General features: G+C 36.6%; 1 protein-coding gene across 1 annotated transcript; it reads left to right on the forward strand.

Annotated features, from left to right (window-relative positions):
- Nucleotides 1–18,597: 18,597 nt before the first annotated feature.
- RBBP8 (RB binding protein 8, endonuclease) lies at nucleotides 18,598–100,883 on the forward strand. Its single transcript, XM_082640414.1, has 19 exons — nucleotides 18,598–18,849; nucleotides 21,398–21,602; nucleotides 32,610–32,652; nucleotides 37,313–37,408; nucleotides 48,595–48,707; nucleotides 55,835–55,901; nucleotides 66,916–67,091; nucleotides 69,028–69,132; nucleotides 73,110–73,195; nucleotides 75,035–75,144; nucleotides 76,237–77,119; nucleotides 77,202–77,328; nucleotides 78,471–78,559; nucleotides 79,480–79,597; nucleotides 89,021–89,161; nucleotides 93,285–93,354; nucleotides 96,416–96,512; nucleotides 99,254–99,395; nucleotides 100,694–100,883. Exons 2-19 carry the CDS (start codon nucleotides 21,494–21,496, stop codon nucleotides 100,789–100,791), a joined length of 2,670 nt encoding a protein of 889 aa, XP_082496540.1. The 5' UTR covers nucleotides 18,598–18,849; nucleotides 21,398–21,493; the 3' UTR covers nucleotides 100,792–100,883.
- Nucleotides 100,884–110,131: the final 9,248 nt, after the last annotated feature.

The following is a 110,131-nucleotide window of genomic DNA, read 5'->3' on the forward strand; positions in this document are numbered from 1 at the left end:
TGCAGTGGAATGGATCTGGCCATCTCACTATTCAATATAGAAACTTTGACCTAATCTCTGTGGTAGGCAGAATAATGGTCTCTCAAAGATGTCCACATCCTAATCCTGGGAACCTGTGAATATGTTCTGTTACATAGTAGAGGAGAATTAAGATTGCAGATAAAATTAAGGTTGATAATCAGTTGACCTTAAAATGGGGAGATTATCCTGGATTATACAACTGGATTTAAATATGAAAAAGGAAGGCAGCAGAAGCAATGTCAGAATGATGCAATGTAAGAAAGAGTTGACTGGCCATTGCTGGCTTTGAAGATAGGAAGGGGCCATGAGCCAAAAACACAGGCAGCCTTTAGAAGCTGGGAAAGACAAGAAGACAGATTCTCCCCTAGAGCTTCCAGAAAAGAATTCAACCTGGCTGACTCTCTATATCTTAGAATGTCAACCCTGCTGATTTCAACCCAGTGAGACCCATTTTGGACTTCCGACCCCCAGATCTGTTAAGATAATAAATATGTGTCCTTTTAAACCACTAAGTTTCTCGCAATTTGTTACAGCAGCCTTACGAAACTAATACAATCTCATTACTTTACCATTTACCCTCAGCTCTGCCTGGTATTCTCAAGTCCAAAACCAACCTGGGACAATCTCTCCCAGCATGAATCAACAAGTCCTACCTGTCTTTCATCAACGTTGAAGAGGGGCAGTCTCCAGGCTCCTGGGCTGAGGAAGGGATCTAGGGTGCAAACTGTTGCTTAAGCATATTTTCAACCAATCCTCTACTTCAAATTCCCCCCACCCTCACCCAATACCCAAAGACTATTTAAAGGTACCTTATGCCTCCAATTCCTGAAGTTTTGCAGGATTCTGCGGAAGAGATAGACTTGCTTTTATTATTGCAAGTAGACTTCCTCCTTCTCTGTTCTGCTAAATCAGTCACCACTCATCCTCATTCCCTCTTCCAAAATTTATGGACACCTCTTGTCTGCTACCTCTCATTCTTTTTGATCCTTAAGAGTTCATGCTGTTTTGATTCTTTACTATCATTTTAGTAGACTTTAAGAAATAATGGAAATAAACAACCATGTTCAACTACTATGTTTAACCATTCTTATATTTAGCTGACAAAATTTTATCGGGCCCTCACTGTGTACTAGATTTTTGGATAAAGCCTCACGTGAGTTACATTATTTGAATTTTACAATAACCCTAGGGGTTAGATATTACCACTTTCATTCACATTTTATAAATGAAAGAGATGCCTGAATTAGGTGACAAAGCTATATGGAAGAGAATTGGGATGGAACCCAAGTCTTTTTGACTTCCAACCCTATTTTCCCAACCAATTATGCAATCTTGCTAATTTTCACAAGTTACACTCTAGAGCAGGGGTAAAATCCAGCCTGGATCACTTGTTTATAAAATTTTATTGGAACACAGCCACCCCCATTCATTGACTACTCTTTATATCTGCTTTTGTGCTACAATGTTAGAGCTGAATAGCTAAAACAGAAACAATCTGGCCCACAAACCCTAAAATACTTAATTTCTGATCCTTTATGGAAAAATCTGCTGACACCTGCTATAGAAAATAACCTTATTACTGAGTGTTGAGGTCATTGTGTCCTCAGGTACCTAAAACTTTTGTTACCTCTATCAAAGGCATTCTTTTTATTGTTCCCTCAACCTTTTGTTATCCTGCAGATAGCAATCGTTGGTCATGGTTAAAAAGGAAAGTCTCTAAACCAATCTCCTTTGTAACCTCCTAATACTCAGTCATACTTGCTCCCTTTTCTGTGCTACCACCTCAGTTATTCTAATTACAGTACTTAGTGCAGTTTGATTCATATAACACTTACTAGTTGTGATTCCCCTGGGGTCTAGCAAGTGTTGCCCCTGAGTAGGTATTTCCTCAATAAGCATTTATTAAACACTTTCTAAGTGTCTGTGCTAGACACTAGAGATACAAAGATGAATACGGCAACTTGTGATTAATGTAGTCTATTTAATTAGGTACAAAAATAGAAAAGAAGCTGAGCACCAGAGGCTGAGCCCATGTCCCTGCAACAGCTGCAGCAGGATCACTGTAAGTATCAATACTTGGATAAGATCTCAGATCTACTCAATCAGAATCTCTGGAGGTAAGGTCCAGTAATCTCTGGAGGCGAGGTCCAGTATAAACTTCAGGTTATACTTAAGCAGGAAAGTTGCAGAATCACTCCATCAGCAGATAGAAAAGACTGTTTCTAAATGTGTGTCATGAGAGAGTAAGAACAAATCTCACATGATCTCTCTTAATACAAACCAATTTTTGTCAAAATGTGATCTTGTGTTGCTCACTTCCTCTATCCAAACGATTAGTAGACGTGTTTAACCGGGAATCTGGACATTGCTCCCATTCTTACTAAATTTGTCTTTTTTCACCATTGTAACCCTTTACCTGGCACAGTTCCTGGCATATAGTAGTTATCATGAATTTGTGTTCAACTGTTGAATATCCAAAGTAAAACCTCTCCAAGTTGTCCTAGTATGTAGAAATAGGAGTTTTTCCAATTTTAAGACTGGAATGGTATGAGGATCATTTGAGTACACGAGAGATAACACACCCAGGCAAATGTTTGGTCAATCCACATCTTGTTTTCCTTCCTCTAGAAATGCCTCCTTCAAACTCTCAGGGCCACTGCCCTTGTGGGGAATATCAACACCCCTTCAAGGATGAGCTAGACCAAGTGGACTAGTGGAAAGGTCAGGTATTATGGATTCTTCTTCATTGTAATCTCTTTCTAGAGGCTTTAGTCTGCAGAGCCATGGAGTACATTTAAAAAAGGATTACCTACCTCTGAGGATGACAGACTCTCAAGTTATCTACAATGAGAGGTTTATAACAGTGGACGTTTGCTGTACCTAACACAGATCTACCCCTCCCACTAGAACTCTGAATTATTTTGCTGGAGGCTACAACATTCTGAGCAGTTTGTTGGGAGTTGACGGGAGGTGGGGATAACTCACCTGGTACAAGCTTAGCAGAGCTGAGCCGCTGCAGCTTGTTGGGCTAGCCTTTGATGCAGACTGGTTGGACGGGTTCTGGATCTAAAGAAGAACCGGTCTGACTGGCCTGTTGTGCCAACATATTCTGGTGTGATTCCATGTTCCACAGACGGTAGAAACCTGCCCAGCCAGTTAAATGAAAGGCATATTAGGTTATCCACTGCACGCCTTATATAGCTTAGATGCAGCAGAACTCTTCCACATAGCAGTAGTGTCTAGCAAACTCTAGCGTGGTCCACAGAGGTGTCTCCCACTGATTTACTGTGTAAGTTCACAGCTTCAGGGAAAGTCAGCAGTGAAACACCTGCTTTTGGCCAAGAGCAGAAGTTTTCTAAACAAATGGAAGGGTAAGTTAATATATTTTTTATCTTTCTCAATTTTCTATGCACTTTTAGAAGTTTAAGTTCAGAAATGATGTTTAAGAAGATATCTACTTTTAACATGGTAATACCTGCATTACATCTTTTATATAAAGCTGGTTAGATATTTTATAATACTTGCATATATGTTCATTGATTTGTTTGGATAAAGGTTATTTGGTATATAATCACTTTTGCTATACTTTTTGTAAGTTTCTTAATGGTCATTAAGAAAGCTGGGTTGAATAATTTTGCTAAATATATTTCACCTATTAATGTAATGTTGCATCTTAAGCTATCTACTTCTTTGATAATATACTATTATGTTTTACAGGCTGTTGCTATATGGTAACATTTTATATGGCAAATCTAGTTGTGGATAAAATAATAATTGCCTTTTTAAGGCATTAAAAAAAATAGTGCTGGCCTGCTTGGTGATCCTCAGCACATTAAAAGAACAATTCACAGCAAGAAATGAGGAGTGTGAAAAACAAAGATTGTGGAATCTGGTAACTGATTAACTATTGGAGCTCAAAAGCACTTGCTGAGCTGAATAGAAAGGAATGAAGACAGGTTTTGTCATGCCTATTAGTCTGAAAACCTTTTTAGGTTAAAGAATATTTGGATCTTCCTTTAATTTATATTTTAAAATAATTCTTTTACCTCTCTTTTTCATTGATCCAATTAATTTATTTTAGTAATCTGTGTCACTTAAAATGAAAGTTATAAATCCCTTTAGATTTATTTTGGCATACCCTTAGTTATTAATATTAGGAACTGAATGTACACACCTTCTGGGCATTCAATCTAACATAACAGCTGACACATGAACTTTACCTGGGAATTAAAAATTGCTTTTTAAAACAGATTTATACTAAATACTTTCCCTTCAAGGACTATCTGTAGGCCATCATATGACTTGCCTTGAACTGAGCAAGACTGATGCATCCTTTTCATTGTCCCTTTAGAGTCTTCACTTTGTCATTACGTTCAGACTCAAAGGCTATAAGAGTTTCTTCAGGATGTTAATAAAGAATTTTTTTAAAGTGAGAATGAATGTTCAGATGAGATTTCAGTTTTTGTAGGGAAACCTTTTGGATGCTTGCCTACTCCAGGGCAATTCTGCATAAAACTTCTGATATTCAGCTGAATTTCTAAAAAGCTATGTAACGTTGAATCTGCAAAAGGAATGTGCTGATTCAGCAAACCAAAAATTAATTTATTCAGCATAAACTGTATTTGGACAATTTTTGGAGAATATGGACCAAAATTTTTAGTTAGTTGAATTTTTCTCTTTTCAGTTAGTTTTCAGGCTAAATATAGATATATGTCAATAGAGTATAGTTTTAGTGATTCTGGTAACTATATTATATATAGTAACTTAAAATTTTTAAATCTTACTATGTTTAAAATACAGGGCTTACTCTTCAAAGATTAACTTAATTTGGGATTCCAACTTATTTATTACGTGTTTTTTATGTTTATGGTTTTGAGGAAAGCTATTTAGGAACTAGATATATATTTCATGTAAAATTTGTGGGTAAAATTTCAAGTCTAACTACATTTTGGGAGAGGAGTCAACAGTTTTCACTTAATGGATTTTTAGTTTCAAATATATGAAAGTCCTATTAAATATGACTTTTATGTATTTTCCATAAATTGATTCCTTTAAAATATTGATACACTGTGATGTTTTGATTAAAATTAAGGATATATGGATTTACCTAACAAATTAGGAGTCTGTGTTTGTACATGTGTGTGTGTATGTATTTTATGTAGCCCTGCATTATCTGAGGGCCCAGGTCAAAAATTGTTCTAGTCATTTAAAAATCTTTTTATTCTCTAAGTCTAGTTAGGGATGCATTCCTTTGTCTTTATTCCTGGCAACAGTTTCACACAATGACTCTTTTTGTCAACCATGCTAGCTTTCTTTACAACTATAACCTCTTTCCTTCCTGAATATATTCATGTGTTTCCTACCAAAAGCACTTAGAATCATGACATTTTTGAGCTAGAAGGACTCTTTAAGAATAACTAGTGAATTTAACTTCTCACTTTTTAGTTGAATTAAAAGCCCCCAAACGTAGCTAAATCACTATTACACAATCTAAGGGTAGAGGTGGTACCAGAACATCCCAGCTTCCTGATAGCAGCCCAGACGAATATTTGTTTCACTGCTCTATATTGATTCTTCTGACTACTACATGAAATCTGTTCTGAGTTCTAAAGGATTTGTAAAAAGGTAAAATTGTGTTGTATAAGTTATTTTAAGGAATATTTACTGAACCAAGAAATTATTTGCTTTTATATTTTAATCTATATAATTATTGCCCCCAAACTTTTTTGGTACACTGGCCGAACTTATGGGGTTGCCATTGGCAATGAAGAAGACGACCACCTCAAAACCTAATCTCTTAGTGCCATCACAAAATTGTGAATCAAAATCATAAGAGTACCTCACACTCCTTCATATTTGCCCAGATTATTTGTGGATCCTGCTGTCATTTTCTGACTTATTATTGCTTTAAACTGTCTCAACTTTTTTCTTAGTATGTATGTATTCTTGTATTGTTTTAATCACTCTTATATGGATATAGTTTAGGATTTGCCTAAGAAGGTTGTACTTCTAAAATTTGGTTAGAATTGACAGGAAAATTTCAATAAGGTTATGAAGCCCAGAATTGAAGGACTCAAAACCCATCTAAGAGGGGACAAAACCTGCTATTTAAAGGGTGAGATCTTAATAGAGTGCTTTGAGCACAAGTGCTCAAAAATGCTTTAAATGTTTTCAACTTGAGGAATTCCAAGGAAATAGGACCATAGAAAGCTTGAGAACCAAAGGCTCAAAATTTTCAATCCTGATTCTTGGAGCTAAAAATTAATTCTCCTAAGCCCCTTCTCTTTTTACAGGTAATATCTTACCAGAGGGATGTTTCTAAATTTGGTAAATTTAGTTCAGTTCAAGTGGACTCTGGAAAATAATTACTTCCATTCGTTTCTTGTCTTTACAATCAAGGGAAAAGGTAGTATATTGAAAAACATATGGGTTTTTGAGCCAAACTGAGATGGGTTTGAATACTGACTCTGCTACAAGCTAGTTTACCCTTGGGAATTATTTAACAGAGTTCTCTTTTCTCCATCTGTAAATTAAGGAAACAAATACCATTCTCTAAGAGTTGTTGGAAAGATCAAATGAGATATTCTGTGTAAACACCTAGCAGAGTTCCTAGAACATAGTAGGTGTAGCACGTCAATATTCTTCCCCCCTCTTTAATAGAATATATAATAAATTTCAACAAATAGCTTGAGTAAGAGAAGTCAAAGCTTAACTTAGAATATACATTTTCTTTTGGTCAGAGATAAAATTAAATCAGCAACCTTGGAAAGCATTAAGATTTAATATTAGAAAACATTTTAATCTTATTAAATTAAAAAAATTAGAAACCCATATAATTGAATCCAATTAAAGAATCACTTCAAAGATGCCTTTGTTAAACGTATTCTGAGAGCAATATACCAAGGTGATTAAAAGGCTTAATTTTTAAAAATTCAAATTTCAATCATCTATACCAAAGGAAGGAATTGTGACACAGTCCAAATTATACCTTGCTTGTGCCTAGTATCTGAGTTTTTCAAAGGCATTTTACATCTATTTATATCTATTGTATTATTTCACATATCAGATTAATTGGCCAAGGATTTCTATATGCTCTAAGGATTGTGCTTTCTACTACCGATTGAATTATTTCTTCAGGGCTCTAGAGTATGTTTTTTCCTCCAAAAGTTTCTCTTAGGAATTAATTTACTGTAGGTCAATATGAAATTATATTACATTCCCTTGATAGTAAATAATGATAGGAAGAGTGAATCCAAAATTGGATGTAAGAAGATAGAATAGGATTTAACATATTCTAAAAATATTAAATTAGCCTCAGACTGATAAATTGATTAGGAGATGGAGCCAATAAGCAAAGTTCACACGTGAGATATTCATGAAATGCATGTCATTAGCCAGAAGGGAGTTCAGAAGAGTGTGACAAAACATTTTAAGAGCTTATCTAACGAAAGCTGGGTCAACTGACACATCTTCCAATGTGTGAAGAAAGAACAGGGAAGAGGCTATGACTTCATATTAGAACCAACAAGTAGATCCACTTCTAACACAAGCTGATCTTATTGAGCTCTTGTAGTCAACTTTAATTTCCTGAAAGATGTTTCACTGTTGTACAAATAAGCGTTATGTGAATAGTGTAATTTGAATTTATATCCATGGTAAATGCACTGTTTTTCTCTTAAACTGAAAAACATGTAGATGGTATAAAGACAAAAGTACCACTTCACCAATTTAGCCCACTAATTATACATTCTTATTAAAACTATTAGATACATAAGCAATTTAACCTTATGTGACTATTCATTAAATTAGTATTTAATTTGCATTTAATTTTCATACATACAGAGTGGATATTACTATAAACAATTGAAAAGAAGGCATATATTTTTTAAATGTTTCTATATAAATAGCTAATTTGGATAACACAGGACTAATGACCAAACTTGCTATGCATCAAAAACTGACTGGGAAATAGAGAACGGTATAGCTCATCGTGTTAAAGACATATAGTCTTAGAAGTAATCAGAAAACTGTTAACTTAGGAATTATGTATTACTGACAAAGTGAAAAAATAACTTACATGGCAAAGTTTTTTTCAAAGTTCTATTGTAAGTCTACTCTCTTGAAGGTTCTGTGCCTATCCATTCTACAATGATTTAGATTACGAGTGAGAAACACTTCCTTCCAACATGAAAATATTTTAAATCTAATGGATTTCTGAATGAATCTCGAAACATTAAGAAATACATATCGATAACTTTCTGTAGCTTGCAGTACAATATTTATGGACACAGAGCAATATTATTGAGTTCTGCGATGAGGTCTTCTAGAAAAAATTTACATTTAACATACACAGATTTTCCTCAACTTATGATGGGGTATGTCTCGATAAACCCACTGTAAATTGAAAATATCATAAGTTAAAAATGCATTTAATACACCTAACCTACTGCACACCATTACTTAGCCGAGTTTACCTTAATATGCTCAGAACACTTACATTAGCCTACAGGTGTGCAAAGTCATCTAACACAAAGCCTACTTTAAAATAGTGTTGAATATCTTAAGTAATTTATTGAATACTGTACTGAAAGTGAAGAACAGAATGGCTGTCTGGGTACAGAATGGTTTACATGTACCAGCTGTTTACCCTCGTGATTGCATGGCTGAATGGGAGCTGCAGCTTGCTGCAGCTGCCCAGCATCACAAGAGAGCATCATGCTGCATACTGCTAGCCCCTGAAAAGATCAAAATTCAGAATTCGAATTATGGTTTCTACTGAATGTGTATGGCTTTCACACCATCATAAAGTTGAAAGATCATTAAGATCAAACCATCTTAAGTTGAGGACCATCCATACAGGTCTACATTTGGAGGTGTCCTAACTGAAAGTAGATGAAATTCAGTCTGAGATGAAAGGAACATTCGCATTTCTGAAGATATTAATATTGTGATCAATTTTCAATCATATAATAAGTACTGAATGATAAATACCATCTACATAGCAGTTTCGTGAGCTGTTACCTTCTGCTCTATTCACTGTCCAAGTGCTTGTTTGACAAAACTAAAAACAAATATACGTTGCCCAGGAACAAGTATACTGCTTTTTAACTATAATATAGAACTAACCACTGGAACCTGACTATAGGCCAGGAACCAGGAACCTGGAACCTGGCTACACTGGAAGCTGGCTATAGTTCATTCAGCAAGAAAAGCTGTTCAGTCCATTCCAGCACAACAAAACCAGTCTCTTTTCCCACAGCTTTACTTTTTAAGATGAATGGCTTGTTATTCTAGTTCCACCAGTAAGTGTAAATTAAACACATCTAGTGTAAATTAAATTCTCAGCAGTTCCTCTGGTACCATAACAAATCACATGTTATGCTAATGTTAAAGCCGAAAGTCAGGTGAGGTGTCAGGTTTTACTTGACAGGAATCTGGTTTGCACTGCAATGACTGATGTAAGCAGGGCCCAAGAGGAGTCCAGTACGTTATTATTATTGAACAAATATCGTAAAACCACTTTTTCCTTGGTTTAACAATATACTTTTAACTAATACACTGTACAACTAAAATAGATTTTTTGAGAAATGAGTACAGCAATTTCAAATGGAAATAAGGAACTTGAGCCAATTTTTGTCTGACATATTTGATCCATTCCCACAAAACCTGAGATGCACAGAAACTTGATCTTCTGTGAGAAAGGTATTTTCTAATAAACTACATTTCATTTCCTGAATTTGGCTGCCAATTTTTGAAGAGCCAAACAGCCACAAAATGAACAATTAGTACATACTCTGTAAATACTTTTATATCCAGCATTGATTCAAAGACGTTATTGTTTAAGTCTACACTGGTAAAACTGTAATAAAAACAGATTGACTATGTTGGACCCTCAAATAACACTTCTCACTATAGTAAAACACAGAATTTTGAATGCTACAAGTTTGTCTTGGACTATGTCCAATAGGGTCTTGTTACAAGAACTAATTCATTATAACCTATACTGTGATCCTGGAGCATGGCTCTGAAGAATACGTTAGATGAAGGCTCTAGTCAAGTGGATTAAAAAGAGAAAACTGAATAGCCAGTTATGTGCTCTGATTAAGTAAATACCATATTTGCATAATGATAGAAACTTAGCTTAGAAAAATGAGGAAGAAACAGGTACAAATAAAAAAGAAATCTGATTAAAATCATATCCTTTTTTCATTTAACTTGAACTATGTTAGAATAGAATAATTAACTGTGTTTTAAAAAAAACTCTTTCTTAGAAGGTGGTTAAATTAGCTATGAACTGAAAAAGGGAAACTGGACTGAAGAGGGCATAGATATAAGAAAAAGTGGGGACATACACTACTGAACACAGCCCAATAATAGCATATACTATTTTCAAAAGGATTTATCAAACATACTCAGGTCTTCACTAAATTAGCTCAGATCATAATCAGCTTGATACCAATGCTCCCTTTCTTGGACTTGAAGCTGAATAGATTATAAATCTCTGTTAAATAAATGATTCCTTACAACCACCAATTTCTGAAATAAATGAATAAATTAGTTTCTCCTTTCTATACAATTCTGCAGTTCAGCTAGATAATGGTTAAAATCCCTTGTAATGTAATGGAAATAACAACAATATAATAATTACCTGACTATTTAACTACCAAACTTATTTAAACTTAATTATTTGAATCAAATAAGATGTATAAAAGCACTTGATTATTTACTCCATTCTATAATTATAAATCTCTCACAATTTGCATAGCAATTAAACAATTTCACTATAATTATATAATGTTAGCAATTGGAACGATCTCTCTGATTAGCTGTAGCTCTTAAATTTACCTATTATTAACAACAACTTCTTACACTATTTGAACACATATATATAATCATTCAATCCTTAACAATCTTGTGAAATACCCAAGGTTTATATTATTACCTTCATATCACTGATAAAACAACTGAGGCACAGAGAAGTTAAATTACTTGCTTAATAGGATTATAATTACAAATTATAATTCATTCAAAAAATCAGGTGGAACTGCTGCTGATTTCCCACTATCAACCTATACAAATACATTACTATATACTTGCACTTTCCAGAGCTCACAATGATTCCCCACAGCAGAACCTTTGCACATGCCTTCTGCCTGGAAAGCCTTCTACCACTCTCTTCCCAACTGGCAAGCTTTACGAAATTTCACATGTAATACCTCATTTTTACAACCACCCTTTTGGACATACTAAGTATGAGTATTCTCATTTTCCAGTTGAGGAAGTAAGACTTGTCTAGGAAACATGCAGATAACCAGAGATAGGGCCAGAGCATAAACCCTGGTCGTCTCTTACTCAGGACTTGCACAGTACCATAGGCTGGGAATATGGCCACACACCATGGTTGACTGTAAAATAAGGCCACAATTTTTGGAGCACTTCCTGCTCTGGTCCCTTCTGAGATTACAACATAATTCAAGGCTTTTTAATCTATTTAGTTTTAAACTTACTACATGAAAGAATCTAGCTGGGAATCTAGTATAAACATTTTCACTAATTCCATTAGAAGTCAATTTATATTCATCTCTCAAATGTCCACATCTATTGTAAACCAAGTAAAAGGGCATATGTGCCATAATTACTAAAAAATAAAATTATTATTGCAAAAAAGTCTAAAAACACTGAGATTAATCCACAGAATAGTGCTTCACTCCAATCCTGACCAAGACAGCCCAGTTTATTTTCCTTTTCTCAATAAGACAAATTAAATTGCTATCAAATTTAAAAGTCCTTATAGTAACCTCATATAATGTAAAGCTTTCTGAAGTAAACAGAAAAATGTACTGGGACTGCAAACTAGCCTTTAGGTAATAATTTTTTAATAATTTTTCAGAAACGTTATTTGGTTATTTTCTCAAAAGCATTTTCTAAATTAAAAACAGAAAATCACAGAATAAGCTTCATAGAGATTCTATTATTTAAAAATAGCATGGTGTACTGAAAAGATCATAGACACAGGACTCATGTTCAGAAGACTGAGTTTAAAGTCTTGGGTCAACTTATCTACTAGTTTGTACATATAGTGCTAGTCACACCACCTAATTTATCAACCTTTCTGAAAAGATGAAAACTGTACCTGTTCTACCTGTATGATACAGTTATTTTTAGGTTCAAAAGAGAAGATAAGTAGGAACAGTACTTTGTATTTTTATCATCGCAAATTTTTCTTGAAGCCATTTTCTATCAGTATTAAACAAACCACTTCCCAACTAGTGGGAATTTCAGAGTACTAGCAATAAATCAAAAAGTGCAATTCTTTTATGGCTTACAGTATCTGTATCATAATATTCTTTAAAACGAGTTTAGATAGACCTGTACATAGTTGAGAAGAAAATACTCCTGACAAAAGGTCATTTGAATCTTCCCTTTTTTATTAGTTTATATTTCAAATTCCCTAAAGCTTCTGACCATTTGACTTATCACCCAAACCAGGACATTTTTTAGAGTAAATGGGAGCCCTGTTAATAGTTAAGCCAGAAGAACAGACATTAACCAGAACTGTTGCTGGTAAGCCAGGGCATATGGTCATTTTATATAAGTGTACTAGATTTGGGAAGAGGAATTCTATCTATCCTAAATAGTCTGCAAAAACAAATTGTCCCAAAGGGTGAGAAGTGAATTAAAATATAATTTAATTTCACTATTCAGTTCTAATACTTCCGATTATAACTTAAGTAAAATAGAAAAGTATTGGCTAAAACTGAAGGCCTCCTCTAAGAACTGAATTTTAAACGTAAAACATTTTTGGATCGGTAATTATCAAAGCTTCCATAACCTTAGACTGACATATGGATTAGGAAAAGTAAAATGTCATTATTTTTTAAAAAGTCTGTTTTTCTCAAACATGGTTAGCATAAGAAAAAAATGGGGGGGAAAAAGTCAGCCAGTGTGTTTGAAGACATATCTGCAATTTGTGAGGCATGAGTACATTAAAGATCACAACTATTTGCCAGCAGTGAATAAATTCATTAATTCATAGGTGGAAAAATTACGATTTAAGACGTGCATCATTATTTTTTTAAGTGGACAAAGCAATGAATATTAAACGTGTTTGCTCCTGTGAACCCATCAAGGAATGCTTTAATTAATAGACTCCAAGTGTCAGTGACTTGTTCCTACAGTTAACTCTTCATAATATTTTCCATTTACATTACTGTAAATATTGTTCCCCCAGTTTCCATCATGGGAGCATTATACATATGTACACAGGACAATGTTGTATAGAACTACATTTACTGGATAAAAAGATAAAATTGGTTTTTCAAGATTCCCAAAATACAATCCACTTTTCTACTCTACAGTCTTAGTGATCACTCTTAAATTCTTTTATCATCTCTGCAGCGATTAAGCTCTGAGGTTCTTACAAATGCCAGTGTTACAGAAAGGGCCTAAGGGCTATCTAACAAAATTCCTAGGCTTCATTAACCTATATTGCAGAGATATGAAATACTGCCCAAGCAGCCACTGTATACAAACTGATGACCTGGAAGAAAAAGATGCCTCTTTCCACTGACAATAAATAGCAGATCATTAGCATCCTGGATCAGCCCACCATCATTTAAACCTATGCCAATAGGCAAGCACACAGTATACTGTATAAGACTACTTATCAAGTATAAAGTGATAGTTCCTAAATTGGGAAAATTATATATCTAATAAAACTTTGCCCATTGCTGATGTGAAATGAACTAACTAAGTACTTAAAGACACAAACTACTTTAATAGTTTATAAAGGGAAATGAAGAAGGTATATGTAGCCATAGAGATAATTAAAATACATAAAGTTTCTCTACCTAAGTTGGACGTTGGCTAGACTACATGAGGCTACTTTTTCTAATCGGAAAGCAATGTATAATCTTTAATGTTTTTTATAAGCACTTTAATGACCACCTGACTGTCAAAAGAAAAACTGTGATACTGACATCCTCCATGAATGTTAAATATATCTTTTAAAACAATTATAAAACTGCTCAACCTAACTGGAATCTCAGCACCATCAACTCAAATCATAAAACATTTTGGCACTTGGGGCAAGATCACTAATTGATGTGTACCCCTACCCCCAAACAACACTTAGTAATTACTGTAAACAACTTTTTAAAAATTAAATCGTGTTCATTTAGGTTGACACAAATTTTGACAGCATAATTTTCTATTATGTTAATACTTCTCTCCCCTCTTATCCCTCTTATTATTTTTATCTTATTTTTTTATTATTTTTATCGTTCTCTTATTATCTCTTTTGTTCTGCTCTTAAAGTAGTTCTGACTGTAGGTATACAGCTCACTCCAGTTTACTAGTATTTTGTGTTCATATTAAAGGTGCTGGACATTATTATGTAAATAATCATAATGGGTTGAATCCCTAAATTTTTTGCCTGGGGATACAGGCAAAAAATCTGCTGGGAGGGAAAGAGAATGGCATGATGTATAGAGTGGGAGAGAGATGGGAAATGCCCAGCACAAATAGCAGAAATAGCCTTAGAGTAGGAAACAGCTCCATAGGAATCAGCTCCATCTTGGTTCTTCAGGTAAATCATGTAACCTCATTTGTTCATTATATATGCTAGGCATGTTTTGTGCCAATATGGTAGCCACTAGCCACATGTGAGTTTGAGCACTTGGAATGTGGCTAATCTAAATTGAGATGTCCTGTGAAGGTAAAATACACATCAGATTTTAAAGACTCAGTATGAAGAAAAATAATGTAAAAGGCCTCATTCATAAATGTGTATATGGATTACATGTTGAAATGATATTTTAGATAAATTAGGTTAAACAAAACATATTAAGTTAATTTCACCTGTTTCATTTTACCTTTCTAAATGTGGCTAATAGAAAATTTTAAATCATATATGTGGCTTTATTGGGTAGTACTGTTCTAAGACTCTCTGATAAGAACAAGGAATACCGAGAAGATTGAAGAAAGCACAGTCTCCGCTATCAAGAAACCCCTTGCAGCCTAGCTGGGTAAGATAAAAGATATAAACATAATTACAATATAATAGCATTAAATGCAGTGACAAAGATACATATAGAAGGGTATGGGAGAATGAGGAGGGCTATTTGTGGAAGGGGGTAGGAAGAAGGGGTGAAGAGAGACATTAAGGTAGTCTCCTGGAAGCTGCACTACCTGAGCTAAGTCTTAAAGGGTAAGTAGAAAGGGGGTGAAATATAAAGGATCTGGGGGGAGGTAATTTCAAGAGAAGAGGATTGTATGAGCCAAGACAATGAAATAGCAAAGAGCAGGAAGGAGGAATATAAGCAGTCTCCTGTTTTAGAGGGAAAGGATAAGGTCAGGGGTAGAGGTGTAAGGTTAAGAAGGGCTTCTTTGACATTTTAAAGGGATTGAATTTTAATCTTTAGGCAATTGAGAGCCACTGAAGGGTTTTAAACAAGGGAGTGCCAAGATCAGAAATAATGGTTGGGCATTCTGGCAGCTGTGTGGAAACTGCATTTAGGTGCAAGACTGGAAGCACAGTCTAGGTAAGAAATATCAGGGCCAAAACTAGGGCAAAGGGCTTCCCTGGTGGTGCAGTGGTTGAGAGTCCACCTGCCGATGCAGGGGACACGGGTTCATGCCCCGGTCCGGGAAGATCCCACATGCCGTGGAGCAGCTGGGCCCGTGAGCCATGGTCACTGAGCCTGCTCGTCCGGAGCCTGTGCTCCGCAACGGGAGAGGCCACAACAGTGAGAGGCCCGCGTACCACAAAAAAAAAAAAAAAAAAAAACACTAGGGCAAAAAGAGTGAGGATGGATAGGAAAGCACTAATTCAGAACTCTATTTAGGAGGTAACATCAGTAGAATACAGTGATTGACCTGTCCTGACTCCATGGAAAGGGGGTTGATATTATTCTAAAGTGATGGGAAGGGCTTCCCTGGTGGTGCAGTCGTTGGGAGTCCGCCTGCCGATGCAGGGGACACGGGTTCGTGTCCCGGTCCGGGAGGATACCACATGCCGCGGAGCGGCTGGGCACGTGAGCCATGGCCGCTGGGCCTGCGCGTCTGGAGCCTGTGCTCTGCGAGGGGAGAGACCACAACAGTGAGAGGCCCGCGTACCGCAGAAAAAAAAATAATAAATAAATAAACAAAGTGATGGGAAGACTCTGGCATGTCTTAAACTAAGGGAGTGTCATGTTCTGACTTAGGTTTTAAAGAATCATTCTGACTGCTGTTGGAGAATACACTGTAAAGGGAAAACAGTGTAAGTAGAAAGATAGTTGATTAAAAAAAAAAAAAAAGGGAGGCTATTGCTGCAGAAGAGGTTTAAGATGATGGTGGCCTGGCCCAGGGTGGATACAGACAAGGTGATGAGAAGCAACTGGATTAGGGTTGCATTTTTCTCTGCAAAATGGTATTGCCTAATTCACAGAGTTGAGAAAGGAAAAGGAAGTTCAGGAAGATCACACTTGTTGAGTCCCATTGTCTTGTTTAACCAAGAGGTGAAGGTGTCTGCTGAGAGTGAGAATACTGTATAGAGGCTTGAGAAAACAGTGAAGGTTTGGAAGACAGCAAAGGAAACAGAAGGAGCTAAATAAAGGCTATTTTAGAGATTAATTGGTGCCCTATATGAGGTCTGAAACCATGTAATTTTAGTGATATCAGTCTAACCTGTTATGTGATTTTCCCGTCACACCACTCAGCTACCCAGCTGTAGGAGGTAAGCAGATTGTATAGAATGAATCAACAAAGAGTTTCAGTTGTAAAATGGCTTGAGTTAGATGATTTCAAAATCTACATAGTTCCAAAATTCTACAGTTCTAAGAATCCTAGAGTTTTTAGTACACAATTTTTCTCATTGCAGTTAAGTGTACACATATAAAAGTTACCGTTTTAACCATTTCACCACACAATTTTTAAATTGACCATCCTAACCAAGGGCCTCCAGTATGTATGCTAGGACATTAAACTCCCAACCCTCAAGGTGGCAGTGCTGGGCCTGAGGTGGCTGGAATCCTAGTTTCGTTGCCTCTGGATGGAAGCAGTCTCATCTTTTTATCACAATATGTAATACAAGTATTCTTTTTCCAGGTACTGAAAAAGTTTGGGAAGCATTGTTCTAAGCCATAAAATTTGAGAAACCCAGTATTACAAAGAGTTCAAAATATCTGCTTCACTGTTAAAGAAGTTTTCTCATAGGACTTCATAATTTATATGTAGGTCTTAAGGCTCCTTATTGGAGGCAGATATCTACACGTATGCCTACTGTTTCCACCGTTAAAGTGATTATCATAAAATCCCATAAAGAGAATCTAAGAATTTAGAATGGATTCAAAGATATTCTCCGCTTTAATGAAAAAGATGAAGCCCTCAAGGAACGCCCAATTCATTCCTTTTACACGGAGACTGACTCTCTGGAAAGCACTGGGTTAGTTTCTGGTGATAAAAAGGTGAACAAGACATGGTTTTGACCTTAAGAAACTTAAGAGTCAGTGAGGAGACAGAATTAATTAAATAAATAATGCAAACTGCAATTAAGTGTCAGATAGGAAGGTACATAGCACATAGTGCTGTTAAGAGGATCTGATAGAAAAGACTAAAACAAGATAAAATTTGGAAGTGAATGATACTTTAACAGGGTAATGAATGTTCAGCAGCTCTCTTTTTTAAGATACCAACGTTCCTACAGCATTGCTAGGATGGTACAGAAACATCCTGTTATGTCCACTCGCAAGGAGTAAGCTGCGATATTCATCCCTTAAGACCGGGAATGAACGGGAAAATTACTTTTACATTTTATATCTTTGATTTCCCCAATACAACTCTACTTTTGAAAGTTTATAATATCCTCTGTCTTCCTCCCAGGTCTTATAAGTATTAAAGAAAAGTATTGAACTGGTTTAAAAAATATTATGCTACTGTCTATTCTGTTTATTTTCTTCAACTTCATATATTTAGAATTTCTAACGCTAAAACGCTTCTTTTAAATAGGAAATATAAATAGGAAAATATACTAATAATTTGAATGTTTATAAACGAACAGCCACATAAAACGTTGACTTAAAAAAATTACCTAACAGCATGTTGTTCCAATAAATAATGCGTCACTTCTGATTCCGTCTCATTTCAGGTTCGTCAGAAACTTTCTTTAACCTGAGCAAAATATACATCGCTCATTTTGCTACGCGGCCTCGCCACCCAGTCCGGTCAGGTCGCATCACTAAACTGTAGATAAGAGCTACCAGCCGGAAAGCTACGTTAGATTGATCTGTGTCCCTTCCCTCCTCAGTTAACTTTAACTTTCCATCTGGTACAGGCCGCTCCTACGTGCTTTCCCATAAACGGGCTTAAGTCAGCCACATTCATCACTTCTTAGGAGAACGTGAAGCTCCGCAGACAGAACAGCTTGAACTTTCTCCGGGCCCTCTCAAAAACGCGGCGGCAGCCGCCAGCTCCCGGAGCTTCTGACGGCTCAGAGGAGGAGCTCCACTCTCCAGTCACCGCCCAACGCGGTGGGACTCGACGCCGACCCAGCTCCTCCGCAGGGGGCGTGAGGGAGGAGGAGGAAGAGGCGTGACGTCGCGGGAACTCCCACGTGACGTTGCGTGACGTCGCGCGAGGTCCGGGCGGGGCGAGCGGAGCCGGCGGCCCTTGGGCCCTCCCCCAGCGCTGGAAAGCGCGGGCTGCCCCGAGGGGGCGGCTTGGCTGCTGGAGATTTGGCAGATTAGTGAGGGAACGAGCAGAAAAGCGAACGGCTGTCTCTTCCCCGCTCCAGAGCGTGCTCGCGTTCCTGCTGGGGCTTTCGAGAATCTCGACGCAATCTTGCAAGCCGTGAGTAAAAGAAATCTCTTTCCCCGACCCAAAGCGCTGGGTCCTAGCGGGCTATTTCCGGTCTGGAGCTGCCAGCTGACCGAAGGCGTTTGGCCCCGGGGTGGTGATGGCTGTATGGCTCTGGGGCTGAATCTGAGGAGTCGGCTGGAGCCGGCCTAAACAACGCAAGAGGTAGACCGGATTGCGGACGACCCAGCGCTGAGTGCTGTTTTCGAGTCTTCGCACCAGCTGAGAACTTGCCTGCTGGCGCCGGGCCCGCCACGCGCATGCGCCGACCTGCGCCCGGGGTCGCAGCGCGCGCTTCCGGCGCCAGTCGTGCGGTTTGCTCGGGGGAGCGCTTTGGCGAGGGCGGACCGCCAGCCCTTGGCGGCGCGGGAGGAGGCTGATGGCTAAGGGTCCTGGGATGGGAGCCACTGGACCTCTGCTCTGCTCGTAAGAGCAGCAGTCAGAGTCCCTGTTCAGTTTGTTCAGGGCCCTTGTGTGAACTGAGGAGCGGCTCTTGCCTCACCTAAGAATGTGTGTGGTGTGACAGGAAAGAAATCTTCTCTTGAGCACCTTCAGTGTGGTGGTTTATGGTTTACACTGAAATAGGAGGCACAGAAATGTGTTAAATTATTGCAGACTGTTGAGCCCAGGATGCAACTTGAGAGGCAAGATGCACATTTTTGAGAAGTTATTCGTGCATTGAATAACGGTTCAATATCAAAAGAAATGCCAGCAAAAAGTGCTAAGCATGCAAAATAGATTGGAGAGGGTTTCAACTTTTGAGCTGATGTGGAATACAACAATATATTGAACCGAAAACTGGAAAACTCCCTGAAATATTCTTGACTTAAGCACCTAGACACACAGACGCACACACTGTAAAAGAGCAAGAAAGATGATTGCCATAACACGAGTATCTGAACAGCTTAGTATTGATAACTTGTTATGTGGGGGGAAAAAAACACGTAACCTTTTTATTACCCCTGAAGTTAGATTAAAGGAAGCTTATTTTACACTATTGGTTTTAAACTATTGAGCTAAAATATACAATTTTAAATTGTTCATTAAAGTAACTAAAACTTTGTTTTGAACTTTTTGATTAATAAAAATAATTAACTTTTTTTTGTTTTGTTTTGTTTGCTTCTTAGAAGTATTTTGGAGTTCATTGGCATCACAACTTGAGTTGCAGCGGTGACGTGGCCGTAGTAGCCGTGTCCTAGCAATGTGACCTCGGGCGAGTCACTTAGTCTCTTAAGCCTGTTCTCTTCAACTCTAAAATGAAATTAATAATATCAGTAGTAGCTGTTTTATACAATTTTGAAGATTAAATTAAAAGGGAATATAAAACAGCACACTCCATGGTATATAGTGAACACTTAATAAATGGTGGCTTTTATCGACAGTAGTATAGACCCATTGATTTATCTTTTAGAGTTAATAAATAGTTGAATACAAGCCTCTTTAGAAATTAAAAATAATTTCCTAATATTATGTAAAATCTATTACTTGTTCAATTTTCACTGATTATCTTTAAAAAAAAGTGTAATCACAATTTTTGAAAAGCTTATTAAATGTATTTTTATTTCTGTAGTGTTTTATAGTTTACCAAGTGGCTCTGCACATAATATTGCTCCCTTTAGACATGGCCTTGCTTATCTTAGCCTCTTCATCAGAGACCTCAGGAAATGGTTAGTAAAAGACACTTAAATTCGTTTGGGCACTTGTTAGCAATGGTAAAGCATTGACTAAGGAGCCGGACGTGAGGGTTAGTAGATTTGTTAATCATTTTATTTTATTTTTTTAGTAGTAGCTAGTTAATGGTTTCAGTTTAAGAACACATATTAAAATATTTATTAATCCACTTGAACTTAATAGCCTGTTGCTTCCTTCAGGGACTACACAAATAATAAACTTAATCATTCACCTTTATTCTGAGAGGCACAAAATAGCTTTACCCATATTTGCCTTGTTTTTAGATGTTTCTGTATTCATAGATCTTGGCTGTGTCTGTATCTTGCTCACCAAATTTCATTGTTATGAGAAAGCTGTTCAGATACTCGTGTTATGTCAGTCATCTTTCTTGCTCTTTTACAGTGTGTGTGTCTGTGTGTCTAGATGTGAATGCTTATTAAGTCAAGAATATTTCAGAGTGTTTTCCAGTTTTTGGTTCAATATATCGTTGTATTCCATATCAACTCAAAAGTTAAAAAAGCAATAAATTCTTTTAGAATGGGGAAACAATACTGACCATGAATGATTACAAACCTCTCTATATAATAATCCTTTCAATTTAACATAATGTAGGTAATTACTTCCTCATAGGTGGAATAAGAAAAAATTTGCCTGAAAGTGTAGCTTAACTTAAGGCCAGATAACTGAAATTGGGGCTTTTCTCACCATACTCATCTTTTTTCCTCACTTCCACCCCCTCAGATTCTAAAGTGATTGATCATAGGTAAATAAGGAAAACTTATGATCAGCTGCCTGGGCTTGAAGTCATCCTGATTTCAAATTACACAAAGATAAATGCAGAATTCACTTATGTTGCAATCTGTTGTTTCAGGTATTTGAACTGGCCAAAGACAACTTCAGACCTGTATAATGTAACAGCAAAGGTCAGAAAACATTAGGCAGTAGAATTGTGAGCATATTAAGTAAGATGAACGTCTCGGGAAGCAGTTGTGGAAGCCCTAGTTCTGCAGATGTATCTAATGACTTTAAGGATCTTTGGACAAAACTAAAGGAGTATCATGATAAAGAAGTACAAGGTAATTTTTTTCTGAAATACTTGGTAGCAGTATTCTGCTGAGACTATGATAGTAATAACTAATTTTTATGACAGTTCAAAGATCCCATTTTTAAGGGACCTTTACTATTCCAATTTTGGGAGATTCATTTTCATGGTTGAGTTGTTGTTTTTTGACTACAGACAACTACCACAGAATGTAGCTCTTGCACAGCTTGTAGTTACTTGTGGTAATATGTATGGTGTGGTGGAAGGGGCATAGAAATTGTTGACCGAAGATCTGGATTTTAATTCTAATTTCATTTATGTACTTGCTCTGTAATCTCAGCAAGTTACATAACCTCTAAACTTAATTATCTTCTGTAAAATTATTTGCAGGATTGTTTATTGACATAAAAATACTACCTAAGTCATTCGACAAACCTTCAGAATTTGTATCTCAGTGCTTGGGTTTGCCACCAAGCCCTGAGACCCAAAAGTAAATGGCACTTTGCCTTCAAAGAGCCTGCAGTCTGGTAGAGAGAGAGTCATGTGAACAGAAAATTAACAGTATAGTGAAATAAGAGCTAAAAGGTTTATATGAAATGCAATGAGCATACAGAGAATTGAGCTGTTGTGGTTAGGTTGAGTATATAAATGTTATATATGATTGTGTTAAAATGTACTATTAAAAGCTAAACTATTAAAGCTAAACTCAAGTTCTGATAGTAAGCCTTAATATACCTATCTAATTCTGTGACTTTCATGTAATACATTTCCCCCATGTGTGGGAAATGCTTCATATTACATTTGTTTCTTGATTACCTACTGCAACCATAGGTTAATACTACAGTGCTTTATAGGTTTTTTTTTCCCGTCAGTTGAATAGCTTTCTGTTTTTTTAAAATTGAAGTATAGTTAATTTGCAATGTTGTGTTGGTTTCAAGTGTACAGCAAAGTGATTCAGTTACACACATATATACATATATTCTTTTTCAGATTCTTTTCCATTATAGGTTATTACAAGATATTGAATATAGTTCCCTGTGCTGTATAGTAGGTCCTTGTTGTTTACCTATTTTATATATAGTAGTGTGTATATGCTAATCCCAAACTCCTAACTTATCTCCCCCCATCCCACCCCCAGTCCCCTTTGGTAATCATAAGTTTGGTTTCTTTGTTTCTGAGTCTATTTCTGTTTTGTAAATAAGTTCATTTGTATCATTTTTTTTGATTCTACATATAAGTGATATCATATTTGTCTTTGTCTGGCTTACTTCACTTAGTATGATAATCTCTAGGTCTATCCATGTTGTTGCAAATGGCATTATTTCATTCTTTTTATGGCTGAGTAATATTCCATTGTATATATGTACCACATCTTCTTTATCCATTCATCCGTCGATGGACATTAGGTGCTTCCATGTCTTGGCTATTGTAAATAGTGCTGCTATGAACATTGAGGTGCATGTATCTTTTCAAATAAGAGTTTTCTCCTGATATATGCCCAGGAGTGGGATTGCAGAATCATATGGTAACTCTTTTTTTAGTTTTTTAAGGAGCCTTCATACTGTTTTTATTTCCCTAATGATTAGTGACGTTAGCTTTTCATGTGCTTATTGCCCATTTGTGTATCTTTGGAGAAACGTCTATTCAGGTTCTTTGCCTGTTTTTTTAATCATATTGGTTTTTGTCATGGTTGAAGTTCTTTGTATATTCTGGATATTAATCTCTTACCTGATATATGGTTTGCAAGTATTTTCTCCCATTCTGTGAGTTGCTTCTTCACTCTGTTAATTGTGTCCTTTGATGCATAGAAGTTTTTAATTTTGATATAGTCTAATTTATCTACTTTTTTCTTTTGTTGCCTATATTTTTGGTATTATATCCAAGAAATCATTGCCAGATCCATTGCCATTAAGTTTTGCCTTGTGTTTTCTTCTAAGAGTTTTATAGTTTTAGATCTTATGTTTAGGTCCTTTTTCCATTTTGAGGTGAATTTTGTATATGGTGTAAGGTAAGGGTATAACTTCATTCTTTTGCTGTGGATATCTAGTTTTCCAGCACCATTTGTTGAAAAGACTGGCCTTTCCCCATTGAATGGTCTTGGCACCCTTCTCAAAAACCATTTTTTTGAGAAGGGTGCCAAGGCTCTGTTCTAATTGGTCTGTATGTTTGTCATTATGCCAGTACTATATTGTTTTGATTATTGTAGCTTTTTATTAAGTTTTGAAATCAGGAAATATGTGACTTCCAACTTTGTTCTTTTTTAAGATTGTCTTGGCTATTTGGAGTCCCTTGAGATTTCATATGAATTTTAGGACATATTTTCCTATTTCTGCAAAAAAACATCATTGGGATTTCAACAGAGATTGCATTGCATCTGTAGATCACTTTGAGTAATGTTGACATCTTAAAAATATTAAGTCTTCCAGTCCATGAACATAAGACGTCTTTCCTTTTTTAAATTTCTTTCAGTGATGTTTTGTAGTTTTCATCATACAAGTCTTTCATCTCCTTGGATAAGCTTATTCCTTATTTTGTATTGGATGCTTTTGAATGCTACTGTAAATGGAATTTTCTTAATTTCCTCTTCAGAGTGCACGTGGTTAATGTAAAGAAACACCACTGATTTTTGTGTGTTGCTTTGTATCCTACAACTTTGCTGAAAGTTTCTATTTCTTAGTTGTAGTTTTTGAATTCTTAGCTGAGAAAAACATTAGAAACTCTTTAATTTTATTATGAAAGGTTGGAGTTCAACTACATCTACTACTTCACTTGCCTCTGTTACTGCTCTGTTATGCTCATTCTTTGATAGATTTTTCTGATCCATGTTTCCATTAAAGCTCTCTTTCAGCATATTAGGATTGCTGATGCAGTCAGGGTACATTAGTGTTCAATTAGAAATCCAGGTGTCAATGGAGTTATTGTTTTATCCATTTTTTTTAATTTAAACTTTTTGTCTAAAATTGTTAAAACACAAAATAAACAGCAAAAATTTACCCTCTTCTCCCCACACACAAACAGGATATCCACTTTTATTATCTTTTGTGTGTGTATTCTTCCATTTTTTTAAATTTAAAGTTTAAGACTTTTTAATTTTAGGAAATATTATACATTTATAAAAGTAAAGAGAATAGTATAATGAACTCCTATTTACCCATCACTCAGCTTCAACCATTATCAGTACACAGCCAATCTTGTTTTACTTATTTTGCATTTGCATCTTTATCCCTCTTCCACTCAGTTATTTTGAACTTTCTGACATAATTTCATCTATAAATACTTCAATATATTCCAGTAGTCTTTTTTAACAAAAAATTGCCATTATCGTACTAACAAAACAAATTCTTTAATGTCATCTTATACCTATTAGATGATTGTGTTCAAATTTCCCCAGTTATCTAAAATGTCTTTTTATAGTTGGTTTGTTCCCATCTGTATCTAGAAGAATTCTCCATGTTGTGTTTGATTAATATATCTATCGATTATTTTCAGTGTAGTTTTAGTTTATGTTTCCCTTATGAATGAGATTAAGCATCTTTGCTTATGCTTGAGGGTGATTTGTATTTCTTTCTTAAGAACTGTTTATATACCTGATTATTCTTTGGTAGTTGGCCTTTTCCCTATCAATTGATAGGAGCTTTTTATATCTGAGGCAGATTAGTTCACTTCAAATATTTGAAAGTTTAGAAATTCAAATTTGTTGTTAGTGATAAAGATCTGATTTTTAAGTGACTGTTCTTGTGGTCATATGTTCAGGGACAAATATGAGTATTTTACATTAATTCTGCTCTTCATTTGACTACACTGTTTTCCCCCAGAAAATGTAGTGTGAAACATTGAGGAAGTATTCTGAGTTTTAGTACTGACTTGCTATTCATTCAGTGAGCAGTTATTGAATTATATGCTGAGAATGGTAGCAGTTGCTGAGAATACAACAGTGAAGAAGACACAGTAGGTTTTGGGGGCATTGTATTCATTCTCTTTCGGAAAATATTTATACAGTATAGTTATATAATGAAATGATAACAAAAATAATCCAGATACAAGATAACATCTCCCAACTTCTGTTGAAGAGAAGCCATATCTTCCTCTTGGTTTATAATACTGCAACCCCAGCATGTAAGTTTACCAATAGGAACAGTTTCAAGTTTAAACTATTATAGGAGCTATACGCTATAAAAAAGCTTATTCTTTGTGACCTGGAGGTAAAGCAAATACAATATCTTCAAATGATTTAAATAGGACCAGATGTACTTGAGTTTTTATTAAACATTTAACAGAGAAGAATTAGCATTCTGCCATCTTCAAGTATAAGGTTAAATTCTTTATCCTTCAAATGATTACTTTCTATTGTCTTATAACAAGAGATTAAAATTTTAAGAAGATCATTAAAATTTTATTATGCAGAGTCCCTATCTTAATCATCTTTCTACCTGCATTTCCATAGGTAAAAGTGCTTGGCACATAGTAAGAAATTAGTAAATGGTATCTGAATGAATTGCATAGTTTAGCTGCATCAGTGAAACATTTTCTTGAACATAAGTTTTTAAAATCCCATAATATATGAAAATATCAAAATTTTATGTCTCTAAAACCCTGAAATGCTTTACTACCCATTTACTTTAAATTTTCTATTTTTAGATACTACTGTAGAAAGTTGGGAAAAGAAAAATAAATCACCATTTTATAGGAATGGCATTTGTTTATTCTTTCCTAGTTTTAAAAGAAATGCATGTAGCTTATTGTTGTGTTCAGTGTACATACTGTTTTATATGTGACTTATTTTTGTGGTTATTTCATTACTTAACCAAACTGCTTGTTTTTCATGTGGTACATAATCTTCATTTTAGAATATTTAGGCATACCCATTTAAAACTGGGACAGTTTTATTTTTTAGGCTCCTAATTTAACAAGGATGAAGCATTTGGCAGCTTTCTTCCTCATGTTCATTGGTGTTTCAGGGTCTTCAGGAGACCTCTATGATGAGGAAGCATCAAGAAAATAAATAACATATTGTTTGATAAGAACAACATGCCATTCATCAGATTACAGAACATATAAGACTCACAAATATTACATAATGGAATATTCTTTTTTAAAGTGTGTACTCCTCATGGCCATACTCTTAGTAGCCATCACACTCCCAGGAGCATTAGTTTATATACATGGAAAAACTTTAAGGGAGGAATACAGAAGTTGTTGATGATTTTGATTAATATCTATGTGCTTTATGAATGGTAGGTATTGGATATATGTTTGAGCTGATGAGAGAAGATAACTTCCGGCATATTATAATATATTGATCAGACTACTTTTACCAATTTCAAAATCACTTATGGATTCTTAAAAGTTTTAAATGATCGTGCACTATTTTTTAAAAATTAGTATGTTATTTAAAAACATTTTGGTTGGGCCCAGGCAAATTTGTTGAAAGGAAGACTTTTTTGACAGTCCCTTGTCAATGTGTTCCAGATAGTTCCATATAAAATTAGATCCTGTGACTCTGTGATAACATCAAAGACATGCCTAAATGGTACTTAATTTTTTTTTTTTTTTAAGTAGAGGATCCACTTGGAGAGACCAGTATAAGAGGCTATTTGAAAGACATCAAACATGGACTTGTCCAGACTTTGCAGGTTTTGAAGTATATATAGGAATCAAAATTCAGTCATTGCTTTTAAAACTTCATGTCAGGTTAAAAAAAAGGGGGAGGGAGAAAAGATATGAAATGAAGGTAGTACCTGAGTTACATAATTTTTCTTAGATACGCATAAGAACTTAAATGCATCTGAACTTGTTTGGATACAGGGTTTTTTTTTTTTTTGCCTTTTAAAATCCCTTTCAGTATCAGGTTTATTAAAAAGCACAGGTAATAAGATGGAATTTAGAATATTGTTCAGAATGTCACCATTTTAATAAATGGTTTTTGTCCATGCTATGTTTTACCATCAATATCTCATCTAGTAATGTTTTCTATATCTGGTAAATAAGGTAATCAATTTCATAGAAAACTAGGCAGATTTTTGAGGACAGAATTGGAGCCCCATTAAAGAAACAGAAAGTATAGAGGCTCTAATATGACAGGATAAATATTTCTTGATTCAATTTTGGATTGCTCCATTTATTTTCTTAGATGTTTCATCAAAAATTCCAAAAAGATAACATTCATATTAAGACTACACAAATTAGCAATGAAAGGAATTGCAAGTAATTTTGGTCCATAACATCAGTGTTCTAGTCATTAAGAAAGGCTAGTCATCAGGAAAATGCAAATCAAAACCACAATGAGATATCACCTCACACCTGTCAGAATGGATATCATCAAAAAGAACACAAATAACAAATGTTGGCGAGGATGTGAGGAAAAGGGAACCGTCATACACTGTTGGTGGGAATATAAATTGTTGCAGTCACTGTGGAAAAAAGTATGAAGGTTGCTTAAAAACTGAAAATAGAACTGCCATATATGACCCAGCCATTGCGCTCCTGGGTATATATCTGAAAAAAAAACAAAAACAGTAATTTGAAAAGATACATGCACCTCAATGTTCATAGCAGCATTATTTGCAATTGCCAAGATACGGAAGCAACCTAAGTGTTCATCAGCAGATGAACGGATAAAGATGTGGTGTGTATATGTACTCAGCCATTAAAAAAAAAAGAATGGAATACTACTCAGCCATAAAAAAGAAATTTTGCCATTTGCAGTAACATGGGTGGACTTAGAGGGTATTATGCCAAGTGAAATAGACAGAGAAAGACAAATACTGTATGATGTCACTTATATGTGGAATCTAAAAATACAACAAACTAGTAAATATAACAAAAAAGAAGCAGACTCACTCAGACTCAAATACAGAGAACAAACTAGTGGTTATCAGTGGGGAGAGGGAAGTGAGGGGCAATATAGGGTAGGAGATTAATAGGTATAAACTGTTAGGTATAAAATAAGCCACAAGGATAGGGACTTCCCCAGCAGTCCAGTGGTTAAGACTCCGCACTCCCATTGCATGGAGCTTGGGTTCGATCCCTTGTCTGGGAATGGAGATGCCACATGCCGCACAGTGCGGCCAAAAACAAAAACAAAAGGATATACTGTACAACACGGGAAATATAGCCAATATTTTATAACAACTATAAATGGAGTGTAGCCTTTAAAAATTGGGAATCACTATATTGTACACCTGTAACAATATTATACATCAACTATAATTCAATAAAAAAGTACTATCATTAACTCTCAATGTTATTTTCCATTTGTGTTAACATAAATTCGATAATATCCACAAAAAATTAACTTACCCATTTTGAGATAATTAAATCTTAATAGTAAACTAAGCACACCTTAAGTATGGCTGCATCTCATAAAGACAAGTGTCTTTACTTTGGAGTTGAAATAATTGATTAGGCAGTTACAAAAATACTAGTTGTGTTTTTGGTAGAAGCTTAATTATTTGATCTATATATAAAGCCACTATTTATCAAGAAAAGTGTTATTAGTCTTACAATTTATAATTCAGAACCATAAATAACTTGTTTTACAGTGACAGTACATACATACATGGTTTGTTCTGGGTAGCGAACGAGAAGGAGTAAAAATGAACATAGCAATGATTTTTATTTTGTTTATAACAAATTGAATTCTTGGTTTATTTCTGAATTCTTACTTAAATTTGTTTCTTGTATTACATTCGTGACTACACATATGGGCCCTTAATTGTTTCATTTCTTTCAAAATTCACATACACGTTATAAGGTTAATTGTAGTGCAGCACTTTTGGTCTTTTGAGCGCTGTTTCCTCATTAGGTGTCTCAGGTTGCCAGTGTTACAATCCTAAATACTTTTTTGAACGGACTACCTGTTCATACAGGAGCTGCATTGTTGTATAGCCTCATTCCTTCCGATGGGTGTGGAGCAGGATTAAAGCACACTTTATAGGGGTTCTAATTGTGGATGCCTAATTGACTTGATGAATGGCAAATGCTAAAATTTAAACACACATACATACACATACACACATAAACCTGTTTCAGGGCTGATCTGCATGACAGAACAAATGCCTCACAGGTGTTGAATGCTTACAAGATAAAAGAGTAGTCTTTCCATATTTCCCAAGAATTTTCTTTTGAAGTTTGTAAGGATTTTCTGTCTCATTGTTTCTTTTCTTAAAATGGTTTATGGCAATAATCCATTTCATCTTGGGTGCACTTTTCACTTCTAAAGGCGGACCTGAGTTTTAGAGTCAGCCAAAATTAAAAAACAAGAAAATCTAACAGCAAGTAAATTTTCACACACTTTGGGAAGGGTAAAAAGAGAGTGAAAAACTGCTGACAATAGTCTTTGGCCTAGTAGGGTCACAAGTTCTTTTCTTAATTCTTGAAGAATGATTTGATGCTTTACTAAGTACTGTCAAGGTCTTGTGAGTTTGTCATCATTACCTGAAAAAGAAGGAAGCTTCTCCAGCTACAAACTTGACAGATGGAAAAGATTTTTTTAAAAATCAAAAGATCACACCAGTTTTTATTTTTAACAGTGAAAAAATAATGTTTCCCTTTATTATAATACTTTACATTTTAACAGTATTCCAACTCTTAGGGTAAATATTTTTCCATAATTTTTTTTTAGCTTTTCATTTTGAGCTTATTGTAGATTCACACTGTAGTATATACCCTTTACCCAGTTCACCCCAGTGGTAACATCTTGTATAACTATAGTGTAATAGCACAATTTAGAGATTGACATTGATACAATCTATCAATCTTATTTAGATTCTGCTACTTTTACATGCCCTCATTTGTGTGTGTGTTTTAATTCACTAACGTGTAGATCCCTGTGACTACCTAGGGTCCCTAATGCTACTCTTTAAAGTCCCCAACCACCTTCCTCCCACCCCAACCTCTCCAGCTTCTGGCCACCCATAATCTGTTCTCCACCTCTATAATTTTGTCATTTTAAGAATGTTATGTACGTGGAATCACATAGGGTATACTTTTTGGGTTGGCTTTTTTTTTCCAACTCAGCATAATTCCCTTGTAGTCCATCCAGGTTGTTGCATATTTTAATACTTCTTTCCTTTTTATTGCTGACTAGTACGTGTAGTACAAGGATGTACCACAGTTTTGTTTCGTTTTGTTTTTTTTAACAGTTCACTCATTGAAGGATATTTGGGTTGTTTCTGTTTTTGGCTGTTATGAATAAAGCTGCTGTGAACATTTGATTACAGGTTTATTCATAACATTTTATTTATTCAAATTATAGGCCATAGAAATGAGGGTAAATGTATCATATCAGTTGGACATTTCCTAGAGGTGAAATTTGAGATATAGGGCAAAAGTATAACTAAAAAATTCTCCAGGGCCTTTATTTTTCCATAATAACTGGATTTCCTGGCATTAACTCCTTACCTCTTGGGCAGTAAGAAAAGGTGACTTCCCCATTAGTATCTATGTGACTTTTAATTTCATCCCTAGTCAGCACCAGGGAGGGGGAGATTGTGGAAAAATGTATAGGTCTGTTTTCTAAAACTCTTACTTAGCTAAATGATGTTGTTCAGACAGATAATGAAAAATATTGTTATTAGAAGTGACAAATTTATTAATGTTTCTGTACAAATTATATGGAAAGATTTTCTAAATGTATAACTTATTAGAAGCCATAAACTACCAAAGACAGTCAATCTTTAATTTTTCAGAAATTAGTTAACTAACAACCATTTATTGGGGATTAACTATGCCCCAAATAAAAGAAATTCTTAAGTAGATATAGAGTTTTTAAACTTTCTAGGCACTATTTTTAAAAGTGAATATAATATCCACAAGTGGGAAAATTGTAGAATAGTAAAAAAAAAAATTGGTTTAGGAATCTGAAAATGTAAACACAGAAGTTTTCCCCCCCTTTTAATAATCACATTGCAGAAAATAGCATAGAGGAAATAGAGAACCAAATAGTTTAGTGTTGCTAAATGGACTTATTCTTTTTTACTTAATGATTTTAATAGCTGTGTATTATTCTGTCTAGTGGTTACATCATATTTTACTTAAACTCATCCCTATTTTAAGCATTTTATATTTCAATACATTGTTCAATATTCTTTGTGACTATGAGTTTCTCTATTGTTTGGATTATTTAGGTTAGAATCCAAGATGTGGGATATTGATGAAAAAGACTCCCGTTATATATCTCTAGCTTGCTTTCCAAAAGAACTGTGCTAATTTATAATACTTCCTGCAAAGCATGGCAGTGTAGTTTTACAACACTTTTATCAACCCTGGGTATTATAATTTTAATAATTTTGCTAAGTAATTTTTTGGGTTTGGATTTATATTGCTAGTGGTGTTGGATATATTTTCATGTTTGTTTAATGGCTGTTTTTCTCCTTTTAATTATTGTTTCTGAGACTGAGGAATGTCACTCTTACTTTGTTCATATCCTTTCTTGCAGTCTCAATGCTCATCAGCCTGCTTTCTTAACAATAATTACCCAAGTCCCATAGGCAGTGGTCTTCTATTTTGTATCAGACTCAATTAAAATTAAAAATACATATAACACATGTAATACATATCTTGAGCTAAAAACAGTACTGCCTTATGTTAAGTACTTTTTTGTTAGCAATTGTGTTCCTAGTCCAGGACTTCCTGACACAATCTGTTTTAACCCCAGAAGATCTGAGCCTACATAAGCACTATTGCTGTTATCAAAATACATAGGCTGTGCCAGAACATAAACCTTCATTTATAGTGAACTTCTAATTATATGCTTGCCCATGCTATTGGGAAGTAACTCACTTTAGGTGGAGAAAATTTCATTCTATTTGGCTGTCATACAATAGACTAAGAGCAATAATGTTGCAAATACTCTTTTGTGACCTAAGTGTGCAAGTAAGGGAAATACACTCTTCAGACTAATGGGACCTGGCTCATTGTTCAGAGGCCAGGCTCAAGTAACTTAATAGTGTAGCATTAGATTCATAAAGAAACTTAGATTAACTGCTTTTGAAACGATAAAATGTATAAATAAAATACTGAGGATATTTTTCTTTTTCAGGTTTACAAGTAAAAGTAACCAAACTGAAAAAGGAACGAATTTTGTAAGTATCAGCATATATAACACTGATGTCTTATTTATAAAGTAATTGATATTGATGTCCTATTTGAATTCAGTGTCTTATTTATAAGGAAGTTAGCTTTACTTAGTGTGGACCTTGTGTAGTTGACAGCGAGTTATTCAAAATTCTAAAGGAAAAAATAATTTTGAGTATAGCCTTAGTTAACATTTGCATATATTTATATTTTAACATAATTTTAATATGTGTATAATCTTTTTCCTTAAAATATTTATGAAGATGGAAACTGATCTATAAATCATTTTGATCTGTTAACAGCATTTTTTTCTCAACTATGATTAATACCTGGGATTTAAGATGCTACAAGATGGGGAGCAGAATAAGTCTGGGATTTCTAACTCATATAAGAAATGGGAACTAAATGGATATTCTAAGACCCCTTTTAACTAATTTGAAATTACCAGCAGTTCCCCTGAATTGTTTTGGTTGTTAAGCCCAGGATCAGATCTGATTTTCTAAGTCAGGAGCAGATTTTATTCGTGGTTCTTTAGACCTTCCGCATTCAGGAATCTGAAACAGATGGCATAATAGAATGTTATTACTCATAACAAAAATTAATATCATTGTGACTAATAATAATTGTATTTGCTTTACAGTATATATCAGTAGGTCTCAGTTCCTTCATATTCCTAAAGCTTCCAAGACTGCAACCAGAAGCTGGAGTTACCAACCACTCATCAAAACACACCTCACTATTTTTGCTATTATAATCTGAAAATAGAAATTGTGAAGTTTTCCATTACACCTGTAAAGTCATGTTTGGAAGATGACCTAGATGCAGAAATGAGAAATCATAAATTTTTAAAACAGTTTTTTTGAAGAACAATTTTATGATTCTTAATTACTGACACTTTTAAATGCTTTGCATGTTGAAAATGTACCTGTTCCTACCTTAAAGGTGTCATTTTAAACATTTAAATTTAGGATGTATATCTTATTAGTTAATCATATTTTCTTACTGTGAGACCAAAAAAACACCAGAAGTGACTTTTATGATAAAGAAGATGTATCCTTTCACATAGAAGGCCCAAAGTAGGGAGATTCTAGGACTGGTTATCACTTACTTCTGTCTTTCTTCTCTGCCATCTTTAGTGTTCAGACTTGCCCTGTTAGTCTTGATTCACTTCAGTATGTCAAGCTGGCCGTCATCTTTCTAGTTATCACTTGCACAACATCTTTGTGTCCTTTTATTTTTACTAATTATAAAAGTTTGTCAGAAGCAGCCCCCAGCAAACTTCCTCTAACTCATTGACAATGTTCATTCCTAAATAATAACTGGCAAAGAGAATTGAATTAACATGATGGGCTTACACTAATTTTGACACTACTTTCTATATATTCTAGGATTAAGTGAATAAGTAAATATATTGTTGATAAGGAGGCTTTTCCTCAGTGGTGAAATTGTTTTTGAGTGGTTTGAGATTAAAAATTATGAAATACACTTATTCTATTGTTTTCATCTTCACCTTTGCCTATAGCCCAGCTAGTGATGGTGGCTACAAGCATTGTTAATCAGAAGATGAGTATGTACTATCAGTGACTTGGTATACTGATTTAACACATACTACACTAAATAGCTAATTACTGTTTGTTGGAGTTATTCTACAAGTCTCCTCTTTTATATATAATAATACTGTATAGGAATTCTTGTTCCCTCTTACCATTATAATACCCAGGGTATAATATTTTGGAGTTGATCAGTAGTTAGACAGTGAGCTCTTTATATTGTACCTTGGTTCAGTGTTGGAAGTAAATGACCTAGTAAATCCTAGGTTAACAACCATTGATTAGAATGACATCCTTTAGAATCAAAGTGTTGGTCAGTTATTAGAAACACTGTGTTTGCTATTTGATTTTACATTTTAAACTACATTCACTAAATGTTTTTGAAGGAATTTAGTTTTATTAAAAATGGATCCTTCTTGTAGACCTAGTAATTTTATTTTCTAAAATGTTACTATTTTAAATGATAGATTTATAGCTATAGAATAGTATTTCCTCTTAGCTAGAATCAGAATCATTTCCTTGCAGATTGAATGATTAGACATAGTTAGAAATGATAGGGCTTCCCTGGTGGCGCAGTGGTTGAGAGTCCGCCTGCCGATGCAGGGGACGTGGGTTCGTGCCCCGGTCCGGGAGGATCCCACATGCCGCGGAGCGGCTGGGCCCGTGAGCCATGGCCACTGAGCCTGCGCGTCCGGAGCCTGTGCTCCGCGACGGGAGAGGCCACAGCGGTGAGAGGCCCGCGTACCGCAAAAAAAAAAAAAAAAAAAAAGAAATGATCTAGGGCCTTCCTGGTGACCCAGTGGTTAAGAATCCGCCTTCCAATGCGGGGGACGCGGGTTCGATCCCTGGTCAGGGAACTAAGATCCCACATGCCGCGGGGCAACTAAGCTTGCGCACCACAGCTACTGAGCCCACACACCACAACTAGAGAGCCCACGTGCCACAACCAAGACCCAATGCAGCCAAAAATAATATAAATAAATAAATAAATTTTTTTAAAGATCTAGATTTGCTTATAACAAACGTACTTTTTTTAACTGAGACTTTTTATACAAAATGTATTTCTCCATACCTCTAACCAACCAACCACGTGAAAAACCTTCTTTAATTCGTAAATGACTTGAATATTACTTTCTCAAAAATCACCTATAACGTTTCTGAATCTTAAAGAGTGGAAACACAGCTGGTTGTTCAGTAGGTGATAATAATGGTTTACTTCACTGTATAGTTCTCAGTCATTTGATGCTCTTAGCAACCTTTTAATATATATTGTAATTACCCTGTACCTGCCTACCTTAGGTAGCTTGGGGTTACACATTTTAGAAGCATGGGTAAGTAACTAAATCCCCTGAGTAATCAGAGAATTAAAGGGATGCTTTATTTTGTAGAAGGATAGGTCATTGCATTGTGGGACCAGGAACTCGGATTTTGCCTGTATGACCATAACTCTCCTTTCCAAGTATATTTTATGATAGACAGTCAGGGTACAGTAACAGGATGTCTGGTCTCCATATTGTTAGAATAGCTTTATTTGTGAGGTATCTCAGTCCTAGGGATTCCCACCTGGAAGAAGCAATTAGAAAAGAAATCAGTAACTGTACTATATTTGTCTGTCACTTAATTGCTTCAGACCTGTGTTTTGATGATAGTTGTCTCTGCACATGACTAATGCTCCTCTTTTACACAGATTCATTTACAAAATTACACATGTATCAATAGAAATGTTGACTGTTGAATTTTTGTTGAATACTCCCAAAATAGGATCAGTGAAAACCTAGTGCTGTTTCTGAATTAAATACATTTTCTAGAAGTGTTAGAAAATTTTTTTGTTATTAGCTTCAGCTATCTATTACTTCCAAAATTTCATATATATATATACATATGCTACCAGAACAATATTTGTTGTATAGCAGGAGGCCACTCTTAGATGTATTGGCTTTTCATTCAATATCAAATATTCAATCAGTATATAAGAAGTACCCCCTCATATTGGTATCTGACATTTTGACTTAGTTGTTTTGCTCGTCTGTTTTGTTGCCAGTGATATTACATTCTACGTTTTAGCAATTTTGACACAGTCATTTGGACATCTCCTTTTTCTGGCAGACTGGTTTGTCACCTTTATTTGATTTGATATTTCAGACCCTTGAGAGGGCTGGGAGAAGATATTTGAACCACGGTATTATCCTATATTTTCAGATTCCAGATGACACAGAGAATCCTGATTCAATTTCTAATGGGTTTTCATAGAATTAAAATATATGCATACTTTATATATGTGATTGTTTGAAATATAAAGATGGAGAGGTAAAATATGGCACAACCTTGGAAAGTAACCAGGTAGTTTACTGGAAGAAAATTTTAGGTGTCTTTCTTTTTTCCTGACTAAAATCAAAATGGTAAATACTTAAATAGAACTTAACTGTGTGCCAGTACTGTTCTGTATGCTGTATATTCATTAGTACTTAGTCCTTGCAAATGTCTCATGAAGTAGATACTACTAATGTATCCACATTTTTTGAGGCACAGAGAGTTTAGGTTACTTGCACCAGCTCACACAGCTGGTACATGACAGCTGAGATTCAAACCTAGGCTTCAGGACGTAGGGTTTGTGTACTTCTACTTCACAGTAAACCCTGGCTTAAAAGTAATACCAGGTAAAAGTTTAAGCAACACAAAAATTAGTAAAATAGAAAGTATAAATCTCTCGTAATTGGAATAGGAATGATATGAGTGGAGTTACCTATTTACATTATTGAATGTAGATAAAATAATTAAAAAAACAGTAAGTGTACATTTTAATAGCAATTTTGACAATGTTGAGTCAGTGGTGGCATCAGAATTTACTCCTTCATCTGTGTTCCAGCATTGTATAACGAATACCTGGTGCTTAGGAATATACTTCTGTAGAACATAAAAATACTGCAGAGCAAATTCGAGTATAATTTGAACTCTGATTAACAAGATATTCAAACCTCACCTTCTAAGTTGTTTGTTTTGATACAACAAATTCATAATATGTAAGTGGTGAGATCATGCTTTGGAGTTCTTAATGACAGAATAGTCTTGTTAGAGTATTTTTCTGTTAAAAAAAAATGACTTATTTCTTGACTTTCAGAGATGCACAGAGACTAGAAGAATTCTTCACCAAAAATCAACAGCTGAGAGAACAACAGAAAGTCCTTCATGAAACCATTAAAGTTTTAGAAGATCGGTGAGTCTGGTTCTTGGGTCTTCTTGTGTAAGAGGTGATTTCCCTCTTAATAGAGAGTATACTTTGGTTTTCATTTGTAATCAGTTCTGAGACTTAAAGTGATCTTTTTTCCAACTCTATGTCAACTTTGGATAAATACTTTATGAAATTAAAACAAACTTACAGGTTTTTTTCATTAATTACAGCGATCACATCAATTTACCCTTTAAATGAAGTTTCTTTATCTGGTATTTGTTGTAGGACAAGCTCAAGAGTAGCAGTGTTCTAATACGTTTGATGCTTTCATTCCATTTTTACTTCTAAATAGGTGGAAACTGCTTCACAATTCTGTTCCTGTCTTCTTTTTTTTTTTTTAGTTTATTTTATTTGTTTATTTTTGGCTGTGTTGGGTCTTTGTTGCTGCACGCAGGCTTTGTCTAGTTGTGGCAAGCAGGAGCTACTCTTAGTTGCGGTGCGCAGGCTTCTCATTGTGGTGGCTTCTCTTGTGGCAGAGCACAGGCTCTAGGCACGCGGGCTTCAGTAGTTGCAGCACGCTGGCTCAGTAGTCATGGCTCACGGGCTCTAGAGCGCAGGCTCAATAGTTGTGGCACATAGGCTTAGCTGCTCTGCGGCATGTGGGATCCTCCCAGACCAGGGCTCGAACCCACATCCCGTGCATTGACAGGCATATTCTTAACCACTGCACCACCAGGGAAGCCCTATTCCTGTCTTATTTTCTTACTCCTGCCATTCTCTTTTCTTCCTTTCATATTTCTCCACTTTCAGGCATTCTAGGAATTCTTTTTACTGAGTATTCCCAAGATAATGCCTATTACTTCACCTCATGTACAGACTTTTTTCTTTCCCACTCCTTTGAGGTTAACACTCTACATTAGAAAAGGCTTTCAGATTTTGCTGTTTTCCCTTGTCTGAACTGTAAGTGCTATTTAGGAACTTGAACCATTTATAGCAAACTATGTTTCTTTTTTTATTTATAGTTAATATTTTTCCATTATTATCATTTTTGTATATGTTACAGGAAGGCTGGTGGTTTGAATTCGCCACTGTGTCTTAGTGGTGGAATAATCCAATAGTCTGCATGATGCAAACTAAAGTTGAGTACTCTTTCTTCCATGACTGCTATCTCAGTGGATGCACACTTACTGGAATAGGCAGCCTATTGTGGGAAAAGGCTCCATATGCTTTGGAATCATAGATATGAATCTGAATTCCAACTTCACACTATTTCCTTAATTGAATTCAACAATTAATAATTGAGCACTTACTATGTTCCAGGTAGTGTTCTAGCAGCTAGGAATACTATCCTTAGTATGTCATGGAGCTGATACTTAATTTTCAAAGATTGGGAGTGGGCCTGCAAATAAGATGATTTCAGATTACAAGAGCTGAAGAAGAAATAAAAATGAATTATGTAATTGAGTGACTATGAGCATTGGGAAATGAAGGGCTACTGATGGATGTCAGGGATGACCTTTCTGAGGCAGTGCCATTAGAACTGAGACCTGAGTGATACAAAAAAGAGCTGTCACTTGAAGAACTGAAGATAAGAAGAGGACAAATGCAAAAGCCTATGGAGGAAATAGATTTTGAAATATTTTAGGAGTAGGACATCCACCGTGATTCTAACTTAATGAGTAAGAAGATGAATGATAGATAATATTGGAAAGGTGGGAAGTAACTAAATTCTGTAGGGACATCAGAAAAAAGTTTGGATTTTAATTGCATTGGGAAACCGTTGGAGGGTTTAAGCAGGGGAATGCCAAAGGGATACACGCAGGTACTGACAGCATCTGTTATATCCAAATGTAGATGTCGAGTAGGTAGTTGCATATGTGAGTCTGGAACTAATGGGAGAGGTTAGAGCTAGAGAAACAAGTTTGAAAATCATCAACTGTATATAAACAGCATTTAAAATCTTGGGACTTGATAAGATCTCCTAAGGACATCTTTAAAAGTATAGGAAAAGAATAGAAGAGGGCTCAGGGCTGAATCCTTGGGCATACTAATTAAGGTTTAATGAAGAATAAGGACCCAGCCAGCAAAAAAGATTGAGAAAGGAATTATCAGAGTAGAAGGAAAGCCAAGAACATATGGCGTGACACTAACAATACCTTCTTCACAGGGCTGTTTTGAATTTTAAATGAGATAATGCAAGTAAAAATACATAATGGAAGCTTAAAAAGACTTACAGTATCCCTCCTGTTTGGTGAATATGATTCCAACCTCTAGTGCTCTAGTCTGTACTCTGCACACAGCCAGACTAGTCACTCTCTCTAGCTGAGATATCTGGAAACTAGAAAGCCATCTGTCCATCTCACTCTTCCCTAGTCCAGGATCAAAGAGGAAATCATCAGTTACTCTTCCTTCAGTGTGGTGCGGCATTTCCTTCTGTTTTCTCTGGATATGTAGTACAGGATTGAGCAGGAAGGGTGGAGAGCATATCTTTCTCAGCCTTTAACTCTCCAGTGATTGAAGCACTTCCTTCTCTTACTTCACCATATTTTTTCTCTCATCTCTACTGCTCCACTACTTTCTACAAGCGATGAGGTTCTTCCTTCCATATAGTAATGGTAGTAATGGCAAGAGATTAGGAACTTTCTTTCTGTTCAGTGATTCCCAAGTATAGAAAATTTTAAGTCTGAGTTCTCTAAGAAAGCAAACATCAAGATGACATTAGATATTCAAGAGATTTTGGGGGGGGAAACACACCTGTAAGGTAAATGAAGAAGGAGCTGGAGGAGACTGGGAGAGCTGTGAGATGTCCATGCATCTAACCCTTTTGAAAAAGAGAGAAAAAGGAAGGTCTCAGACTGCACTGCAGTTTTAAGAAAGCTTTGGCAAGGCCAATGGGGAGTTCTGGAGCCATAGTATCCCTGCTCTACTGATTCCTTGCTGGCTTCTGACTGTGGGATGCCTGATGTGTTCACCTGTCTGGCGGGTGAAGGATTTCAGAGCACAACAGCTGGAGCCGGTGATTTTACTTCCCACGATAGGAGATACGTTTTCATGGTTGCCACACTGAAAGACTGATTGTGTTTACTTCCAGCATTCTTTCTGTTTAGTTGATCATTAGCAAGTTGTTTAGGACTCAGTACACTGAAAAAAAATCACAAGGTAAGGTTTTCTTTATGTTTTGCACGAATTGGCTTAATACAGTTCACTCTCCATTTCATCCCCAAGATACAGTGTTCTTCATCTTAGCTCTTGAAGACACTCCTTTCTAATACCTTCAGAACATTTCTTCACTTTATGATATAAAGTTTTGGCTGTTCTTTTATTCTTTGCATCTTGTGCTTCTCTTCTTAAGTGAATTTTTCTTCTCCACGCTCATTCTGAGAAGAAATGTTAGTGGATGAGTGCCCCTACCCTTCCCATTGAAGTATTTTCTAAATTACCATCCTTTATTCGGTTAATATATTTAATTGTTAAAATTATCATTTTTATTCTACAGTTTTTAAAAACTAGATTCTTTTCTTTTTATCATCTATTTTCACTAATTTCAGGTGGATGTCACACTTCTGTGCTGTTTCTTACCCTAAATGTTCTCTTGCCTTTCATTCTGTTCACCTTTACATTTTTAGGTAGGTGGGCCTATAATTCATTACATGGTATTAATCTGGGGGTGGGACAAGGAGTGTAGCTCATTTCTTTATTCACATGCTTTTTCTTTCCTTTCTTTAAATCTGCAATTTCCTTCTGGGATTACTTTTAAGATTTGTCCCTCATTTTATGAAGCTTCATTTAATGAAACCAAGAACGATGTAGATCTAATCATTTTTTTAATGTAGGATCTGCTAGTTTTGAGGGCTCATGTTATACCCAGCCATCCAGCACTTAATCTTCACCTTAACACTGTGAGGTAGATGATAAATCTGTTTTACAAATGAGGAAACTATGCTGACAAAGAGTTAAGAAACTTTCCCAAGATCACATAGTTAATGGATACTTAGGTTAAATTTGCCCCTCAAACTTCCCAGTTTCTGCTGTTTGACGATGCCTTGTCTGTGTGTTGTCTTAATTTTATAAACATTTAAATGAATTACAGCTTAACTGATTATTTCAAAGTATTTATGCTTGATATAAAGTTACCAAAACAAATACTCTGAAATATTAAGTCTTCAACATTGCCTATTATCTAGTCTTGTTTTCTTGGAAGGTTGTTTTGCTTGTTTGTTTTTGGCTATTTTTCTTTTAAATTGCTACTAACTAAATCCTGCCTTTAAATGTCAAAGTAGGTAACATTTAGTAAAGTTCTGCCTTACTTAAAATTTTACTTTAATTTTGTTATGTGTAAGCATGTTAATCCTAGAGCAAGCTTTGAATATCTATAAAAATTAATGTTTTGGGGCTTCCCTGGTGGCGCAGTGGTTGAGAGTCCGCCTGCCGATGCAGGGGACATGGGTTCGTGCCCCGGTCCGGGAAGATCCCACATGCCGCGGAGTGGCTGGGCCCGTGAGCCGTGGCCACTGAGCCTGTGCGTCCGGAGCCTGTGCTCCGCCACGGGAGAGGCCATAACAGTGAGAGGCCCACGTACCGCAAAAAAAAAAAAAAATTAATGTTTTGCTGAGACCTTTTAAAAGCAATATATATTTTGTTAAAATTTCTAAATGGTAATTCTGCAACTTGCTGTTTACCCTTCATAAGATGAAGCGATTCTTATTTCTTATGCTCATATTATGAAAACATCAGGAGATGTTTAGATGAAAGGAATTATTCAGTAAAGATAAATTAGATAATAAAAAGTTCTAATTTAATGTGGCTTGTTTGTGTTTTAGTAGTAGTTATTACATTACTATTTACAGGAACCATTTACAGGTTCCCTCAAGAAACGAAAGTATTTCACTTAATCTAAGGAACAGTCACTGTACTGGATAGAAGGCATTTAAAAAAGAAAAATCTGAACAAAGCAGTTAAACCATAGTTGTCTGATAGATTTTAATATTTTTAAAAGCATTTTTGTCAATATTAGGAAACTCATATTTCAACTGTTGTTAAAAGGGAAAATTGGTACTCATAATCAGAGGATTTGTGGTTCTCTATTTTTGAAATACTGACCAAATGTCTTCTTTTGTCTTGCTAACTCTTCTTACTTATGGATTTGAATTTAAATGTATTCTTCAGGAGACCTTCCTGGACTTCCTAGACTCGACTTAGTTGTGCTCTGTGGTTTCATAGTATCCTGTATTTCCACTTTAATGTTGTGAATCATACTTTATTGTAATTACTTTTTATTGTCTTTCTTTTTTTAGTACACTGTAAACTCTTTTAAAGAAGTGACATTATCTTGGCCACTGTTGTATTTTAGCACTTAACAGTACTCACTGTAGGTGTTTAGTAAAACCCTTTTGAATGAAAATGAATAAGTTTGAGGAAATCTTTTTAGCGTATAGCAAACAGTTGAGCATACTTGTTTATCCGGTAAGTTTTAATTGCAAACTGAAATCTTTTCTTTCTTCGTCTCTGTGAACAAGCTGTAATATAACTCAGAATGCATGATACTTCCAGCCCTTACAAGTAGAATTACTCTTCTTTCCCGTTTACCTGCTTATAGCTACTGAAATTGCATTCTCCTGTGAAATTGAGGCTTTTTCTTTCTCTGGCAGCAGCAGTTGAAGATAGGCAAGAGGAAAACAGTAGAATCCTGCTGATGGACTAGGAGCTAGCCTGTTTTCTCACATTCATTTAAGCTAGGATCAGTGAACAATCAAAGAGTTGACTCTTTTTCACAGGTATTATCAAGAGTGGCAGTTAACTGGAGAAAACTAGATGTAATAAACAAGTTAGGGAATATTGTTTCATTTTATAACTGTTTATACCAGTGGCATTTTTAAACTTGGAAACTAAGGGTTTCAAGAGGTTGTCTAACATGATACCTTATGACATTTTAATATATCAGAGTTGATTTCTTGGAAACAATAAGGTGTTCAGTTTTCAATGACAAAGTGGTAGGGTGACATTTGAATATTTAATTAGGATTGATTAATGCCATTTAACTCCTTCAGTGTTTTCAGTGACCTTTCAGTGTCAGTGCTCTTTTTGGCCTCTCTAGCTTAGTAGTTCTATCTATAAATTATTTACCCCAATCAGGTCAACTATTTGAATGTTTATTGCATGAATCTCAAGCTATTAATTTGAATAGATCTTAAAAGAGAAATATAAAAGTGAAATGTGAAGTATTTTAAACCAATAGTTAAAATTGAGTTTCTTCTTATAACAGTTTAACAATGTCTTGGTTTTGGAAAAGTTTAGAGAGAACTTTATTCTTATTTCCTTTGGAATTTTAAAGGCATAAATAGACTTTACTATTAGCTTTGGAAATGCTTGAAAGTCTGAAAACATTAAGTTATAGCAGAAAGTTAAGAAGGTGTATGTCCTTAGTACCTTAATTCTCAAAAAAATCTTATGTAAAGTTTACTAGAATATATTTCTATTAAATTAAAATGCTATGACAAAAAGGGAGTATAACGTACTATTTAGCTGATTTTACGTTTTTCCTTTTATAATTTTTATTCAGGTAATACATGTACGTTATAAAGTTGTATAGTTATCATCAACCAATAGTTTCCTGTTCCACTCTTTCCCACCCACGCCTGTCCCAGTTTTTCGTTCTCCAAAGTTCTAAATGATGTATTTTCACTTTAACACTTGATTTATCAGTTTGAGACAATAGTTGTTTACTTCTTGCTATGAAGAGGAAGAATTTTTCCCTCCCTCACCTATTTTTGAAGTTATTTTAATGCTGTTTTCTTTTTGGACCTTAATACATACATTTATGCAGATATACATACTTACATAAAGGTATTTTAGAGAGAGATGTCTGAACAGTCTCCCTGAACTCACCTCTGTATCACAGGAGGATACTGATGCTTTCACCCTTACCTGTATCACTCTTCCTCTCTTGCTACTTTCTGCTTTGTGTTAGCTGAACCAATAACCTATAAATATTGACAAAGTTGATAGTTGCTACGTTCTTTTCTGTTACCAGATTTCAGCCCCTTGTATTTTGTTTACAAGTTGATTGTAGAAGTTGGAAAATAACGAACAATGTTTGTTTATTGACTATTCACTGCTGAGCCAGGATTCATTTCCTTCTCTATAGATCCATTGTCATGACCCCTGTGCCACTCGAGGAGTGTTTCTAATGTCCAGGTCAAATAGATTCTTTTCTACTCTGTCCCAAATCAGTTGCTCAAGTCACCCTATAACTGTATTATGATAGACGTACTTGTATAAGTTTGCTTTGTTTTTCTTAGAATTTCTAACTACCTTTTTTTCTTATTGAGATTAGAAATGTTTTCCTCATCGTGTCATTAATATTATTTAATGCCTGTTATTCTATTTGATTATAATCTTTTTTGTTCTTTTTCTTGAAGACATACTTCTTGGGCTGAAAAACTTTCTGTACTAATTTGGACCATTTACTTTCTAGGCTATCCTACAACAGCAATTCTGGAATTTCTCTCACTGGATCCCTACATTAATTCCATTATTTCTTTCAACTCATGTTAGTCAACAAATATTTATGGAGCTCCTGTCTTGTACCAGGCACTATTTTAGACCTTGAAGATACACTAGTATACATGGTTGGAAAAATGTGGGCCTGTTTTTCCTTTTTTTTTTTTTTTTCCCCTTATAGCTCACCCACAAGTAACTGCTTAAAAATGCACAGGAAGTACATTTTCAAAGAGTCTTGCATATCTGAGAAAATGTTTCTATTTTACTATTGCATATAGATGGTATATTGACTGGATATAAAATTCTAGGTTGAAAATAGTTTTCCCTCAAAACTTTGAAGACATTTTCTCATTGTCTGTGAGCATCCAAAGCTGTCATTCTAATGTTCATTCCTTTATAGGTAATGGATTGTTTTCCCTTTATGGGTGTAAGATCTTTTTATCCTAGTTCTGAATTTCATAATGGTGTGTGTGTGTGAGTGTGTGTGTGTGTGTGTGTGTGTGAGTGTGTGTGTGTGTGTGTGTTTCCTTCATTGTGCTGTCCAGTCATCCTGTTAACCTGAAGACTAGTATCTCTTAAGATACTATTTTTGTCTATTATTTCCTCTCTCCATTTTTGTAGGTTCTTTCTTTCTGGAGCACTTCTTAGTCATAAACTGATCCTTTACAATCTTTTGTCTTGTTTTTGTTACTTGTTTTTTTCCATGTTCTGGGAGATTTCTTCTATTTTACTCTCCAGCCCTATTATTGAAGCTGTTTTGGTAATCACATGTTTAGTATCCAAGAACTTTTTATTGTTTGTTGATCATTTATATGTACATGTGTGTACGTGTACCCTTTTCTTGTTTTATGTCAACGTCACTTCTCGTTTTTCCAGGGATACTAGCTCTTTTATGTTACTGGTTTGCTTCATACACTAGTGATCTTTGGTTGTCTGTATTTAGTAGTGTATGACTGCAATGAGTTTTCTGCATTAGTTGGTATGATGTAGTCTGCTTTTAGTTGTCTATCTGTTTTACCCCAGCCATTCCCAATTCTCCCTCCCCCAGGAGTTTTCCTATGAATAGGAAAGTCAACTGAGGACTCTGTATATGTTATGGGAGCTTTACTTTTCAATAAGAAAATGAGGAGCTATCCTTTGACCTGGGTAGGATTTTAGACTGGGGCACTCAGCTACAGCCCTATTATTATAATTTCCCTTGTGATTTCTTCTTTAACTCATTGCTTATTTGGGAGTGCATTGTTTTTAAGATTCACATATTTGTGAATTTTCCAGATTTTCCTTCTTTTTTGATCTCTAATTTAATTCCATTGTGGTGAGAGAACATACTTTGTCTGATTTCAGTGCTTTTAAACTTATTGAGACTTGTTTTGTGACCTAGAAAATGGTTTGTCCTAGAGAATGTTCCAAGTGTGCTTGAGAAGAATGTGTGTTCTGCAGCTGTTGGCTGGAGTGTTCTGTAGATGTCAGGTAGGTTTAGGTGGTAGTGTGTTCAAGTCTGCTATATCTATGCTGATTTTCTGTCTGTCTTGTTCTATCCACTATTGAGAGTGGAAGTCTATAACTTATTGATGAATTTATATATTTCTTTCTTCAATTCTGTCAGTTTTTGCTCTGCATATTTGGGGGCTTTCGTGTTGAATGCATGCTCTGCATATTTGGGGGTTTTCATGTTAAATGTTAATTGTTATATCTCTAATAAATTGACCCTTTTGTTATAGAATTCACTGTCTCTAGTAACACTTTCACCTTAAAGTCTCCTTTGTTTGATACTAATTAATTAATCACCAGCTCTCTTTTGGTTTTTGTTTGCATGGTATTTCTTTTTCCATCCTTTTGCTTTCAGCCTATTTGTATCTTCAGATCTAAAGTGTGTCTATTGTAGACAGCATATAGTTAGATCTTTTTTTTTTTTGTCCTGTCTGATGGTTTCTGCCTTTTGATTGGAGTGTTTAATCAATTCATGATTAATGTTATTGGTATGGTTGGATTTATGCTAGTCATTTGGCTTTCTATATGTCTCAAGTCTTTTTTGTTCCTCTGTTCCTGTTTTTCTTACCTGCCCCCACCTTGCTCTTTCTGTAACTCCTATTATTGATATGATGGACCTTCTAGGATAATCTTCTAGTTTTTTATCTTCTCTCAATTTAATTTATTTAAATTGAAATAGCCGCATGTGGCTTGTGGCTACCGTTCTGGACAAGAGTTCTAGACTTCTCCCATTGTTAGCCTATGATTCAGCATTCTCAGGTCAGTTTCTATTTGTCTGCCAGCTCTTTGCTTTTTAATTCGTTTGTTTTTCTTTCCCATTCTCCCAGTTCTCATAGTCTTGTGTCTTTAAAAATATACACAGATCTTTACTGTAGTTTTGTGGGATTTGGGGAGGAAGCAACAGTAGGTGCAGATGTTCACTTTGTCATCTTTACTTAGATCTTGATAGGCCTAATTCCTGTTCTGGAATCTACTCCAATTAAACTATGTTGCCCAATTCTTTATTCCTTCATTCTAGAAATTTTAGTCCTATTAATGTAACCTATGATCTCTAATCTTTATTTTTTACATCCATATCAACACTGTTGCTATAAGTTTTACTTTTATATAAAAATCTCTAGGTTCTTTTTGTTTGTTTTAGTTGTATAGTTTTCATGTTTTGTCTCCTTATTTTAAAATTCATGGCATGTACTACCATGCTATGACTTCCATAGACACTCATGTACTTAGTATCTTATTGACTTAGGTCATTGAGTTAAAATGATTATCTTCGATTTTATATTTTCTAAATTCCTAATGTGGGATATGTGTCATTTTTTTCAACCATATTTTTTCCTGGTTATATAAATAATGAAATTAGAGAAATTTTGAAAAATATAGCAAAACACTAAAAAGAAAATCTTCTGTATTACTGGTACCTACAAGGTAACTGAATTAACATTTTGAAATACACCTTTCTCTCCATCACCCACCCCTCCTGTGTAATATGTGTATTTCCCTTTAGCACTCACAAATAATTAGTAAAAGCTATGTTGTAATCTTTTTCTTTTTTTAAAAAATGGTAGTACACTGTGAATTTCTACTAACACTGGAGTCTTTTTTTAATGCTGAAAAGAGCATTACTTTTTTTTAAACTTTGTATTCTTTGACCTTTAGTATTCATTCAACTAAAACTTAGTTGTTGAACACTCATTCTGTGTTATGTGCTATGCTAAGCAGATGCAAGCTTGCTTAAGATAAAATTCTGTCCATTGGTACGAGACTGGGTTCATATTTTGCCTCTAATAAATTAAAACAAGGGAGCTTCAATAAATAAGTTCCCTTGAATAGAGTTTCAAATTGGCAGATTTTTACAGAATTGCAGTCTTTAGAAAATGATGTAGCATGATTTCAGCCTATTTGGGAATATGTTAAAGGTATAATAACTAGTTAATTTTCTCTGTATTTTCCAAGTAAATTCTTTAGTTCTTCATAAAATATAAAAAGCTTGAAATTCAAATATGAATAAGTATCTTTTAGTCGTTGAAAAAAATTTTTTAATTTCAGTTTTATTGAGGTATAATTGACAAATAAAATTATTTTTTTTAAAGTATTTATCATGGTGATTTGATAAATGTGTATATTGTGAAAGGATTCCCACCATCTGGTTAATTAACATATCCATCACCTCACATCTTTTTTTATTTTTTGATGAGAACATTTAAGTTCTACTCTGAAAATGTTTTGTTTTTGTTTTGTAGATTAAGAGCAGGATTATGTGATCGCTGTGCAGTAACTGAAGAACATATGCGGAAGAAACAACAAGAGTTTGAAAATATTCGACAGCAGAATCTTAAACTTATCACAGAGCTTAGTGAGTTTCCTTTCTTCATTTATTAAGTATGTAAAGCATAGTATGGTATTGTTAAAACCTGTTATTAAATTGGTTACCATCAGATGGATTATTTGCATATGTTTTTCTTTATTTAGGCAAAAGTTCAAATGTTGTTTTTTCCCTTTTTGTAGATTTAATCTCATGCTTATTTTAGTAAGAAATAGGGTACAGTAAGGTGCAAATACTGTCCTCGTTGGCCTTAAAGTCTCACCAGCTGTAAGACAAGAAGCAAATTTTCTTTGGTTATATCCATATTTGCTTCTTTGGTTTTATTTCATATTAATTCAACTACTTATATTTAGTAAATTTAAACACAAAGCAGACAATTTAGTGTTCTACAAAGGTGTATTTTTTTTATTTTCACAATTTTTTTGGACACACTATTACAAGTATACCATTTTTAGTTTAGTCTACTTACCATTTTATGTAGGATTTTCTTACATTTATCTTCTTTTCCAAACTAATTTGGTATTTTTCTATTATGACTTTTTTTTTCTATTAATTATATTGCTGTCCTCTGGTTACTCAAGCAAGAATATATGAATGTATGCTGATTGTTTTAAAAAGAGATAGAAGGAACCTAGTTTTATTCTCCCAGAGGTTACTACTATTAAGTATATAATAAATATCTTTACAGGTCCAGATTTATCTATCTTTCTGTTTGTCTCTTTCCCTCATTTTACCCCCTCCTCTATCTTCTCTTTTAAATTTTTAATGGGATCATATCATACTTCTTGTTCTGACATATGTTATTTTATTTTAGACTATATATTAGAAGTCTTTACATGTTTATATGTTTGTTTATATATTTAGACTCATAGATTCTGTGGTGTGTATGAATGAATGCATGCATGAGTTTATTTAGGAATATAAGATTATCAATGAGTAGAAAACTATTACATTTCAATAGACATAGTTGAGATCCACAATTATATTACCATTAGTACTTGAAATAATCTGCAGTAATGTCTACATGTCTAATAGTCAGATTTCTAGCAACTTTAACTGTCTGAAAAATAGCCCAAAACTCAACAAGCAAAAACCCTAGGTATTAAGGAATAAGACAGCATTCTTTTTAATGGCTGCATTGTGTAGATGCCATTTATTTACCCATTCTCATATTGATGAACAAGTCAATTTTTTGTTTGAGTGTTTGAGAATTTCAGTTTCCCTATATTCTCTTCAGTTTTGTGCAAAAATGTATTAATTGACAATATCCAGTTCAGTGGGTAAAGAATGATATACCTTTTTAATATTAGCATTCTCTTTATTACTATTCAGGTCAAGTATCTTTTTACTTGATCTTCAGTTTGCATTTCTTCTTGGGTGAATGGTTTGAATATCCTTTGTCTAATTTTCAGATAGGTAAAATACTTCATGAGTTCATGTTGAAAATTCAAATTCAAGGCTATAGAGCTTTTGCTAACCTCTTCTAATAACATCTGTATCCCCTTTCTTCCACACTGAGAATCATGGTTCTCAAGGACACAGGGATGATAGAATTAAAATATCCCCTAACTACTCATTTTTTAATCTCATATTATAGCACAATAGTCTTAGAATAATACCACTAATAATACCTCCAATGTGATTACTGAAAAGTTCAAGAAAACTAATTTTACATTAAAATGAGCAACAGGAAAATCATTGAGGTCAAATCCCAAACAAAGTTATTTTATGAATAAAAATACTAAGCCTTCATGTTTATGAATTCTTGGTGTTTCTATTATCGTTGCTACTTTTTACCCCCCGGCCTGCCTCTCTTTTTTGTTCTTTTTCCAGTTATTGCATTTTGAGGATATTTATCTTGTTATTTCATCTTTATTTTATCCTTATTTTGTTTTTAAACTCTTTATTTCTATTTTTTTGATCAACCTTGAAATTTTACCATGCTTTCCTAAAATATAAAGATAGTATCTTACCATCTTCTGAATAATACAAGGACTTTAAAACACTTTCACTCTGATCATCTCCTTCTCCATTTACATAGTTTATGGCCTGTATTTTTTTTTTTCAGCCCTGCAAGTTAGAAACTTTTTTAAAAATTACCTTATTCAGACAGTTTTTAAAAGACTTACCTACATGTGCAGCAGTTTCTTTGCTTATTATTGCTTTTTACATCTCACTTTTCTTCTGGTATTATTACCCTTTCTGACCTTTCTTTTTTTTGGCCATGCCACACTGCACGGCATGTGGAGTCTTAGTTCCCCCAAGTAGGGATCAAGCCTGTGCCCCCTGCAGTAGAAGTGCAGAGTCATAACCACTGGACCACCAGGGAAGTCCTGAGATTCATTCTTTAAAAGTTCCTTTACAGGATATTTGTTGGTTCTAAACCCTCAGTTTTTATCCTCAATGTTTTTATTTTACCATTATTTTTATACGGCTATTTTACAGGATAACAATTATTTTTCTCTGGCTACTATTAAGATTTTTTCCTTAGTTTTTGTTATTCTGTAGTTTTAGTGCAATTTCAAGTAGGTTTTTAAGAAAAAAGTCTGTTTAGTATACATTACAAAATCTATTGAATCACTTCTTTAATCATATCTGTAAAACTGTCGGCTACTAGCTCTTCAAATATTGTGTCTTCTCCATTCTCCTTATTTGGGGGTTATGATGAGACCTTGTCATTCGATCCTTTGGTCTCTTAACATCTCTTTCCTATTTTTCGTCCCCTCATTTCACTCTGCTGCGTTCTGGGTAATTTCTTCAGCTTTCTTGCTTATTATACTAAGTTCTTCAGCTCTGTTACACTGAGTTATTTTATTTCAGTAACCAAATTTTTCATTTTTAAAAATTCTGTTTGGTTCTTTTTCAAATCTGTGTAGTCTTTTTTTTTAATCAAAATTTTTTTCTGCTTTATAACAGATTTAATCAGTTATACATATACATATGTTCCCATATCCCCTCCCTTTTGCGTCTCCCTCCCACCCTCCCTATCCCACCCCTCCAGGTGGTCACAAAGCACCGAGCTGATCTCCCTGTGCTATGCGGCTGCTTCCCACTAGCTATCTACCTTACGTTTGGTAGTGTATATATGTCCATGCCGCTCTTTCGCTTTGTCACAGCTTACCCTTCCCCCTCCCCATATCCTCAAGCCCATTCTCTAGTAGGTCTGTGTCTTTATTCCTGTCTTACCCCTATGTTCTTCATGACTTTTTTTTTTCTTAAATTCCATATATATGTGTCAGCATACAGTATTTGTCTTTCTCTTTCTGACTTACTTCACTCTGTATGACAGACTCTAGGTCCATCACCTCATTACAAATAGCTCAATTTCGTTTCTTTTTATGGCTGAGTAATATTCCATTGTATATATGTGCCACATCTTCTTTATCCATTCATCCGATGATGGACACTTAGGTTGTTTCCATCTCCGGGCTATTGTAAATAGGGCTGCTATGAACATTTTGGTACATGACTCTTTTTGAATTATGGTTTTCTCAGGGTATATGCCCAGTAGTGGGATTGCTGGGTCATATGGTAGTTCTATTTGTAGTTTTTTAAGGAACCTCCATACCGTTCTCCATAGTGGCTGTACTTTTTTTTTTTTTAATGAAATTTCTTAAAAATATAGAAAAGTGGGCTTCCCTGTTGGCGCAGTGGTTGAGGGTCCGCCTGCCGATGCAGGGGACACGGGTTCGTGCCCCGATCCCGGAGGATCCCACATGCCGCGGAGCGGCTGGGCCCACGAGCCATGGCCGCGGAGCCTGTGTGTCCGGAGCCTGTGCTCCGCAACGGGAGAGGCCACAACAGTGAGAGGCCCGCGTACAGCAAAAAAAAAAAAAAAAAAAAAAAAATATATATATATATATATATATAGAAAAGTAAGGAGAATAGTAAGGAACCCTCATACACCTATCACATAGATTAACAGTTGTTCATATTTTGCTGTATTTTCTTCATTTCTTTTTGGACTGAAATATTTTAATGTCAATTACATACATCAGGAGATTTTTCCCCTAAATACTTGGATAATTTATACCTAACCACAATACCACTACCTTGCCTACCAAAGATTACCCATAATTTTCTCTAATATTCTTTAAGAGCCAGTCCATATTCATATTTCTACAGCTGTCCCTCTTAAGGTAGTTTGCAACCGTTTTGTTCAGACCTGCCAGTCACAGACCACACATTGCATTTGTCTCTTAATCTGGAATAAGCTCCCTTCCTATTTTTTTCTTTTATGACATTGACTTCTTGAAGAAGTAGGGCTGTTTTCCTAAAATTATGCCACCTTCTGGGTTTTTCTCATCATTTTATTTATCTTGTTTCTTTATTTCCTATAAAATAGAAATTGTATCTGAAGGCTTGATTAGGTCCAGATTAAACATTTTTGACAGCAGTACTTTATAGGTAAAATTGTCTGCTTTATATTGTATCATATTAGGATATGGATATTGTCAGGTTATTCCGCTCTTTGGGATTGGTGGCCAGATTTCTCCATTATAGAGTTATATTTTCCCCCGAGTACCACCAAGTAGTCTAAATTGGGAGGATGGATGTGTGATACTTTGAAATCTTGCAAAAATACAATTCTCCCTCAATCTTTCTTTAATGGTTTTAATATCCATTTGTGATTCTGGCCTGAATCAATTATTTAATTACAGACTACAAAATGATAATTTTCCATTTCTGTTATTCTCTATCAGCTATATCTTCTATAAACAAGAATTCTCCCTCATCAGTTTGGGGCTATTGGTTACCTTGGGATGTAGTTCCTACTAGAAAGGCATGATACATCTTAATTTTTTCCCTTTAATTGCCAGTTTTCAGAGTAATATCTTGTATAATAGTTACCTACAGTGGTGACAAATAAGGTTTTTTTTTTTCACATCTTTATTGGAGTATAATTGCTTTACAATGGTGTGTTAGTTTCTGCTTTATAACAAAGTGAATCAGCTATACATATACATATATCCTCATATCTCCTCCCTCTTGCTTCTCCCTCCCACCCTCCCTATCCCACCCCTCTAGGTGGTCACAAAGCACTGAGCTGATCTCCCTATGCTATGCGGCTGCTTCCCACTAGCTATCTGTTTTACATTGGGTAGTATATATAAGTCCATGCCACTCTCTCACTTCGTCCCAGCTTACCGTTCCCCCTCCCCGTGTCCTCAAGTCCATTCTCTACATCTGCATCTTTATTCCTGTCCTGCCCCTAGGTTCTTCAGAACCTTTTTTTTTTTTTAGATCCCATATCTATGTTAGCATACGGTATTTATTTTTCTCTTTCTGACTTACTTCACTCTGTATGACAGTTTCTAGGACAAATGAGGTTTTGTGTGTTGTATATGTTATGTTTAATTTTGCTTTTGACATGAATGGAGCTTTCTCTTTTTTGAGCATAATAGACATATGTAATTTTATATATTCAGTGTGTGTCATTCAGTTATGTTCATTATTTTTATTGATGCTCAAATTATCTCAATCTTGTCTGTCTACTCATTTTTGGTAATCACTTTTATCATGTTAGTTTTGAGCCTTCCATCTTTTAAATCTTTAAACATTTCATTATCATATAATTCTGTTATCTGAAATACTTGGGAATCTATATATGAGTTATTTTCTACTGACTAGTGGTAAATGAATTCAGATCACTTTGGCTCCACTCCAGGAGTTCAGGCTTAAACTGGAAATCTCAAGTTCAGTCCCTCCACCAGTGCTGATACCAGTATCTGCTTGCTAACACTGCTTGGGTTTTAGCTCACAATTTGTTTTGTTTTTGTTGTTGATTGTGGTGGTGGAGTGGGAGGCTCTTGGATTTCTCTTCCTGTGTCCAGCTTAGTTGTCCTCTGGAATCCTTCCTGATTTTTTCAACAGCTCAACGTAACCTTTTTCTCCTTGGAATTTCATTTTTTCTCCTTGGAATTTCATTTAGTATTTTATCTGAACCTCTCTAATGCCCTTGTCACTTTCAGTTGTAAAAAATATGTTTATATAATATCTTGTCTCATTAGGCTACACGTTCTTCTAGGTCACTGTCATATCTTCAGGTTTTTGTTTTGTTTTGTTTTTTTCCAGATCCTCCACAGGAGGTAGTTTAGTAACCCTCACATATTGTATTGATATATAGTCAACAAATTTTTATTTACTCAGTGTAAGAAAATATGTTTGGATTTGTAAACCACTAAATTATTAACAGATTTTTGGAGTATGATTAACTTTCTTTCTTAGAGGTTAATTGTACTTACTCTGACTTGATTTCTTTGATATATTTCTCCTCGTAAAACACATGCTTAACCAGTGACATAATATCAAGGATTGATAATTTTGTGCTGGCAGCAGTAGAAATTATAGCCCAAAACTAAGTTTCTGCTTTATAAATAAGGATGGATAGGAAAATTTAGTCAAGATAGATTCAAACAAGGAGATACTACTTCAATGGTATATTTAAGTTACTGATACCATAATTATTAATGAAACATAGAGTATGACTAGGAAGAAAATTTACTTAAGTGTGCTTATGTTATAAAAATTACACTGATATTCAGTGTTATATTTTATGATCAGATTTATTTCAAGATAAATGGTGTTTGAAATTAGTAGGACTGAGTAACCAGATGGAATGCTTTCTTGTGCTCAATATGAATAATTAAACTATACTCCCCAGTACATGAGGTACTCTTTCTTTTTTTTTTTTTTTTTTTTTTTTTGGCGGTACGCGGGCCTCCCACTGCTGTGGCCTCTCCCGTTGCGGAGCACAGGCTCCGGACGCGCAGGCCCAGCGGCCATGGCTCACGGGCCCAGCCGCTCCGCGGCACGTGGGATCCTCCCAGACCGGGGCACGAACCCGCATCCCCTGCATTGTCAGGCGGACTCTCAACCACTGCGCCACCAGGGAGGCCCGAGGTACTCTTTCTTTTTTGCCCACAAGCATTACACAGAATTATCAGTTAATCATTTACATGGAACTTGTACTACATGAGATGTAATAATCACTACCTAGTAACAAATTTGTTTTGAACAGTAGCATTAACCCTGACTAACATCATGACTTAGAATTTGAATTCCTAATTCTCCATGATTGTTGCAACTGTTGAAAGAACCTGACATACATCTTATTATAGCTATAATTTGTGCTTTCTTTTCACATTATATTTAAGTGAATGAAAAGAATACTCTGCAGGAAGAAAATAAAAAGCTTTCTGAACAGCTGCAGCAGAAAATCGAGTAAGTATCTTTTCTTAATTGTGGCAGAAAATTGAATATTTTCCCCTAGCTTCTCTTTCTTCATTTTACTTAGCTTTGCAAACTGTAAAGATATATTAAGAGTTATAGGTTTCATTTTTAAAAGTTATAAAGTATTCTGCAAATGAAAATATAAAGAAAATAACTATATTTTTGTTCTGGGAGTATATATGAAGGGTGTGTATGCATCTCTTAGCTTAGTGTGTGAATATATAAAAATCAAAACATTTTAATTTAAAGCACTTTAATTTTTATAACTTTATTATAAATAACAAATCATTCAAATAAATTATTTGAAGTACTTATATTTTAAACATTTGAGTTTTGTTACCACCTTTCTAGCCCTGTCCCAGAAACTTTATAAAATCAATCTGAATAATTATTTCCTCTTATACACTTCTCAGGCCTGGAGAACTTCCTCCTTTCCCTCTCCCCCAATTTCTCATAATAAAAATAATAACTTTCATCTTGTGTTCCAGTTACTCTTCTTTGTGTTTTATGTTTATTATTTCTAATCCTCACTGTGACTCTTCAAGGTAGTTTTATTAACTCTACTTTATGGATGAGGAATCCACATCTTAAAAAAGTCAAGTAACTTGCCATGGTCTCACAACTAGTAGATAGTGAGACATCACTCAGAACCCCATCTTCTGACTTAAAAGCCACTGTTCTTTCCATTATTTGACAGCGTCTCAAAAAAAGAATCTGTTTTTCTGGGTCTAGTCTGACTGATGCCAAGCAGAGTTATAGCCAGTTCTTAGTTCCCATTTATGTAAATCTTATATAATATTTTTTTAAAGTTAGGATTCAGGATAGTGTTAATGGTTTATAGGGTTTTAAAGACTCTGTTGCATCTGAGTGGACATCTACAAAAACTTTGCTAAACTATGTAGACGTAACATTATTTTGGCTTACGAGTAGTTACTGTCTTATGTATAAACACATATCACAAGTGGAATTAGCATCTTTATCATATCAGTATATTTTTAAGTAGTGGATGTCCAATAGGATTTTGATATTTCTCCCATGTTATCATGAATATTGGTCCAATATTCAGCCCACTGAATATTGGTAGCCAAAGAGAATTTTGAGGGGGGATAATAGATGAGGAAAGAAGGCTATCAGGCCAGACTGAGGTTATCAAACGTGTGTATGAAAATGTCAACCCTTTCTCATTTTACTCATGCTGCATATTGAAGTGAAGCTAGAACACAAATTCACAGTCTTTTCTATATGATTCCAAAACACAAAGTTTTTCTTTTTGAAAAGTTACAACCTAATCTCACTTCAATTGACAAGATACTTTTCATTATAGTCCTTATTTGTCCCACTTCCTGTGAGCATTCCTGTGCTTCACTGTGATAATATCAGTGTGTTTGACTACAGGATGATACCTCAGGCTCTACTGGAGGTGTTTTGTAACAAGCTGTATATGCTCTGCATTGCCCTTCAATTTTTTTTAATAGATCTTTATTGAAGTATAATTGCTTCACAATACTGTGTTAGTTTCTCTTGTACAACGGAGTGAATCAGCCATGTGCATATATATATCCCCATATCCCCTCCCTCTTGAGCATCCCTCCCACCCTCCCTATCCCACCTCTCTAGGTCATCACAAAGCACCAAGCTTATCTCCCTAGGCTATGCTGCTGCTTCCCACTATCTATTTTACATTCGGTAGTGTATATATGTCAGTACTACTGTCACATCTCCCCAGCTTCCCCCTCCCCCACTGTGTCCTCAAGTCCATTCTCTATGTCTACATCTTTATTCCTGCCCTGCCACTAGGTTCATCAGTACCATTTTTTTTAAAGATACCATGTATATGTGTTAGCATACGGTATTTGTTTTTCTCTTTCTGACTTAACTTCACTCTGTATGACAGACTGTAGGTCCATCCACCTCACTACAAATAACTCAATTTCGTTTCTTTTTATGGCTGAGTAATATTCCATTGTACATATGTACCACATCTTCTTTATCCATTCATCTCTCGATGGACATTTAGCTTGGTTCCATGTCCTGGCTATTGTAAATAGTGCTGCAGTGAACATTGTGGTACATGACTCCTTTTGAATGATGGTTTTCTCAGGGTACATGCCCAGTAGCGGGATTGCTGGGTCATATGGCAGTTCTATTTTTAGTTGTGTTTTTTTTTGGTTTTTTTTTTTTTTGCGGTACGCGGGCTTCTCACTGTTGTGGCCTCTCCCGCTGCGGAGCACAGGCTCCGGACGCACAGGCCCAGCGGCCATGGCTCACGGGCCCAGCCGCTCCGCGGCATGCGGGATCCTCCCGGACCGGGGCACGAACCCGCGTCCCCCGCGTCGGCAGGCGGACTCTCAACCACTGCGCCACCAGGGAAGCCCTATTTTTAGTTTTTTAAGGAACCTCCATACAGTTCTCCATGGTTGTTGTATCAGTTTATGCTCCCACCAACAGTGCAGGAGGGTTCCTTTTTCACTATACCATTTCCAGCATTTATTGTTTGTAGACTTTTTGATAATGGCCATTCTGACTGGTGTGAGGTGATACCTCATTGTAGTTTTGATTTCTCTACTAATTAGTGATGTTGAGCATCTTTTCATGTGCCTCTTGGCCATCTGTATGTCTTCTTTGGTGAAATGTCTGTTTAGCTCTTCCACCCATTTTTTAATTGAATTGTTTGTTTTTTTGATATTGAGCTCCATGAGCTGTTTATATATTTTGGAGGTTAATCCTTTGTCCATTGATTCATTTGCTAATATTTTCTCCCATTCTGAGGGTTGTCTTTTCGTCTTGTTTATGGTTTCCTTTGCTGTGCAAAAGCTTTTAAGTTTCATTAGGTCCCATTTGTTTATTTTTGTTTTTATTTCCATTACTCTAGGAGGTGGGTCAAAAAAGATCTTGCTGTGGTTTATGTCAAAGAGTGTTTTTCCTATGTTTTCCTCTAAGAGTTTTATAGTGTCTGGTCTTACATTTAGGTCTTTAATCCATTTGGAGTTTATTTTTGTGTATGGTGTTAGGGAGTGTTCTAATTTCATTCTTTTACATGTAGCTGTCCAGTTTTCCCAGCACCACTTATTGAAGAGGCTGTCTTCTCCATTATATGTTCTTGCCTCCATTGTTATAAATTAGGTGACCATATGTGTGTGGGTTTATCTCTGGGCTTTCTATCCTGTACCATTAATCTATATTTCTGTGTTTGTGCCAGTACCATACTGTCTTGATTACTGTAGCTTTGTGGTATAGTTTGAAGTCGGGCAGCCTGATTGCTCCAGCTCCATTTTTCTTTCTCAAGATTGCTTTGGCCTTTTGGGGTCTTTTGTGTTTCCATACAAATTGTAAAATTTTTTGTTCTAATTCTGTAAAAAATGCCATTTGTAGTTTGATAGGGATTGAATTGAATCTGTAGATTGCTTTGGGTAGTATAGACATTTTCACAGTATTCATTCTTCCAATCCAAGAGCATGGTATATTTCTCCATCTGTTTATGACATCTTTGATTTCTTTCATCAGTGTTTTATAGTTTTCTGAGTACATGCCTTTCACCTCCTTAGGTAAGTTTATTCCTAGGTATTTTATTCTTTTTGTTCAGTTGGTAAATGGGATTATTTCCTTAATTTCTCTTTCTGATTTTTCGTTGTTAGTGTATAGCAATGCCAGAGATATCTGTGCATTAATTTTGTATCCAAATTCATTGATTAGTTCTAGTAGTTTTCTGGTGGCATCTTTAGGATTTTCTATGTATAGTATCATGTCATCTGTAAACAATTACAGTTTTACTTCTTCTTTTCCAATTTGTATTCCTTTTATTTCTTTTTCTTCTCTGATTGCTGTGGCTAGGACTTCCAAAACTGTGTTGAGTAAGAGTGGCAAGAGTGGCCATCCCTGTCTTGTTCCTGGTCTTAGTGGAAATGCTTTCAGTTTTTCACCATTGAGAATGATGTTTGCTGTGGGTTTGTCATACATGGCCTTTATTATGTTGAGGTAGGTTTCCTCTATGCCTGTTTTCTGAGAGTTTTTATCATAAATGGGTATTGAATTTTGTCAAAAGCTTTTTCTGCATCTGTTGAGATGATCATATGGTTTTTATTCCTTAATTTGTTAATATGGTGTATCACACTGATTGATTTGCACATATAGAAGAATCCTTGCATCCCTGGGATAAATCCCACTTGATCATGGTGTATAATCCTTTTAATACGTTGTTGGATTCTGTTTGCTAGTATTTTGTTGAGGATTTTTGCATCTGTGTTCATCAGTGATAGTGATCTATAGTTTTCCTTTTTTTGTGGTATCTTTTTCTGGTTTTGGTATCAGGGTGATGGTGGCTTCGTAGAATGAATTTGGGAGTGTTCCTCCCTCTGCAGTTTTTTGGAAGAGTTTGAGAAGGATCAGTGTTAACTCTTCTCTAAATTTTTTTTTTTTTTTTTTTTTTGGTGGTACACGGGCCTCTCCCTGCTGGGGCCTCTCCCATTGCGGAGCACAGGCTCCGGACGCGCAGGCTCAGCGGCCATGGTTCACGCGCCCAGCCGCTCCGCGGCATGTGGGATCCTCCCGGACTGGGGCACGAACCCGTGTCCTCTGCATCGGCAGGTGGACTCTCAACCACCGCGCCACCAGGGAAGCCCTTCTCTAAATGTTTGATAGAATTCACCTGTGAAGCCATCTGGTCCTAGACTTTTGTTTGTTGGAAGATTTTTAATCACAGTTTCAGTGTCATTACTTGTGATCGGTCTGTTTATATTTTCTAACTCTTCCTGGTTCAGTCTTGGAAAATTGCACATTTCCAAGAATTTGTCCATTTCTTCATGCTTGTCCATTTTATTGGCATATAGTTTTTTGTAGTACTCTCTTATAATCCTTTGTATTTCTGCAGTGTCAGTTGTGATTTCTCCTTTTTCATTTCTAATTTGATTGATTTGTGTCCTCTCCCTTTTTTTCTTGATGAGTCTGGCTAAAGGTTTATCAACTTTGTTTATCTTCTCAAAGAACCAGCTTTTAGTTGTATTGATCTTTGCAATTGTTTTCTTTGTTTCCATTTCATTTACTTCTGCTCTGATCTTTATGATTTCTTCCCTTCTACTGACTTTGGGTTTTCTTTGTTCTTCTTTCTCTAGTTGCTTTAGGTGTACCCTTCATTTTTAAAAAAACTGAATTCTGAATCACATCTGGTTCCAAAGATTTCAGATAAGTGGTGGTTGACCTACAATAATTTATGTTCTGTGAATTAATTTAGCACATATAGCTTATGGTATTTTGAACACATCAGCCCTGATATTTATGAATTCCAAAGATAAATAACTAGCCTGTAGAGGTTATACGGAATTAGATGGGTGAATGCCTCCAAAACCAAGGTTATAAAGTGAATTGTAATATAGATAATATCATTTGCTTGGTAAACTGTGAATTCTAATTTGTTCAGAATTAGTTTTAGTGTTCTCAAATTCACAGATTTTTCTGTTGAAGCTCATTGATACATTAGAAAAGAAGTAAAAGCTGAAGTTTTTAATAACAGTGAAGATCAATCATATAGATGAGCTCAGGGCATGTATGTTTTATTTAGTACATGGCCTTAGAACAGTGTAGGAGGTAATCTGTTGTCTCTTTCAGTTCTCTCCTGAAATTTAAGATAGTTATTCTCATAAGCCAACTTCTTTTACAACTTGTTCTCCTCAAATTCCCTTTTGCTTTCAGTCAGAAAAAAAAAAATAGCAAGTATTATCTTGCCTGAAATTTCCCTGAACTTTAGAAAAAGTATTATTTTATTTATACTTTTCCTTGTTAAATGCAGTAATTCTGACTCACCTAATCTGGGTTTGATGTTACAGATACCTTCCTTTTTTGTTGTTGTTTTTGTTTTGTTTTGTTTGGCTGCATTGGATCTTTGTTGCTGCATGTGGGCTTTCTCTAGTTGTGGCAAGCAGGGGCTACTCTTCGTTGCGGTGCATGGGCTTCTTATTGCGGTGGCTTCTCTTGTTGCAGAGCACGGGCTCTAGGCGCGTGGGCTTCAGTAGTTGCAGCACGTGAGCTCAGTAGTTGCAGCACGTGGGCTCAGTAGTTGCGGCACATGGGCTCAGCAGTTGGGGCTCACGGGCTTAGTTGCTCCACAGCATGTAGGATCTTCCCAGACCAGGGATCGAACCCACGTCCCCTGCATTGGCAGGTGGATTCTTAACCATTGAGCCACCAGGGAAGTCCCACAGAAACCTTTTATGGTAGGACAGTTGTTTAGTGACACTATAGTAGGAAATTATTCAGAAAAAAATTTGCTGTTATAAAGTTCAAAATATGTACTCAGCTGTACCAGTCACAGAAAGCAAGTAATTAAGTAAGCTAAGTGTTGAGGTCATGACTTGTTTTGGGAAATGGATGAGCTGGATGTGAAAGTCAAAGGAGTCTTCTTTTTTGTTTGTTTGTTTTTTAAAACCCAAGTCCTCGACAGTGAAAGCACAGAGTCCTAACCACTGGACTGCCAGGGAGTTCCCTCAGTGCTCTCTTTTAAATTGAATTCCTTGTATAACTTCTTTAACAAATAGCCATTTTTAGAATACCTCTTATACAGGTTCACTGTGTCCCAAGCGTATTTAATTTTAATGAGATGATACTGTTAAAAGTTCTAAGTTTGGGTAGAAGTCACTGTACAGAGTGATATTTGTTGATTCTGATTTTTGCCTTCTGGGACCATGTGGAGCAAGTTTACCACCCACCCCCCTGTCTTCTATTTGATGGCCCTTTGTTTACATGAAGACAGGGTACGGGGCCCTCCTGAGTCTTAATTGTAAATAGATAAATATACAGAGTAGATATTCTCTGTTCATTAACTGTTCTTTGTGAGACATGACTTCAAGACGCTTCAAATTATCATTTCTCTTTAATGTTTCAGTTTGTCGATATTTTAATTAATTCAATTGTCTTCTAGGTATAGTCTGACCAGTAGACCAATACTGCTCCCTCCATTTTTCTGTATCTTTTTACTTAGGTTAATGTGGTCAAAACATACATACATTACTGGTGGTTCTTTACTGGGTTTACTGCTAACTAGAACCTCTAAGTCAAAGTCTTCCCTATGGCTTTATAGCAGTTGTTATGGAAACCTTGTATCAAAGGAGTCTTCACTGTAAGGTAAAGAGCACTATTGATTAAATACTATTTTCTGGGCATTGCATTACATTTTTACATATATTATTTCTTTCTCACCACTTTCCCACAAAAACGAAGTAGGAAAGTACAGTACTGTATCTACTTTAATAGAGGCTCAGAAAGGTTAACTAACTTACCCAATGTGACTAGTCAATGTCAGATGCAGGATTTGAACCCAGGTCTACCTCAACTGCAGAGTTTTTAAACCCTTTGTATAGTTTTGTGCTAAAACAGCCTTAGAAGTTTACCTGCATGGTGTCACCCTGTATAGGTGGATTCTCTCTCTTCTGACTGAGGCTTTTTACCTTGCATTTATCCTGTTCTATTTCATTTTGTTAGATTTGGCCCATTATTCCAACCTCTGGGGGTCTTTCATATGTTGATTTTTTTCCTACCATGTATTAGGTTAGCTTTTATTCTCAGCTTTGTGTCTTCCACAAATTCGATGAATATTCCATCAGCACCCTCATCAAAATCAGTAATAAATGTTGAACAAAACCTGCCTGAGGATGGAGCCCTGAGGCATACTTCCACAGGTTTCCTCATTGATATAATTCTTTGTCTGATGGTATTCAGTCAGTTTGGAGTCTGTCTTTCTCTATTAGTACCAAGTTTGTATTTCTCCCTTTTGTTTACAGTGAGAAGATAACAATAGAGTCACTGTCAGATGCCTTCCTGAGAGCGAAATATGCAGTAGAGCATTCCTCAGAAAACTGGCTTAATAACCCTATTTTTAAAAATTAGTCTTATTTGAATTATTCATATAATAAACTGGTTCCAAGAAACCAGGGTATCAGACTCATTAGTGTATATTTCAGGGAACCCTTTTTTTGAAAATCAGAATGTCTAAGTGAACTTGATAGCTGTAACTACTGCATTAAATTTAAATTATGTTTTAACTGGAAGTGTAAGTTTTTTGGAGGAGGAGAAAAGCTTGAATATGATAAGCTTTTTTACAGACTCATTATGAAGGGAGACCCTGGATCCTTACAGCTCTTAGAAAAATGAACAACTAAAATTGTTTTGACAGGAATTTAAGGGGAGGCTCTCAGGCCGTTAGAAAGAAAAGTGGAAGGAGAAAGATGGCCAGTGTACATAATTAACCTTTAAAGCTATGGCATAAAATTTTAACTTTTCTCAGAAAATCAGAATGAGACCTAATGCTTTAAAGAAGAAACTTGGTTAACACATGGAAAGTTGTTTTGTTTTGTTTTGTTTCTTTTTCTTTTATGACAAAGGACAAAGGAGAACAAAGCCAGCACTTGTTTACTTAGTTTGGACACCTCTAGTTAGAGCTGGTTGTGTGTGTGTGTGTGTGTTTGTATGTTTTTTCCTTTTGTGATCCCAGCTACTTCTAGATTGACTCTGCCAGGAAATCAGTTTCTTCTAGTGACTCATTCATGTTTCAGGTTGAATTTTTATGACTAATAGGCAGGTAGCCTGTGATGTGATTAATTAAAGTGAGGTCAGATAGATTTCATACTCCATTAATTTGTAAGGGTTTCTCGTATGACTTTAGTTTACTTTGTTTTTTCCAGAATAAGATGGTAGAATTGTAGGTAGAGATTAGGTATTAGCCCTAAAGATTTTACTCAGTATAGAATATAGGATTATAGACCACAAATAATATTGATATTATCTAGGAAATTAAGATACAAATCCATTAGGAAAAATTAATCTTTTAATTAAAATCTCTGTTGGTCATAATTTATAAAAATCTCATTATTCTTTGTTTGAAATATGTAGTATTACAAACTGATATGAGTATATTAGGATAGATTGGTTTTGTCATGTAAAGCCTAAATGCCTGACAGACTGATAAAAATTGGTGGCAAATAAGGTCAATGATGGCTTGACATGGGAAAGACAGTTGAGTTAAAGTGAATTAACTTTATTTTACTCAATACCCACAATTCAGTCCAAACCCAGTCTTTAGGTGCCTTCGGGCCTGAATTGAATTGGGCAAGAACATATGCCTAGATGAGCACAAATTTATTTTTCTAGTGAAATCTGGGAACCTCTCATATTCATTCATTCAGTAAATATTTATTGGGCATGTACCAAGTACCCACTGTTGCAGACACTTGTGATGTATCAATGAACCAAAAAGATCCTTATCCTCTTAGAGCTTACTATCTGGCTGGTGAGCAGTAGACAAATCAATTATGTACTATGTTAGAAAGCAGTAACTGCTATGGATAAAGTAACAGCAGAATAACAAGGAACCGGAGTACTAGGGTGTGGGAAGGGGGTTACGGTTTTAAATAGCATGTTCAAGGCAGGCATTGACGAGAGGGCAAACACTTGAAGATGAGGTAGTTAGCCATGTGATATATGGTGATGAGCATTCCAAGCAGATGGAACAGCTGGAGCAAAGAACGTAAAGTAGGGGTGTGCCTGGTGTGTTTGAGGAGCCTCGGGGAAGCGAGGGTGGCTGGAGTAGAATGTAATATGAGAGGAGGGGGATGATCAGACCAATCATTATAAGGAGTTTGGCTTGTGTTTTCAGTGAAGTGGGGAGATGTGGCAGGTTTTAATCAGAAGAGTGACATTATATGACATAAGTTTTAATAAGACTATTTTGATTGATGTGTTGAGAGTACTGACAGTGAGCGTGGATAGAAGCAGAAGTAGAAATTCAAAGTCTGAGTCCTACTTGTAGTCAGTCATCAGTCCCATGGTCTATACCAAGGGTAACAGTGTTGTCCTGGGAGTCTGGCTGCCAGGGTTTAGATCCTGCTTCTGTTAAACGTTTTTATTTTATTTTTTATAAATTTATTTATTTATTTTTGGCTGCACTGGGTCTTCGTTGCTGTGCGTGGGCTTTCTCTAGTTGCATTGAGCAGGGATTGCTCTTCATTGTGGTGCACGGGCTTCTCATTGTGGTGGCTTCTCTTGTTGCAGAGCATGGGCTCTAGGCGCTTGGGCTTCAGTAGTTGGGGCTCACAGTTTCTAGAGCACAGGCTCAGTAGTTGTGGTGCACGTGCTTAGTTGCTCTGCAGCATGTGGGATCCTCCCAGACCAGTGCTTGAACCCATGTCCCCTGCATTGGCAGGCGGATTCTCAACCACTGTGCCACCAGGGAAGCCCTTACTATTTTATTTTAGTGACTTAACCTCTGTATCTGTATTTTCTGTTTGTAAAATGAGAGTAATAATGATAATACCTTATACTTAAACTGATACATGTAACGCTTTGAACAGTGCCTGCCAGTGTAAACCTGCAACAAATGTTGGTGATACCAGTGTTAGTATTATTTATCACCCTGAATTTGTCATTTGCCAAGTCTTGTTGATTCTGTTGCCAGAGTGTTTAACACTGGTCCCCTCCTTTCCATACCTATCTTCAGAATTCCAGTTCAAACCCAGAGAAGCTCCTGCCTGAACTATTCCTTCCTTTCTGTCCCAGTCAATCTTGCACAGTCTTGCTGCTAGATTGTCACATTACTTCCATTCTCTAAAACCTTAATTCCTTTCCTCTTGCTTTCTAAATTGTGTGCGCACTTAGTCGAGGCTCTCCTTCATGTAGTTCCGGCTTGTCTTTCTCTAACACGAGTACACAGTACTGCCTGCCTTTACTCAAACTTGGAGGATCCTCTGCTGATTTTCTCTGCCATTTGAAATTCTTTTAATTTCACCTCAGGTACCCAGCTGCACGTTCTACTTCACCTCTCACAGTAGTATTCCCCACCTGGTACTCTAGTCATGTGAGTACTTCTCTAACCCTTGTATTTAGACTTGGAACATCAGATGCAAGGAATTGTATCTCTTACAGCTTCATACCTGTGTTCTGCTGTCACCCATACCGTATGCTAGATGTTTTAATAAATATCTATCAAACTAATTTTCATTCAGTTGTCCTTATTTTCCTCTAGGAATGATCAACCACATCAAGCAACCGATCTTGAATCTGAGGAAGATGTTATTCCAGATTCACCAATAACAACCTTTTCATTTTCTGGCGCTAACCGACTACGAAGGAAGGAGAACCTCCACGTCCGATATGTAGAACAAACACATACTAAACTGGAGCACTCTGGGTGTGCACATGGTGAGGATTGGAGTTGTAGTTTAGTTACCTGGTTCTGTTAAAAAAAAAAAAGTATTCATCTATTGTTAGGAAGATAGTCATTTTTCAGGTAACTTATGTTACAACTGTAAGTTTAACTTCCATTAGTGAAGTGACTGGGAAGGCATCTACTGCCCGTATTATGTATAGACGTGTGTTGCTCATCTGAATATGTAAACACTCAGCATTTTACAAAGGTAGTGAATAGTTTTTTTCCTTTTTTCTTTTTATTTAAAAACTATTCCTATGTGTATATATCTGAGTGGGATACATGGAAAGAGGAGATATCCTAACATTAAGTTCCACCTACCGTGTGCTGGTTATTTTGCTGATTTGAATACATTATTACTGTGTTTTAATCCTCATGACAGGTTTGAGGTAGCTACTAGCACCTTCGTTTTATAGATGAGGAAAGATTTGCTCTTTAGAGAGGGGTTAAGTAACCTGTCAAGTAAGTAGATGAGTCAAAATTCAAATATAGATCTTCCTGGCTCTAAACTTATGTACTTTCCAAGTCTTATCCACAGCTACTCCCACCAACGCTTTAACTAGCTATTTTTATTTTTTATAATATGTAGCACTTGGTGGTAAATCAAGAAATGGCTTTATAATGTATCTACTTCGTGGATTGTCAGTGGCATATTTCTAATTCCAAGCCAGTTTACCATTTCTGCTAAATGCTTTGGAACTACCTTTTCGTGTAGTCCTGAAATTTATCCTGTGACGTGATACAGTGCTTATTCATTTTAATATTAATCCAAAAGTAAATATTTTTAAAACTTTCATCTTAACCTAAGCTGTTTGTAACAAGGAAAGCACTTGAGGGGAAGGAGTATACACAGTCTTAGAGATATCTTTCTAATGCAAATAAATTGTTGACAGTAGCTACGCCTTTTAAAGAAACAGTAGATCTTAATCTTTGATACTGGAAAATTGACACAGTTTTCCCCCATTTTATATGAGCTTGCATCACCATCTAGTGGAAAACAAAAGAATTGTTAAAAATCTTACATGTAATTAGGAGCTAAATTAAAATGTAAGATCATGGATTTAGAATGAATATTTGTGGGCCTTTTAGTCTAGTATCAGATAGAGCATGAATCACTACAGATAAGCATTGGCATAATTTAGATCATGTTTAAATCCATCTGAAAGAATATCCAGAAAAACAAATCACAGCAATTTTCTTTTTTAGGAAAAGTCGTCTTTTGTATCTAGTAAAATGCTCTTGGTTTATTTCTTCATTGTATGAGAATAATCTGTAACTATTTAAAACTTTGTCAATTTTAATCTTGTTCTGATCATTTTTACTTGGAATATGAAATTCTGCTTTTAAAATATGCTTTTGAGCCATGCAAATTATATTAAAACTAATTTAATGACTAGTTACTCCTTTTCTCTTTCTAACCACCCATGCTTGTTTATTTTTACATGTATACTTCTTTTTAATGATAATTTCTAGTTATAATTAGTAAAAGTCTATTTCCCTTTACTTTGTCCTTCTTTTGGTTTTCTTTGAATTAAACCCTTAAACAGTGGAATGATTTCTGATAAAGCATGTTTCAGCTTTCCTTCCAGAAAATGAAAACTCTAAAACAAAGATTGAAAAAGCTGTATGATGCAATATTCATTTCAAATGAACCTACTGATTTGCAATGACACACAAGGAAAAGATACATTGAAATATTATAACTCTAGAAGGTTTAGGTCAGAAGAATTTATCTGTTCCAGTCCTCTCTGCCCCACTGTCCTAACTACCAACTTTGTTTCTCAGTGACACTAAAGGAATAACCTTTTTAGAATATTAAAGTTACGTCAATAAAATGCACTTCTAGCTCATTTAAAGATAGATTTGTATTGGCTTATCATTTTTCATGATTGTTTGTTTATATGTAATCTCTCTTCTTTTTTCCCTTAGAATTGAGAAAAGTACCAAAGTCTTCAACTCATCCACAACATAATCATAATGAACGTGAAATTCTAGTGGCTGACACTTGTGATCAGAGTCAAGCTCCAGTGGCTAGTAAGCAAGATACTGAGATTACTTTATAAGTTTAAAATTGGTGGACAAGAGTGACTGTCTGAATTAGACAACATTTTTAAATATTCTCCATATAATTTTGTTTGTATTATTTGTTGTTTAGCAGTCTTTTTCATATTGGAAAGTAATGTTATCCTGTTATTAATTCATATTAATATCCCTATCCACATTAATTACAATTGCTAGTAATTTTAAGTAAATATGGCTTTACTGTGGTTTACTCATTCATTCAACAAATATTTGGATGCCTAATGTGTACCGGGCACAAAACAAAACAAAATCTTTAACCTCGTAGAGCTTACAATCTAGTTGGGGAAGAGAGAAAATAAACATATGTTAGATGGATCAGGGGCTCTGAAGAAAAATAAAGCAGGGTAAGAAGAGATATTAGAAAGCCTCACTTTAAAAGCAACATTTGAGCAGAGACTGAGGGAAGCAAGTGAGTCATGTTGATTTCTGGGGCAAGGGCATTCCAGGTGGAGAAGTCAGTGAGCACAAAGGCCTTGAGGTGAGGGTGCTCTTTGGTTTGATTGAGGAACATTAAGGAGCCCTGTGTGGCTGGGGCAGAGTGAGTGAAAGGGAGATTGGTTTGGGCAACTCTGTTCTTTAGAGTTGCTATTTGCCGAGAGGAGAGAGACTGGGAGCAGGAGGCTTGCAGGGTGGCTGAGGGTACAGGTTTGGTTTTGAGAATATTTTGTTTTCAGATGCCGGGTAGACATTCAGGTAAAGATTTTGGGTGGGTACGTGGGTGTGAATGTAGAGAAGTCTAGCATAGAGATACAAATGGAAGTTGTTAGCATGTAGGTGGTGTCTGAAGCCATGAGACTGGATGAGATCGCCAAACAAGTGAGTGAAGATGGGAAAGAGAAGAAGTTCCAGTACTTAGCCCTGAGGCACTCCATTATGTAAAGGAGTGATTCTCAGCTATTTTTTATTATCACTCCCACCTGGCCTTTTTAGACTCCCACTCCCCGCCATCACTTCCCCCATGGGATTTTAATACTGCAGATATACTGTATTGAGTGTATGTGTATCTGTGTCTCATACATAAGAAGATTTTTTTTGCCCCCCAAGAACCATTTTCACCTCCTCGGAGGCAGTATTGCAGCTGTTGGGATGGTGACTTAGAGATTGTGAAAATGAGGAACAACCAAGTAGCCAGAGAAGGAGCTGCCAGTGAGATAGGAGAACCAAGATAAAGTGGCGTCCTTTAAACCAAGAAAGAAAGGAGGGAGTGGTCACAGTGGAGGACAGCGCTGATAGGTCGCGGAAGATGAAGACTGAGTATTGACCGTTGGATTTGGTCCCCTGGGGATCATTGAGTGTTTAACTCTTAATGAGAATTGTTAAAGTGTAGAGGTGATCAACTAGACTATCATGTTCAAGAGAACAGGAAGGAGCACTTGTGAACAAGTCCTTCAGGGCCTTTTTGTAGTGAAGGGGGAAGGGAGAATGGACAGTGGCTAAAGAGAAACATGGGTCCAGGGAGGATTTTAAAAGATGGACTATTAAGCATATTCAGCATGTTTTTATGCTGATGGAATGATCTTGTAAAGAGAGAAATGAGTAATTCTGGAGAAAGAGGGAACAATTGCTAGATCCTTGAAAAAGAGAGGAGATGAAATGCAGAGCAAAACTGGAGGACTGGCCATGGTTAATCACTTACTCATTTTATATTAATAAAATGAGTAAAATCAGAGCCTATACTCTGAAAGCTACAAATCATTTTATATTAGTGTATGTATATTTGTGTGCATGTGTATAGACAGACTGTCAGGCAAAGGCTGCAGGGGATGTTAAGACTGTGTCAGAACCTTGCTTCTCAGCACTCGGGAGCCCATTTTCTTCTGCTGCTGCCAGAACTTTACTCCATCAGTTGTTCTCTTATCCTGTATCTCCAGTTTCTCTGCAGGTTCTTTCTTTTCAACATAAACATACATGTTATCTTTTGTCTTTTAAAATAACCCCCTCTTAATTGTCTCCACTCTTAGCTAGAGCTTCTCTTCAAAGCTGAAAAAGCAGTCTGTGCTCAATTTCTCCTTTCTGTCAACTCCCATTCACTCCAGGAAGAAAAAGGGGTGCAGGGGAAGGGAGGAAGGAGGGCGGAAAAGAGGGAGAGGAAGTGGGGGAGAAAAGCGGACACATCCTCACACTCTCTTCTCTCACTCGTTACATTGGAACTGCTCGGCAGTAGTCATCAGAGACCTCCTGGTTGTTAAATCTAGTGAATGCTTACCAGTCTGTATCTTACTTGACCTTTCTGTGACATTTGACATTGCACACACTCTTTCTTGAAGTGGTGCCACTCTCCTGATTCTCTTACTTATTGTTCATTTTTCACCTTCCATTACTGGCTATTCTTTCTCCATCTGTCTTTTAAATGTCACTGTCCCCAGTATATATGATCCTTGGCCTATTCTTCTCTCATTTTCTGTTTCTGGAGGAATCTTCACTTAGAGTTAGTATTCTGCTACCACCTAGATGATAATAAATTCCAAATCTATCTTTCCAAGACTTTTCTCTTGAATTCCAAACTGATGTATCTGCCTGCTATTGAACATCTATACCTGGATATCCTTCCCCTTCAGCATGTCCACAGTGAAACTTTCTTGTCAAACCTGCTCATCCTTTTATTTACAGTCTCAGTGAATGACAGTTTACATACCTCTTTGAGTTACCTAAATCAGAAAACTTCGAATCATCTTAGATTCCTGCTTCTTCAACTCTCATATGTAAATAGTCTCCAAGTCTTATTGATTGCACCTCCTACACATCTGTCATGCACATTCTTCTGCACCCACATTATATTAGTTTGGGCCATCAGCATCTCTCATGAGATTCTTTTAGTAATCTAATTAGTCCCTTTGCCTATTAATGAGTGCTTCTTGTTCTGTCAGCCTGTCTGAATCACCTTTTTAGCCCAAATATTGCATCTGTCCTCCATTAAAAAACCCTTGGATATCTCTTCATTGCCTACAGGATAAATTTTAAATTCTTTAGCATAATCTGATCCCTTATCAACCTATCTGCGCTCATGTCCTAATTACCATTTTATCTTTTGCACTTTGATTTCCAGCAGTTGAACCACATGTAGTTGCCTGAACATGCAGTTTTGTTTCACATATCGCACCTTCCACATACCTAGAATCCTCTCTGCCCCCAGCCCAGTTTAATTCCTTTTTCTCTCAAGGGTCAGCTTAGTCATCACTTGGTGAGCTTTCCTTGTTTTCTCAAGGCAGATTTAGGAGTCCTTGCTCTGTGTTTAAATCACCCCTTTTATGTACATTTAATGTTTATCACATTTTATTGCAATTTTCTTTTTACCTTTCAACTATAGCAGCCCATAAGCTCCTTGAGGACAACAACCTTTTCTTTTCGTAGCACAATGCCTGAAACATAGTATGTGTTACATAAATACTTGTTGACTTATTGAATAAACTCTGTATACATAAAACTTTATAAAATATTTGAACACAGGTGAATTCTGTATAAATACGTTGTGTTAGCTTAAAACTTGAAAATTATGCAGTGCTGAAAATCTCTCTGCACTGTGAGAGTTTTCATGAAGTGAAACTCTCATGAAAGAGTGTTTTCATGAAAGGTTACTATATAACTACGGTTTGATATTCATGCTGTGTCTTGTATCACAAGAACTCCATTTAATTATATGTTTTTTATGATTTTTTTCCAGTGGAAATAAGAAAAATAATCTACCTGTTAACATTCAATTCACTTAGGAAAAATAGAAAACCTAGCTGAAAAAGTTTGGCAAGTGTAGATGCTAGATACCTGCAACTTATTGCAATTTATAGTAGATATTTTGGACTTTACATAGAATTTTAAAAATTGTTCAGTGCCATTTTGTAAAGTGGTCCTTTGAGCTTTTTCTTTCCTTTTACGTATTTTTTCATACATCTAGTTTCTACAATTGTATAATTTGTTTGTTTTTTTAAACTTAGATATACATGGAAAAAGCAGTTATCCTCCTGATAATTTAGCTACAGTTGTTGCTGAAACACTGGGACTTAGTGTTCAAGATGAGTCTGTAAGTAATTGTTTACTTTGGTGATAATATGAGTTAATTACTGTCTTTTGAGGTCAGTTTTTAGAGAATTGAGCAAGAGAAAAATTATTTTATCCAAAGATTATTGGATAAAGGCCTAGAACAAAAATTGATGTGACTAGAAAGGCCCATTTATATTATTCACCCCAGGCAGTCTCAGAAATCTAGAATCTTTAGAATTCTTGGGATATATAGGTTGTGGGTTGAATCAAAATTTATACGGCTTAGGGGCTTCCCTGGTGGCGCAGTGGTTGAGAGTCTGCCTGCTAATGCAGGGGACACGGGTTCGGGCCCTGGTCTGGGAGGATCCCACATGCCACGGAGCAACTAGGCCCGTGAGCCACAACTACTGAGCCTGCGCGTCTGGAGCCTGTGCTCCGCAACAAGAGAGGCCACGATGGTGAGAGGCCCGCGCACCGCGATGAAGAGTGGCCCCCGCTTGCCACAACTAGAGAAAGCCCTCGCACAGAAACGAAGACCCAACACAGCAAAAAAATAAATAAATGAAAGTTAATAAATAAATAAATAAATAAATAAAATTTAAAAAAAAAAATTTATACGGCTTAGAGGATTTAGCAACCCTCTTCCCTATCCCCCTCTCCTCCCTACCCTGTTCCAACTAAGAGAAAACTTTAAGAGAAGTCTTAAACCTTTAGGTTGATTTCAGAATTTATTGGATCTTTTCAACATCCTTTAAACCAGGCTTTGATTTGGAAGACTTGGGTCTACTATAGATCCTTTAATTCATCTTTGTCCTTATAAATGCCAATCCAATTAGACCAAACCTTTAGGGATTGAGTCAGAAATTGACCCCATGATTTTCTTTTCATTATTTTAGTTCTTCCTTCCATCAGACACATTTACTTTTTTTCTTAATTGATCCCTAAAAAATGGAAACCTTGAATTTTTCAATCTTAGGGAAGTTTCATTTTGGTACAGCTTTAAAACTATTCTTTTGCTTTAGTCAGTAAATGTATATATTGAATATACATTTAATATATGTAAATGTATATTCAAACCATTGAATTGGTTTTTCACTGCATTTGAATTTTTTTTTTTTTCTGGTCCTTTCTAGTTTTAAATCTCTCTTCAAGTGATGGTGGGTAGTTTTTACCCTTTGAACTTTAAATGTTTTAATGGTTTTTAATTCCGTCCTGCCCGTACACCTGGCAAGTCAGTAGTTTAGACACCAAATGTAGTAAGGGAACTGATCTCTAAAGACCTGCTGCTCAAAGTGTGATCCACAGGCCGACAGCATCTGCATCCTTGGAAATTTGTTAGAGATAGAAAATCTCAAACGTAACCCCAGACCTACCGAAAGAGAACTTATATTTTCACAAGATCCTCAGTTGATTTGTATGCATGTTAAAGTTCGGGAAGCACGGCTCTCTAAAGGATCCTTTTAAATTTGTCTCCTATAAGTATAATCAGTCATCTCTCTTCCCTTCCTCTAATCTAACTAATCTTGTTTTTTGGAATTGGCAACCACCAGTCTGCTTTCTGTCCTTATGAATTTACCTATTCTGGATAATTCATATATAAATGGGATCATATATGTGGCTTTTGAGTCTGGTGTCTTTCACTTAGCCTCATCCACATCATAACGTGTATCAGTATTTCATTCCTTTTTAAGAATAAATAATCTTGGGACTACCCTGGCAGTCCAGTGGTTAAGACTCCATGCTTCCACTGCAGGGGGCACGCGTTTGATCCCTGGTCAGGGAACTAAGATCCCACATGCTGTGTGGCACGGCCAAAAAAAAAAAGAGAGAATTAATAATCTTTCATTGTATTTATGTACTTTATATTTTATTATTGAAGGAATCTCGAGGTCCTATGAGCCCTCTTGGTGATGAGCTCTACCACTGTCTGGAAGGAGATCACAAAAAACCTTTTGAGAAATCTAGAAGAAATAGTGAAGATAGTTTAAGGTAATTTGGGGCACTTTGGTAAAAACTTACAAACTGTCGATGAAATTCCATTACAGTGAGTTCCATATATTTAAACTATTTCTCTCCCTCAGCTTGTTATTCTGGTTGTATTAATTTTTACTTAAAAAAATATATTCCCCAGGTTATGACCAATTGAGGGCTTTTTGTGTTAATGTAGAAGATGGATATTACTTTTAGATTCTTTCTGTACTTCTATCAAAGAGTACTTAAGAGGTCCCAGCCTTATCTCCTTTAAAGATCCAATCATCCCTTCTGGGTTTCTGTTTTCAAAAACTGGACATTTTATGAAATCCATTATTAGTTCAGATGAGCTTCCAAGATTGGGATACATCTTGTTTTTACTAATTTCAGAACATCCCTTAACTAACAGTACCTATATTTATGTGGCACTTTGCTTTTTAAAAGAGCTTTCTGTATTAGATACATATATCACATTTAATTTGTCATCATAGTAACTCATTAAAGTAGGTTTTATTACCCCCATTTTTTACAAAATGCAGTCAACAAAAATGCAGCTTCACAAAGATTAAATGTCTTTTTAAGACCACACAACTATTAAGTATGAGAGTCAGAGCTCTCTCCCATTCCACGTCTTCAAACTTAACCCTAATGCTCCTTCTACTGCCACAGCTGTCTCTTCTGCTACAGGCAGGCTGGGTCTTGAGTTATGTTCAATTCTGTAGTATAAGAATTTTGTTTCTTGGAGTTACTCATGATAAGATTTCGTAACAACAAAAGAATTTGGGTCCCCAGTGGGATTTACTAAAATATGATTTTCTTATATAGTGAATTTATTTAAGTTACTTAGGAAAAATATTTATAGATAGGAATATCACTGTATTGAGATAGGTTTGCTGTATCATTTCCCTCTGCTTTTTATCATCCAAATAAAGAGAAGCCAGCAGCTATATTGTATCTTAAATTTTGGTTAATGGTCTGCGTCTAAGATGTGGATAAGACCTTACTATTAATAATTGTATATTAGCAAAAGTTTTCTCATTATGCTTATCTTTTAATTTTTACTCTATTTCTTTAATAGGAAAAAAGCTTTACCACTCTTTATTTTTTTAGATTTTCAGATTCTAATTCAAAGACTCCTCCTCAAGAAGAACTGACTACTCGGGTATCATCTCCTGTATTTGGAGCTACCTCTAATGTGAAAAGTAGTTTAGGTTTGAATACAAGTCTGTCCCCTTCTCTTTTAGAGACTGGGAAAAAAAACCATCTGAAAACAATGCCTTTCAGCAACACTTCTAATTCTAGATCAGAGAAACCTAGATTAAAATCTGAAGATGGTGCCCTTTTCACACATCATAATATTGGGGCTGAAGTGAAGAAGATCACTAACCAGTCATCTTCTAATAAGCAGATGCTTATAAATAAAAATACAAGTGAACAGGATAGTACTGATCACATTAAAGATACTGTTACTGATAAAGATAAACATGTGGTACCCCTGAAATCACTGGGAGGCCGAACCAAAAGGAAGAAAATCGAGGAAGAAAGTGAAGATGAAGTTAGCTGCCCCCAAGCCTCCTTTGATAAAGAAAATGCTTTTCCTTTTCCACCGGGTAGTCATTCTTACATGAATGGAGACTATGTGATGGATAAACCTCTGGATCTGTCTGATCGATTTTCAGCTATTCAGCGTCAAGAGAAAAGCCAAGGAAGTGAGAACTCTAAAATCGGATTTAGGCAAGTGACTCTCTATGAGGTTTTGAAGCCTGTTCCAAAGGGCTCTTCCTCAAGCCGTAAGGCCTTGAGTGGGAGCTGTGGGTTAACCAGAGATTCCCCAGAAGAGTCCAGCAGTGTACAGGAGTCCCTCCTCCAGTCCTTGAGTAAATCTCCGGATAATAAAACACTGTTACAAATAAAGGAAGAAAATTCTACCTTTAAAATTCCTCTACGTCCACGTGAAAGTTTGGAGACAGAGACTCTTTTTGATGACATGAAGGTTTGTGTTAAATGTTCAAGGATTTTGATTTAAATGGTTGTTTGTGATTTCTCCTAGATGCTAATAATTCTTTCTGTTTTAGGATGCTGGTTCTCGTGAGCCTATAAAAATAAAAACCAGGTCAGTCCCTGGAGCATGTGAACTTGCATCAGTTCTTCAGTTAAATCCATGTAGAATTGCTAAAACAAAGTCTCTACAAAACAACCAAGGTATGTACACTATAAGTAGCATTTCTACTCTTTTTTAATGACTTTAAATTGAGTATTGTAATATATTATGTACATTCTTTGGATAGACTGAATTATTTTCAGAAAAAATACCTTATCCCTGTGTGTTTCTGTGTGTATAGCACAATTCTTATTGGTTTCACTTTACATGTGATTTTCCTGCTCTTCTGCTTTTTGAAAAAATAAATTGACATCTTTAATACCTACTTTCTATAGGTGATTTTATAGATTTACCTGTTCTATGTAGTTGTTTCTTATTTTCTTTACAAAAAGAAAGCTTTAAAAAATTTAAACTATACAGATTTTTAAAATATAAAAAGTAGAAATTTATCATCCAAACCTTGTTCCTCACCCCATAGATAGCCTGTCCTTTTCTTTGCATTTACATGTATATCTGTAAACATTTGCATATGCTAACTCTGTGTTTAACCTTTTGAGGAACTATAACTTTCTTCCAAAGGAGCTACAACGTTTTACATTCCCACCAGCAGCATGTGAGGGTTCCAATTTCTTCACATTCTCACCAACACTTGTTACTGTCTGTCTTTTTTTTTTTTTTTTTTTTTTTTTTTCTTTTTGCGGTATGCGGGCCTCTCACTGTTGTGGCCTCTCCCGTTGCGGAGCACAGGCTCCGGACGCGCAGGCCCAGCGGCCATGGCTCACGGGCCCAGCCGCTCCGCGGCACATGGGTTCCTCCCAGACCGGGGCACGAACCCGTATCCCCTGCATCGGCAGGCGGACTCTCAACCACTGCGCCACCAGGGAGGCCCCTGTCTGTCTTTTTGATTCTAGCCATCCTGTGGGTGTGAAGTTATATCTCAGTTGTGGTTTTGATTTGCCTTTCCCTGATGGCTAATGATGTTGCGCATCTTTTCATGTACTTATTGGCCAGTTGTATATCTTCTTTGAAGGACTGTCTATTCAGGTCCTTTGCTTATTCTTAATTGGAGTAATTGTCTTATTATTGAGTTTTGACAGTTCTTTATATATCCTAGGTACAAGTCCTTTATCAGACATATGATTTGCAAAACTTTTCTCTCATTCTGTGGGTCCCGTAATGTTTTAAAGTGATGAGAATTTTAAAAATTTGTTTTATTTGTGCATTTTTTTTCTCCTTATCTAAGATGTGTCCTTTGAAAACATCCAGTGGAGTATAGATCCAGGAGCAGACCTTTCTCAGTATAAAATGGATATTACTGTAGTAGATACAAAGGTAAGTTAGAAAATAGAACCAAAGCCCGTGTGGTTATTCTAGTGTATTGTTAGTCACCCTGCTGTCCTGACTCACTCTGTGACCTTGAGGGAATCACATACCTCTTAGAGCCTTCATGTATTTATTCAGAAAACTATGAAATAATAACACTTACTATGCCAACATTATGGTATTTTTGAAAGTGTAATAATAATAATAATAATACTTTCTGACTTTACAGAACTTTGCTGAAAAATATAGTTTTAAAATAATGTAAAATGCTAATTACATATTTTAAATAGTTTTAGTTTTTATCAAAATAATCTGTCATATGCATTGATTAACTTAAAATAATATACCTTCAAGAAAAAAATTTCATTTTTCCCAGTTGGCTAATTTTTTAAAATACTCTGTATTTTTTCATTAAAATTCATAGCAGAAATAAATTTTTTGGTTTGTATTTAGGTTCTTCATAGTTTGAGAAGTTCTCTTTCACTTGGTAACATATTAATAAAGTATTTAACAGTTGCTAGAGTAATAAATATCCATTAAGAAATCAAATTTGACTTGTGAACTTTTGTTCTTAGTGTACACTGATGTTCATTTCTGTGAAGCAGATTAGGGAAGAAAGGAAGCTCCAGGGATCATGGTAACTCATAGTTCTCTCATGCTTGGCAGCAGTCCTTTTCCTAGGCTTGAGAGACAATGCTTGTATATCAAAGCTAAAAATGGTTTATAGGCATTTAAACCTAAATGTATCTATATTCCTAAAGGGTAAAGGTAAATATTACTTAATGCTACTGAAATGTAAGTGTACACTTAAAAAATGATTAAAATGGTAACATTTATGTTATGTATATTTTACCCCACCCCCAAAAAAGTAAACATTAGGCCGTAAAGGAAGGATTGTTAAAATTTTGAATTTTTAAATATTTATTCAGGATGGCAGTCAGTCAAGATTAGCAGGAGGAGAGACAGTGGACATGGACTGTACATTGGTTAGTGAAACTATGCTTTTAAAAATGAAGAATCAAGAGCAGAAGAGAGAAAAAAGTCCAAGTAAGATTTCATTTTTTTTAAATTTTAATACAAATGTGGAGGGAAGTTTATAGACATACCATTGCACTGATGAGTATAAGTGACCTCTTCACCATAAACTAGTTTTTTTTTTCCCCCTGTTCTGCTAACACTAGATTTCTCTTTAGTAAAGCTTAGTGTCAATATTTCAGGAAAAAAATCTTTAGTAAAAATAATTTTATTTCCAAAAGAATTCAAGTTGTTTCCAGGGGTCAGCAAACTACAGCCAGCTGCCAGTTTTGTAAGTAAAGTTTTACTGGAACCCAGCCTCACTCGTTTATTTATTGCCTATGGCTGCTTGTTGAACACAGCAGCAGAGCTGAGTAGTTTCTGCAGAGACCTTATGGCCCCACGGGCCTAAAATATTTACTGTCTGACCCTTTAAGAAAAAGTTTCCTGATCCCTGGTTTAGATAATTTTTTTATAAAAGTTGTAAAGGGAATCTTGAGAGTCCTGTTTTAGAAATACTATTTTCCAAAGCAATTTGATAAGGAAAAAAAGGGAGGATTCCACTGAGAAGTATTAGTATAGATTTGCAAATTAGCAGTAAACTAAGAATGATAGTGTATATGATGAGTGAGTGACTGCCATATTCTACTTCTATAGAAAAGGAGATTTGGCAAAACTAGGAGTCTATAACCCTTTGTAGTGAGAAACTGTTAATTCTTCATCTAAAGCCTTGATTTTCTGAAAGAGATGGGAACAATGGAAGGATTTCATTTGGCACCACCTTAGCAACATTCCTAACTACAGAGGCATATGACATGAGATCAGCTAGACTGGGAATAGTTGTCATTCATCACCCTTATGTGTTAAAGAGTTAGGACCTGCCACGTGAGGATGCAGGGCTAAAAGCAGAGGCCTTTTCCAATGATCGTCTCTTAGAAATTGAGGACATTCAGACGGTGTGTGCATCTTCTGCTGAATATTCTCTAGTCTACCTGCTTAGGGCCCAGTAGTAAAACAGCCAGTCTTATCCTTGCTTCTTAAGAAACACGTTATCTCTTGCTGCCCCAAATGCAGTAAGTGAGAGAAAAGTTTAATAGCCTTTGCCTTAATTCTTTGTTCTTGAGTAATAATATCCATACAATCAAGTACCTGGCTGCCTATGTTGAGAGGACAATACCTATTAAAAGTAAACCTTAACCAGGTGTCCGCTCCTCTGGTGAGACGGGGCCGGAAGATGCTCTCCTCAGCTCCTTGCCTGGGTGGGCAAGTCAGGCTCTATGGCTGGCAGAAATCCTCGTTTGAGGGTCCCACCGAGTTCCCCGGTCAGAGTGCTGCAGCTGAGCAGCTGCTTGGGACTACTGCTCTGGCGCTGCAGAAAGCCTTTTTGGAATCTGACATGTTATCACTTTGGGACTGTTGGCCAGCTGCTCCTGACTTGGCCACATGAAGGCTCAGACTGTCCCAGTCTCTGAACTGAATAGAACCAACACTATTAGCATATCTCTCACCACCATGAATGCAAGGTATTTCAATCAAGAGTATCAGGAGGACATCTACAAATCCCAGACAGGCATGTGCAAGTTCTGAGGAATGGTGGAATAACCCAATGTATCTGGGTGACCTCTGGAGACAGCTGTGACAGAGCTACAACAGGGCAGTGGCTGACACCCAACTCATGGCCCACCTTCTCCTGCCATGTGGCTGACAGGGTCTTGGTGCTCTAGGAAGCTGTCAGGCCTGAGCCTCTGAGGTGGAAGAGCCGAGTTCAGGACATTGGTCCACCAGAGATCTCCCGGCCACACGTAATATCAGTCGGCAAGAGCCCTCCCAGAGGTCTTCGTCTCAACGCTAAGACCTACCTCCACTCAACGGCCAGCAAGCTCCAGTGCTGGACAACCCATGCCAAACAACTAGCAAGACAGGAACACAACCCCACCCATTAGCAGAGAGGCTGTCTGAAATCATGCTAAGTTCACAGACCCCCAAAAACACCACTAGACGCGATCCTACCCACCAGAAAGACAAGATCCAGCCTCATCCACCAGAACACGGACACCAGTCCCCTCTACCAGGAAGCCTACACAACCCACTGAACCAACCTTACCCACTGGGAGCAGACACCAAAAACAACAGGAACTACGAACCTGCAGCCTGCGAACACACCCCAAACACAGTAAGTTAAGCGAAAAAGAGAAACACACAGCAGATGAAGGAGCAAGGTAAAAACCCACCCAACCAAACAAATGAGGAAATAGGCAGTCGACCTGAAAAAAGAATTCAGAGTAATGATAATAAAGATCCAAAATCTTGGAAATAGAATGGAGAAAATTACAAGAAACGTGTAACAAGGACCTAGAAGAATTCAAGAGCAAACAAACAATGATGAACAACACAGTGAATGAATTTAAAAATTCTCTAGAAGGAATCAATAGCAGAATAACTGAGGCAGAAGAACGGAAAAGTGACCTGAAAGATAAAATAGTAGAAATAACTACTGCAGAGCAGAATAAAGAAAAAAGAATGAAAAGAATTGAGGACAGCCTCAGAGACCTCTGGGACAACATTAAATGCACGAACATTCGAATTATAGGGGTCCCAGAAGAAGAAGAGAAAAAGAAAGGGACTGAGAAAATATATGAAGAGATTATACTTGAAAACTTACCTAATATGGGAAAGGAAATAGTCAAGTCCAGGAAGCACAGAGAGTCCCATACAGGATAAATCCAAGGAGAACACAGCAAGACACATATTAATCAAACTATCAAAAATTAAATACAAAGAAAACATATTAAAAGCAGCAAGGGAAAAGCAACAAATAACATACAAGGGAATCCCCATAAGGTTAACAGCTGATCTTTCAGCAGAAACTCTGCAATCCAGAAGGGTGCTGCAGGACATACTTAAAAAGATGAAAGGAAAAAACCTACAACCAAGATTACTCTACCCAGCAAGGATATCATTCAGATTTGACAGAGAAATTAAAACCTTTACAGACAAACAAAAGCTAAGAAAATTCAGCACCACCAAACCAGCTTTACAACAAATGCTAAAGGAACTTCTCTAGGCAGGAAACACAAGAGAAGGAAAAGACCTACAATAACAAACCCAAAACAATTAAGAAAATGGTAATAGGAACATACACATTGATAACTACCTTAAATGTAGATGGATTAAATGCTCCAACCAAAAGATATACACTGGCTGAATGGATACAAAAACAAGACTCATATATATGCTGCCTACAAGAGACCCACTTCAGACCTAGGGACACATACAGACTCAAAGTGAGGGCAAGGAAAAAGATATTCCATGCAAATGGAAATCAAAAGAAAGCTGGAGTAGCAATTCTTATATCAGACAAAATAGACTTTAAAGACTGTTGCAAGAGACAAAGAAGGACACTACATAACGATCAAGGGATCAATCCAAGAAGAAGATATAACAATTGTAAATATTTATGCACCCAACATGGGAGGACCTCAATACATAAGGCAAATGCTAACAGCCATAAAAGGGGAAATCAACAGTAACACAATAATAGTAGGGGACGTTTAACACCCCACTTTCACCAATGGACAGATCATCCAATGGAAAATAAATAAGGAAACACAAGCTTTAAATGACACATTAAACAAGATGGACTTAATTGATATTTCTAGGATATTCCATCCAAAACCAGCAGCATACTTTTTCTCAAGTGCTCACGGAACATTCTCCAGGATACATCATATCTTCGGTCACAAATCAAGCCTTGGTAAATTTAAGAAAATTGAAATCATATCAAGTATCTTTTCTGACCACAACACTATAAGACTAGATATCAATTACAGGGAAAAAAAAAACTGTAAAAAATACAAACATATGGAGGCTAAACAGTACACTACTAAGTAATCAAGAGATCAGTGAAGAAATCAATGAGGAAATCAAAAGATACCTAGAAACAAATAACAATGAAAACATGATGACCCAAAACCTATGGGACGCAGCAAAAGCAGTTCTAAGAGGGAAGTTTATAGCAATAAAATCCTACCTCAAGAAACAAGAAAAATCTCAAACAACCTAACCTTACACCTAAAGCAGTTAAAGAAAGAAGAACAAAAAAACCCCCAAAGTTAGCAGAAGGAAAGAAATCATAAAGATCAGATTAGAAATAAATGAAAAGGAAATGAAGGAAATGACAGCAAAGATCAATAAAATTAAAGATGGTTCTCTGAGAAGATAAACAAAATTGATAAACCTTTAGCCAGACTCATCAAGAAAAAAAGGGAGAAGACTCTAAGCAATAGATTTAGAAATGAAAAAGAAGTAACAACTGTCACTGCAGAAATACAAAGAATCATGGGAGATTACTGCAAGCACCTATATTCCAATCATGTAGACAACCTGGAAGAAATGGACAAATTCTTAGAAAAGCACAACCTTCCAAGGCGGAACCAGGAAGAAATAGAAAATATAAACAGACCAATCACAAGCACTGAAATTGAAACTGTGATTAAACATCTTCCAACAAACAAAAGCCCAGGACCAGATGGCTTCACAGGCAAATTCCATCAAATATTTAGAGAAGATATAACACCTATCCTTCTCAAACTCTTCCAAAATATAGCAGAGGGAGGAACACTCCCAAACTCATTCTGTGAGGCCACCATCACCCTGATACCAAAACCAGACAAAGATGTCACAAAAAAAAGAATACAGGCCGATATCACTGATGAACATAGATGCAAAAATCCTCAACAGAATACTAGCAAACAGAATCCAACAGCACATTAAAAGGATCATACACCATGATCAAGTGGGGTTTATCCCAGGAACGCAAGGATTCTTCAGTATACGGAAATCAATCAATGTGATAAACCATATTAACAAACTGAAGGAGAAAAACCATATGATCATCTCAATAGATGCAGAAAAAGCTTTCAACAAAATTCAACACCCATTTATGATAAAAACCCTCCAGAAAGTAGGCATAGAGGGAACTTACCTCAACATAATAAAGGCCATATATGACAAACCCACAGCCAACATCATTCTCAATGGTGAAAAACTGAAACCATTTCCACTAACATCAGGAACAAAACAAGGTTGTCCACTCTCACCACCATTATTCAACATAGTTTTGGAAGTTTTAGCCATAGCAGAGAAGAAAAAGAAATAAAAGGAATCCAAATCAGAAAAGAAGAAGTAAAACTGTCACTGCAGATGACATGATGCTATACACAGAGAATCCTAAAGATGCTACCTGAAAACTACTAGAGCTAATCAATGAATTTGGTAAAGTAGCAGGATACAGAATTAATGCACAGAAATCTCTTGCATTCCTATACACTAACAATGAAAAATCTGAAAGAATAATTAAGGAAGCACTCCCATTTACCACTGCAACAAAAAGAAGAGGAGACAAAAGACCTGTATGCAGAAAACTCTAAGACACTCATAAAAGATTAAAGACGATACAGATAGATGGAGAGATATACCATGTTCTTGTATTGGAAGAATCAACATTGTAAAAATGACTATACTAACCAAAGCAATTTACAGATTCAGTGCAATCCCTGTCAAACTACCAATGACATTGTTCACAGAACTAGAACAAAAAATTTCACAATTTGTATGGAAACAACAAAAGACCCCAAATAGCCAAATCAATCTTGAGAAAGAAAAACGGAGTTGGAGGAATCAGGCTCCCTGACTTCAGACTATACTACAAAGCTACAGTAATCAAGACAATATGGTACTGGCACAAAAACAGAAATATAGATCAGTGGAACGGGATAGCAAGCCCAGAGATAAACCCATGCACATATGATCACCTTATCTTTGATATAGGAGGCAAGAGTATACAATGGGGCTTCCCTGGTGGCGCAGTGGTTGAGAGTCCGCCTGCTGATGCAGGGGACACGAGTTCGTGCCCCAGTCCAGGAAGATCCCACATGCTGCAGAGCGGCTGGGCGCGTGAGCCATGGCCACTGAGCCTGTGCGTCCGGAGCCTGTGCTCCGCAACGGGAGAGGCCACAACAGTGAGAGGCCCGCATACCAAAAAAAAAAAAAAAGAGAGTATACAATGGAGAAAAGACAGCCTCTTCAATAAGTGGTGTTGGGAAAACTGTACAGCTACATGTAAAAGAATGAAATTAGAACACTCCCTAACACCATACACAAAAATAAACTCAAAATGGATTAAAGACCTAAATGTAAGGCCAGATACTATAAAACTCTTAGAGGAAATCATAGGCAGAACACTGTATGACATAAATCACAGCAAGATCCTTTTTGACCCACCTCCTAGAGAAAGGGAAATAAAAACAAAAATAAACAAATGGGACCTAATGAAACTTAAAAGCTTTTGCACAGCAAAGGAAATCATAAACAAGACGAAAAGACAACCCTCAGAATGGGAGAAAATATTTGCAAACGAAGCACTAACAAAGGATTAATCTCCAAAATATACAAGCAGCTCAATATCAAAAAAACAATCCAATCAAAAATTGGGCAGAAGACCTAAATAGACATTTCTCCCAAGAAGATATACAGATTGCCAACAAACACATGAAAGGATGCTCAACATCACTAATCATTAGAGAAATGCAAATCAAAACTGCAATGAGGTATCACCCCCCACCAGTCAGAATGGCCATCATCAAAAAATCTACAAACAGTAAATGCTGGAGAGGGTGTGGAGAAAAGGGACCCTCTTACACTGTTGGTGGGAATGTAAATTGATACAGCCACTATGGAGAACAGTATGGAGGTTCCTTAAAAAACTAAAAATAGAACTACCATACGACCCAACAATCCCACTACTGGGCATATACCTTGAGAAAACCATAATTCAAAAAGAGTCATGTACCACAATGTTCATTGCAGCTCTATTTACAATAGCCAGGACATGGGACCAACCTAAGTGTCCATCAACAGATGAATGGATAAAGAAGATGTGGCACATATATACAATGCCATAAAAAGAAATGAAATTGAGTTATTTGTAGTGAGGTGGATGGACCTACAGTCTGTCATACAGAGTGAAATACTTACTTAAGTCAGAAGGAGAAAAACAAATACCGTACGCTAACATATATATGGAATCTTTAAGAAAAGGAAAAGAATGTTCTGAAGAACCTAGGACAGGAATAAAGATGCAGACGTAGAGAATGGACTTGAGGACACGGGGAGGGGGAAGGGTAAGCTGGGACAAAGTGAGAGAGTGGCATGGACATATATACACTACCAAATGTAAAATAGATAGCTAGTGGGAAGCAGCTGCATGGCACAGAGAGATCAGCTTGGTGCTTTGCGACCACCTAGAGGGGTGAGACGGGGAGGGTGGGAGGGAGATGCAAGAGGGAGGGGATATGGGGATATGTATATACGTATGGCTGATTCACTTTGTTATACAGCAGAAGCTAACACACCATTGTAGAGCAATTATACTCCAATAAAGATGTTGGAAAAAAAGAAAAGTAAACCTTAACAGTGATTTATTGTCTTTTTATAATAAATGATGCTTAAATAACTTTCTTCTTAAGAAGATGACTTTGCTTTTAAGATTAGTTTTTTCCTGGGACCAGTTCCTGATAATGTTTTCCTCAGTTTTGTAGAAAAGGGAAAAACGAAGTATGACAACTTTCGCTTCAAATTTATGTAGTTAATCTAAGAAGATGATAGTTTCCCAAATATATTTGAAGCAAGTATCATATGGAGGTGAAACCAGAACTTAAACTAATGAGTTTAACTAGGACTTAAACTAAAATTACCTAGATAATTTTGACTAAGGTGTTGTGAGTACTATTGCTGAAAAATAAGTCACTCCAGTAATTTAGAGGATTAGAACAACAACCATTTTCTTATCTTTCATAGTTTCTGTGCCTCAGGAATTCAGGAAGGTCTGGGCTGGGTGGTTCTATCTCCGGGTCTCATGCAGTGCTAGACAGACGGTGGCTGGAGCCGGAACAGCAGAGGGCTAGACAGATGGGAGATACTTCGCATCTCTCTCTCTCCTTATTCAGTCTCAGGGCTTCTCCATATAGTCTTTCCACATGGGTTAATTTGAGCTTCCTCATTACTTGGACACTAGGTTCCCAGAGTGAGCATCCCCACAGAGCAAGGTAGAAGTGCATGGTATTTTTATGATCTGGACTCAGAAGTTGCTCAGTAGGAGGAGTTCCAAGATCACATTATAAGAAGAGCAAATGGAATAGGAGATATTGTTGAGCCCATACTTGGAAAAAAACAGTCTGCCCATTTTACCCATAAAGTAGATCTTTTTCATACTTAGAATTGGTTAAAGATGAAGCATACCATTAAACTTCCAATTACTACTATTTCAAGTCAAAAACTGATTTTTATATCTCTACTCTGTGTTAGACTTAGTAGATGCTATGATAGAAAGATCAATAAGGATATGGTCTCTGTCCTCAAGCACTTTACAATCAGAAGTCTGACCCGCAAAAAAATAAATCATTAACTTATTGTGATTTACTAACAGCATACATGGAATGCTTTGGGAATGCCTAGAATACTGCCTGGCACATAGAAGTTATTTTTACTTACAGATTTGACCCTCAAAATGAAAAATGAACAAATGTTTAATCACTCAGTAATTATCAAGACACAGTTCTGTATCAGGAATTGGAGATAATAGTGAACAGAACAAAAGTACCTACCTCGTGGAGCTTACATTGTAATAGGGAAAAAACAAACAAGTATGGTATGCTAGATGATGGCAAGTGCTAGGGAAAGATAAAACGGGGTGAGGTGCCAGAGAGTCTGCATGGGGGGAGGTGGTAGTTACTTTATATAGAGTAATCTTGGTAGGCTTCAGTTTTGTCATATTTGTTAGCCAACTGAATCTATTTCTATTTTTAGTAAACTGGTGTTTTTAAAAATATAGTTAAATAATGGAAATGTAGTTAGTACTCTGAAGATGAAGTTAGCACTTTGCAGATCAAATATGGAATTGAATTCATTATTTCTCTAACACTGAACTTCCAAGTGTTAATGATAATGCAAGAAAATACTTTTTTTGCTACCACATTAGAAAAATAAGCAGGTAAACAAAACTCTATAGAGATCTTGATGTCAGTTATTTATAGTTTATTTAAACTTCATATTTTTCACCATTTATTATGCTGTGTTTTCTGTTCCTCACCATTCCTTTCGGTAGCTCCTTTTGGTTTAGTATGAATTATATTGATACATGAGCGGATAGAGAGAAAAAGACTTTTTAAACATTTATAATGACAGTAACAAAAACTAGCATTCTCTTGACATGAGTAAAGGACATTTGAAGGCATAACATAAAACCTTTATAAATGTGCAGTAACTACCCAGGCTTGGGGTGTACTCTTGCCTCATACACATCTGAATTACTTTGTGGCAGTTCCTACAAGTTTCACATTGGTCTACATAGAAAGCAAAAAGCTTGCTTGTTGCCTAAGCCAATGCTGTTTCACACAGATGGAGAAAGAAAAATGAATGATACCTTGGAAGATATGTTTGATCGGACTACACATGAAGAATATGAATCCTGTTTGGTGGATAGCTTCCCCCAAGTAGCAGATGAAGAGGAGTTGTCAACTGCTACAAAAAAACCAAACTGTAAGGCACTTTCCTTTCTAATTATGATTTTTCCAGTACACTGAGTTTAGTAAATTAAGTCATCATGCTTATTAAACAGAGGCTTAATGAGGTATCTTAACCAAGTTTCATGCTTCTTGAATAAATTTTTTTCCAGTTTTTTTAAAGACAATTTTAGATTAATAGAAGAGTTACCAAAAATAGTTCAGAGGATCCTACGAACCTTTCACTCAGCTTATAAAAGTTTTGAGAAAATTGTTTGTTAAGTGATACCATAATTAAGTGAATTATTGTAATTGAGTGAAAAGAGGAAGTTTTGCAGAAAATTCAGACCTGTTACCTGCTTGAATACTTTACCTTCCCAGATAAAATACTATATCTGCCGTCTTCAGATCTGTTTTATTAGAAGCAGTAATTTATAATGTAGGATAGCAATCAAAAGAAGAACAGTCTAAGTGAAACTCTTAAGTAGATAATCTGAATTGAAAATTAGTTAAAATTCTTGCTAAATATCTCATTTTCTTACTGTGAGTAAAACGGTCATACTTTTTAATTTAGTGCAACGGTGGTTTTATAGTGGCTTAAATGAGCACAACTTCTGCTATGACAATAGTCAAAGCATTGAGTATAAATCTATCTTGATTATGTTTTCCTTGTGCTTTTTAAAGTGACAGCCCACAGGATGAGACCTTAACCAAAGATACATAACAGCATGCTTTTGTTTGCTCAGTCCATGGCAAAAACTTGATCAAGCAAATTTCGTGATAAAAATTCACAACTGTTGGGCTTCCCAGGTGGCACAGTGGTTGGGAGTCCGCCTGCCGATGCAGGGGACACGGGTTTGTGCCCCAGTCCGGGAAGATCCCACATGCCACGGAGCGGCTGGGCCCGTGAGCCAGGGCTGCTGAGCCTGCGCGTCCGGAGCCTGTGCTCCGCAACGGGAGACCACAACAGTGAGAGGCCTGTGTACCGCAAAAAACAAACAAAAAAAATTCACAACTGTTCAATTCATTTTCCTCCCCAAGCCCTTTGCAAATTGGTTTCACTTAAAAAAGATATTCTTTTATAAGGTATAATTATTAATTTCTTTTTTTTTTAAGTTGCTTTTCACACTGAACATCCAAGAATTTCTTCTCACTTAGCTTTTTTGGCAATGCTGCACTGCTCTTCTGATCTCTGGCAACTTCTGTTTCCAAGAGTATCCCCAAGACACTGTTTTCTTCCTCACACTCATTTTCTCTCATGCTTTTATTAAATTACCTCTGAAAATAAAACTCCAAATCTGCATCTCTAGTTTGATTTCTCCAGTGAATCCCAGCCCTGTATTTCTTAGTAATCCTACTTTTGCGTCTCTTCAACAGCTTAAACTTAAGATACCTAAACCAAGTTCCATTTATTTCCTACCAAGTAACCTTTCAGACGTTTTTATTTTTCCCAGTCACTCAGGCATAGAATTTAGGACTTTCTGTCCATTTATTTCATTTTCTAGACCCCCATATCACAAAATTCTACCTAGTCTTCCCTCATAGGAAGGAGTAGGTTTCGGGCCAGGATATCAAAAGCTCAGTTCTGGACATGTTAGTACTTACTAGATATTCAAGTGGAGGTGTTTGTAGGCAGTTGACATGTATCAAGTTTGGACAGGAAATCCAGAATAAAAAAAAATGATTTAGTGGGCAGGAGGTGAACAGCAAGTAGATGGAGCTGAAAGTCATGGCACTGAGTGAGAACACCCAAGAATTGAATATAAATAGAAAAGAGGAGTATTTCAAGTTCTGACCTCTAGGGTATGGCAACTTTAAAAGGTCAGAGAAACAAAGAAGAAACCAGCAAAGGAAACTGAGAAGGAGGTGCAGCTATGAAGTAGGAAGAACACGAGAGTATGTGCTGTTCTGTAAGACAAGTGAAAAAGACGTTTCTACGTATTCATTACTCCCAGCCTCATCCTTTCTCTTCTGAACCGCAGACTTTATTCCAGTTACATACTGGACATCTTATAAGCACCTTAAAATTAATATATTCCAATTAGAAATCTTAATTTTTCTACCCAAATTTGATCTTCCTGTGCCTTTCTGGGTTTCATTAAGCCTCAGTAACTATCCTCCCATTTACTAAAGATGGAAATGTGGGAGTCATATTTGACTTCTTTCACCTGACCTTCATGCCCAGTCTAATACCCTGGCAGCAGTATCTCCAAAATATATTTCATAACACTTCACTTCTCTCCATCTCTGTAGCCACTACCTGGTCTCAGCCACTCTGATTTCTACCTGTTCTATTCCAGGCCTCCTAACTGGTCTTTTTATGTATCTCTTATCTCTAGCCCAGTCTACAGAGAATTAAAAGTGATTTAGTTTAAATTTAAGTTGGATTGTATTCTTGCTTAAAAATCCTTCAATGATAAGAAGATATTTGAATGGCCAATAAGCACGCGAAAAGACGATCAACATTCTTGGACAGTCAGGGATGGTGATAACACTTCACACCCCCAGAAATGGTTAAAAAGATTGCTAACATCTAGCATTAGCAAGTGTGAAGAGCAGCTGGAACTCTCATGCATTGTTGGTGGAGTAGAAAATTGACTATACTTTGGAAAACAGTTCAGCAGGGGTTTTTTAACAGCTTTATTGAAGTTGTCGGTATTTTATAAGAGCTAAGCATATACCTGTGTTGTGACCCAGCAATTCCACTCCTAGGTATATACCCAAGAAAAATATGTTCACGGAAAGATGTGTTCAAGAATGTTCATAGCAGTGCTATTTGTAATAGGTCAAAACTGGAAACAACCCAAATGTCCATCAGCAGGTGAATAAATTGTGGTATACTCATGATAGAATACTACTTCACAATAAAAAGGAGGGAACTACTAGACTCATCAATATGGATCAGTCTCCAAAACCTGTTGAGCTAGACAAATGCACAAGATGAAAAAGAATACATACTATATAGTCTCATTGATATGAAGCTCTAAAACAGACATAACTAAGCTATGGTGATAGAAATTAAATCAGTGATTGTTGGGGAGGGAGAGACATAAGAGAACATTCTTGTGCATGAGAAACAATGGAATAGGAAACTTTCATGGGAATGTTCTCTGTCTCGATTTGGGTAGTAGCAGTTACACTGGAATATACATCTGTCAAAATTCATCATAATACACTTAAAATCCGTGTATGTAAATTATGCCTCAATAAAGTAGATAATATTTAGAAGTCTTCAGTGGCTTCCCACTGCACTTGCAACAAAATTCAAACTCCTTCTCTTGGCCTCCAAGTCCCATCATGATCTGGTACCTGCCCACTCCCCCCACCCCACCCCCACCCCAGCCTCATCTTCCCCAACACTTCCCTTTTTTGCTAAATCTCAACCACACTATCCTCCTCTTCTTATAATGTGCCAAACTTTTTGCCATCGAGGACCTTTACCTAGAACATTCCCCATTCGTACCTCTTCTCACGGCTGACTTCTCTGTATTCATCAGTTATTACCTTACATGTTCAGGTAGCCTTAGCTGTCTGCTTGCTTAATGTCTGTTTCCCTCACTGCAATGTAAACTCTGTGAGGACAGGAGACCTGGTCTCTCCTGTTCTACATTTTATGTCCAGAACTTAGCACAATGCTCAGTAAATTTTGATTATTTGAACAGATGATAGCGGTTAGCTATTTGAGTCTAGACAACTTGGGATTCACGTCCATGGGCTCTAGTTCTTCTTTTGTCACCAATATTCTGATAAAATTTTAAAATATTTTTATTTCCTAGTTATCAGCTACCTTAAAGACACATTATAAAAATCAACGGGACTAATAAGTGAACAGATTAAAAGCCATCTTGTTATTTGTTGTTTGGTGCCAGATGATAATGGGCATCTGAGTAGTTCTTTTAAAGTCTAAAATACTTTGATAGTTATGATTTTTATCTCTTTAGTAATTCTTAGGTGAGATAATCAGCAGTCTCCTTATTATGCAGATGAAAAAGAAAGGAAGGAATTAGTTATAGAAAATTTAAACTAATTGCCTAGGGACCAGAGTATGAAACCCAATAAAAATAGAAGTTTTGGTATATGTCCTTTTTTTCCCCCAAAAAAGCTAATTATTTCTAAGTAAGTTCTACATTCAGTTTGTGGTATGGTTGTTTTGTTTACAGCTCCTGGTGATAAACAAGATAAAGTCAAACAGAAAGCATTTGTGGAGCCATATTTTAAAGATGATGAAAGGTAAGTTGGCCTTGGTTAATACCAGCAATGTGATTGGAAGTACCACAGAGCTATCTTTGTCAGAGGATCTCTGACCTATTAAAATTGCTACTTTGGTTAAAACAGAATCTAAATCATTTACTTTATGACCATAACAAAAATGGAACTCAGGTATAAAAGCCTCTTTGAATGGACACTACTCTAGCTGTCTTTCATAGCTTCCTTGCTCTGGTATGAGAAGATGTTCTAGGCTCCTGCCATAGGCTGGAATCTGTCATTTCTCCAGGAGCCCTAGTTTAACAGTATTTAGGCCGTAGTCTGACTGCTGGGGTTGCTCATTGCTCCAGTTAGCCATTGTTTCTGGACCTTTTAGGTGGACAGAGTTAGAAGTAAAGTTTTTGTTTTTTAAGATAAACTACATGTGCTCATACTGATAGCTTCAAGTTCAGGACTACAGGATTTCTCTGTAACCTCCTCTGTTACATCTGTATCTAGTTCCCCGCTTACTGAAAATCCCACTTCTCAGTGCCACTAACATCATTCTTCATTTAACTTGATTCCACAGAACAGTCTCAGAATAATTCAAACTATCACGAATAACATGATTTATGAAAATGGTTTAAGACTTTTTTGAGTCTTTTTGTCCTTACGATATATCCCATCAGAAAGGTACAGTCAAATCACTGTGTTTTCAGGTCACTTAGGATAATTATTTTCACTGTAGTTGTGCCACCAACCCAGTATCCATGTTTGTGTTATTTTGCTTTTGATTTTTTAGAAGTTGTTTCCTTTTATCTTTAATTCTTTCTTTAAAATTAAGGGAATTATGTATATGATACCAGAGGCTGCAAAACGGTATATTCAGAAGTCTGTCTTCTATTCTGAAGTCCCCTTCATTTTGATAGCTTCCTATTCCTACACACATAACCATTTGTTAAAAATTTATGGTTTTCCATCCATTTTAAAAAGTAAAAGCAAATTTCTATCTATATATCTTGAAATTGATGTAGATGTAGATAATTGTACTCTCTCCTCTATACAAATGGTAGAATGCTATATATGCTTTTCTCTACTTTCCTTTTTTCATTTAACTACATGTCCTGGAAATCACTCATAGTAGTATATAGTGATATGCCTCGTTTCTTTTTTTAATTTCATGGTATTTTGTTGTTTGTACCATAGTTTATTCCCTAGCAATGAGCATTTGGGTTGTTTACCGTTATGCTAGCATGCATAATGCTACAGTGAATAGCCTTGTGCATTCTCTTCAAATTTTTGCCTGTGCATCTTTGGAATAGATTCCTAGAAGTAAGATTGCAGAGTAAGAACTGTCATTTCAGATGTTTCTAATACAGGTTCACTAACTTGTTTTTTTTTTTTTTTTTTTTTTCTATTTTTGGCTGTGTCGGATCTTCATCGTGGCGTATGGGCTTCTCTTTCGTTGTGGCGCACGGGCTCCAGAGTGCTTGGGCTCTGTAGTCTGCGGAACGCAGACTCTCTAGATGAGACATGTGGGCTCATTAGTTTTGGCACATGGGCTTAGTTGCCCCGCAGTATGTGGGATCTTAGTTCCCCGACCAAGGATCGAATCTGTGTCCCCCGCATTGGAAGGTGGATTCTTAACCATTGGACCACCAGGGAAGTCCCATAGGTTCACTAACTTTTAAAAAAATACATGAGTAGTTTTATTTATTCTAAAACCATTAGATAGCTGGAGATGCAGGACGTGGGTAAAGATGTAGGGATAGTATACGTCTCAGAGTTAGTGTGGTCCCTTTCCCCACTGAGAGTACTAGCAAACCCTGGGAAGATGGGTTGTGTTATGTCAGTGACAAGAAGCTTAGTAACCTTTTAGGTGATGCTTGGTGTCTACTGCAACTGCCAGTCTACTAGTGGATTCCCTGCTGCGTTATAGTACACTACAGAAACAGAATAGATTCAGAGGAAAGGATATGGCTAAATTATATTCTATATAAACCTAAGATTCCATAAACTATTTGAAAGAAAGTATAGTCATGGCAATATTTTTTTAATCTGTTGTTTCTTGGTCTTTTTTAATTTACCGGTTGCTCCAGAGAGTTGTTGGATTTAAACACAAAAAGGACCTATATAACCTGATATGTTTTGAAATAGAGCATTTAAAGCTTTTTTTTGAAGAACAGTTCTTGCCAACTATCAAAATAACTCAAAGGAATAGATGTGTTACCAACAGGTTATTTTAAAAGTCAGTTTTTGTGAGTCAGACTGTTTAAGTTCACTGGTGATGTTTCTATTATAAACAAATGTATATGGTGTTACGTAAGTCTTCATTTACTTGTAAATTTGGAGTTTTCTATATTGGGCTTTTTAAAGTAGGATGCATGTATATTAATAAAGAAATGTTCCATGCTTCCTGATTGCTTTTTCTTACCAAAGAACTATATACCTCATCAATCCACACCTCAGTGGCTTTGACCCTTCCTAGGTTTCCAGTGGCTCACAATAGAATCTTTGTCTTTAAGGACAAGCACAAATGATAATTGTGCCTAATATTTTGAAGAATTTAAGGTAGACGGAAGCAACAAAAGAAATTGTTGGAGAAAACAGTAAATGACATGCAAACAAATGAATTTGTTCTTTAGGGAGGAGTAGGTTAGCCCTGATTTATGGGGTTTTAGTACTAGAAACCAAGTTAACAGGCAGTATTCTCTCAGTTATGTTATAGAATAGCTATTCCTGAGTTTAATAATACAGCATTCCTTTATGATTAGGTTATTTTATATTTTACCTCCCAACCTAATAATTATTTTCATCCAGCCAGAGGCAAAAATAGGAAGTAATAGTTATCTTTTTCAGTTAGAGAAAAATACCTATAAAAATACCTGATATGTAAAATACTATGTAATATGTAAAATACTTAATATTTCAGTGGAGAGTGAATGAAGACATGCTTGTTTTTTTTTCACATTCTGAGGAAGCATTTCAAATAAAATGAATGAATGTTTTGGGATTATTTCTCCTCTGGATGCTCACCTTTGCTAATTTAAAACCTAAACAAAAGCTCTCTATAGTAACAGATAAATTTAATTCATTTTCCCCCCAGAGAGACTAGCTTACAAAATTTTCCTCATATTGAGGTGGTCCGGAAAAAAGAAGAAAGAAGAAAATTGCCTGGACACACATGTAAGGAATGTGAAATTGTAAGTACTAAGGTAAATACTGTCATTTGGGTTTTTTTAAAGATGGCTTTATATGCGTGATTTAAAAATTACATATACAAACCGTATTTGTATCTAGAAACAAGTTTGAGCCAGGAATAACAGAATGAATACATAGACTATACATACTGGCTGGGACCTGAGAGATATAGATGAAAACAAAAGCCCTCAATTTCTCTTAGATTCTCTGAGTGAATCTGGAGCCTAAGCAGTAGTTCTTATTTCCAGCTTAAGACATTTGTGCCATTTGTCTTTTCTATATTTATTTGTATATCTTTTAATTTTTTTACTTTGTGTTATGTTACAGCAGAGGCTCTAATACATATACTATTTGGGCAAAATTTTGACATTTTAGTTGGAAACTTGGCTATTTTATTTTTTACTTAAACACCAGCACTCTCAGGAAATGAGATGTACTCATAATTGTTTTTTCTAAATAACTGGTACCACCATAAGCTCTTTTTCCCCAAACATTTTCCTTTCTAAACAAAATGTGATGAATAGGCTCTCCTTCATCCTTAAAACACAATTGTATTTTCCTTTTATACATTGGGTGTCTTGGACTAGATAGTATATCTTGAAGTAGATTGTACTAATTGTCCTCTTAATAAATAGTGCTAGGCAGGTTCTGTGTCTTTTTGAAACTTACTGTTTTTATTTCTTCCCTTGCTATCCTTTAGCTGTTGGATCCCTGCTTCCAGCAATGTACTTCCCCTTTTAAATTTTCTTCTTAAAAGCTATGGCTAGAGAATTTGATAACCAAGCACATTAAAGTTATGTATGAATAGGTTACAGTGCAGGTAAGCATTTGGCGAGAAAAATGCTGTCATGTACTAACAGTGGGAGTGTAAGTTGAGATCACTATTTTGGAAAGCAGTTTGGTGATACAAGCAAAACCTCCTCCTGTATCATGAGTTATCATAACACGAATGTATCATGATTTCTTAATTAAGGAATATGGTCTATACTAAATAAACCTCCAGTTTTTAGTTCTAATTGGAGCTATTACTACTAGTGAGAAAAAACTCTTTTGCTGGAAACACTGTTAATTTCCTTTCCTTCTCTCAGGAGTCACTTTTTGTACTGTTATCCAGTCTCTGAAAACACTGTTTCATGCATTTTACTACATTTTTTCAGTTTTTTAAGGTGGAGAGTAATTCTGTTCCCTGTTACTCCCTCATGACCAGGAGTGAAAGTGCCAGTCCCATGTATTTAAATATTGTCTATATGCTTACAATTACAGTTCCTAAATTTTTCCCATTGCCTATTCCACATGTGGAATATGCAATGTACACGTGGCTAATAGTCACCTCAAATTTCACGTGTCCTAAAGCAAACACAGTTTCTATCTCCAATTCTCAAACCTTACCTCTGAGCCTTTTATATGTCCATTCTTCTCTAGTTTAAACCAGACATCTTGTAGTTACCTGCTTTTTTCTTTCATATCTCAGTAATGGACCTATCAGCAAATCCTATTGATTGTACTTTCAACACAGCAATGAATGGTCTTTTTTCCAAATGATCTTTTTAGAATAAAAGTTAAATCATGTCACTTTTCTGCCCCAAATCCTTAGTTGTCTTCCTCTCTAAGAAATGGTATCAAAGCCATTATCTCCCACCCCACCTCCTCTCTGACTTTATCTTCTAACACTCTTCTGCTTGCTTGCTGCGTTAACAGCTACACTAGCCTACTGTTGTTTTCAAATATGTTGTAATTTGGTGGCAATGTTTCTCTAACATTGACTGATAACCATGATTCTCTAAGGGCAGTTCCCAGGCTAAGGTAACAAAGGCATATATTCATGGCAATGAGAACGAAGAAAAAGATACCCTCCCCCAAAAAAGTTTCAGAGATACTCTAAAACCTTTAATTAATCTATGTAAAAGAAAAATATATTAGAAACCTTTAGTTCAAAAAAATTATAGTCCTAAGTCTGCCACTTTTAATAGGTGATATCTTTGGTGAATTATCAATTTGATTTTCAGTTCCTCAAGTGTAAAATGGAATTAGCTGGATTATGTGATCGTATCATCTGTGTTCTATTAAACTCTACACTACTGCTTTATTTTCTTTAGATCTAGAGCTTGAAGACCGGTATCGTTTTCACATAAAAGTTTTATCTTTCTTTGCATGAAGTTCAGGTTCTTTATGATCACACTTGCAAAAAGTAATATGCCTTTGATCCTAATTGAAAGATCTAGTTTAAAAGGGGAAGTCGTGAAGCCTACAACATTCAAAGCTAAATTTTTATTTTAAAAAATTGTAGTGAAAGGAAAATTACTTCAAAACACACGTTATATTCAAATAACAATTGAGAAATGCGCTATTCAGAGTGCAGGCCTTGGCCTTCTTGTTACTGGTCTGAGAAAAATGAAGAGTTTGCACTAGTATATAAATCAGCTGTACCACTAAGGACGCTGTAAAGTTCAGCTGGCATGTTTTTTTTACTTGTAAGACTTTACTGATGCAGGAAGCAGTATGTTTTTTTACATTGTGATACAGGCTCCTTTTCTTTATGGAGCAAACATTTCACAGACCAGCACTAATTATTATTAGTAATTTATATAGTAATTTACTTAGAGATAGTATTACTAATATTATCAGTGAGAATTCAGTTTCCTTAGCATCCTGAATAAGTCTACTTAGCTTCTAGTTTATAACCAGTAAGCATAACACTCCATTTATTATTCCTAAGTGGAAAACTCACCAGTTTTATTATCAGTATTATGCAGATTTTCCAGCAGAAGAAAGAGAAAAGAAGTTGGCTTCCTGCTCAAGACACCGATTTCGCTACATTCCACCCAACACACCAGAGAATTTCTGGGAAGTTGGTTTTCCTTCCACTCAGACTTGTATGGAAAGAGGTGAGAATACAGATTGTAACATTTTGGAACTTTTTTTTTTAATACTGTGTATACCCGAGTCTAAACACTAAACTTTTTCTCCATGGTTCTCTACCTTCTGCTGTAAGTTGGGTGCCAGTTTTGTGACATAAATACAATTTTGTAAAGATAAAGACTTAACTTTCAACTCTTCAGATAACTTCACTGGAATCATAGATTGTTTAGAAGCACTTTAATGGGATTGTGTATGCATTATCCTCCTTTATCATTCAAATTTCAGAAAGTAATTTCTGTTTTATCCAGTCATCAAAATGACTTCTCATAACTTTACAAAAGTTGCCAGCAAAGTTATATTGTTGAAAAGCATCTTTTTTTTTTTTTAAAGAGACTACCCTGAATTTTAGATGTTAAAACCTCACTATTCAGAATGCTAATTATTTGTAAAACATATTTGAGTAAAAAGGACTTTTGTTTGTTTGGGAGACTGTTGACATGCAACTAGCCCCTTCAAATACAGCACTTACATTTAATGTAATTTGAGAACGTATGCAGCTTTAAAGCTCGAGATATTTAGTGATAAGTTTTTCTAAAAGATGCAAAGTCTCTTACAGCTATTACCATACTTCCACTTTCACCATTAACAAGTCCTCTTTGACATGATGTCTCTGCTTGGTCATCAAATAGAATTAGACAGTCTGGATAGAGCCTGTGCTTGTACCCCTAATATGGCCTAGGGGTGTGGCAGAGCAGAATCCTCCCCTGAAAACTACGTGAATGGAGACACCTTAGGAGAATCGAATAGTCTGAAGAATATAAGGACGTGTCATCTCAACAAATAGCTACTGAAAAAAGTCTTTTTGATAAGCACCTGGAAGTTATCATAATAGTAAAAAGTTCATGTTTTTGTCCCCATTTGCAACCAATGGGAGGCAGAATAGGAAAGTGCTTAAGTGCTCTGTTTCTGGAGTTAGATCTTGGGCAGGGCGCCAGCTTTCCTACTTCCTAGCTTTGGGAACTTGAGCGAGTTATCAAACTTCCCTGGGTCTCCATTAGCTCAGCTGTGAAATAGGCACAGTGGAAGCTGCTGCAGAGGAGTGTGAGAGTTATCCTAGGTAATGTATACAGCACATTTGATAAATGTTTGCTATTGTTTTTAGTATAAATGAGAAAATTGATGCTAAGTAGTGAAATCATTAATCAGCACAACCAGCTAATAGAAAAATCATATGAACTTAAAAGGCTTTAAATGAGACGTTTACTGGATATATGCTGAAATATGTTGCAGATATTGTTTTCTAAATTTGTGATTTATTTGTAAGGTTACATTAAAGAAGATCTTGATCCTTGTCCTCGTCCAAAAAGACGGCAGCCTTACAATGCAATATTTTCTCCAAAAGGCAAAGAGCAGAAGACATAAATGTTGAAGCAAAAACAGGAGAGATGACAATATTCTTTTTATTTATAGTTAAAGTTGGTATTAAACATTGATTTTTTTTGATCTTCTGAAAACTGATTTATAAATCATTTTTCTATTGAAAATGTTTTGAAATAGCATTTACCCATCACACAGATGACTATTTAAAAATGGATGTTTATGTCATATTTTCTTGCTTTTGCACCTTTAAAATAATAAGGTGCTTTTATTTTGCACTCTAAGTTAAAAGTTGTTTATTACTTTATTTGGTAACACCTAATTACAATTTTGAAAATATGATAGTTGTAGTCTGATTTGTTGCCTTTCGGATCATTTACTCCATCTTCCCTTGGTACTCACATTCAGCAATGACTTCATGTTAACATAGATTTTTATGCTCTTAATCAAGTTGCTCTTATGTAGGTCGTTCCAATGTCTGGCATTCCTGTCTTTTAAAAGGCTAAATCTTAATAATCCTTTTAACTTTCCAGCTTCTTTCTTTCACTGACTTGAAATGAAGAACTCCTCGGTAGTGAATTCCTTTCAAGGTGACTACAAATATCAACTTTTCCTTTGCCACGTACTATAAATTAACATCCTCTGATCATACTATTCCGGCTCTTCACATGTCTTCTTTTCATCATACTTGTTCTTCCTAGTGCAGTTTTCAAACAATTTGAGTTCTTCTCTGCCCACATGTTCAAATTCAGTTAGTTGTATTTCTCTGGGTTGACTAATGTTATGAACTTCCAATTTGTGAACAAAATAGATTTCTGTATTTAGCAACTTCCTACTCCTCTGGAACCCAGTGTCTGAGTCATCAAGATGACTGACCACATCTGTGTCACCTTTTCTAGTGGCATTTTGTTTATCAGTGTCTTGTGTATTCCTTTAATCCAGATCTTGACAGTATTACATAAGCAGGAGTACATGACACACTGAATGGAATGCCTCACTAAAATCTAAATAACCTTATAGGTATAACCTTTACTTCTCAGAGTTTTTAAAAATCTGTTTAGTCTCATCTTCCTCATTGATCAAGGTTTTCATGAATAAATGACATCAGTTTTATGTTTTCACAGAGGGGATTGGAAAAGAAATCACTTATATTTAGTATCTACTTTTATGTTACACCCTCTTTGTACATTCATGGTTTGGCTCTGAATGTGATTCTCAATTTTTTTTTTAATGGACCTATCATAGCTTCTATTCAGCACTTTTCTTCCCTTCCCAAATTGTTTATCCTATGTTTGATTTTTTGATCTCTGCTGGCAGTCAACTAATCTCCCCCAAATAATAGCCATTCATTGGTCACTTAGTATATGCCAGAAACCATGTTACACTCTTCACATAGATTTTTCTCTTTTAATCTTCAAATAATCTTGTGGATTTATGTATCAGCTTAACACTAAGCTGCAAAAAAATAGATCCAAAAATGACTAGTTTTCCTTTTCTCACGAAATGTCTGGAGATGGGCAGTCCAAAGCTGGTCTGTGCCCTCGTAAACCCAGATTTCTTCTAGCTTTCTGCTTTCATATTTTGTATGTGGCCTTCATTCTTGTGACTGTTAAATAGTTATGCCACCTCTGGAATCATGTCCATGTTCTAGCCAGGTAGAAGGGAAAAGAAAAAGGCACATGTCATTTGTTTTTGTCCTTTAAAAAGTTTTCCAGAAGGCCCCTCCCAGTAACTTTCCCTGTGTCTCAGTGGCCAGAATAGTCACTGAGAGACACCTGGATTGGAACAGGGCACCACAGGATGTGCAGTTAGAGCTGTATATCTCCAGTGAGCTGTTTTTTTTTTTTTTTTTTTTTAAGGTAGCCTAAGCAGAGACAAGAGATTGTCTACCTGATAGTGGCTTGACAGAAATCCAACCCTTTAGCCAGCATTTTTCATTTTTCCTCAGTAACCCTGTGAGGTTGGGTAAACTGAGGTCTCTTCATCTGCTGTTGACCAGCTCTACCTTTAAATGAAGTAATGTAATAGACACTTTTTAAAAACACTTGAGTTAGATGCATTTAAACACAGAACTGCAGTTTGTGATTTAAGAAGATATATGAAAGGGCTTCTTCATTTGTAAAGCATTATATATGTTAGACAGTATTTTCATACAAATATGTATCGATCACTGTATGCAGTTACATATAGTTTCAGGTTGCCTGTGAGCCTTTTAAAGTTGAAGACCTGTGATTTAAACTTTGAAAGCATGCAGAACCTCAGCGTCAGCACTTCACATTGGATTAACACCTTTCCTGCCTTTGACAGACAGGCATCCCGATTAAATCATTTGAAACATAAGGTTGTCAGACGCAACAGTTTGAATGAGTTAATCATAGGTATCCAAATGTATATAGAAGATACAACATGCTACCTTGAGAAAAGAACAAATGAAGCAGAAGAATATTCTTAACACCTCTCACGTAGTGAAAAATTTCCCAAAGTCCAACTGGAAAGGCAGCTTAACATATTAGTAACTAGATTTAAAATTGCATCTAGCATATGTATTTAAAAACTTAACAGAGAACATTCTTAGGCCCTCTAAAACAAATAACTCTGAAAAGATTCTTGCCCAGATTGTCTTTAATTTATAATTTAGTTGTCAAAAAGGAATAGTGTTACATAAACCAAATAACACTAGTACATTTACTTAAACCTTTATCAAGCACTTTTATCTTTGCCAGGTATAATACAAGTATCAGAATCAGGCAAATTTTGACAAGTTTATTCCAAAGGGGCAAGCTTTTAAAGCACACACCTAAGAATCTTATTCACTTGTTCCTGACATCTTAACAAGCATGAGTTTAATTTTGAAAAATGCCACTTCAGAAATAAGCATTTAAAATATCTCAGGTTTTACCACTGTCTATTCTCAGCAAGCCTAGCAGTTTAAGAGACATCTCAAAATCTTTCTCTTTGCTGAGCTGATGCTGTTAGAATGGTTCCTTGGAAAACTGAAGTGTCCTTAACACTTGAATCCTTTAGTGTGCATTTAAGGAATCAGTGAAGCAGTTGTCTACTGTCAAACCAGCAGAGGCCACAAGAGAGCTATTTTTTGAGAATAATCAGTGGAAACTAGGGGCTGAATAGGACTATCATAAAAGAAAATTTGTAGGATAAGTAGGATATAAGTTGGAAACCTTTGGTACAGTCATGAGAGCTCACTCAGCAAAAACAAGCTTTCAACATAGCTATTGTTGGAATAAAACAAATGGCAGCGGCCATAATTCATGGTCCTGAGAAAAAAGATAACAAACATGGACTTTTATACTGGGCATTTAGGGATACAAAGAGATATGTGAAATCTATTACCCAGTGGGAGACCAGACGTAAACACACAAAGATGCCTAAGAGGTCAAAGAAGCTTGGACTGAGTGCCAAAGAAATGCTAAGGATAATTAGATCTTGAACTGTGCCTTTGGATGAGTTATCCTACAGAAGGGACAACACAGTCTAAGTTGGAAATGAACCTGAATGTGAAAATGCTAAAACACTAAGAAGGAGTGCTAGACATCATTCGGTTCTGGCCCCTCCCTTCGTAATGCGGAAACAAGCCAAAAGAGAGTTAGTGACTTGCCAAGGTCCAACAGGCTGGAACTAGACTGTAGTCTGGGACCTCAGTCTGGTGCTCTTTCCCCTTCCTAGGTGCTAGGAAGCATGCTTCAGGTATATTGGGTTGGCCAAGAACGTTCGTTCATAAGCTGCTACGGAAAACACCGAACAAACTTTTTGGCCAACCCAATATTACAGCTAGAGAGTAGGGCTATGCGGTATTAGTGAGAGAGACAATAAACGCGTGTTTTAAAGGCAAGACTGAAGTGGACTTGAGTCTGTAGGCTTGTGGTTTTCAAACCATTAGTAGAAGATCCCTTTATTCAAATTAAATCTGTCTACAGAGAGCCTCAATATCTTAAATGCACACATTTATGTTAAGAATTCAAACTTGTCACCATATAAATCCAATCAGGTTAAATTTAAAATTCTGAGATGAGTTATAGGTGGTAGGTTACATCAGCCTCAGCATCCATGATGATATATTAGTCAAATGCTTGCTGTGCCCCAATTCAATTAGAATATCTGGAGGTAAGGTCTAGGTATCAGTATTGTTTTTGTTTTTAAAACTTCCTTAGATTGTCATGTGCAGCCAAATCTGAGAACCACTGCCCTAAGTCATTGTTGCAGGCTAGTTCAATGGTCTTCGAACTTTAGTGTACATCAGAATCACCTGGAAGACTTATTAAATCGGATTGCTGGACCCCAAAGTGAGAAGGGGCCCCAAACTTACTTCTTCACAGGTGATACTAATGCTGCTAGTAAATAACCACAAGTACTTAATCATAAAAGTCACCCGGATGCTTGATAGATAGAGATTCTTGGGCTCCTTCTGTGGGAATTTTTTTTTTTTTTTTTTTTTTTTTTTGGCGGTACACAGGCCTCTCACTGTTGTGGCCTCTCCCGTTGTGGAGCACAGGCTCCAGGCGCGCAGGCCCAGCAGCCATGGCTCACGGGCCCAGCCGCTCCGCGGCATGTGGGATCTTCCCGGACCGGGGCACGAACCCGTGTCCCCTGCATCGGCAGGCGGACTCTCAACCACTGCGCCACCAGGGAAGCCCTCTGGGGGAATTTTGATTCAGGTGTAACTTGAGCTTTTTTTTTTTTTTTTTTTCCTCAGATTATTAGTATGAGTCAAATCTAAGAAATATTGCTTAAGACAACAGGGAAAACTAAATAGCTATATGATAAGCTTTCAAACATCCCCTGACTGAAAATACTGAGTTGGGTAGTAACGTATTAATTTATATATAATCATCAGGCAGCAATATATAATACATAAAATGAGGGGGTTTTTTTGGGGGGTGGGCAGGGGGTAGTCAAGCATAGAATCAGGTGTGCAATAAAGAAATTTAGTAATATTCCAAGCATGACGAACATCTGGGCCAAGAAGGTGGCAGTAGGAATCGGAAAGAAATTTAAGCAATTGAATGACTGTTACCAGAGCTGTGGCAGCGGAGGGAGGATACAAAGATGAAGATGAGTTTCTCCTCAGTGAGCTGAGAACCAATTCAGTGGTAACAAGGGACATAACGGTCAATTGGATGGGGTCTCGCACTGGAAATGGGAAGAGACCCTTGTTTTACACATCATTTATAATTGTAAAACTAATAGGAATACATTCATCTCTAATTCTGAAGTGAACTTTGACACATTAGAGAATACAGCAACAGTTACATAGTGGACATTTGCCCAACAAACCAGTTTATGAAATCATAGGCCAGATTACAGGGCAGTAACAATTGGCCTCTAGTACTCTTTCTAAAGCATTTCCCTCATATATGTTACTCTCCACGCAAATTCAGGGAGGCCCATTATCCAGTTGAAGATTTGTCCAAGAGGTTTTCTTTTGTACTGATCCTTCTATTTATTCACTCAGATAATCATTCATTCATGCTGACTCTGGACCCTTTCAGTGTTCTCTAACATTTCCAAAGGTTGACAGGAACTAATAAGAGATGAAACTCAGACCAACCTTAGACCATTTTGGGCTGCACCCCGCAGGCCTGCAAGCCTTGTAGTTGCCCAGCCTCGAGACTGAAGAAAGAGCCCCAAGGCAGGGACAGAGACAACGATTTACTGGATGGGGGATCCTACCCATCCGAAACAAGGGGTCACCCTACCATGTAGGACAGACAACAGGCAGGCCATGGCAACAATCTTTGCTAGTCAGGGGAGAAGGAGTCTACCATTTATAGGGGGAAATGACCGCAGGTTGGCTCATCAGTTACCAGGGAAACTAGCAGCTGGGGCAGGTCCCTCCCAGCCCCTCAGGGTAACAACCATCTCCAGGGCAGATATTTCCCTTTAATAAATTAGCAGCTGGAGCCGTTCTGGCCTAAAGACTAGAACAATCACTAGCTGCGGCAGAGGCCAAGCACGTTCGTGTGAGCAGAGTATAGGTGAAGCAGGGACTGGTCGAGCAGGGGATGTACAAAGAGCAAGAGAACAGCCACCTTGAGTGGCCTGGCCGTACACTCCACCCCACATACCCTGCATGACCCTTACAATCTTGGTTCACCCCTCTTCCAAGATATCCCTGGGGTCAGGTACGTAGTGGTGCCCTGCAACCAAATACCGCAAATGCAATACAGACAACAGGAGCTAAAGAGCATCAAGAGTGCAAGAGGTGGGCAAACTTTAGAGCCAGGCAGCTCATGAGATCAATTTTCATGGAATTCCAGAGGACAACAACAACATCTCGCTGGAGTTCCAGCAATCAAACTCATTTCGCAGTGAGGCCACCACTGTTGCCCAGTCCACAAACAGATTCCCTCCATTCAGACTAGGGACAAAATGTAAGATGTTTTAACAGGCACCATACAGGGAAGGTCATGACCATTAAGCAAAATACAAGCAGTAACAGCATTCTGAGATAACACTACCTCTGCCGCCATGTCCTGGCCTGCAGTACTATACTGCTTGTCCACCCTCAGTCCTCAGAGCGGGTGCCGAATGCTGGAGAGGTGGTATAACAACTGACCACAGGCTAATATAATGGTGCCTTTCTCCAGTAGGGGGCCTGGATTGTTTCAGCAGTCGCAGGTGGAGCTGGGTAGAAGACAGGTGAAATCCCTTAAGTCCCTTTCGAATCCTATTCCTCATGAGGCGGGAAAAGCAAACCACGGGGGACTTACCTGCCAGTCCCAGGGCCATTTTATAACGTGTTCCTGGGGATAGACCCTGTGGCAAGGGCAAAAGTAAGTTACTGTCCTGACCAATACCTGGCAACGGTCCTTCAGTGGCCAACAGTTGAACTCGGCTTGTGTTGACTAGTTGCTTCTGGGTTATCATGGTGTAGGCACTGGGACAATTGCTCCCGGGATGTGTCCCATGTTGAGAGAGCCGGTTTCCCCTCTCAGTTGTTAAGCAGTCCGGTCATAGCCCAGCAGCAGTGGGGTAATAAGGAAATGCCAGTGTACGTCATTCTTAATCGGCTCATTCCTGAACTTCATGGCCGGTAAAGTGGGTTCCTTGGTCACTATCGATGTCCATGGTGGGGTCCCATATGTCGCACACAGCTGTTTTAGACCCCAGGTAGCGGGTTTTTGTGTGTTGCTCTGTGACTCAGGTAGGCCTTTTGTAATGTCCTCCACCTGCTGTCACGCAGTGTCAGCAGCACAGAGCTGTTGCTCCATCACACGGCGTCGTTGCTCTGCCGCCTTCCACAGCTGGGACCAGAAGCCCAAGAGCACCCTTGCATTAGTTTGCCGTTGCCTCAGGCCCCCACCAAACCCTTCTGAGTAACCGGCCACATTCAGTTCACAAGCCTGTCCCTGAGTTAACATCCCTAAAGCTGGCGTCTGTAATTGTTTAGGAGTGGTGGGTCAGGGGTATGCTTGTCTTCCCTGAGCAGATAACACCCAATTATTTGATAGCGAATCCAGGTCCTTGCACGCTGCCTGTATTCACCAGCCATCACCCTGCAGTCAGATGAACCACGAGCACGGGGCTGCTACCTTTAAACTGGAAAGAGGCTCTGAGGTTAACAGGATATCAATATAACGGAAGACAAAGACATCTCTCATGGTAGTCAGCCACCACAGGGCCCCAAATGCTGGTGGACAGCCACCTTGGGATTTCCCCGGCAATGTTCCATTCCCCGGCCTTATTTCCCCCCATCTCAGGGCTCACGGGAGTTTCCTCAGCCTCTTGGCTGGCTCACCAATTGTTGGGCTGCAAGCCTTGTAGTTGCCCGGTCTCGAGACTGAAGAAAGAGCCCAGAAGACAGAGACATCAGTGACTTATTGGGTAAGGGTATCTTACATGTCCAAAACAAAGGGTCCTGGAGCGACACTCCACTCCACCCCCACCAGGCGGGTAGGCAGGCCATAGCAACAATCTCGCTACCTGGAGGGGAAGAGGCTACCATTTATAGGGGGAATTGACCTCAGATTGGCTCATCAGTTACCAGGGAAACTAGCAGCTGGGGCAGGTCCCTCCCAGGCCCTCAGGTTAACAATCATCACAAGGGCAGATGTTTCCCTTTAATAAACTAGCAGGTGGACCATCTGGTCTAAGGACTAGAACAGTCGCTAGCTGGGGCAGAGAGCAAGCACGTTCGTGTGAGCAGAGTGTAGGTGAAGCAGGGACTGGTCGAGCAGGGGATGTACAAGGAGCAAGAGAACAGCCACCTTGAGTGGCCTGGCCATACAGACCGTCGATCTATTTCAATAAGATATTTGGGAGGAAAAAAGTGGTCTCAAAATAAGGGTGATATGGATTTCTAGTGATCCTAACAAACGTCAGTCAGTAATTCTTGCAAAAAGAGAGAGGAGGGCAAGCTAGGGAAAGCCTCTAAATTAGAGAAGGGTATTCAGGTTTCCAGGTGGGAGAGATTAAAGATCATCTCTAAATGCCCTAGAGAGCTGCTGAAGCAACAAAGGCTGGAGATACTAAGGTGAGAGAGAGGAGGTAGAGGAGAGAGGAGAGAGGAGAGAGGGGAGAGAGGAGAGAGGGGGAGAGGGGAGAGAGAGAGAGAGAGAGAGAGGGAGGGAGGGAGAGAGGGGGAGGGAGGGAGAGAGGGGGAGGGAGGGAGAGAGGGGGAGGGAGAGAGAGAGAAGACGCCAACAGGTGAGCTGAATTCTGCTAACGGTATTTCCCTGGGGAAGGAGGCTGAGAAATCCAGGCCTCACCAACCAGAGGGTCACTTCCAGGAAGGGCAGAGCCTGACAGAACCCCTGGGAGTCTCCCAAGGCTGCAGCGACAGAACTGGAGACCTGAGGAGCCTCCTCCACAGTCCTGTCCTCAAGATGTTAGTCAAATGTTGAAGTTACACGAGATGGAGGCTAAAAAGCTATGCTAAAAACCTTAAGAAAATCGTTAAAACGGTACATTTTATGTATATTTTACCACAATAAAAAAAAATTTTTTTAACAGTTTCGACAGACTATTGTTGGTGCTAAAGAGATGCTCAGGACTTACCCTCTTAGTTGAAACTAACTAACTTACCAGATTAACTACCCACCAGACTCTTAGTTGAAAGGCCTGGAGGGCTATGATGTAGGAACAGGGGCTGCTTTGATAGGGGCTGTCGGGGAAGGCCTGGCTGAGAAGATCAGAAGGAAGTGAAGAGGTGAGCTCAGGAATATCTGAGGAAGAGCTTTCCAAACAGAACAACTTAAAGGCCATGAGGTAGGAGCATGTTGTTAGCATGCTGAGTCTTCTTCTGGAGCGCAGCAAACCAGGGAATCTGGTGGGAGGTGTGGTCAGAAAGAAAGGCAAGGCCAAGATGATGTCGTGCCTTGTGCCCAGAAAGGACTGGGTTTTAGGCTAAGTGATACGGGCAACCGTA

This window comes from Mesoplodon mirus, assembly GCF_964341445.2.
Source record: "Mesoplodon mirus genome assembly, chromosome: 13".
Classification (NCBI taxonomy): domain Eukaryota; kingdom Metazoa; phylum Chordata; class Mammalia; order Artiodactyla; family Ziphiidae; genus Mesoplodon; species Mesoplodon mirus.

Bases quoted from the DNA above. Each gene is read 5' to 3' on its own strand.
- RBBP8 (XM_082640414.1), top strand. From the start codon at position 21,494: ATGAACGTCTCGGGAAGCAGTTGTGGAAGCCCTAGTTCTGCAGATGTA. The intron at 48,708-55,834 runs GTGAGTTTCCTT...ATTATATTTAAG, and splicing joins TAAACTTATCACAGAGCTTA to TGAATGAAAAGAATACTCTG. The intron at 99,396-100,693 runs GTGAGAATACAG...TTTATTTGTAAG, and splicing joins TCAGACTTGTATGGAAAGAG to GTTACATTAAAGAAGATCTT.